A 144179-nucleotide genomic window follows, 5' to 3' on the forward strand; every position below is an offset into this window, starting at 1 on the left:
GGGCCTCTTGCTGAGGTATTTGTATCATTGCTAGTCACAGGTAAGGTGCCAGAATACTGGAGGTTGGCTAACGTGGTGCCACTGTTTAAGAAGGGTGGTAAGGACAAGCCAGGGAACTATAGACCAGCGAGCCTGATGTCGGTGGTGGGCAGGTTGTTGGAGGGAATCCTAAGGGACAGGATGTACATGTATTTGGAAAGGCAAGGACTGATTAGGAATAGTCAACATGGCTTTTTGTGTGGGAAATCATGTCTCACAAACTTGATTGAGTTTTTTGAGGAAGTAACGAAGAGGATTGATGAGGGCAGAGCCATAGATGTGAGCTATATGGACTTCAGTAAGGCATTTGACAAGGTTCCCCATGGGAGACTGGTGAGCAAGGTTAGATCTCACGGAATAAAGGGAGATACAGAACTGGCTCAAAGAGTGGTGGTGGAGGGTTGTTTTTCAGACTGAGGGCCTGTGACCAGTGGAGTGCCTCAACAATCGGTGCTGGGTCTTCTACTTATTGTCATTTACATAAATGATTTGGATGCAAATATAAGAAATACAATTAGTAAGTTTGCAGATGACACCAAAATTGGAGGTGTAGTGGACAGCGAAGAAGGTTACCTCAGATTACAACAGGATCATGACCAGATCGGCCAATAGACCGAGAAGTGGCAGATGGAGTTTAATTCAGATAAATGCGAGATGGGCTGCATTTTGAGAAAGCAAATCTTAGCAGGACTTATACACTTAATAGTAAGGTCAACTTTTACACACAGAGGGTGGTACGTGTATGGAATGAGCTACCAGAGGAAGTGGTGGAGGCTAGTACAATTGCAACATTTAAAAGGCATTTGGATAGGTACATGAATAGGAAGATTTTGGAGGAATTTGGGCTGGGTGCTGGCAGGTGGGACTAGATTGGATTGGGATATCTGGTTGGCATGGACAGTTTGGACTGAAGGGTCTGTTTCCAAGCTGTACATCTCTATGACTCTATGATTGGAAACACTGATTTTAATGTACACATGCAATAGCCAAATACTCACTAAGTTATTTATGTGTTGATTCTCAATGCTGTTAAGAACTTAGATCAGCATGAGCAGTTTCATATATGGTATCATAAATAATGCACGCAATTTTTGTTCCAGTGAGTTTCTTCAAGTATTTTAAGATAATCTTTTTTTTTCCCTACGTTTCTTTCAAAGAGAAAGTCAAACCAATAGGACAACTCTTGGGTTCTGGATGAAGTCATTGTGGTTCTGCCCCTTTAAATTACTGTGTGACCATCTCAAAAAGCCCAAGATGCTCTATAGACGTCCGTTCCAATTGCTGTTACATTGCAGTAAATGAACCTTTCTCGGAAATGTTTAATTCCCGATTTTCAGTTCATGTTTCTCCAGCGATTAAACCGGTGGGCAGAGAAGTATGTACGTCATTAATAATTTTCATTTAAGTGGAGCACTTTGCTCCATAATTAAACCACTAAAGCAGCATCAAATTAACCACACCTCCCCAAAACTTGCTCTCATGAACTCGATCATTCCACAATATCGTACAGAAACATGATTTTCAGCTAAGTAAAATAACGGACTGAAAAATAAAACCTATTAAATTTACCATTGAATGGAATCGTATGGAAGACATTGTCCAGGCAAAGTGAGATTGTACAGGAGAAAGAAGCCAGCGCAGCAAAAAATTGCTTTTAAAAAAAAACCTCAAGCTCAACTAGTTGCGTATTATTCAGTAGAACAATGATCTGTATGCAAATTACATTAAGGAGATGATTAAGCCAAAAAAAAACCTAGGCTTCCATGGTAAGCCAATAAGGAAATAAATAATGATACAAACACACACAAAGAATATTACAGAATGCTGCCAATACTGAGCCAGTACAGGCTCTACAGCGACTTCTAGCGAAAAGTACCGCAACCCTTTCCCCGAATCTCCTGCCAGTTCGCATTGCCGCTGTCAGCCGAACTCATTCCCAGATCTATTAAGGGCGTGATTGATGCATGGACAGCAGTTTCTAAACTCCTGATTTTAATTTTAACACTTCCCCTTTCCCCCCGGACCTTTATTCCTGAAACAGCATTTTTTTTCTGTTTTTTTAAGAAAAACTCAGGACGGCGTATTAACGATAAGATCATCCTGGGTCCTAGCGCCGGAATATCGTTGATCACTGAACGGCCGAAGTTACATCAGACTTCCATCCAATTCGAATATCGGTTTGTTTCTTATACTTTGTCAAGGAAGCGAAACTATCGTTGTGCGGAATCTATCAACATATTTCATGCGTTAATTAAAGACCATTGTCATCATTAAAAAGTCTAACCTGCTTGAGTTACTGTTGTCAAGTGAGGGAAATGTCTCTGTGAATGATACGGTTGAGGCAGTGAAATAAAACATTTACATTTTACCTCACTCGTGAATGTGCCATCCCACTGACCATATTTTACTTTCCAACTTGTCCTCATTGCTTCACTTGCTGTCCAGTGTGAAACACCTTCAGTGCGGGCCCAGCTTCCGAGTATTCTTGTGGGTAGTATATAAACAGTGACGGTAAGTAACATAACTCCTAAATTGCATTCTATTGAGCCGAGTCTCTTCTTGCTGTGGAAGGTAGCTACTTAAATTTGAAGGTGATCGGTCCAAGTTGGTGTTCAAATCTATTGTGCAGGATTTGTAAATCTGAACAAACTCAATTTATGGGATATTACTTCAAGCATACACTTTTTATCAGAAACCTGCAGAACTTCATCTATGAAACTTTTACTCGTCAAGGTTATTTTCTGAAGATGGCTGTCAGTCATCGGGTCCCTTCCCACCAAACTACAGCTTTCCCGAAATAGCTGAGGGAAGGGAGATGTTTGCTGAAGCTATATCCTATTGGGGAGTACTATTTCCCTCAGTGCAGCAAGTGTGCAGTGCAGCTAAAACTGTATTCAATAATTTGACAAAGCTTCCTCTTATTGCTTATCGATTTTGCTGGTGAACCGTGTATCCATTATTAAGACTATTAGCTGTAATAGCTTACATTCTGATTTTTCTCACATTTTTGGGGTTGAACCCAGAAGCGTTGCCTTCCGTGATATGAAAAATAATCTCGTTTTACTGAGTTCCTTGATACAATCAGTGAGACATAACCTTCGTTTGCATAATACTGCGGCTGAGGTCATCTGAAAAGTTTCATGGAAGGAGATATGAAGCGGTATACTTGTAAAGGGCTGAATACACCGCTTCAAGCGATGAAATTCCTCCTCCAGTAACCTATGGGCACTAGGACCGAGAAGGAGCCTATATGTCGTTGGTAAGTCTACCTTAAACCCAACCCATGCCTGCTTTTCTGCGCCACTCTGCGTGCTTTATGGAGAGTATAGTTCAGACGCAGATAGTACACACATTTCACAGTGGGGTCTGCGTAAGGAACACCTGTTTCAAAGCAGCCAGCAACCCAGCATTGGACTTGCAGATCTTTCTGCTGCTGAAGGCGAGCGTGTGAAGCCTCAGACACTCCTCCAGATCTTCCTCAAGTCTTTTGGATAATAAAAAAAAGGTGACGTTTGGGGGAAAAAATATAAGATCAAAGTTTTTGGATTGCCCCGGCGAGCAACGTGCGATCTATATTTCTCAAGGATTCATGCTGATGTATGCAGTCTTTTATAGAGTAAAAACAGCGCATGCCTTTCTGGAGACAGAATCCATAAATTCTGACGTAGCCCTTGTTCATCTAAAAAAAAATCCAATAACGCCGGGTTTTAAGTTGCTATGATCATCGTTATCTTCTTCCAATGGAGAAACTACGAATTTTTATTCTCAATGCAGCTGGATCGCCTGAAGATCAAACAGCCTGCTAGACCTGGGATTATTTAAAAAAAACAATATGTTTATGTGTGAGTATAAAGTGGTGGTTTCGTAGACTACAGCGATTGACCTTGAACCTGCCCCAAACCAAAACAGCATATCACTTTTTATGTATGTTTTAATGGATTGCAGTCAAAACAATACATTCTAAAAAAAACAACTGAAAGAGGAAAACACACGAGAGATCAATTTGGGCTGACACCTATATTCTTCTTGTTTTTTTTGTTATTATCAGAAGCAGAATCGCCGGCGGCGACTGATGGCTCCGTTAGGTGAAGTTGGGAACTATCTTGGTGTCCAGGAAGCAATACCTTTTGGGAATGTGCCCGTTTTGCCGGTGGATAACCCGGTTCTCCTGAGTGATCACCTCGGCCAGTCCGAGGGAGGTTTGAGCAGGGGCTCAGTCACGGACCTGGCTCACTTAAAGGGGATTCTCAGGCGGAGGCAGCTGTACTGCAGGACTGGCTTTCACTTAGAGATTTTTCCTAATGGAACTATCCAGGGAACCAGACAGGATCACAGCCGATTTGGTAAGTAGCAGAGACAAAGCATCTAATTGCCCTTAAGTAGGTCATAAAAGAAGCGTCTTATGATTCTTTTCTCCTTTTCACGACAATGCCAGATGGAAGAGTTTAATACAACGCAGCTCTCCGATGCAAGCAGACAGCAGTTGGAACGTATTTTGATTCCTATAACGTGATCTAAGAATATCAGACATGACTAAATGATAGGATCATCGCATTAGTTTAGGTGTATGGTAACGGCAATTCATTATAAATATATCAGCATATCCGCCTCTGTCTATGTCTACCTATTTGCGTGAGGATTTTACGTAAATTCCGTTTAGATAATTAACTTTCAAAATGATAGTCTGCGGAAAATGGATAGGCTAGCTGACAGCGGTCCTGGCTCCGTGTGTGTAGAGAAAAAACAGATTCTGGCTAATGGTGCAATGATACGATCAGATGGGGCCATTAATTTAGGTGCATAGCCATTGGATGCTGACTAAGATGCGTTTGCCTTGAAATATATGTCTCCGGCCGCCTATCTCTACCTGGTCCTACTACATAATTCAATAATCTTATAAAAATGTCATTTACTGGGATCCAAACCGGAAACTAACTGCGAATCTGTATGGTTAGATCCTGCAGAGGTTCCCCATTTGTGCAGTTAGACAGGTAAGCTGCAAAATAATCAGAGGTGGGATTGTATTGTCGAAGTTGGACATGGATTGCAAACGCAGTGGACTGCTGCAATCATATGACTCGCTGGTGGAGGTGATTCTTGGGGCGATCACAGCAAAGACTGATTTAACATATCGCCATATATTATTAACCAGGCTGGGCTTCCTCAATCTGTCTTTGAAGATGTACAAGAGGCAATTCGGCCACATGTGCACCATGACCTCGCCATGCATTATTCGTCCCGATAGTTGATTGAAAGAGGTTTAATGTCAAAAAGCACCGTTGCTGCTGACCAGAGTGTAGATGGAGAGTTTTCTTTTCCCAGCAAAGGGCTCTGAGCCAAGCCTCTGCCTCTGGGTTCACGCCTCCAGCAGGTGTCTATACGGCGGCCGCACTGCTACATTTCCAGAGCACCAGAGATTCCCCCGGGTCCTAATGCACAACACTCAGACCGAGGCAAACTGTGGCGGAAAGTCAGTGTCGCGGGAGGATATCACTTTCTTTCTCAAACACCAAAGTGGTTTAAACTATGGGCGCAATGAGACAGATCATTAAAGCGCAAGCGAGAAGTGATTAATAGGGAAGATTAGAACTCCTGCAATCATTATATTCTATACTCCAGAGCTTTGTAATGTATTTTTTTTTAAATGCCACATTTGAAAAGAACTCAGTAAAGTGAAACTTTTTAAAGAGTCGCTTGGAAAACTTTTTTTTTGTTCGGTAATAAAGTATGATTTCGCACCGAAACCACTGTCACCCATTTCGCCCTGTTTCACGGGTGGGCCGGAGTTGGAGGCGTGGAGTGAGGATAAAGATTCAAGCAGAAACCGAATGTGTGCAGTCTGATCGCTGTGGTGGCGCAAGTATACAACAGCAGCCCCTCACCCTCCGCTATCCCCATAGAGCACTCCCAGATTCCGGATATTAGCCGGAATATGTGTTCTTTTGCAGATTTTATGCTTTCCCAGAGCAATATACAGGCACACTGTTACCCCGCTAATTGTTTTATTAAAAAATTCATTCTTTTTCCTTTATAGTTAGTGAAAGTCTATTTCTTTTTCTGTTTCTCATCATGCTGTCCCTGTCCGATGGACCCTCCTCTATCTGCGCTTACCTGGAGCTCCTTAAAACAAGCTGCTGTCTCTTTAACTGCAGTGACCCCTGCCCTTCTCTACCTTGGTGCCGGATTGCACGCACTTTGCTACATTTCATAAGGCGTTTTATTTGGTTTTTACCCACATAAGTTTTAATTTAATCTCGTCCTTAAAGAGAAAGTCTCCCCTTTCAAGTAGAGACGTTAAATATCCCCATTGACGTTTACTTTCCGAGCCTTATCTTGAAGGTCGTAGTTTTCTAGCAGCTCATGAACTGCAGTGAGTGACAAGTCGGCCAAGTAACTGGATTTGAATCGATTTCATTTGAAGCGACTAGAGATTACTGTGAAGGCTGCTGTTAATAAAGATGAACATATGAAAATTAATACTGAACAGCTCAAGGACAGTCTGGAAGTACCTAATATCATGGAATCCGTCATGGATGGAGTGGGCAGGTGGGGCAATACTTTGCCCTTTCATGATCTATCCAGGAATTCAGACCAGCACCTCACTGTTACATTAGGTGATGTGGCCTTTCACCACAAAGGAAGATGACAGAAAAGCTTTCAAACAAATGATCACCAAAGTGCAAGCACTAACCATATTGATGAATCCTAAATGATGGTAGTTTATCTCTTTATCTGTTAACGTTCGCTGGTATACTTGGTGCCATTACATACACTTTGGGTAACTTTCCTCTTCAAGTTAACAATGTGTTCGTACAAATCATGCTCGATGCTTATTTCGCTCGGTTTAATGTTTAACTCACAGCACAATCGTATTCCATAAAAGAATGCAGTCAGTTTAGCTGCAAACTCTGAAGTGAACTGCTCTCTTAAGCGTGCACTGCTGCGGTTTGCAGAGTGCACTGCCTAAAATACACGGGAGTGGGGGGAGGGACGGAGATATTGGCTACTACGCCAATTTGCAGCATTTTTTTTCTTCAAGGTCTCAATCGCTCGATATGCATCAGTAGATGCGGCGTGTTCCTTGTCGGCTTGTCTCATTTGTTGGAGTTTCTGCAGCATGCTTTGACTGCAGGCTGTCTAACGTTTAATGTTTAATGTAACATTCTTCGATTGAGGACACTTTCCAGATTGAACTCCGCTGGGAAATTCAGCAACTGGAAAGTGTAGGCGTGCCTTTTGTGTCAGCAAAACTAAAGCCGAGAAAAGCTGACGAAATGCTCAGCAGATGGACGTGTTCTGAATAAATCCCACCGTCTTAATTAAAACCAATTCAGCCTCATAGACTGATCTTGAAGTTTCAGTCTCAACTTTTGTTTAGCTTCATGATTGATTTGAACATTGCAGACTGCGGATATCGAGCAGATTGAAATTGAGTAACCCATTGCATTTCTCGTTCCCACGTACAGTTGCTGTTGGGAGGTTTAGGGCGAGGATCAAGGATTGTAAAAGCACTGAACGTGTTAACTTTGACGGCGCTAGGACCATGCAGGAGACCTCACTTTATTATGGGGGCGTTCCAGGTTTAATACCTTTGTACTAATGTGTGCATTTCATATTGTTTTCCTCCGTGCCCGTTATTCGTTCAACCATATGCTTTCAATTAACCAGAATTATCCACCTATAGAAGCTTTTAATTACATTTTAGCATATCATTTAGTCTAGCATTGGTATACAATGGGAACAATAAGACTAGACGCGCCCCAAGTCATTCATCATTTATACACTAACTGAAGGTAAACCGACGCAGGCGTTCTGTGATCTCACTCCATTTTTTGAAGTCACGTATTTTGTGCTTACTGTTAATATATTGGGTGTGGCATTGATATTTGCACACAACGTCTGTCTTATCTGTTCGGAATACACGGTCACAGGGCTGAAATCAATGGTATGCTGGAGCAACGAATGGGGGAGAGGCTGGTTTCACTGTAACTTCTGAAAACCCAATACCTCAAGGTGTCAGCTGAAAAAATATCACCCAGGAGCGCTGCAAGCTAGGCGCTGCAGTTGGCATGCCAATCATTTTCCGAGTACCACAAGTAATATTTTAAGAAAGGAGGGCAGTTATTCTTGTGGGGCAGCCTCTCCCCACCTCCCACCTCACTTGCAGTTCTGTGTAATGAAGCTGAGGGCCACCCATTCTGCTTCCATTGTGTTATCATGTTTTAAATCTTTGTTTTCGCTTTAGTGATCAAGTTAAAAGCTGCCCTACGAACAGGTGTGGAACAAACAGATAGAATTGTCCCAATGGCCCAATCTTATCCCCAAAGCCAAAAAACAGAATCCAAAAGATCAGCCTTTATTTTCAGAAGTATTCTGTACACTTTTAGGTTTGATATTTTTTGACTGATGGAACTTCACCCATGAGGCAAAACTGCTACATTGTTCTCCCACTCGTCGCACCCCCCAACCTCTACGCATCCTCCCACATCCTTCCTTTACACTTGAACAATTTTGCTCTTTCACCTTGTGGGACAGAGTTAGCTTCCCGATCCCCTGTCAGTAAGTAATGCTGCTGCACTTTGCTGGCTGCCAAGAATCATGGTGAACCCACACGCATCTCGGTTTTGTTCTCTCCTCTCAGGAGTGAGTTGGCCTTCATTCTGGCTTTGCCAGATTGTTTCAAGAGGGAACTCTGAATCCCCTCCTTCCCATGCCTTGTACTGGATGTTTAGATTACTTACAGTGTGGAAACAGGCCCTTCGGCCCAACAAGTCCACACCGACCCGCTGAAGCGCAACCCACCCATACCCCTACATTTACCCCTTACCTAACACTACGGGCAATTTAGCATGGCCAATTCACGTGACCTGCACATCTTTGGACTGTGGGAGGAAACCGGAGCACCCAGAGGAAACCCACGCAGACACAGGGAGAATGTGCAAACTCCACACAGTCAGTCGCCTGAGTCGGGAATTGAACCCGGGTCTCAGGCGCTGTGAGGCAGCAGTGCTAACCACTGTGCCACCATGCCGCCCTACTGTTGTTACTTCATGCTGTGAAACTGGACTGGTTCAATTTGCATTAATTTTAGAAAGCTTTTGCAATTTGCTCTTGGGAGGAAAGTTTCCTCCAAGTGGTTGGCTACAAGCCTTTTTAGATTTGTTTTTAGTAGACACTTTGAATTATTGAGCATTGATTTCTTTCAGATTGGAATGAGGCCAAGACTTTTCTCATGGTACAGTGCATCTTAGGGTTGGTACCAATCAAGGAACAAACCCAGGGCCTCACTGGCTTTGTGGCTCAGTCTGTACCACATTTTATAATTTCTGATTAATTCCTGAGGAGACTTCCACAATTTGTTGTGTACAGATTTTGCAGTGTTGTGAGTGAGGTACTAATGGATAATTAGACTGTGCATCATGGTCTCAGCTGTCCTTTTACAGAAGGCAACATGTAGATGCCAAGTACTCACTCATGACAGGTGTTGGCAGAAATGGAGACAGCAAGTAAGAATCATAGTCACCCTGGACACTGTACCTGTATTCACTAACCTAAAGGACTGGGAGGAATTCCAAGATTACCATCTTTGAAGTCTATTTATTTTTACTATTTTACCTTGCTTCTGAAACTCTGCCTGAAAGACATCAACACTTTTCCTATCCATGTCATTGATTCTAATAAAGACAGGGACTTCTCAATATTCCCCTTTCCCCAGAGAACATGCTTGTTTAGTGCTGTCCTTTGGAGGCACCAGGAAGGCAACATATTTTTTGGAAATCCTTTTGGCCATTACAGAAACATCAGTCTATATTCCAGCTAGTAAATTCTGCCTTTCTATTGCTCATCTGGATTACAACATTTAAGAAAGCATCTGGATGGGTATATGACTAAGGAGAGTTTAGAGGGATATGGGCTAAATGCTGGCAAATGGGACTAGATAAGGTTAGGATACCTAGTCAGCATGGGCAAGTTGGACCGAAGGGTCTGTTTCTGTGCTGTACATCTCTATGTGTGCCAGGACTTTGCTACTTATTGGTCCAAGGTTTGGCAGTAGATTACTTGACTCCCAACTGATGTGTGAACATGGCATGAGCAATGGACAGAAAAAAAAACCAGTATGAAATAAATAGCAAACTCACTTCCTCTGTTCCAATTTCCTAATATTCTCTCCCTGAACAAACCCATGTAGCTTCATGTTGAGGACAGTCATCCCATGACATGCCAACTATCCACTCTGCGTGCCTAGACAGGAAGTTCTGGTAATTGCTATGTTTGGGGGATGGAAAGATAAAGGATTGTCTTTTGGGTCCAAATCTTATTACCTGGTTCCATTCTTACCCACTGTTAATAAATATATATCCTCTAAAAGGCATTATTAAATTTCTACTGAGGACTGGATTCATAGCATTGCCAGTGTTGGACTGTGGTGTACAAAGTTAAAAATTAAACAGCACCAGCTTATAGTCCAACAGGTTTATTTCGAAGCACTAGCTTTCGGAGCACTGCTCCTTCACCAGGTGGTTGTTGAAGGAGCAGCGCTCCAAAAACTAGTGCTTCCAAATAAACCTATTGGACTATAACCTGGTGTCGTATGATTTTTAATTTGGTTTCATAATAGATTTCTTCCCTTGCCTGGGATTCCTTAAGTAATCCCTCAGCACACACCAGGGAACTTGAGAAACTATCTGGGTGGTTTAACTGAGCACTACATCACATTGTACAAATTTGGACAGATTATTTAAAACCTTAGTTTACATTAGAAAACAAGATCATAATTACCTCCCCGTACATTGCCATGCTGCAGCCTCTTAACTTGATTTTCATACATTGTCATCTTATTGATCTCCCTTGACCTTGAGGATTGAAATTCTCCACAGATTTGTCACCTTTTGCAGCATTCAGAACAGCTATTTTCAGCTGACACTGCACATGAAGCTGCATAAGACAAGGACTATGAAAATATAATGGATAGCTCTTTCATTTCACGATATATTATGTATTTTATTTTTTAGTTTAGGTGTAAAATGGCTGAATATGCTGGCATTTCTTAGACAAAGTCATAATATTTTCCAAAATACAAGGCTTCTGCTTGAATCACCATTTAAATTAATTCAGTTTTAGGAATCCTAAAATGGGCTTATTGAACTGAACTTAGCGAATTTACCTCTTTGTGTCGCTGGCAATCATAATGGTCATACACTGCAAGTCTGTGTTGAGAGCCAATATCCCTTATTAAAGAAAACAAGAAAATTGAGTGAAGTTTGTTAAATATTCAAGCAAGTATGGTTGAGACTAAGTGACCCTGGCAATCACATCCTTTTGAGAGAAAATAAAGTGTTGTTGATTTAAAAAAGAATGTTGCTTAGAAAGGTCCACATGGAATTTTATCAGAGTAACTGTCTTTAATGTTGGAATCATTTTAAAATATAGTGTTCAAGTCAGTACTATTTTAGGCTCACACACTCATGGCTCCATGCTCGCAATAACTTTAATTCCATTTTACTATCTTTGATGTCTCTCAAAATGCTTGCATTGAATTAAAGTTACTATTATCAGGATTTCACCTTACTGGCAGTTGCTGCTACTTGCTCCACTGCTATGCTAAGCTACTTATTAGCTACATGACTTAAAGCAAAGTAACGTCTAAGTCCTAGGATAGTAATACAATATAAATCAAATGCAATCTTTGGTTAAGCAGCTGAAAAACATTATGTTGGGATAATTCTTCTGCTCATAACCGCAATGCCAAGTGGTCATCAAATAAACTGGCTTATGAACAGGGTATTAACACATAGGGAAATTTTGTTTTAATGCAATAGGATATTAGCTAGTGATTAGTGGCATAAATTACAGATAAAGAAAATAATGCTATGTCTCTTTATAACCCCAAGTACTCTTGAAATTGAAAGACATAGTGGATTGCTTAAATTTCACACTGACTTGCCAATATAAGCTCAATTAATTTTGAATTGTGCAATAGTTTCAGTATAAAATAAACTTACCTCAGTTTGGAGGTTAAGAGAAAAGACCAATTCAAAGACAGTATATTGGAATCAGCCAGCAGATTTGTTGATATATTCCGCTCCATTGCCATTGTCTTCTGATTGCTTTATCTATTCCTTTTCAATTATTGATTGGTTCAGTCAACATCCCTTTATCGGATACTTTACCTTTAAATATAAATGCCCATTCATTGTTTTATTTCTATTCATTCATAGGATGTAGGTTTCATGAGCTAGGACTTCACTGCCCTAGATAAAGTGGTGGTGAACTCCCTTCTTGAACCACAGCACTAGAGGAGTATTGGGACATCCATAGTAATTAGGAAGACAGTTTCAGGTTTTTGATAGTGAAGAAATGCCAATAAAGTTCCACATCAGGATGGTGTGAGGCTTGGCAGGGAGCTTGCAAGAGGTGATGTTTCCATGTATCTGCTATATTTGTATTTCAGGGTGTTAGAAGTAATAGGTTTGGAAAATATTATCAGAGGAGCCTGGATGAGTTACTGCAGTGCATGTTGTAGATGGTATACGCTGCTGCTACTGTGCATTGATGGTGAAGGTGGTGGATGGGACAGCAATCAAGTGGGCTGTGTTGACCTAAATGGTCAAGCTTTTTGAGTTGTTGGAGCTGCATTTATACAGATAAACAGTTTTCTTTCACACTGCTTACTTGTTCCTTGTAGATAGTAGTCAAGCAATGGGGAGACAAGCAATTAATGACTCACTGCAGAATTCCTGCCACTGATCTGCTCTTGTAGCTACATTATTTAAATGTCCAGTCTAGCTCAATTTCTGATCTATGGCAATGGCAACCCTTAGGAAGTTGATAGTGTGGGATTCAGTTAAGGGCAATTATTAGATTCTTATTGAAGATGGTCATTGACTCTCACTTGTGTGATGTGAATGTTACTTGCCACTTGTCTACCCAATTTGGATGTTGCTCATGTTTTGGTGCATACAAACACAATTTGCTTCAGTATTTGATAAAGACATGGAAATCACCAGATAAAATAAAATTTTAGCTACAAGGCTATTTTACTAAGAACTTACAATTATATGGTAAATGGAGCACTTATGCTTCCCAGAAAAGCATAAAGTATTTAATTCAATCCATTTTGCCTCATTCAAGGTTATATGCTATCGTCTGTGCCAGTCCCCAAATTAAATGTTAATCTGGGTCAATGCCTGTATTGCAGATCAGTCTGTGTCATTCCTCAGACTCTGATCACCAAATCCCCCTCTCCCCAGTCTGGATAGTCAGTGACAAACAAAATGGAGAGGTTTGTGGTTCATCTGTCAGATTTTGTAGGCCTAATTTCTGAGATTAGATTCTATATGTTCAGTGGCCAAATCCAGAAAAAATGCAAGCCATTTTTAACAACCTAGGACTATCCAGGCAGCACAGGAAGCATTTGCCTTTGTAAGCAAACAGTAAAATGCTGATACAATGAAAATGCTGATCTCAGCCTAAAATATAGACATTTAACCTAGATCATGTTTGTTTGGATACTAATTTTACACACTATCAGTTTACATCTCAGCCTATCTCCTTGCTTCTGTGGAGATGTTGCTATAATCTACCAAAACATATGCAGCAAAAAAACAATGTATCTCATTATTTTTGTAAGAATTCTGTGCAGCATTTTAGAAAGAAAGACTTGCATTTATAGAGCAAGCTTTATGATCTCAGGGAGTTTCAAAACACTTTACAGCTAATTCAACACTTCTTGAAGTATATTAAGTGTTGTGATATAGAAAGTTTACAGATTATGTAATTTCTAAATAGGTTTCTCACCATCTTGCCATCATGACTACTCTACTTTTTCACTAGTTTTGTTATCCATTACACAATGGGAATAATTGTTTTGGGGAAATACCTCCCCAACATTCATTGTACCTTTCAGATTCTGCAATTATTGTCCACTGACATGGTATTGAATAATCTGCTCCTACTTATTGTTCTAATTGCTTATTCATTTAATTACTTTAGCCCACTGAAAATTATGTGCATGGATGTGGCATTTGATATTGATGACTCTCAGGTCATGTTAAACTTTGACATTATATGATTCAGTGTCCTAAGAGTGCTGGGTTTTCCATTTCCTACAAAATATCTGCTTCATTTTCAAACTCTTACTTTTGTCTTTGCTTTTTGTTTTTGCTATCTCAATTCCCCTCTGAATCTTCCATATTTGGTGTGGTTCCCAATTGTATTTTCTACCTCACGTCCATCAGGAACATACATTTTCTTCTTCATTTTAATCCCTACTTTTTTTTTGTTGTACTTTTTCCTTTCACAGGAATATATTTTGACAGTCCTTGTGGAGACAAAGTCTTGTCTTTAATATTGAGGATTCAGTCCATTGTACTATGGGACACTATTACCCTGCAAAGAGAGCTAGATTGAGATTCACTACAGCAGCTCAAAACTGTTAGCCTGTGTGGACCATCATCAGCAGCAGAATTGTGTTCAATCAAGGCTTGACATAACCCAGTTTGTACAATCGCTACCAAGCTCGGGGACCAACTTGAGTTCATAAGAAGTGCCAGAGAGCATTCCAAGAGCAGCACCTGGCACATCTACATGTGAGGAGATAACCTTTTGAAAGTACAATACAAGACCAGAAACTTAACTGGATTAACCATATACTATGGCTGTAAGTGCAGGCCAGAGGCTCAGAATTCATTAGAGAACATCTCATCTCCTGACACCCCAAAGAATGTACACAAATCTACATGAAACAAGTCAAGAGTACTCTGCATTTGTTTGATTGATTAGATTACTTACAGTGTGGAAACAGGTCCTTCAGGCCAACAAGTCCACACCGACCCGCTGAAGCGCAACCCACCCATACCCCTACATTTACCCCTTACCTAACACTACGGGCAATTTAGCATGGCCAATTCACGTGACCCGCACATCTTTGGACTGTGGGAGGAAACTGGAGTACCCGGAGGAAACCCACACAGACATGGGGAGAATGTGCAAACTCCACACAGTCAGTCGCCTGAGTTGGGAATTGAACCCGGGTCTCAGGCGCTGTGAGGCAGCAGTGCTAACCACTGTGCCACTGTGTCGCCCACTCGTACAGCTGAGTGCAGCTTCAGCAACACTTTAAAAATTTAATACCAGCCAAGATAAAGCATCCCACTTGTTCAACAACACATTTGGCACCTTAACTCATTCTAATAACAGTGCACTGTACCACATACAAAATACACTGAAGCAGCACATTAAAGCTGCTATGACAAGATTAGATTAGTTTGCCTATAGTGTGGAAATTGGCCCTTTGGCCCAACCAGTCCACATTGACCCATCCAGACCTATTTCCCTCTGATTAATGCACCTAACTCTATGGACAATTTAGCATGGCCAATTCACCTGACCTGCACATCTTTGGACTGTGGGAGGAAACCGGAGCACCTGGAGGAAACCCGCGCAGACATGGGGAGAATGTGTAAACTCCACACAGACAGTCACCCAAGGCTGGAATCGAACCTGGGTCCCTGGTGCTGTGAGGCAGCAGTGCTAACCACTGAGCCACCATATCTTTCAAATCTGTGTCCATACAAACTAGATAGAAAAGGGCAGAGGATACATGGGAGCCCTATTAAGTGCAAGTTACTCTCAAGTTACATGCCATCTTGATGTGCAACTATATCGCTGTTCCTATACAGCCGCTTGGTCAAATACCCGGAACTCCCTGACTATTAGCATTGTGTACACACCACGTAATTGCAGCAGTTCGAAAAGGTGGCTCACCTCTAACAAATTAGTTAGGGATGGGCAATAAATGCTGGTCCTTTTGTCATGACTACTCTGCTTGTGATGATGCTGGTCTTCAGTTTCAATCGCCACACATCTATTTACAAAGTTAGATGTTATCCAGGCCATATCACTGACTGAAGAATCTAGAATTACTCCCTCACCGAGAAATTACACTCCATTAAACTCTTATCCTCCTTGACATTTCCTTTTTAATTTTCTGCTGTTGTTTTAGAACAGCAGCCTCGAACTTTGTTCTCACTAGCCATAGTGTTGATATAAATGACCCATTGAAGGTAAGTTTCTGGTCAGTGGAATTCCCAAAATGTTGATAGTTGGAGGACTGGTGATGGTGGTGTTATTGATTATTAAGGCAAGACAAATGTACGTTTTCTTGTGCAAGAGAACTCGAGAACTTTAATTTTCTTTTATCATGTATGATGTGGCCATTCCAGGGCAGGCCGGTATTTGTTGACCATCCCTAATTACCTTTGAACTACTTTAGTCTGTAGGTCATTTCAGAGGGCAGTTAAGAGTCAGCACATTTCTATGGATCTGGAGTCACATGTAGGTCAGACTAGGTGAGGTTGGCGGACTCCCTTCTCCAAAGGAACTAGATGGGTTTTTATAACAATTAACAATGGTTACAGAGAGCTGAATTGTGCCAGATATCAGATAAGTGTCAGTTGTGGTGAGTTTCATGGAGTGTTTCTTTCTATAAATGAGTTTTCTCATGCTCTCTTCCCAAAATTGCCTCATTACCTCTACTCCAAAGCTCCTATTATATTCCACTCATCACATTCTCTCACACACTACAGGCACAAGTACTGGCTACTCCCAGGATTCCTGATATCAGTGCCATTTTAAAGCCCAGATGTGCACCCAGTCAAGCACTGCCAGTGCAGTTCCTTTCAATTACCCAGGCATGCTGGATGGAGGGAAATTGGCACCCTGCTGTGTTGACAGTGACCTGGACCTATGATGTATGTGTGGTCACTCCCATCAAGCATTGCCTGAGATGTTGGTGACTGATAGGGGGCTGGAGATGAAGGTGATGAGCTAGGTGGCAGGTTACCGTTCTGACTTTCATGTTGCCCATCTGGTTTCCATTGGCAGGTGAGAGAATGGGAACCTACATATCAATGAGATGATTTGATGTAATATTGAGGATGTTTTCAAATGCAAATAGGTCTCACTTGCTTGGAAAGTGGGGTTTCTTGCTCTCACTGTCAGCAATTGCCTCATTGCCAATCGCATGATTGGGTTAACTTACTCACCAGTGCCCATGCCATTTCAGGAACTGGGATGATTCGTACTGTAGTTTTCGTTAGATCAGTTTTCTTCGCTTTAAGTTCCAGATTTTATCGAATTTTATTGTTATCATCTGTCTTGGTAGGATTCAAATCCATGTCACCAAAACATTAGCCTCAGGCTCTAGATTACCAGCCCAGTGACATTAGCACTACGTCACTATTCTTGGTCAGAAAATGGTGTAAGGATAAACCTATCACTTACAGGTCAGTTAGTTTAAACTCAATAGTGGGAAAATCTCTGGAACCAATCTGGAACCAAATTGCATCGCTTAGATGTGTATGGATTAATTAAGGAAAGCCAGGATAGATTTATTAAAGTCAAATTGTGTTTAATTAAGGTGATTGAGTTTTCTAACAGGGGCAAAACAGTTGATGTGTTATCTGTGGACTTCCAAAAGATGTCTGATTAAGTCATACATAACAAGATTGCCAGCAAATTTGAAGCCTATGGAATACAAGGGAAATTCACAGCATAGATACAAAGTCGGCTGAGTGACTGGAAACAAATTCATGGTGAATGCCTCTGTCTTTGGGACCAGGGGAAGCTACACATTTGAGTTTATTGGTTTTGTGAATGACCTGCAGTTGGCTTTTTCAAGTCTCTGAAGCATATAGGAGCAATGGGAACATTGCTAACTAATAAACAAAGACCTTAGTCACCAATCCAAGCCCCTAGTTCTCAAATATTCCCTTTGCTGATCATTGGAAACTTTGATGAATTTCATCATGTGTGTCTGCCTTCTTCAAGAGAAGGCTCCCAAAATCTGGAAAATGATTCACATGCTGTGGGAACCATTTGGAAGAGGACCTTGTGTGTTTAGTGAAAGGTTTGTTTTCTCATAAGCTTCGGAGAAGGTGTTGACAATGTCCTGGAGCTCAGTTCCTGAATGAACACACATCTGCGTGCCATCACCATTTTGCAGCTCAATATTGAAATAATAGACTTTAGTATGTTTGAATGGGCTGATACATGGCAGTAAAATTTAGTGCAAAAAAGAGAAAGACTATACATTTTCATCAAAGGACTGAATAGAGGCAAAATAAACTAAAGGGTGTCTTTATAAATAGAGGCATAGAGTACAAAAGCAAGAAAGTTATAGTGAACCATTATAAAGTTTGGCTTCAAATGGACAATTGTCTACATTTTTGAGCACTGTGCATTAGGAAACATGTGAAGACTTTAGAAGGGGAGCAGAGAAGATTTGTGAGAGTGGTTCCAGGAATAAGGGATGTTAGTTATATGGATAGATTGGAGAAGTGGGAATTTCTCCTGAAAGAGGAGGGAGTTGAGAGGAGATTTGATAGACATATTTGTAATCATGTAGGAGCTCAGAAGAATAGTTGGAGATATTTTGTTCCCGTTGACGGATGGATTAAATACCAAAGGATCCAGATTTAAGATTGTGAGAAAATTAAACAAAAGGGACATGAGAAAAAAAAATCTTCTTCCCATGTTTTGACTTACACATTCAGGCAGTGCACTCTAAGACACAGCTTCATCATAGTATCAGTAGCTGCAGGGGAAATAAAATATTGCAGGACAACAGGATAAGTGTGAAGCAGTGGAACAAGCAAAACTGTACCTACAGAAAGTGTTGATGGCCTCCCAAAAGGTTAACTTGATATTTCGGAGACACAACTAACCCTGCAATTTGTCAGCTGAAGCCAGATTCTTCTCTATGCTGTAATGGGCTCCTTCATTATCATAAAACTATGATTGGAGTTTAATACGGCAGAATCATCTGCAAAATTTTCTGCCTGCATGAAATTGTATCACTGGTGAAGTATATGAAGATGGATAAGGCAAAGATGCTTTCCTGAGGAATTCTAGCAGTAATGTGCTGAGCCTTAACCCGCCATCAAATTGTTTCCCCTTAAATTCAACTTCCTCAAGGCTCTTGGTTATATATTTTTGTTGAATGACTGAAGTACACAATTCTAGAAGGGTGGTCTTTATAAATAAAGGCGTAGAGTACAAAAGCAAGTAAGTTATAATGAACCATCAACTCAGTTAATTGCTGCCTTGATTTTGAGGACTGCTTTAATCGCTAATGTTGAGCTGGAGATCTAGGTCTTGCTGTTTTCTGGAGCCAAGAGCTTCTGGCAATATTTGAACTGAACTTTAGATAATTGTGTATTGGGAAGGAGATGCCGTTTGATAATAGTGTTCTTTGTATTCATTGTTGGAATACAGGCATTATTGGCAAGATTAGCATTTGTTATCCATCCTGATTGTCCTTGAGAAAATGATGGTGAGCTGCTCTTCTTGAGTGACTTTCATTATTGTACTGATGATTGTCAGGAGGTTGACAGAGCAGGAATCAACTGGATTAGATTTAACCTGTTTTTGCATTGTGGCATATTATTATGCTACTTTTAAGAAATGCAGCATGTTTTTCTATTGGAGTATCATTTCTGTAACTTTATAATTATAATATTAGAAGTTAGATTAATGTTGACACAATTCTCTGAAAAAGTGCATGTGACTGACAACATACACTATTCACATTTTGCAGATGTGAATTTTGGTGATAAGTTAAAACTGCAGGCTGTTTTTCTTATTTTCATGGGAACATGTGTATACCCTTAAATCAGTTTGTGCTTTGCCAATGGTGTTCCTTTGGTGTCTTATACCTGTCAGTGCTAGCTGTGACCCTCTGCTCTGGATTTCCCCTCTTCATCCCTTATGAGAAAACACCACACTCTTCACTTGATGCCTTCCAGCTTTTTCCAGCTCAGAAATGTTGTTTTATTTTAATAAGCCATAATTTAGGCATATGGACTAATCTGAATTGTCTTGTGGATTGAACTAATTTTAATAACTGAACTTAAAATGTATATTCTTCCAGTGGATCTAAAGCTAGGAAACATATCAATCAATGTGTGTGAATTGGGGCTGAATGGATTATTGCAATGGCTTGCATTATTAATGAAGTGAAAGAGTACACTTTGGCAGGAATCAAATACTCAAATACAGCATGAGAAGTGAAATACTTAGTTTGCAACAGATATGCAGAGATATCGAAACATTGGTATCTCACAAGTCACAAAAGTCAAATGATATCAAAAAATGTTAAACCCCAAATGTGTGGATCTGGGATAGATGTGAAGGAAAAGTAAAATACTCCATATCTTAACTCATTCTGCCTTAGATCTATTCACTTCTGTTTTTAACAGGCATGCAGTGAACTTGCTCTTAGAAGATGGATTCCATATTTAAGTAATTTAATGAGGCTGTGTCCCTTAGATTAATTCACTTTTCTGGTTTCATTCTGGCTGACCAGGCTTCCCAGTCTGACAACTCGAGAGGAGTAGACTACTGCATGGAACAGGCATGTGCCTTTGTAGCATTGCTGATGGGTCTGAAAGAACAAGAATTTGATTTTCCAATTCACCGAGGAAACCTGCCAACATCCCAGCAATTGAAATCCCGAACCCAGTAACACTGCCGCACCTACAACTTGGAGTAATTTCTCTCCGCTGCTTCCTCATCTTTGTGGTCCCTATGCTCACTACCACCTTCAAGGGCAACGAGAGGCATATAATAAATGCTGGCCAAGCCACAAATGCCCACTTCCCATGAATGAATAAAAAATGCAATTGTCTTCCCACTTATCCTGACCAATGTGTGCTCCAGTAATCACCCCCTCTCCTATTTTGATCTCCCTGCCTGTTCCAGTGCTGGACCTGTTCACCCAATCTCTACCCAATCTCTACTGGTTCAATGTTTCCTCAACCCGGATATTACACCTCTTCCTTTCTGCTTCCCTGATATGGCCTGGGTTGCATTCCTTTCTGCTTGACAGGCAACTGGTTTCTCAATCTGAATGCCTGTGGCCAGGAGTCTGAAGCTAGTAATGAAGTCTGATGGCTGGGTTCTTCGGGAATATTTGCATGGGACATGGGAGCAGGAATATGTCATTTAACTCTTTAAGATTGCTCCATCATTTGATAAGATCATGGTGAATTTGATTATGATCACATTCCCAATTCCATCTCCCTGTATGGTCCCCATGGAGCTGAGGGAAATCCTTCAGGTTATTCAATCAAAAAGCTGGCTCCCTGCTCTCTCCCTGCAGATATCTGGGCTCATGCTTTTCAGGAAGGCTTCTCCATTGCGTTGTTACTTTATGAAATGTTGATGTTATTCTTTTTCACAAATATTTAATATCATGTTTTCATTCTGATGTGTGAATCAGTAGCAGGATGGTATATGGAGGAAGATAGAATGCCAGTGTACTGCTCCTACAAGACACCAACAATGTAATAATAAGAAGCACAGGATGTCTGAACCACACTTAGTGTCGTGAGCCCAGTCTTAATAGAATGAGTGATATATTACAATCCTAATAATGCTGACATTCTGGTTCAGGTCAGCAGAATTTGATCTTCATTTGCTAATCACTGTCAGAAAAGAAAATGAAGGTCTGATTTCAACCCCATCCATTCTACTAAAAAAAGGCTGATTTAAAATATCAGTAGCACAGCAGTGATCTCTTCCATTCTGCATCAGGGTGCTGAATCATTTTAACAACCATATTCTGGGACATTTCAGAGGCCCTCAGCCCCTGCAGATGAGGCATGCATTGATAAGTGAATGTCTATTGAAGCACTTGGACCTGATTTTATTTTGACCTCAGCATGACTTGCACACACAATAACAGGGTCATTTCGGTGCAGGGGGAGGCCATTTGGCCCACAGAGTTTCTAGTCTGGCTCTCCAAATGAGCATTTGATTTAGTGGTATTCTCCTGTCTTTTCCCCATAACTTGCATGGCTCCTTTTCAAATAACAGTTTAATTCCCTTTTGAAAGCCTTTGTTGAACCTGACCCAATCAAGCCCTAAAGCAATGCACAGTTGGTATACGTCACATCTCAGGAAGTGGACATGAGAAAGTTCCTGGGTCAGAGGATTGATTAGATTCCCGACAGCGTGGAAACAGGTCATTCAGCCTAGAGATTCATCTTAGTGAAGAGAAAAAAAAAGATTGTCAAAGACAGAACCTGTGGATCAGAATAAGCAGGAATATAATGAAGGGCTTTTGCCCGAAACGTCAATTTTCCTGCTGTTCGGATGTTGTGCCTTTCCTAGCTGTGCCTTTCCTAGCACCACTTTAATCTTGACTTTGATCTCCAGCATCTGCAGTCCTCACTTTCGCCAAGGAACATTTCCTGTCCAAGAAAAAAAACAAGAAATACTTGGACCTCCTATGTTCTGATCTATCCATTCCCCAGTCTTCCATTATATTCTGAATCTCCAACATCTACTGACCTGACTGCCGATGATCATTCATCTCCTTGTGCTGCTGTCTTTTGTTATGTTTGAAATGCTTCCAATCTGCTGGCTCCTCAACAGTGTTGGCAGGTTCAGACAGCAGTTGGTCCTGTAGGTTAACGGCGCTTGTAACATGTGTTCATGGATTATGGTGAGCTTGCTGCCCAATTAATGCTGAACTATTGTCCAAAGTAACATTGGAGTTTAGATTTGGAGGTTCCAGTGTTGCACTGGGTGTACAAAGTTAAAAATCACACAACACTAGGTTATTGTCCAACAGGTTTATTTGGAAGCACTAGCTTTCAGAGCACTGCTCCTTCATCAGTCGGTTGTGAAGTATAAGATCATAAGGTACAGAATTTATAGCAAAAGTTTACAGTGTGATGTAACTGAAATTATGTATTAAAAACATCTAGATTGCTTGTTACATCTCTCATCTTTTAGAATGACCTTGTTGGTTTCAGTTCTTTCATATGTAAATCCCAGAACTTTTTTAAAGTTACATTCTCAAATGAACCTTAAACAATAGGTGCCATATTGGCCCAGATAATACATTGAGGTGTGAGGTGCCCTGTGTGAGACTGTCTATGCCCCAAAGTTCAGACTGATTCTAATCTAATAAAGGGATTTACAGAATCCATTTCACTGTCCTCCCATGAAGAACATAGAACATAGAACGTAGAAAAGTAAGCGCAGAACTGGCCCTTTTGCCCACAATGTTGTGCTGATGTTGTCTCTCCACAGTTAGGTCATAAGAGCATAATATTTAGGAGAGGATTTAGGCTATTCTGCCGATCAAGTCTGCTCTACCATTCAATCATGGCTGATGTGTTTTTCAACCCTATTCTTCTGTCTTCCCCCCATAATCCTTGATTCCTTACTAATTAAGAACCTATCTACCTCTACCTTAAAAGATACGCTGAATGACTTGGCCTCCCCATCTTCTGTGACAATGTGTTCAACACATTCACCTCCCTCTGGATAAAGAAATTCCTCCTCATCTCAGTTCCAAAGGGCCATCCTTTCATTCTGAGGCTGTGCCCCTGGGCCTAGTCTCTCCAACCTGTGGAAACATCTTGTCCACATCCACTCTATCCAAGTCTCTCAGTGTTCTGTAAGTTTTGATCAGATGTCCCCCTCCTCCCCCCACCATAACCACCACCACTACTAAATCCTTCTAGATCCCATCCAGTAGAGACCCACAATCCTCAACTGCTCTTCATATGGTAAGCCTTTCATCCCCAGGATAATTCTCGTAAACCTCCTGTGCATCCCCTACAAGGCCAGCATGTCCTTCCTTAGATACAGAGTCCAGAACTACTCACAATATTCCAAATGTGGCCTGACCAGAACCTTATACAGCCTCAGTTCATCCCTGCTCATGTATTCTAGATGTCTTGAAATGAACACTAACATTGCATTTACCTTCCAAACTGCCAACTTAACCTGCATGTTAATCTTAACAAAATCCTGAGCTAGGACTCCAAAGTCCCTCTATGCTTCAGATTTCTGAAGCCTTTCCCTATTTAGAAAATAGTTGCCTATTTATTCATTCTTCCTGCCGAAGTGCATGACCTCACACTTTCCTATATTCTATTCAATTTGTCACTTCGTTGCCCACTCTCCTACTCTGTCCAACTCTTTCTACACCCTCCCAGTTTCCTCAACCCTACCCATCCCTTTACCTATGTTTGCCATCTGCAAACATAGCAACAATTACTTCAATTCCCTTGTCCAGATCATTAATGTATAATGTCTTTCATTCTAACTGGATATCACACACAACAGATGTAGGGTAAGAAAATTAAAATAATTCACCCTTCATATGTTGACAGGCTGTTTAATTGTGGGAACTGAGTAGTTGTGGTCTCAAGTCCTTTGTCTAATTTGCTTAGCACCTCAAAGAATTATTTCTAACGACCACCAGTTGGCAGCCTACTCACCTAGAGGTCAGTTGAGCCCAGAGAATTCCCCAGCCAGGGAAACTGGAAAGCAAACCCTGTCGAGTTTATCAGTTGACTTCTTGGAAGCTCCCTGGAACCACTTTTGCCTGTTTGAGGGGCCCTGCACCAGAGATGGGAGGACCCACAGAAAGTTACCACTCATACCCTCAACACTGTCACTCTTCTTTTCCTCCCCTCTCTTCCTGCAGCCTCAGCCAGCATCCTCCCGCCCCTGCAGTCTCCACTGCCCTCTGTAATGTCCCACCTACCTCTGTCTAGACGATGAAACCCTGCTCTTCTGGTTTGGTCTAGTTGACCTCAATGCTGTCAATGAGCTCTGCTTTCACTGCCACTGCCGGTACTACAAGCATTCAGAGTGCAGTTGGCCATTTGAACATTCAAGCCTACACTGTTATTCAATAAAATCATGGCTGATTCCTCTGTGGTCCCAATTCTATCTTCCCACCTATCCCCCAATACCCTTTGATTCACTTGTCTAGCTTACTCTGTCCTTAAAAAAATGACTATCTCCCTGCTCTCTGGGCTGCAGGGTCTTTTTTAAATGCGTGTATTGGACCTGGGCATCATTAGCTGGGCCAGCATTTATTGCCCATCCTTAATTGCCTCTTGATCGGAGGGACTTGCTAAGGCCATTTCAGAGGCCAGTGAATTGCTGTGGATCTGAAGTCATATATAGACAGACCAGGGAGGGACAACAGTTTCCCTGCCCTAAAGGACAAGAGTGAACCACACATGTTTTACAACAATTGACAAATGCTTACCATTAGGCCAGCTTTCTTTAATTACAAGTTTTTAATTGAACTAAAAGTTCACCAGCTACATGGTGGGATTTGAAACCATGTTCCCTACAATTAGTCTGCGTTGCTGGATTACCAACCCAGTAACCTTACCTGTAACATTCCACCACCTGCTGACTTCTGTTGGGTTGGCAGCTCTAGGGAGCAGGATATTTGCTCCACAGTAGAGGACTCCATGGTTTAATAACCTCAAGTAATCAGTGTGCCCTGGTGCCAATTAGCAACTTGCGCTGAGGCTCCTGTAGATTGAGTCAATGGGTATATATCACTAGGTTTTGCTGCCAATGATGGGACCCCCTGTCACCTACATTAAATTCTGCCCAAGGTGCCAATAATTTACTTCACCTTAGACATGCCTAGTCAATGACATGCAACTTATTATTTGTAAAGCCCCAAATATTAGAGGCCATGACGATTAATAGATTGAGTGCTGATTGAGTGCTAATTCCTGAAGAAGGGCTTATGCCCGATACGCCGATTCTCCTTCTCCTTGGATGCTGCCTGACCTGCTGTGCTTTTCCAGCAACACAGTTTCAGCTCTGATCTCCAGCATCTGCAGTCCTCATTTTCTCCTGCTGATGGATGAAGACAAACATAAGTGACATAGACATTTAATTTGAAACTGATTGATACATCACAACCTGACAATTAAAAAGTGATCAAAGAAGCATTACACTTTAAAGCAAAAAAAATTATAGTAAGTATAAAGTATGTAAAATACAGTTATAGTTCAGTGAGATAATGAATTTGAGCCAAATTACCAGGATTAAAGAGTAAGTGAATGGGACAATAGATAAGCAGTGGCAAATCTTCAAATACAAATATAGGAAGTACAAAATTGAACATCATGCTATGAGATAAAAAGATGCATCAGAGAATACATTCTGTGGACATATAAAAGAACTAAATTAGACTGAAGCTTAAAATCAAGAGTAATCATAAAAGAATTACATATCAAATAATGAGAAATAAAGAGAGAGGTGGAAAGGGGGATAAGCACACCGAGAAAGGAGGATAGAGAATGTCTAGCATGCAATATAAATGAAATATGAAGGATTTTATCAGCTTATTAAAATAATAGTTAAGAAGATGGTTTGGCTATTTGTGGATGGAGGAGAAAATCTAATTGGAAATATGATGGAGATTAAATTTAAAAAATTAGGTATTTGTTTTCGTAAATTCTGTTGGAGATGTAGTGGTGAGAATGTAGAACAATTGTGAGAGATTCCTGTAGAAAAGGATTGGCTTCCAAAAGCAGTGGTCGACCTCAAAATAGATTTTAAAAAACCAGGCTCTGATTATGTTCATTACCATCTGTCAAAGCAGAAGAGCCAGCAGGGACATTGACCACAATTTTTCAATCCTTTTTAATTTGTAAATACTACTGGAGGTTGTGGCATAGTCCATGTAACATAATAACAACTAAACATTGATTTCATTTATGATTTTAAATGTCAAAAAGAAGCAGAAGGTTGTGGAGAGAGAGTGTGATTTAAGGAGGGAAATCTAGAGATTGAGATCTAGCTGGCTGGGTGTATTATTAAAAGGAACTAAATAAGTCACAGATAGAAGGACATCAAATATCAAGGGTTTGTGAGGTTAAGGTAGCTACTTTGGCAGATAGGAGCAAGATCATTGAATAACTGCCATAAACACAACTTTTAAGCTTTGGGGCCTGGGATACAGGTAACTAAGATTCAAATTAGTTGATGTTTAAAGATAGTAAATGTAAATTTGCTGAAGAAAAGCAGTAGTCTTTAGGTGATAGGAATGTAAGAACATGTGAATTAGGAGTAGGCTAATGAAAGTTGGCTCTTGAGCTTGCTTCACTGGTTGTAATTTCAGCTCTACTTGCTTGCCTGCCCTCAATACACTTTGACTCACTTGTCAATCAAGAATATATTCAACACAATCTTAAAAATTGTTAGGGCTGTACATTCACAGCAGTTTGTGATGAAAATTCTGGAAACTGTACATGCTCTGAGAAAAAAATCTCCTCATAGCAAAATAGACATGTACGAAGTAGGAGCAGCGCAGACCATTAGCTTACGAGCCCACTCTGCCATTAAACAGATAATGTCCAATTCTGTGCTTATACTCCATTCTTCCCCACTTTCCTCTTATTCCTTAATGTTATTAGCATCCAGAAGCCCCATTTTATTTTGTCTTGAATGTGCTCAATGTTTGAACTTCTATAGCCCCTGAAGTAGACGACTCCAGAGTCATCACTGTCTCATAATGGCATGGTGAAAGGTTCCAGTGACACCAGAGGATGGAGCAAGGAGATGACTTAGAGGTGGAAGCAGCAGGCCTTTTTGAGTGGATGGTTGTGGAGGCAATGCTAACATTGTATGCAGGTGGTTTCAGCATGAGACTTTGGCCACAAAGGGTTCTGAAACCAGTGCTGATGATATGAAAATTGCATTGGTCCCTGAAGATCATAGCTCTACTGTTTCCAAAGTTTCGCTTTAGGAAGGTATGATTCATTGAAGACTGAATGTCCAGTGAACAGTTTGACTCTTGGAGGTTGTGGAAGAGTCAATAGAGATAGCAGAGAGATCAAGCTGGATAATACTGCGATATATATATTAGAGCTGACCATATTTGGATATTGACTCAGGATGTAATGAAGGTGAGGAAACCAAGAATGGAAGCTAGAGGAACATGAAGTGCAGACCTAAGAAGAGAAACCATTGTTGAGGATCCTCTGTCTGATATAGAACCAGTGAGAGTGGAACATGGTTGGAGTCATACCTAGCACATAGGAAAATAGTTGTGGTTGTTGGAGGACAGTCATCTCAGTTCCAGGACCTTTCTGCGGGAGTTCCTCAAGGTAAAGTTCAGGCCCACCTATCTTCAACCACTTCATCAGTGACCTTCTCTCTATCATATGTGGGGATATTCGCTGGTGCTGAACATTGCACATTCACAAGTGCTCAGATACTGAAGCAGTCTGTGTCTGTATACAGCAAGACCTGAATGCTATTCAGGCTTCATCAGATAAATGGCAAGTAACATTCGTGCCACACAAGTGCCAAGCAATGACCACCTCCAACAAGAATAATCTAATAATTGCCCCTTGACATGTAACGTTCCCAGGGTTTTTACAATGAGGTGAGTGTATAAAAGGTTTAAGAACAATTTAAGTCAAATGATTTCTAAAGATTTGTATCCGTGAGGATTTCAGAAATGTACATTGTGCAGAAGCAGGGAATAACTGAGAGAAACTCTTGAATTTCTGTGTTTAAGATACAGCTGTCAGAATGCCAGTATTATAGTTGTAACGGTGGCAAGCTACAACAGCTTTATTATTATGGGGCTGGTGGCATTATGGCACTGCACTAGTAATGAATCCAGATACTTGAGCTAATGCTATGGGAACATGGATTTATATCTCACCCTGGCAGAAACGAGCCCTTCGGCCCAACAAGTCCAGACCAACCCTCTGAAGAGTAACCCACCCAGACCCATTCCCTGAACCTATTACTCTACTTTAACACCTAACTATTGCACTTTACCAACTCATCCCTGAACACTATGGGCAATTTAGCATGGCAAATTCACCTGAACTGCACATCTTTGGATTGTGGGAGAAAACCCATGCAGACATGGGGAGAATATGCAAACTCCACAAAGTTACCCGAGGCTGGAATTGAACCCGGGTCCTTGGTGCTGAGAGGCAGCAGTGCTAACCACTGAGACACAATGCCACCCTGGTGGGATTTTTAAGTTCAATTAAACTTAGAATTGTCAGTTGGTCCAGTAATGACCATATAAACATGCTAATTGTCATAATACTCCTTTCAGTTCACTACTGCCCTTGAGGGAAGGAAACCTGCCATCATTACCTGGTCTAGCCTACATGTGACTGCAGAGTTAGAGTAATGTAGTTGACTTGGAGCTTGCCTGTGAAAGGTCCTACCAAGCTACTCCATTCAAGGACAATTAGAGATGGGCAACAAATACTTGCCTTGCCTATGATGCCCAATTCCAAGCAAAAATAAAAACAAATTACAACGGCAAAATCCAGGCCATTAACTTAATGACCCTGCTTCTGAGTTTTCCATAGGCACTATATTAGATTAGATTAAAATCCCTACAGTGTGGGCACAGGCCCTTTGGCCTAACAAGTCCAAACCGATGAGCAATCCACCCAGATCTATTCCCCTACATTTACCCCTGCACCTAACACTATGGGCAATTTAGCATGGCCAACTCACCTAATCCACACATCTTTGGACTGTGGGAGGAAACCGGAGCACCTGGAGGAAACCCACACAGGGAGAATGTACAAACTCCACACAGACAGTTGCCTGAGGCAGGAATTGAACCCGGATCCCTGGCGCTGTGAGGTAACAGTGCTAACCACTGAGTCACCGTGCCAGAGAATCATGTCTGCCCATGATGTTCTAGATAAGATGCAACCAGATGAAATATTGCGTGCTTTATATTTAAATATCCTGGCAATACATTCAAAGATCTTCTTACATTTGCATCAACCCAGTCTCATTGCTTGTGATCGCTCCACTTGTTAGAATCATACCTAGCACAAAGAAAGATGGTGGTGGTTATTGGGGGTTAGTCTCATGTGCAACCTCAACCAATTGAAATACATGAAGAAAATGGCATTGACTTCACTTGTGGAATTTTGGCATATGGATAGCAATGTCATCTCTGCTCTCTCAAAACAGAATCTTAAAGCCTCACTTAAGTATTGGCCTTAATCTCCATCTCAGGAAGATCCCAACTCTTTACCAGTCCCATCCCAGGTAAAGTTTGAGTTCATCCCTCCATTAAGATCATCAGAGAGATCCTACCAAATGTGGAGCATTTCCATTAACTGGGAAACTACCTCTCATCTAAGGTTAACATCAGTGTGGAGATTCAGCATCCCATCCAATCTGTGACTATCACCTTCATATACCTAAGGATAAGAGTCTTTGATGTCTATGATATCTGTGCTAATACCAAGATCCTTATGTATAAGGCAGTCAAGTTACCGATCGTCCTATATGGATCTGATTCTTTGATTACATATAGATGCCATCTCAAGACCCATGAGAAATACCATAAACCTTGTACTTCAGATTTCCACATCAGCTTGGAGGACAGTGTACTAACATCAGCACCCTTGAAGCCATTACTAGCACTAGCATCAAAGCCATGATCATCCAAAACTAACTCTGCTGGTCTGGCCAAGCGCTGAGGATGCCTGAGTTCTGATCATCTTTGGCCAGCTCAAGGCAGGCACTCATATGAGAAGAGAAGGAAGGAAATGTTTTAAAGACTCCCTGAAGGCTTCCCCCAAAAATGTGACGTAGATGTCAATGCATGAGAGCCATCATTCAGAAGAAACCAACTTGGAGGAAACATGCGTAAGAAAGGACACAATACTTTGAGACTACCCGTCAGCAAGAGAAAGGATGGATAAGGAACTGGAAAAAGGAATACCAACAATCTCAAGGCTTTGGATCACTTCCAACTTGTGGACATACTTGCCAAATATGTTGTTGGAGATGCGGTTCTAGGATCAGGTTCATCATTTACAAGGCCCCATGGCCAGTGCCATAGGTGGACAATAATACGCGATACAGAGTGATTGCTGCTGATGAGTGACCTGTGTGCAATTTTAGTAAGTCCATATGGAGATAAGATCTTGAGCCAGAGAGAATGTTTAAACCAGATTCACAAGAGATGATACCAAAATACAGAACTAACTGAGAGGAAGAACTTGAGATGTCATTTCTACTGGTGTGGGAACAACCAAGATGGAATGTATTAGAGGTTTTCAAATTAATAAAGCAACTTAATTGGGTAAATAGAGAAAGATTAACTCCTTTGGATGGGTAATCATTGAAAAGGGCTCATCAGTTTAAAGTTGTCACCTAGAGAGCAGTGGGAGAGGATACAGATTAGAATGCTTTGCCACAGTAAGTAATTGAGGCAGCAATCATGTAACCTTTTAAGGGAAAAAAATAAGTTACTACTTGACAAAGAGGAAGGTAAGAAGATAAATAATTTTAGTCGTCAGTTATTCACATATATGATGGACTGAATGAGTGGCTTCCTTTTGCTGTTGTAAACTCCAATAGTTTCTGTATAAATGATGGAATGGCATATGGTTGTCACCCAATCCATTCAATTTGAGACTTAGGCTTAAAAGTATCCCCTATGGGTCAAATTAAAGTGAGATATCAGAGGCTTTCTCTTCTATGGATTGTAAGCATCCTGAGTGAAGTAAGATTAAAGTCTGAACCAATTTCTGGTGAGATTATCTCTGTATATAAATTGACAACTAAAATCATTTTAAGTTGGTAATCTTAGATAGGCAACAGAATGGGTATCAAATGAGGAGGAAAAGAAGATACACCAATTTTTCAAGCATCTCAGTAATAGTGTTGAAACAGCCATTGTGCAGCCTTACATGCTGGCAGTCCAGAGAGTGAGACACACTAAATCTTTTAATCAGAGTAACTCTTGCCAATTTGCATAAACTATAGTCTCATAAATAACTTTGCAGAGAACTTGGACAGAAACATACTTGGCTAGAGAGTGGGAAATCTAACAAACAACTCATAAAGAACTGCATTAGAGTAAAAAAAAACTGCAGATGCTGGAATCCAAAGTAGACAAACAGGAGGTTGGAACAATACAGCAAGCCAGGCAGCATCAGGACGTGGAGAAATCGACATTTTGGGTTGGGATCTTTAATCAGGTTTGGGGAGGGAGCAGGGAGCTTGGAAATCAATAGAGAGAGAGGAGTGGGGCTGGGGAGAAGACAGGTGGGATAGTGATAGGTGGAAGCTGATAGGAATTAAAGCGGAAAATGGACAGGTAAGGTAAGGTCAAAGAGGCACGGAGGAGAGTAAGGGCTGGACATGGGATAAGGTTGGAGTTGGGGAGATAGTGAAGCTAGTGAGGCGGGAAGTAGAATGGAAGAGAGGAGGGGGGGCTGGAAAGAGAGCCAGAGGGAGGGGTGGAAAGGTTATTTGAAATTGGAGAACTCAATGTTAAGTCCTGTGGGCTATAGGCTGCCTAGGCAAAAAGTAAAGTGCTCCTCCAATTTCTGGTCCGATTCACTGTGACAAATGGAGGAGCAGCCTGACCTCCTGGTCACTGCCCATTTCAATTCCCCCTCCCATTCCCCCTCTGACATGTCCATCCTCAGCCTCCTTCATTCCCGCAGTAAATCAGACCACAAATTGGAGGAACAACACATCATCTTCTGCCTAGGCAGCCTACAGCCCGGAGGACTTAACATTGAGTTCTCTAATTTCAAATAACCTTTCCACCTATTCCATGGCTCCCTTTCCTGTCCTGTCTTCTTGCTCCCATTCCACCTCCTGCCTCACTAGCTTCACTATCCTCCCACCCCCAACATCATCCCATGTCCAGCCCTTACTGTCCACCCCCCTTGACCTTATCTTGACCTTACCTTGTCTATCTTCCTTCCCACTGACCTATCATAACAACCCTCTACCTGCATCCACTATCACTATTCCACCTACTTTTCCCTGCAGCCCCACCCTTCGCCCTCCCCAATCCTGACGCATGGTCTTGATCTGAAATGTCAACTTCAACCTCCTTATTAAAGAGAAATTTGCAATAATGATAGAAAGGTTACTTGTTGTCCACCATGGTACAGAACATCTTGATGTTGAATAGTGAGAGATCCTTCTGTGGTAGGTGGTCCATTCATAAAGGCACAGGTAGAAACCACAATGTGGAGATGCACCTCAATGAGTTTACTGGCTTCAGATATGGAAAAGCATCTTGGCATCAGGAGAAAAGTAATGGCAGCTGTCTGCTTCAGAGGATGCTGGAAAATAAGTATTCATCATTATGACTTCATATGATTCATTCAAGTGTCAACATTAGTCAAGAACAATGAAGAATAATATTGGCAAGTAGAGCACCAACATGAAGTGAGTGATTAAATGCAGGAGGAAGCTACAATTAATAATATAATAAAGAAATCTGCTGACAGGAATTGAAAAACGGTGCTTGAACAATCCCCAAACTCACATATGTTCCTTTTTTGAGGATATTATGGGTGAGTCAATACTCAAATTAGGAGAATTTGGTTGAGAGCTGCTGTAAATAATCTGTTTAAATAATGTACATTTACACAGTGCAGCATCACCAGCAATTGAGAAATCGGTAGTGATGTGAATACTCACACAAAGGAAATGCTAGATTTTCTAATCTACATATCCCATTAACAGGGCTCCAAGCCATAAACAGAGCCTTCGTAAATCAAATAAAGGAGACTCTTCTTCTTCGAAAAAATATTAATTTGAATTATTAAAATCAAAATGATTAATTGTATCTGTGACATTTTGTACAGTATGTATATGACAAATATATAAACTAAGAGCATTGCTAGAGACAGTTGACGGTCATATAATCTATAAGTGAATTGAGGGAGGTAAGGAGTGGGAGGCAAAATGGAGTTCAGGTGGAGGATCAGCCATGATTGTGCTGAATTTTGGTGCAAGCTCAAAGGGCCAAGTATCTCCTATTTCCCATGTCCCTTCAGCTACTTCTTGAGGTTGCAATATGCTTCACTCGTCTGCCACTTTTCATAGATTGCTGCAAATTAGACCTGAAGGGTTAAGGAAAGTATAAATGAAATAAGAGGCCAGCAGCTGCAGACCAAGTGCCTACAATGAACAATTTGAATAATTAAAGAACTTCAGACTTTGGAAATAAAACAGGGGGACCACAGCAGATCTGGCAGCATCTGTAGAGGGAAAGTGGAGTTAACATTTCAGGAGCTAACACAGAATTAACAGCGATAATGTAGCAACAATCAATTCAGAAGAAAGGTCACTGAAACGTTAACTCAACTTTATCTCCACAGATGCTGCCAAACCTGCCAAAGTTTCCGAGCAATTTCTATTTTTGAATTTATAATCAATTACAATAACATAGCAATAAAAATGGTCAATTAACTTACCCTAAACGCTGATTGAATTCACTTGTCTGATGAGTAAAGTTCAAAGTTAAGACTTCAATCACAACTAGAACTAAAATTAGATCGATAGTGTGCTTAAATATACTTACAGGACTGTCGTTTTAGTAATTACATTAATGTGAACTCCTCATTGAAAATTGGAGTTGATGTTGATACTATGATCAACAGCTATTGTGAGCTTTGCTTTAGGAAGATAGGGTGACCTGAGCTTTGTGAATCATGTGCTAAATCAAGACAACTCAATGTCAGTAGCTGTTGGATTTTCTTTTGTTTGCAAGCTAGGAGACCTTAGCTTATCTCTATAGCTAACTAAATTAAATAATTGAGTAAAAAGTGAGGTCTGCAGATGCTGGAGATCAGAGCTGAAAATGTGTTGCTGGTTAAAGCACAGCAGGTTAGGCAGCATCCAAGGAACAGGAAATTTGACGTTTCGGGCCAGAGCCCTTCATCAGAATGAAGGGCTCTGGCCCGAAATGTCGAATTTCCTGTTCCTTGGATGCTGCCTAACCTGCTGTGCTTTAACCAGCAACACATTTTCAGCTCTAAATTAAATAATTGCCTAATTAAGTAAGTGTAGATATAAAGGTAAGGATGATGGTGTGATGTAACTGTAACATGTTGGAATCTGTGGAATGCACTGCATTATGCAGGAAAATTACATCTGCAGTTAGTGTCTGCTGCTTGAGCAACTTTAAGTGTTGTTAAGCTAGTGTCTGAGTTGCAGATCTTGCAGGGAACCATGGCGAGGGAGAATTAGTTGCACATATATTTTTTTCCTGGGCAGGCAGTCACATCCCTTAGATCCCGTTGATCGGTGGTCAGGGACAGAAAGTAATGAATATGAGTCAAAGGCATTTTGGGATGTGACATGTAATCATGGAGGAATCTTAACCCTTTGTCAAACAGGTATGAGGTGCTTACCAGTGGTGTGGATGAGAACAAATACTGAAGGGTAACAAACTGATTATGGCACCTTAGTGCAAGAAGCCATTCAAATGGAGGGGGTGGGGGGTGCAAAAACAAATGTGATACATTTAAAATTAGAATCCCTACTGTGTGGAAACAGGCCCTTTGGCCCAATAAGTCCACACCGACCCTCTAAAGAGTAGTCCACCCAAACCCATTCGCCTACATTTACCCCCGACTCATGCACCTACACATCTCAGAACACTATGGGCAATGTAGAATGACCAATTCACCTAACCTGCACATCTTTGGATTGTGGGAGGAAGCCAGAGGAAACCCCACGCAAACATGAGGAGAACATGCAAACTCCACAGAGACAGTCACCTGAGGCTGAAATTGAACCCAGGTCCTTGGTGCTGTGAGGCAGCAGTGTGAACCACTGAGCCATTGTGCCGTCCATGATAAGGGGCAATATATCTAGAGACATACTGGTTCAGAAAAGATTTACAAGGATGGTTGCCAAGGTTGGTGGGTTTGAGATATAGAGGAAGTCTGAATGGGCTGGGACTGTTTTCCCTGGAGTATTGGAGGCTGAGGGGTGACCTTATAGAGGTTTATAAAATCATGGGAGGTATGGATAGGGTAAATAGACACAATCTTTTTCCCAGGATGAGGGCATAGGTTTAAGGTGAAAGGGGAAAGGTTTAACAGGGACCTAAGGGGCAAACATTTCATGTAGTGGGTGGTGCAGGTGTGGAATGAGCTGCCAGCTGTACAATGACAACATTTAAAAGACATCAGTATGGTATATGAATAGGAAGGGTTTAGACGGATATGGCCAAGTGCTGGCAAATGGGACTAGATTCATGTTGCATACCTGGTCAGCATGGAAAGATGGACTGAAGGGTCTGATTCTGTGCTGTACATCTCCATGACTCTAAATAGATACTATTCTCTGCAGGCCCCTCTGTGGATTCTGAAAGTTGTATCGCTGCCCAGTGCCAGGGATAAGTTCATGTCCTTGTTGCAGGAAATAGGCTTTGATCTCGCGGGGAGGGTCCAGTTAACATGGTCCACGTTGAAATTAACAGCATAGTTGGAACTGTGTCTGTTTTGCTAAGTGTTCATCTGTTAAGTAAATAGGCAAAGATCTGGCAAATGGAATATAATGTGAAAAATATGAAACTGGCCACTTTGACTTGAAGAATGAGAAGGAAACATATGATTTAAATGGTGAGAATGGCAGAGCTGAACTCCAGAGGGATCTGAGTGTCCTAGTGTGAGAATCACAAGTGCTAGCATGCAGGTACATCAAGTAATTAGGAAAGCTAAAAAAATGGTATAATTTATTGTAAAGGAATTGAATGCAAAGGTAGGGAGGTTCTGCTTCATTTATGAAAGACTCTGTTGGACTGGCTAAGGTTGTAATTGCTGGAGGTTAGGAGAATAATATCCCGAGAGATTGTAAAATTAAATGTTCATTAAGTTACTAGTGGAGTTCAGTTACTAGTGGTGTATCGCAAGGATCTATTTTGGGTCCACTGTTGTTTGCCATTTTTATAAATGACCTGGATGAGCGCATTGAAGGATGGGATCATAAATTTGCAGATATAGATAGTGGCAAAGGATGTTGTAGGTTACAGAGGGACACCGATAAGCTGCAGAGCTGGGCTGAGAGGTGGCAAATGGAGTTTAATGCAGAAAAGTGTGAGGTGATTCACTTTGGAAGGAGTAACAGGAATGTAGAGAACTGGGCTAATGGTAAGATTCTTGGTATTGTAGATGAGCAGAGAGATCTCTATGTCCAGGTACATAAATCCTTGAAAGTTGCCACCCACGTTGATAGGGTTGTTAAGAAGGCTTGCAGTGTGTTAGCTTTTATTGGTAGAGGGATTGAGTTTCGGAACCATGAGGTCATGCTGCAGCTGTATAAAACTCAAGTGCAGCCACACTTGGAGTATTACATATAGTTCTAGTCACCATATTATAGGAAGGATGTGGAAGCTTTGGAAAAGGTTCAGAGGAGATCTACTAGGGTTGCCTGTTATGGAGGAAAGGTCTTATGAGGAAAGGCTGAGAGAAGAAGCTTAGGAGGTGACTTAATTGAGACATATCAGATAATCAGAGAGATTATTTGTACAGTGAGGGCCTTTTTCCTCGGATGGTGATGGCTAGCATGATGGGACAGATGTCAGAGGTAGTTTCTTTACTCAGAGAGTAGTAGGGGTGTGGAATGCACTGCTTGCAACAGTAGTAGACTCAACAACTTGAAGGGCATTTAAGTGGTCATTGGATAGGCATATGGATGAGAATGGAATAGTGTAGGTTAGGTGGGCTTCAGATTGGTCTCATAGGTCGGTACAACATCGAGGGCTGAAGGGCCTGTATTGCACTGTACTGTTCTATATTCTTTTTAAATGGGACTGGGACCAATGTCCTGTCCTGACAGATGATATAACCAGGTGTGTGGATAGGGCTTTAAACTAACAGAGATGAGTAATGGGTTCAGGGGAAGTGTGAATTAGAAATCCAAACAGAATGGTCAAGAGAGTGAAGCAGTGTAGCAATGTGGCTAAAGAGAAGTAGAGTGGAACATGAAAAGGACAGACAGTTCAAAGGTAAACTGCATTAAATTCTGATGTCTTTACAGTGGATAGTAATACCAAAACAAAATTAAAGTCTTTAAATCTGAATGCGAGAAACATCCACAATAAGATAGTCGAACTAGTGGAACAAACAAATAGTTTAAATCTAACCACCATAACAGACAATGTTACAAAGTGAACAGGTTTTTAGAAATAAATGTTCCAGCATACACAATATTTCAACAAGTCAGGTAGACAGGAAAAGCAGGAGGGAGAACACTAACACAGAAGATCGATATAAGGTCATTCGTGAGAAAGGATCTTAACTCATAATTTTGCGAAGTAAGATTGGTCTGGGTAGAGGTCAGAATTGGTAAAAGTCAGAAAAAGTTGATAGTAGTAGTTTACAGGTGCCTAACAGTAGCTATAACATTGGTCAGAACATTTATCAAAACATTATTGCAACTTGTAACAAAAGCAAAGTAATAATTGTAGTTAATTTTACCTTCATTTGGATTGGACCAAGCAAATTATCAAAAGTGATCTGGAAGATAAATTTGAAGAATACCTTTGTGACAGTTTCCTGCAGCAATATGGTGTGGAATCAACTAGGGATAAAGCTATCTTATATCCATCATTGAGCAATGAGTCTCGGTTAATTAGTAATCGCATATTAAAATGCCCATGGGGCAATAATGATCATAATATCGTCAAATTCCATGTTAAGTTTTAAACTGACATTTCATAGTCAGAGACAAAATCTTTAAGGAAACAAAGCAGATTTAATAGGACAAGGGGAAAATTAGCTAAAGTTGTTTGGGTAAATAGACTAATAGGTATGGTGTGTATAAACAGTGGGAAACAAAAACACATCCATTAACAAAACAAAAATTCAGCAAGAAAGGTCCATCCATGGCTTATGAAGGAGGTTAAACATAGTATTGGATTAGAGGTTTACAATGTTGCAAGGAATAATAGTAATCCTGGCTGTTGGGAATGTTTTAGAAAGTAGCAAAAAGCCACTGTATGGATAATGAAAAAGGAAGTGAAAAAAACAATTGGTCAGGAATACAAAAACAGATTGCAGGAGCTTTTATTGCTATGTAGAAAGAACAAGATTAAAATAAATGTACTTGAGAAGGAAGGTCACTTAGAAAGTGGGAGAGGGGAATGAGCAAATGGCAGAGACATTGAAAGATATTTTCTTTTCAAATTCATAGTGAAGTCATAAATTACCTCCCGAAAAAGCAAATAACCTGCGGCCAACAAGAGAAAGAAAATTAAGGTACTTAATATCAGCGGAGAAAATGTATTGGAGAAACTTATGGGAATAAAGTCTGACAAATCCCCAGCACCTGATGACCTACATTTTAGGTTCCAATAGATTTCGCTGCAGAGAAAATAGATATTCCAAAATTTGATTTTCCAAAATTCCCGAGATCCTGGACTGTTTCTAGCAGATTCTGTGTTAATAAATGTAACACCACTAATCAAGAAAAGTGGTAGAGGTTAAACTGAGTGTTACAGGCCTGTCAGTTTTATAACAGTCATTGGGACTATGCTAAAATATACTATTCAGAATGACTTAACAGTGCTCCTATGAATTTTTGATAAGATTAGACGAAGTTAATGTGATTTGACAAGTTTATTTGAGTTGTAATACTCAACAATTGTAAATCACTGTTAACTTTGGCATTCACCTGTCCTGCTGCCACCTAGGACTTGGTGGGCATGATTCCGTCTCATACTGCTTCTCCAAATTTAAAAATATACTTGACCTAGCAATTTCCTGATGTGAGACATGTGCCTTGGTAGGAAATTCCAGTCCCTGGCCTCTAGATTACTAATTGAACAAAATAACCACAATGGTACCATACCTCTAATCATCCATGACACATGACACTTCTAAAAATTGTTATAAACTTTTAAATACTTATAACACTTCTGAGAGTTTTAAAAAATGTTTCTGTTTTCTTGCAAACTATGGAAATAGCGCAAGTGTAGCATGTACACCCATGACTCAGATGGCTGTGGGTAAAAAATGAGGTCTGCAGATGCTGGAGATCACAGCTGCAAATGTGTTGCTGGTCAAAGCACAGCAGGCCAGGCAGCATCTCAGGAATAGAGAATTCGATGTTTCAAGCATAAGCCCATCATCAGATGGCTGTGGATCCACATCTTCCTGTATTTTGGGAGTACTACGTTGTTCGAGGAGTTTCATCCTGTATTCATTCAAATGGGTGAAATGTTACACTGAGGCCCCTTCTGCACTCTGAGGTGGACCTAGGAGATAAAGAAAGGCATGCCAGTGCTATTTGGAATCCTGGCCAAAATTTATTCCTCAATTAATATCACAAAGCAAATAATCATCTTTGGTCATTAATCTGCTTGACTAAGATTTTAAACTAATTGATGAGAAGAGGGAGAAGGAAAATCAATGAATTACTGAAAATGCATGTTGAAAATTCTGTAGGCTATCATTTTAAATTCTCAATTGCTTGAAAACCTAAATAAATGGCCTAAAATTCCCAGAATCCCACTCTACTGCCAGCAATGCAGGACTTCAACCATGAATCTCTTCTATCTCTGAACTTATCCTAAAGTCTGGTGTGTAGTCATTTGTATGAAAGGAGCAATTACTATTTATTACACAATATCTAGAGGTTTTGACTATTTTTGTGTGTGTGTGTGTGTGTGTGTGGTGTTGCGGGTGGAAATGCAATAAGCAGCATTGGAATACTTTCTCATTGACAGTTTTCCAGTTTCTCTGAGGGTACAGTGGTTTTGATATGAAAAATCTTCATTCCACTCTATTTCATTCTACATTCAACAATGCCTGCCTCTCTAGTGCTGCCACACTCTTCTTTCCACTCTGTTGAGCAGATCTTGGACTGCCTGTGAGCATTGCCACCAGAGATCAACATGTATGAAAGCAAAATATTAGGTTTTAAAGAGAATAATTTTATCTTGGCCTCAAGCCTTATTTCCACCGTTGATAAGAGTGAATTTTCTTACATTTCCTAACCACATAGCACCTGAGAAAATAGATGCTACACACGGAAAAGTTGAAGACTCAAATAACTGCAGAGTACTGTGGATGTTAGAAATCTAAAATTAAAAGAGAAAATGCTGGAGAAACTCAGCAGGTCAGGCAGCATTTGTGGAGAGAGAAACAGAGTTGATGTTTCAAGTCAAATATAGATCTTCTTCAGAACAAGTAAACTTGGATCCTAACTTTTAGCCTTTGTTCAGCATCATTTCTGAATTCTTTTCATGGCTTCAGTGTTGTTTGCCCTAGACTGCACTTGAAGTGGGAAAAGGACAAATGAACACTAGAAAGCTTTATGTAAGGTTTTTTGCAGTAACACTGATTATTTCCAGAGCTGCAGTTTCATTGTTGCCTGTCTTAAGAAACAAGTTGATATATTGTCAAGAAAAGTTCTGATTTTTGTTGTTTTGAGTTTAAAAAAGTTGGCTGCTTGTGTACAAAATTTTGTTTAATTTTCTTCTTAGTGATGACATTTGTGTTTCAATACTACTCCATTTTTTTATCCAAACTGGCTTACTTAAACACAAATGAAACGAAAGAACCAACATCATTGTCCTCCCCTACAGCTGCTGAAGTCGTTTGCCTGGCTCTCTCCTGACATATTAACAAGTGTTTCCCTACCATACAGCAGAAATCGCACCTCCCTCTAACCACATAATGGCTCAACCTTTTCAAAAACAAAAAGAGAATCGTATAGTGAAATAATCTTTGTTTGTCCCATTCCTCACATTCTCATATGCGCCCTTGCTTTTCTATTTGTCTGCTATGTGCTAGGGAAACAGTTGTTAGTGTGTCAGGAGCAGCCCAGGCACTGGATGTTCACCCTTTATGCAGACTCAGGATTACTCACATTCTGTTTTGTTTGAGGTCTAAACATTATTCTGACTTTCCACATGCAAGTTGTAGCTTTTTAAAAGTATGAATGAATTTCAAACACTTTATTAAAAGTTGGCTACGATGAAATGTCTGCTTGTCTTACCTATGAAATCCTTCTGAATCTCTCAGGGGGCTTGGATTTCACCATCTCCTTGACTTGCACGGCTGGTATTAATTCATTCATCTCCAACACCTTTCCAGTATTGTCCACCTGCATGGAGTGTACATATCTGGCTTCACTCTTTATAATTTCATTGTGCCCATTTGGAATGAATTGTCTTCCTGTTTCCACATAGTAGCTCAGGTGGATCCCAAGTATCTAGCTTTGGTTCCCTCCTCACTTGCACCTTGACAGCATCATTTGAGACTTTGTACTGATTTTCACATGGACACTGAAGGCACCCAGCTCTACTTCACTGCCACCTCTCCAGACTTCTCTATCCTTGTTAAAGTATCAGACTGCTTGATTAACATCCAGAACACAATGTGCAGAAACCTTAATTAAACATTAAATATTGCCTTGGGTCTTTACTATGAAATCTGTTTCTTAGTTTGCAACTCCAAGCCTCTTCCTGGCAACTGTCAGAGATTGGGCCAGATATTTGCAAACTGTGTGTCTTATCTAACCCAAGCTGAGCTTCAGATAGCACAACTATGTCATCACTAAGAACGCCTATTTCCAGCTCCATGACATTGTCTTACTGTCCCCCTGACTTAATTGATCTGCTGCTCAAACTCTCATCCATGCCTTTTTACTCCAAGGCTTGACTATTCCAATGTACTGCTGTCCAACCTCCCACATTATACCCTCTGCAAAGTTGAGGCTATCCAAACATATTCCACTCATATCCTTCAAATGCGAGTATCATACATCCATCCAACCTTTCCTCAGCAATCTATATGTCACCATCAAGCACAGTCTTGATTTTAACATTCTCCGTCTCATTTCACTTCATGGCTTCACTCATTTATTTAAGAAATCTTCTCCAGCTCCATAATTCTTAAAGGTATCTTTACTCAACCAGCCCCTTGATCATCACTGAACTTAGTTATTCATCAATGTTGACTGTACCTTCAGATGGCTTTGCCCAATATTCTGTAATTCCCTTGTTAAGCATTTCTCCCTTTCTTTAATTCCTCCTTTAAAACTCTCCTTAAAACCTACCTTTTTGACCAAGCTTTTACCCATTTACTGTAACATTGGCTTATGTGGTTCAGTGTCAAATTTTACTTTATAATACTACAGTCAAGTGTCTTGGGATGCTTCATTATTGTAAATACGCTATAAGAATACTATTGTGTTGTTTAAAGTTCAACAACATCTGTATTTCAATATCAAATTCTATTAATATAATGCCTTTAATGTTCTTCTTTGCTTCATACTGCCTGTACAGGGACCTGGTGTTTAATGTTAGTTAGATCTTGAATGGAAATTAGGTGCGGGGTCTGTAATCCAATGAAGCATATTTTCAATGTAAAAAAGCAGAAAATGCTGTGGAAGCTTAGCAGATCTGCCAGCATTAGCAGAAAGGGAGATAAAATCAGTGCCTTCATCACAACTGGAAGTGCTTAGTGATTAAAGAACTTTTAAGCAAAGCAGAAAAATTGGGAGTGGAGAAAAGACTAAATGGGTAAATCTGCAATTAGGTAGAAGGCATGAGAGATTATCAATAGGGACAACATTCTAAGACATCAAAGAGCAGGGGCGGCACATGGCTCAGCAAACAGCACTGCTGCTTCAAAGCACCAGGGATCTGGCTTTGATTCCAGCCTTGGGTGACTATCTATCTGTATGTGTGGAGTTTGCACCTTCCCCCGCGTGTGCGTGGGTTTCTCCTGGGTACTCCAGCTTCCTCCCACAGTCCAAAAATGTGCAAGTTAGGTGGAGTGGGTCATAATAAATACTGGGGCAGAGGGGAGGGGTGGATCTGGGTGGGATGTTCATTGAAGGGTTGGTGGGGACTCAGTGGGCCGAATGGTCTCTTCTTGTCTGTAGGGATGTTTGAAAAAAAATAGAAAAACTGGAGAGGTAAAAGAAAATGAGATTTATTTGGAGAAGGCGTAACTGGCAAGGCAGAATGAGCACCTACAGCTGGTGTCTAAGGAAAAGGACAGAGGTTATGATCTACAATTGTTGAATACAATATTGAGTCTGGAATGCTGTGAAATGTCTAATTGAAATATGTTGTGCTGTTTGCTAATCTTACCTTGAGCATCATTGGCGTAGTGTCTGAGAACAAGAACAGAAAGTTCAGTTTGGGGAAGTAACAAATATTTAAATAACAGGTGATCAGAAGCTCAGGCTCAGGCTCATGAGCTTAACTGAGATTTTCTGCAGGGTGATCAACTGATTTATGGTTAGTGTGAGGTGAGCAGCAGTGTTGAGGTGGATGAATGGCAAAATGAAAGGAAAATTTGATGATTGAACAGATACTGCACATAAATTGTCCCTGAGCGTTGCCTGCCAAAACATCCAAAACGTCTTCCTTTTTCTTAGCCCATGCATTGAGCAATTCTTTATCTTCAATGCGTCCCAGCTAACTTGGAACCTTAGGTATAGTAAAACATCTCAAAATGCTTCAAAGGAAAATGATTAGGCAACGTCCTACCTTCCAATTTTTTGAAACTCCTTACTCTTTGCAAATTTCAGGCATATCCTTGAATGACAATATCACTTATATTGAATCAAATATATGGTTCTCTGAAAAAAAAATTGACAATCAGTCTTGTACTAGAGAAAATTACCATTACACACTGCTGTTTCTCCTGCATCAATTCAGTTATCAAATTTCATTTCCTTTGGTCATTCTCCCACCTCAGCACTGCTGTTGATCTAGTCCTGCACAATAATTCATTTACCTCAGCTTTTGATGACTTGATCCTTAATACCGTATTTGTTTACTGTGATCCATTTTCACCATTCACCCCATTATATTTTAGTTGACACCTTTGCATCCTTAAACCCATAAATTGTTAGCACGTAATATGCATAAGTAGAAATCATGAAGAATTTCAGGTTTAGATTTCTAGGGCACATCATTGTCAAACTGAAGACAGCCTACTTATCCCTACTTTCTGACCTAAAGACATCATTTTAAATCTGTGTTTCCTTTCGGAGCACATTAAGTTCTTCAGTCCCTGTAAAACTCCACCAGTGAGACACCATATCAAATATGCAGAGTTCATCCTAGTCCTTTCATGCATCATGCAATTACATCAGGCTTTCTCTTTATATAAGAAGCTATTAGCAAATGTCCTGTTAATGACCAACTTTGGCAGGTTACAGGGAAGCATTTCCTCCCGTGCCTTCTTTTTAGAATATTTCCTCTGTCAGAACATTGTCCCTATTAAGTAGACAGAAATAATAAAGGAACTGATTCTTCAGTTTTTGGGATGTGCCATGTTTTAGTGCACATTCTGCCTATGATCTGAGACATTCAGCCCATTAATTTTGCTTGTCCATTTGATAATGGCTGATATATTTCTCAACTCCATTCTCCTGCTTCTACCTGTAAACTTTGATCCCCCTACTAATTAGGAACATACCTATCTCTATCTTATATTTACTTGATGACTTAGCCTCCACCTCCTCCTGTGGCAATGAGTTCCACAAATGCACCACCCTGTGACTGAAGAATCTCCTCCTTATCTCAGTTCTAAAGGGTAGTCCTTCACTCCTACTAGTGGAAAATCTCCACATCCACTCTCTCCAGGCCTCAGTATTCTAGATGTCTTTTTCCTGACAATTGGCAGTGGTTTCAATTAGATTCTTAATTCCAGATGTTTGTTTGAAAGCAAATTCCACCATTTGCCCTGCCTGGAATTTGAACCTGATTCCTTCAGGAAGTTAGCTGAGTTTCTGGAACGATTGTCGAGCAATAATATCACTAGGCCATTACCTCCCGTCTTCTTTGCTTTCCTCTAGATACCTGCCCTTTGTAAAATATTTTGAAGCATCTATTTCTTTGCACATGGTGCCAGAATATTCTATGCAGAATGTATTAAAGAGCTGATGACTGTCTCAGGATTTCAAACAATATATTATTGATTCTCTAATTATTTTTGCCCTATATGTTATCCCGATTGATTAGGAAGAGTGTTACATGTTTTATTAACAAAATGATTCTAAATAATCTGAGGAGTTCTTATATTCTACATTTTTACAAAGGAGTTTAATACTGCACATTTGTGTATAATGTGCAATAAACCAAAAACTTGTTTGTGATTATTATTGTCATTATCACTAGGTATACTGGAATTCATTAGTATAGCAGTCGGCCTGGTCAGCATTCGTGGTGTAGACAGTGGACTCTACCTCGGAATGAATGAGAAGGGAGAGCTATATGGGTCGGTAAGTCCAAATTTGTGTTTTCGGTAGTTTTCAATGCATTTCACTATGGCAACAGGTAGTGAGTTTTATTTAATTGTGTTTAATAACTTTGGTTACTTGTCCATTTCAAAGAAATTAATAAGTGTTTAATTATAAACAACCAACATGGGAACATAATGTGAACATAAGTTAAAGTTCTTTTTTCCAAAACCACATGCAAAGCAAACAGTTTCAAGGCTACATTGTCACATTAAAGACACTGTATCCTTTTTGTGAGCCTATCTAGGCTGTATTTCAAAATGATCCATGGTTTAGTTTATAATGTATGCCAACCTTTGTGGACCAACAAAAGCTTTAGTGTCTCATTTTATTGACCTACAGACTGCGACTTTAAATCAAAAGTACATTACTTTCTCATTGCTGTTCTTTGCTTTCTTTTGTTGCTAATGTGTAATTCTGCTACACTTTTTGTTGTTACATCGTGTTTCTACAACTTGCAAATAGCTCAGCATTTCTTACATTGTTAACATAATTTCATTAAAGCGTGATCTGCTAGAATGGAATGCAATAAGAAAATATCATTTGGCCGGTGAAATCTGTCCCTTCCCAATTAATAATTCGACTTCTCATGGGAACTTCCTAATTTACTTAATCTACTGAGGGAACCAAAAGACCAACTACAGGTGAAGCCTTCATGATGATGAAAAATGAAATTACTGTGTGACCCCAAAGGCAATCATGCATTATTCAGTCTTCACTGATTGCATACAATGTTCAAAATTCCAGTTTGTCAAGAAATCAGACAAGTTTAAACAAACACAAGTGTATTACATTAAACAAAGTATATCCAAGTACTTGATAACAGTTTAGTTTCTTTTGGTGGCTATCAATAATCAGATATTTCTCTTTCTTCCACTTTTGTTAATGGTTATTCATGAAGTTGTCATGTTTCTAATTTCACTCTGTTTTTGTTAACTCCAATTATATCTTACCTTCGCCCATTTAACTTATTTACTCAAATCCTTTTTGAATCTTGTAAAATAATCTTTAACTCCAGTTACCACTGGTTGTCAAGTTGACCCAGGTTCATTTATCATCAGCTTTTGCTTTCTATCGCTAAGCTAATTTTCAAACAGCTAACTAATGTCCCATTAATTCCATGTCCCCTTTATCGTCTTTAAAAGTCTAAGAGACAGAACTTTATCTTTTGAAAATATAAGTAATTATGTCTTTGGAATAGCTCCTGTCCACTAATTTAGTTACCTCCCCAAAGAATTCCACTGAATTTGTGATGCATGACATATTGCTTCTAAAACCACAATGACTGCTCCTTATGGCTCCTCTGGTTTTAGAACTTAATGATAACTGCACCCGAAGTACAAATCCCAGAAGAAAGGAGTGTCATGGTTGTAAAACATGTTTTATTCAACTGGGAGCTTTATCAATCAATAAATATAAAGGTTATGCAGACATAACTTCCATACTTAGTAGTTTTGCATCTGATGTGGATCTGAAGGGCATGAGGTACACTGAAAGAACAGCACAGTAGGGATAATTTTCTTCTTTGCCACTGGAACGGTAACCTGGCAGAATACCTTACTCACCAACTTCACGAGATGTTCAGTTTACATCCACATGAAGATGCAAAATTTACCTGATTTCTCAAAATAATTTTATGATCTTTAAAATTAACCAAAGAAATCCCTCAGAACATTTTCCAAACTTCCAGTCAGCTGCCATGACACATTCCCTTTGCTTATTCTCAGTGCATTCTTGATAATTAGTTCTGTCATGTTTAACTGTAATCCTTGTCATCATTTTCTCCACCTTTTCCTCCTTTCCAGTACTGGTTCTTTATGTATCATTAGAGACTGTCTTCTTGCTTAGGGATTTTAAACTCAGAAATCCTTGATTCTAGAGTTCTAGTGCTTTAACTTGAAATGTTTCAAGACATTCTTTGATTGAAAGCCCTTGATTTCCCCAATCTATTTGATTGTCATTCACAACTTATGAATCCTTAATTAATTGCTTTGGTGAGGTTAATTGATTTGTAAAATATTCCCCATTTGGGTTTTTAAATTCTTCATTTATCCCATCCTTTCTTTTGCCTCGTTTTGGTTTACTTAAGCATAATTTACAAACTTTTCTTTCCTAAAAAACACTCAGCTATTTTAATAATTTTATTTCTGTTTTGAGGTCCTTAACTTGACATGAGATGTAAACTGCTGATTTCTCAACCGTAGCACCAGATACTTCACTATGAGTGGATATATAAAGTTAAAAATCACACAACACCAGGTTATAGTCCAACAGGTTTAATTGGAAGCACTAGCTTTCGGAGCGCTGCTCCTGCTTCCAGTTAAACCTGTTGGACTCTAACCTGGTGTCATGTGATTTTTAACTTTGTACATCCCAGTCGAACACTGGCATTTCCAAATAATGGATATATGTAATATTTATGTCTCCAACCCATTTTTATTCTGTTTCCTTTCTACAACTACAGCCTTCTAATGAATGCTCTCCATTTATCTGTATATGTGGAAGAGACAGAGAGAGAGAGATTAAATTATTTTTGTCTAGTATTTTTAATATAAGACCAATTTTGATATGTCAATGCAGACCTTATTTGTCCATACTTGCCAATATGATGATGTTCTGTACGCTTGCATTCTCAAAATATTCCTAGCTTCCCAAATGTAGTGGTTCTTCTTGTCCAATCCTTCAAATCCTCTCAGAATTACAAGTTCTTTCAGAACATCATGACTATGTCAAAAGCTTAGGTTGTTGTTAGCCTGATGAAGGAGCGGCGCTCCGAAAGCTAGTGTGCTTCCAATTAAACCTGTTGGACTATAACCTGGTGTTGTGTGATTTTTAACTTTGTACACTCCAGTCCAACACCGGCATCTCCAAATGAATTAGATTGCTGTGTTTGTTTCCTGAGTCTTCCAAGACTCGATGCCAAATGTCAAGATCTCAGCCTTATTCTTCACCCCATAACCCCACTTTAACTAGCCTCTGTCCCATATGTCTTTCCCTTCTGAAATGTTGTTAGGGTCCAGTTCTCAGAAATCTTAGTTTCATGACCCTCAGACCACAGATAACCCCAGTGTCTAATTGTACCTGTTCCATTTCAGGTACCACCTACCAACTGATTCCTGCATGACAACCTAACAGTGCATCTCTTGTTTTGTTTCTGGCTCCCCCACCTATTCTCTTTTAGACTGAATGTCTACCATAGCTCAACTTCTTTCTCTTGCCCACATGTTCTGTTGTGGGTCCCAGACAGCCCTATCCTTGATTGTACTCAGACAAACACGGGAAAAGTGATGCGAACAAAGACTTTAAGTCACTTTCATATCTCTCAAGAATGTATCTGACATTAAACAGACAGTGGTCTTTGGAAAATACTTAAATAATTTGGATCATGTACCTGGTCAGGATGTAGCATTTTAATGGAAACCAGAATGGACAAGTCAGGTAAACCAGTGACTTCTTAAGCACCTTCTGAAATCTCCAGTGATGTGAGCAGGGAAGTGTGATGGCCCCAACCTTGTTCCTCTTCTTTAAGGAAGTGTTCAGGAACATGCTTCAGGAATAATGGAGGCCTCTTCAACCTCTGGCATCTTCAGGTTCATCTGAAAACCCAAGAAAAACTCATCCATGTGCCTCCTTTCACTAATGACTGTGCTCTCCTGGCCCACAGGCAGTCAGATCTGCAATATATGGAAACATTTTCTCCTGGCAGCACAACTTTTTGTGCTAAAACTCGAAAGTTTAAAGAAAACTGAAGATCTGCATCAGGCTGCATCCAAAAAGAATATAGATAAGCATCCTCAAGGGAACTGTAATGAATTATCTAAAGACGTCATACATTTCTATTTGTGGAGCATCGTCTTGTCTGATGCTATTATAGATAAGGAAGTCGACAATATGCTTTCTAAAGCAAGCAATACATTCATCTGATCCTACAATAAAGTATGGAGCAACCGCAGTCTTATAGCACAAACTAAATCAAAGTTCAAAAAGCCTAGTCCTCATCACCCTTCGGTATGTCATTGAGCCATGGGTCCGGTACTGTGTGCCCACCTTTCAACGTATTTCAATCAAGTACTACCTCACAGCATCCTCAAGATGGTAAGGCCACATTGCAACCTTTGAAGTCCAGGAAACACTCAACATTTCCAGCATCAAGGCCACCCACCAACAAAGGGCAGATCACATTTTTCCAGATGGCTGACAGCTGTCTGCTCAAGTCTGTGTTGTACAGAGAACTGATCACTGGTAAACAGAATGAGGGGGTTTTATGTATTCTCTGAAGGAGCCCCTCCCTGTGTCCCAGGGAGAACTGCAGGCCATAGGTCAGAATGCTTGGAGATGACATATCAAGAGGGCTATAGACAACTTTGCGATCAAGCGAAGAATCAACACAGAAGAAACATTGGTGGAGAAGGGAAGACCCAGTTGTCCCAAGTAGTGCCTACACCTTTACTTGTCTAGTGCAGCAGAATCTGCTGATCACTGATCGGCTGGAGTAGCCAACAACCTTTCTAAAATCATGATCTGTGAAGAAATACCAAGAGAGATAAAAGAACCACACAGATACTTCAGTCAGGGAGAAGGAGGAGCTATTAGACATAATCTAATAAAACAGGAGGTATTAAAGAGTTGAATGTCTTTGAAAATTGATTAATACCCAGGACAGATTTTTAAGCTTTTTTTTGCGCTGTTAAGGGAAGTCAGAAATAATTCAAACTAGAGAAGTCTGCATTTGGGAAAGGCTAGCAAGGCAATGGGGTGTACAATTTGGGTAGAGGCGTAGTGGTGATGTCACTGGCCTATTAGCCAAGCAAACTAAACTAATGCTCAGGGGTGAAGAATGCAAATCCCAACTTGACAGCTGATGGATTTTAAAATTCAAAGAAGAATTCTAGAATATAAACCTAGCCTTAGTAATAGTGACCTTTCATGATCAACTAGGCGAAAGTGAGGACAGCAGATGCTGGAGATTAGAATCAAGATTAAAGTGGTGCTGGAAATGCACAGCAGGTCAGGAAGTATCTGAGGAGCAGGAAAATCGGTGTTTCAGGCAGGAACCCTTCATCAGGAAAGAGGCCTCATTCCTAATGAAGGGTTTCTGCCTGAAACACCGATTTTCCTGCTCCTTGGGTGCTGCCTGACCTGCTGTGCATTTCCAGCACCACTTTAATCTTGACCTTTCATGATCAGTCAATCATTGATCGTTAGAAAACTCATCTAGTTCCTCAGGGAAGATAACCTACCATCCTTGCTTGGTCAGGATCATGGGACACAAGATCCACGGCAATGTAATTGAACTTAACCATTTACCAGAAGCTCAAGCGGACTGACCACGTAGATACAATGGCTACAAGAGCAGGTCAGAAGCTCGGAGGACTGCAGCGAGTAACTTACCTCCTGTCCACGATCTACAAGGCACAAGTCAGGAGTGTGATGGAATGCTCCCCACTTGCCTTCCCATGAGTACAGTTCCAAGAACACTCAAGAAGCTTAACACCATCTAGCACAAAACAGCCTGCTTGATTGGCACCACATCCACTCCCTCCACCACCAATGCTCAATAGCAGAGTGTGTACTATTTCCAAGATCCACTGCAGAAGTTCAGTAAATATGTTTAGATTTCATCTTCCAAACCCACGATCACTTCCATCCTGAAGACAAATACAACGAATATAAGAGAACATTACCACATGAAAGTTCTCCTCCAAACCACTACCATCCTGATTTGGAAATATATCACTGGAAATATATCACCATTCCTTCAGTGTCACTGGTGCGAAATCCAGGAACTTCCCTGTCTAATGGCATTATGGGTCTACCTACAGCACATGGACTGAGGCAGTTCAAGAAGACAGCTCAATATCACCTTCTCAAGATCAGCTAGGAAAGGAAAATGACTACTGGCCAGCCAGTGATTCCTATCAGTGAGTAAAAAAATGCACTTTGCAATGTACTAGATGTACAATCATTGACCAATAATACCCACATTCTACAAAAGCATGAAGGTAAACTGGTCAGGTTGTCTTTATTTAGCTGAGACACTGAATGTAAGAGCTGACAGGTTATGGTGGAACTATATAAAAACACTAGCAGGAGTACTCTGGACAGCTCTGAACACTCCACTCTTGGAAAGGTGTTAGAGGGCATGGGCGGAATTTAGGAGGATTCTGGGAGAATGTCAATTACGAAAAAGGATTATTTTATTTCTTTTGAATAGAGGAGGTTGAAGGCACAACTAATTGAAATGCATAAAACTAAGGGTGCTCTAAGGCCCTTTGGCCCATTGAGTCTGTGTCTGTCAAAACAAGCATAACAAGCATTAACGATTCTAATTCCATTTTCTAGCTCTTGGCCCATAGCCTTGTCTACCCTGGCATTGCAAGTGCATTACTAAATATTTCTTAAATGTTATGAGGTGTCCTGCTTCCATTACCACACAGGCAGTGGTGAGTTCCAGATCCCACCACTCTTTGGATGAAAAGTCTTTCCCTCCTATCCACTCTAAACCTCATGCTTCCTGTCTTAAATCTGTGCTCCTGATTATTGATCCACCCACCAAGGCGAAAAGATTCCTCCTTTTATCCAACCCTGTAATCTTTGCATCTCAATCTTGTCTCTCGTCATTCTTCTCTGATCTAAGAAAACCGAACCACAGTCTGAGCAGTTTTTCTTCCTAAATAAAATTCTTCAGCTCAGGCCACCTCCTAGTAAATCTCCTTTGCATTATTTCCTGTACTATCACACCTCTCCTTTAATGTGGATTCCAGAACTGTGCATAATGCTCTAGCTGTGGTGCAACCAGCTATTTTCTATACAGTTCCAGCATGACCTCCTTTTCTGTTAAGCTCCAAGGATCATTTTGCCTACCTGACATGCCCACCAAAGTCCTCTTTGATCCTCAGTGCTTCCCAGGATCCTGCTGTTCTGCACATATTTCCTCACCTTATTTGCCCTGCCCGAGTGCATCACCTCACCCTTATCTGGATTAAATTCCATTTGTCACGGATTAACCCAGCTAATACATCATCCTGCATCCAGCTTATTTACCATCCCACCATCTTTCATATCATCTGGGCATCCCTTCTGATTGTTGCTCTAACCTGAGCTGGCAACCTCAGACCAGGCTGGCATGGTCTGATGTCGTGGCTTCCACTGCCAGGCCGGTGGAGGAGAAAGTCTTGTCTCCACACTACCCCATCCAACAGGGCCTCAAGAACCCTGCCCACAAGCTGGGTGTCTGTCATGTCCAGGGTCAATGTCAGTAACTGTAGGGCAACAATGGATTGACCACATTTATTTGGGTGTGCAACGACCTTTTAAAGATGCTGCCAGTCAAAGCAGAGATCTCCGGTGAGTGGTGAGTTGCTCCTGTAGCAAGATGGGGCAGAAGTCGGATGTGATACTCACCATAAGGGCCGAACTGTCAATTAACATGGTGAGTTTGGTAAGATATGGCCCCATGGTGAAAATCACTGCGGTAAGATCAAAGTGACTTGCACTTTGCAAAAACAACCATAGAATTCTGCCTTTTGTGGGTGTTCAGCATTGGAACAATTTATTTAAAGTGGATAGTCAGATGCCTGAAAATATTTCTGAAGAGTTTGGACTGGATTTTCATCTTTGTGATTGTACTGGGAGTTTGGAGAATTCCCAGTTCAGTACACCCATATTGGGACAATGTGCAAGTAAAGGCAGGGTGTGGGGTGATAATGGGAGCTGTCTCACCAGAGATGGGGACCATGAACAGTGAGTCCATTAAATGCTGGCTCATCTCCACAGAAACTGTGGAGGCCATGACATGACTGTTTATCCCTGCAGTAGAGCTAACCACCAGCAGCCCATACCTATATCCTGTAAGGGAGAAACTGAGGTTGCTAGGAATAGTGCAGGGAATCTCGGAATCAGGTCCGGCCCCCATTTTTATCCTTCCATAGAGCCCCTTCAATTCCATGAAAATCCTGCACCTTTTAACTTATTTCATTTTAAGCATTGATTTCCCAATTCTGAGTGAAAGCATAATTCCTTGATGAGGTACAAATGCTTTCAAATTTAACCTGTCCATTTGAATTGAGCAGAGTAATAATAACTACAGGGGAGTAAAGTATACGCAAATACAGAGTCATAGAGTCACAGAGCTGTACAGACCCCTTCAGTCCAACTCATCCATGCTGACCAGATATCTGAAATTAATCTAGTCCCATTTGCCAACATATGGCCCATAACCCTCTCCAACCTTCATATTTATAAACCCATCCAGATGTCTTTTCAATGTCGTCATTGTACCAGTCTCCACCACCTCCTCTAGCAATTCATTTCATACATGCACCACCCTCTGCATGAAAACTCTTTCTCCTCTTGCCTTAAACCTATAGTGTTTAGTTTTGGATTCCACTCCCCAGGGGAAAAGACCTTGGCTATTCACCCTATCTATGCCCCTCTTAATTTTAAAAACATTGAAAGAGGTTTGTAATACCTGCAGATGTAGATGGGTCCCAGACTGTTGAATACATCTTTGAATTACAATTGTTTCTCACTTGTATCGTGTATTTATTTATCTTCAGAGATTGCAATTACCTAATTTCTTCACTTGGCAAATTTTCATTTATAGTGTAGTTTATAACTAGTTATGGAGAGTGAGCTTATATTTTTATTTGCAGTGACTCTGTGCATTGCAAGAGAATAAATTACGTTAAACCCCAGCAGCAGCTTTGAACATGGAGTATTAAAAAGGGAGACATCCAAGTGATGCAAAGTGTGATTGGGATGATGAATGGCAGTCGACAAATGAAACAGCAGATTGAGAAAAAAAGTCAATATTTTCTACTGAGTGGGTAATCTAAGTCTTCTTTATACCTGCAAATGCTCCAAGACTTATGCGAGGATGTGCTATTGTTGAGTCTTTTCTTTGCGAAATATGCATCTAGTTTTAGATTTAGCTATAGAAGCAACATTTATCATGAAAACTTAGGATTCCTTTCATTAGCAGACAAAATACAATCAATTTTACCCAAAATACTGACTGTTGTCACAGTTATCCCAATGGGTGATGGGGTCTGGAAAACATGGGTCTGTGCATTAGCACACAATCTCCTAAAACAACTTTTGTTGTTGAAATTGGGTTATGACTTTTGTTCATGTGCACTTTTACAATATAAGTCATGTTCTCTCTGGATGAGTTCACATGCTTTTAAATGGGGTTTACATTATGGGAATAATTGATTGAAGACAGTGGTTTGTTTGCCTCAGGGGTGTTGCTACTTAGAGCCTTCTGCTGTGTAATACTGCATCTAATCTGTGTATATTACTATAATACATGATGATCAAATGAAGCAGATCACATCCTGAAACCCCACTAAATAAATGCCACCTTCTGGAATCTTACGCACATTACATCAAAAGCATGAATTACAAATAGGATAAAATAGGTTCCTGCTGCTGCTTGCAATCTGGATTTTTAATTAATAGAACAACATTAACAATAACAAAAAGCCAAATAGATTAGTGCTCTTTGTACAGAGTGACATTTTACTGATTGAATGCACACCACTACTTTTTATGGTAATACATTTGCCGTAGCACATAAACACAGACATTACAATTTCAATGAATTACAATTTCAAATGTTTGTTTTTAATATAATGACATTCAAAACATAACATTACCGTAAATTGCACTTTGGAAGTAACACACATTAGCATTAATACACAAACATACAAAGAAAGAGACACCAAGTCACGTTTAAACAATGGACTTTTTTGAAACAAAACCTTTAATAGATAAATATTGAATAAAAAATTCATAAATAAACATTATACTGAAAAATATTATTGTAAGTAATACACTGTATGGCTTGGTGTTGATAACTACAATGAACCCACATTTGTAAACACATTTCTATTGATCTCAACTGTGATTGCATTTTGGTGCTGAAATTATCATTGGAATTCAAAATAAAGTCAGCTAGGATTCCTGATTGCTGTTTACTCAACTCCCATCAGAATATATATATATATGTTATATATATTTATATATATATATAAAATATATATATGAGTGAATGTTTGGGGGGATTATACTTGGATTTGACTATCATAATTCGAGTTGACTAACCCATTGAGACACACTTTTGAGATTGAGTTCACTCATGAAAGTAGACATTTGTGTGAGATGCTGCGCAATGACTAACAACCTTCAAGTATGAAATAGAATAGGCTGAACCTATACTTTATCGTTGAAACAAAGAATATTGTGAATGTATTGACACCATTGATGGTATGAAGTGTTAAAATATTAAAATTAATCTCACTACTTTATCCAGGTATTAGGTTGTGAATTAACTTCTCTGCAGGAAAACACCACAGAAACTAATTAGGTGAACTTTTGCTGTCTGATATCCTGTTGTTTCTCACTTTTTTGATGGTTTTTCAGATATAATAAGCCAATTAAAACATGCATTTTCTGTTTCCATTTCGGTGTGTTTTGTTTCCAATAACAAGCATGCAAGTATATATTACATGAATAAATTAGTTCATATTTGCTTGAAATGTTTTTTTCCAATACAGAAATCCAGCAGATTGTGATTCCATTAAAACTGAGATGTATATTTCCAGTGAGAATTTCTTCCATGCCACTTGTCATGTGATTCAGTTCCCTGCAGAGAGTACAAAAACTGGATTTAAATTAGTCTCATGTTTCCTGTAGAGCTACAAGCAAATACACAGCACTTGACCTCTGTTTTACAATGAAGCAGAAAAACAAATCAGTTAATCAAGAACAATCCTCTCCAGGGATATGCTGAGATGGCAAAGAATGAATGAATAAGCTGAGCAAAAGCTACACATTACATAATGTAACTGATCTAATAAGAATTTTTTCTTCAGAACAAGTAGGGTATAGTTATGAACATTGATTTGGATTCATGCAGTTGGAGGAATATACTATAGCATTGGTTGGAAGAATTTCAGATATTTCTGGAATGTCTTACTAAGTTACATATATATAGAGATACAGAGCTTATTTGGTTCTTCTTATCTTGCCCATCCATAAAATTCTTGCATGGAACCAATAAATGAAGATCTAGATGGTGTATGGAACCTGCCAACCTGCACATCTAGACTGAGTCATTGTTGGATTCCATGATTTCCTCAATGCTTGTAAAGTGTTCATCTTCATTTTTCAATGTGGATGTTCATTCCATCTATGAGTCACTCTTTGTGCTAAAGAACTACTTGGCATCAATTTGCCTTATTCTAATATGACCCAATATAGTCTTTGCCTTACTCTCGTTATTTAATGCAGTATTCCAGATGTATCGTTTTTGTATTTCTACACCTCTGTAAGATATTTCATTTAAAATTTGAAAATCCATTCTTTTCTTGGGCTGTGCTCTTCCTCAGTCGTTCAATTTTGAGGTTTTCAAGTATTCTTTGTAATTGAAGCTCTACAAAGTTTGGGCTGTTCTATTTAATTTTGCAGGATTACATGTATAATAGTTTCAAACCTGCAAAAATGTGGTTTATAAGCAAATACACAGGCCTATCATGAACATTTTACTGTGAAATACATGGTATAATTTTTTTTGGCTCAATTTTTCTCCCTTTTCTTAAAACAATGATTCTTTCTAGGGGTGAGGCTCCACAGACACCAGACCTTCATGCCTAGGTACAGCCAGCTAAAATGTCTGCTCGAAATGTGTGAAACTGAACCTGGGGAGGCTGAATATCAAGAACGAATTCTCATAAATATCCAGTTTAACTTCAGAAGAGCCAGCAATACTCAGAAAACTGGCCAAAATATGATTTACACTGTTTGGCTTGATTTCACTGAAAGATGAGTGGAAAATTCCCACATCCCCTGGGACTAAGGACTATAGAACTATTGAGAAAACTCTGCAGCAATGCACCATCCTGTCTCTGTTCCAAATTCGCCTATATGTTATTTGCATGAGTGTGTATCTTATCAGATTTGTCCTCTTCCAAGCATTGGACTGTTATGATCAATTAAGGCACTCTACAGTTGAATTGGCCGACACCAAACAACTCAGCATAGGTTATTGAGTCAGGACGTAGTTTCATTTTATATGAGGTACAGAATTTATCTGTGAATCTTCAGGCTGCTGTATTTTGAGTTATTTTTATTACTTACTAGTACTGCTATAATACATGTTTCTTCAAGTGGTGTGAATTGCCTTTAGAACATTATTTGTAGAATGCAAACTTTCCTTACCTATATTGGCTATGACGTGATTCCACCTCATTAGTTTAAGTGGCGTGGCTATTGTGCGATTTTCTTATAATGCGAGATTGCACGAGAATGGAACTGTATTGTGATATCAAGGCTGACTAATGCAAATTTTCATTATTTGTGGCTTGAAACATGTCATTATAACAGAGAGCATTAGTTCCCGTCACCCCTGCTATTGATTGCTTTTAAGAAATGAGATTCGGCAAGGACTGTCAGAATTGCACAAAGATGGTGAAGAGTCCCAAACAAGAAATTATGTGTGATGTAATTGGCTTGCAAAAAACATTTACTGCTTATAAATCTAGTTGAACAAAGCACGTCAGGAATATCTTTAGATCAAAACAATACATACCAGCAAATATGTTCTGACACACATTCATTTCTTTACAGCAAATAAAAAAACATATATTTAGAAATACAGCATCTTTCTAACAAGTTGAATTGTGCTGTACCATTTTGGTGTTTTCCGATACCTCCTCAGTTGTTTGGGGATTTCCTGCTGTCAACCCCCAGTCTAGATCTCCTCCATTATCAAATTCTAATTGTAACCCATCTCTAAGAATTCCTTGTCATCAATAACACAATTAATGAACCCACTTTTGTTTGACATAAGCTCTCAAGTAGCAGTTGTGAAATTAACACCATTTGGCTCCAGACATCAGTATTCCTCTCCCTTCTTGTCAGATCCTAAATTAAAAAGCTGATGAATCATGATTTAATTACCGAAAGTTAGGAAGTGGGGTTCCAACTGTGACACCTATAATACAGATATAAGTGTGAGGACCTGACAGGTCTGAGAGGTGAGGTTTTGAACATTTCATTGTGCTCTTCACTGTGGAGTACTAGTTATTAACAGCAGCCTTCAGTTCCCTTTTAATTCATAATGTGCAAGATTTTCTAGGCCCACAAATACCAGCAAAGCCAAATATCCTATTTCTGGTGCCAGCTATTTTAAGGGGAGGTGGATTGTTGTCCAACAGGGCTGCCTTCATCACAACGTGACCAGCCCATTAGGCTCACTAACAGTCTTGTTAAGTGCATTGGCAGGAAACCAACAGAAACTTTTCCAGGCTGCCTCCAGTTTCCTGTCTCAACAGGGGCAATTTGGTTTCCTGGAGGCAGGCAAGAGAGAAACACAGATCTACCTTAGCAACAGAATGATTATTCTGAAGTAACATGATTAATCTCCCTTCAGTATTCGCTTGGGGTCAAAGATGACTTGCTTCTGCTCAAATTGATCCGCTTTGGGATGGCTGGTAAATTCACCATGCGATCTGCAGACTCTACCATATTATATTATATAATGCACCTTCTAAAAATGACTATCTCACCTTGTGCCAGCAAGTGTTAACCCAGGTGATGGGATCTCCCCTGCCAGGTGAAGAACGAGTAAAAGGCCCACATTGCCTCCTTTGCGGAAGGCCCTCAGTATTAGAGTAGCCAGCAGTCTTTCTCGAAATCCCAGCTCCTGTGACCTGCTGGCCAATCAGAAGCCAACAGTTTTGCATGGGAAGCAGCACAATGGAGAAAGCAGTGGTAACTGCCAGCAATGTACCCACTAGATTCCCAAAATCGGACGGTGACCCAGGCAACAGATGAGTGAATGTGTGATGGGATTGGGGTTATGGGGAAGGGCTGACTGGCTGGTTAGTCAGTGGTATAATAAGAAAAGGCTGTAGGTGGCAGTAGTGCCACCCCCACCCCCTGAGGGGTATCTCTCAATCAGGCATTGAGTACATAACAACCCAACAATGCAAAAGCTTGTTCTCCCAATTCCATAAGCAAACACAACCAAGGTTTTTGGGCTTTTGTTGCTCTCCATGTGATGGCTGTCCCATTGTAACTGTTGAATAAGTGGCTACAGAATGAACTCCTTAAGTGGGCATTCATCACATAAGGACAACTATGAGTCTGGTCACCCCAGACTCAATTGGTGAAGAGACAGGAAGGTGATGGGATTTCTATCCAGCACTTTCTAGTCCAATCAAATGGTTTCCACCTCTAAATGTACCTCAGGGAGTGTATTAAATTCCAAGCCCTGTAATACTTTTTCACTTATCAATTCCTCTACGTTGTAAGAAAAAGCCCATGTATGTAATCTTTTACAATAGATGTAATTCATTATGTAATTCATTACAATTCAGAGGCTACATTTCTAAGTGTCAGAAGTATTAAAAAATAAAGACTGCTCCACCCTTTTGTGAATTTGCTAATTTCTTTTTTATTTACTTTTCTGTACTGCTTATTAAATCTCATCCATATGAAAATAAATATGATTGATGCTAAGTTATAGGAGCCTAGTTTCCCTGAGGAATACTAACACAGTCACTGACACTTATTAGCATAATCATGGAGCCTAATACTTGATTTAGAACATTATCTGAGTCCAGTAAGGAACTGGACATTTTTTAGATGTCCTTGGAGAGCAGGGCTATGATGGCAATTGTTTTTCTGCTCTGTAGAATGTGATGATCATTAATATTACAGTAGAGATTTTGACTTTGTGCGTGCTTGAGCTACAATTTCCACCTTAGATCTGAAAAAGACAGTTCAATGAATATACAGATGAATAAAATGGTGGACACTGTTGATGGATATATTCCTTTCATAATAATTGACCTTCAAGTGCAAGTTATTTTGTTAAGGTATCCATTTTCCCTCAAGGTAAAATGTTTATATTTACTTAATTAGCACTATAGGAAGTAAAAATTTAATAATATAATGATTCCACTGCTAGTAATTTAAATATTACATTGCCTTGTCTTCTATTTTCACTGTGACTAGGCTAAACAATTTAACAATTTGCAGTATCATGTTCTCATTCAGCTTCAGCATAATGTTATAACATACGCTGCCCAGAAAGAGAGAGAGAGCGTGAGAGAAGCACGCTTATGATGTTATCCATCACTTCACTCTCTATGGAAAGAGGCAAGAGCAGCTGGACTATACAATCTGTAAATAAATCAAAGTAAACTAAAGCATAGTGCTTCTTTAGCTTGTTTCTGTTGTCTGAAGTAGTTAGAAGGTGCCATTTTGGAGAATATATTTGAATGTAAAATTTGTTTCTGGCACAACAGTACGAGCTGAATCTTTTTTTACTTATAGATTAAGGCATTTAGTTTACCTTTCTCATTTGTGCGATAACCTGACAGAATGAATTCCCCGCACACTGTAGGACCCATCAAATTTGATCAACTTTATTTCAATAAAGTGAAAATCTGGAGGGTTCTATAATGAGTGAGCAATCCATGTCCCCAAGTCACCATCCTGGGAATGTACTTGAACAATCTACATTAATCCATCTAGTTAATGTGTACTAATTGTAAACAATGTTTGATTCAATTATTTTTAAACTTAACAGTTTCAGAAATAATATTTTGATTCCGATTTCTTGCAGGAGAAGTTGACTGCAGAGTGTGTCTTCCGGGAACAGTTTGAGGAAAACTGGTACAATACCTATTCATCAAATGTATATAAGCATGCGGACACTGGAAGACGGTACTTTGTCGCATTAAACAAAGATGGAACCCCAAGGGAAGGGACTAGGACTAAAAGGCACCAAAAATTCACACATTTTTTACCGAGACCAGTGGACCCTGACAAAGTACCTGAATTATACAAGGGTGTGTTAAGCCAAAGTTGATGAAGACAATCCTTAAGTTTGGACCACTGAAAAGCAACCACTATATTGGTTCATGTGGTGGGTTCTAAATGATTAGCTGTGCCATCACATCAGCTCTACTGTTGCCAAACTTTGTCGCATGCATTGTGTATGGAGGCTTGGATGGGACACGCTGATTTTGTTCTGCACTTACAGTTTGTCCTCCCAGAGGTGAGCCTGTGCCCACTTGCTTGGTTGAAAAAAAAATAAATGTGTAAGAGGGAGGAATGTAATGAAATGCCGAGGAGAAAGCTGGCCTGATGCATGCTCCAAGATGGGACACGCTTTAAATTTTTTTGATCAGTTCTATTTCGTTATGTATCAGCATAGCTGCCATACTTTGATTCATCAGGATACTGGCTGGTGACATGCTCAAGCCCACGCTGCATTTATAATGGCATGGAGGACGCAATCGTACTTTAAAAATGATTTAAAAAAAGACAATTCATCTACCAGATCAATGGTACTACCCCATAGGGCTTTAAGCAAAGACCTCTTAGTAAAAAAAAAACAGAAAAGTTAAATTTATTTATAGAAATTCCAAAGGCAACATTATATTTATTTTATATATTTATTTATTATATAGAGTTTATTTTTAATGAAATATGTACAGGCCAGATAGGCATTTCGGAAGCTTTAGGCTTTGTAAGTGTAAAAATGCCAGTGGCCACTATGAACCTGTGGTAAGTTCATGTGAGTTAATGTAAAGGTGCATGGATATAAAAGGATTCCAGTAACCCCTCTGTTCTGAAAGTGACAATCTCTTTTGTGCCCAAATTATTGTAACACTATGAACACCACTCATTATATTGAGTATCACTCTTCTGACTGCTTGTTTTATGGCTTTCTTCCTCTTCTCCACCCTTCACCCTCCTGGATTAAAGATAAAGTTGGGTCTTTGGAAATGACCTTGTCTCTTTCATATCCAGTTCTATCAAATGCAGTTTTACAGTTCTATGTTAATACTGGGTATCTGGCTTATTCTGCATCTCAAAAGTAAGACATCCTTAACTGTTGCTGTTGTATAATTTATTACTAAAAGACTACAATTTTACAATGGATTTTGGTAGTAAAATATCTGGACCTGTATTCATGGTAAAGTGTTATCAGGATCAGCGTATCTTTTAGGTATTACAGTTCTAGGAAATTGGGAACCTCTGAAAAATGTTGAGTAATGGACATGAAATTTTTAAAAATCCTATTACATAATAATTATTACAATATAATTCTTAACATAGTTATATTGAAAAATGTTTTCTTTTGGACTGAGAAGTGTGTGAATTTTCCATAGCCTTAGAGGGAATGCTGAAGATTCTTGTGGTATTTTAGGTCTCTGTATTTAACAGCCTTTCTGAATATTGGCTCTGAACAACTGCAACTCTATGGTGCATTAGTTTGAATTCTTCAAGCAACCATTTCTACTGTAGTCACTGGGTAAAAGTAACATTAAGGCAGTCACATTTTCAGTGACATCTGAAAGGACTTGCTAGACACATGGTGCCCTTGTCCATTTGCCTGTGTTCAAACTAAGGTTGATATTGCCCTTTATCTGCAGGGATGAAAGTTGATAGAAAGCTAATATGTCATCCATAATAACTTGGCATTCAATCATATGTTCAAGTGGCAGGAACTTACAATGAAAACTGTACCATTGAAAATATTAGTTCCCAAAACCTGAGCAGAGCATAGGCAAACAAACTGCAGTCCTGATTTTATTTTAAATTAATATTGTCAACCAAACTTACAGTCCAGGCAATGAAAAGTTTAAAGAGCTTTGGAAATTTGTCTCGAAAAAGCAGCTAGGTTCCTGTTGTAATTGCCATACATCCTACTGCTGTGACTGCTTGTAGTTCTTTCAAATGTTTATTAATCATAAGGCACTTCAGGAGCATTCATCAGGAGCACAGTCCAGGAAAGATAATAGTGAGCATTGTGGACAGTTCATGAACTTAACTGTTCCAAATGAAACCCATTACTCGAATGTTGACCTGCCAAATGTCTTGTTTGAGTTACAGTCACTATCTCATTGATATTCCACTGGAACAATAGTTTGCATTTATATAGTGCCTTTAACATAGTAAGATATCCCCAGGTACTGAGCAGGATCATTATCAAACCAAATTGGTGCTGATGACAGAGGAAGGTGTTTGGGCAGGTGACCAGTAACTAAGGTAAAGCATCCATTTTAAGGAGCATCTTCAAGAAAGAAGAGGGAGAGGTGAAGAAGATTAGGGAGGGAGTTCCAGAATTTGAGTTTTTGACAGAGAACAGAGATCAAGGTGACATATTATGTCAGGTGCCATTGTGGCATATTATACTGATTTTTATTTTTCATGTTTATTTTGCTTTACATTTGTCTAGACACTGTTGAAAATGATGTGCTTTCTTTCTGCAAGCATCCCGTTTTGTTGATACGTTGTCCATGAAACCTTAGGGAAGTTCTGTCTTGGGTCCTGATTCTGTCAATGATATCATCCTCGCCTGTAGGGATGTGGTTATTGCATTTGGCAATAAAGGCCAGATTCCTTTATGTGCCCATCCTTAGTCGCTGGCAATATCCAAAGGTCACATGCATTCCATTTTTTTTTGGCCATTCCCTTTAAAAATAGTAAAAGCAGGCAAATCACACATCTAGCTGCTCGTCAACCTTTGATGAGCTGTCTGACTCTTAGGCACTGTACTGTATGTTTCAGGTTTAATGGAAACAATTGAGGCAATTATCATAAGGGGCTTTGACTCAATTCAGCCCCTTGAAGGCAGTATAGTAAATATATGTGGAACACCTTGAGATACCGGGCTGTGCTGATTAGTGGGAATTTCACCGAGGAATTATAATGTTCTTTTACCTTTGGGGCTAAAGTAGTGATACAAGCTTGATGGACTAAGAGTTGTAAAGGTAATAGTGATGTATAACAAATATATTTTATTCTGATCTTTGTCAATGTATCTGCCATATCTAAACATTCATTATATAATGTGCCATGGTTGATTTCCTGAAATGTGATTGGCTGGTAGGTGTGTATTATTGCATAACAGAGCACACCTAATTAAATATGTAATTTAATTAATAAATTAATATTGGACGATCAAGTATCATATCAGAGTAATGAAAATCTTTAAGTATTTAGGGGAGGCTGAATTATTTCAGATGACTTGTTTAGCTTGCCATAAACCCTGCTTTCCAAATACATTTGACTGCATTATGGGTGTTTCAAAAAATACTAGACTTGAGCTTAAGTTCAAATTTTATCTTCCTGTTTCCAACTGTATACAAATTACCTGTTTTCACATATTCTGTAGGAAAAACAATCAAATATCTTGCATCATGTGACTCTTTTGTGATATGTTTTAATGTTGCCCGAGCATGGCTGACAAAGTAGGATTAGAAAAAGGATTACAGACTTCCCCTTCACAATCAGTATTGTGCATCAAGTAGTATATCAACTGAGAACCTCAATTGACCAAAGTAAACGGATGGAGCCACATCTCTGTTTAGCAAGAAAGCTTGCCACAGCTTTTGTTAATGGGTTAGACTAAGTTACAACTGGACTATGCTGCAATGTTCCTTTTCAGCGCTGAGACCCTATAATTTTAAAGGCTCACTTTAAATGGTTTGGTCAAATGGTGTTGAGATGAATGCAGGAAACATTAAACTCCTTTTCAGAATCTCATTGTGACATTCAAACTCTAGTTTTAAATTTTGATCGGTTTACCAGAAAGTTGATCATTGTTTGACTTATTGTTCCTTTCTTCCCTTGGAAAAATTTACTGTTCTGCTTGGTACCATTCCTTCATGTCTGCTTACCAAACATGGATCCAAGTTATGGCCAGGAACTTGCCATGTAGAAAACCACAGATTTTCTTCCTGATACACAGTGGCAATAGCACACTGGTGCACAAATATATTAAGTCACTGGAATGTTCACTTTTCATAATCATTGTTTTAAAATCTCATCATTTATTTTCTTGAATTCTTAAATTTATGAACCATAAACACTTTTTGTCATGACCTCTCTCCACCAGAGGAAAAATAGAACAGATAGTATTTCCCACAAAAGGCCATGAAATTAGTAGGAATCAGCCTAGCAAGAACCACATGTTTATTCTTAAGCTGGACAAACATTCCAAGGTGCTTCACAAAGGCATAATTAAAAAAAAATGATTGCTGAAGTGGGAGATATTGGGGTCAGGTGATGGGAATGGCAGTAAAGCCTAGTCAAAGACATGGGCGTTATGAAATATCTTAACAGTAGAGAGGGAACAGAGAGAAGGTGGCAGTAGTCAAAGGAGGAGCAAGAGTATTCAGCAGAATGGCTACCAATATTATAAAATTGGAAAAAAATGTACAAAAGTGAGATGATTCAAGAGAGGTTATTGATAACATAGATAGGGAGGTGTTGAAGCGCTGGTATATGTAGAGTAGCATTTATTTGTCGTTTCTACCATATACAACTGATACAGTAAAAACGAGACAGGGTTCCTCCAGGGACCAAGGTGCCACATGGGCAGCACAAACTACACGATCATAAAGTGCATTAAACTACACAACATAAAGTGCATAAGAAGTGCAAAACTCACAAGTTACAATGTAATGGAAGACTGTAACAATGAGACTGATGATTTTCACTTATTGTAGTATTTAGAATGTAGAAACAGGAGTTGACTATTCAATCCATTAAACCTGCTCTGTCTTTCAATTCAATCATGGCTTCCTTTCACTTCAGTGTCACCTTTCTGCACCATCTCCATATGCTTTGATCACTGAATCACAGAATTGCTGCATAGCCCATTCAGCCCATTGTGAGTGCACTGGCTCTTTGAATGAGCATCATGACAGTGCCATTCTCCTGCCCTTCACTGTAACCCTGCACATATTTTCCATTTATGTAATCACTCAAAGTCCTCTTGAATGCTTTGGTTAAGCTAACCAACACACTCCTAGCTGGAGCATTCCTGACACTTTTTGCCTGATAACTCTAACCAGACGTCTCAAAACTTTGAAGCTTCAATTAACTCTCCTTCAAGCCTTTTTTCTTCCAGTTCCTAACTCAACTTCCAAAGGAGAACATTCCCAACTTCTCCAAACTATCTACATAACATGAGTTTCTCATCCTTGGGAATCATTCTTGTAACCTCTCCTGTACTGCATCCATGACATTCACGTCCTTCCTAAAGTGTAGCACTCAGAACTATACACAATATCCCATCTGAGGTCTAACTAGTGTCTAATACTGGTTCAGTCGAACCTCCCTATTCTACTTTATTAACTACGCTATTTACCTTCTGACTATCTTTAATGACTTACCACATATACACTCAGGTCTCTCAGCTCCTGTACACCCTTTAGAGTAGCCCCTTATATTTTGTACTGTCTCGTCATGTTCTTTCTCTCATCACCTCACACTCCCCTGCATTGAGCTTCATTTATCACATATCTGCAACTCCACCTTTTGAAATTCTACACCACCTTCCTCACAGTTTACAATTCTCTCAAGTTTTGTATCATATGCGAACTTTGAAATTGTCCTTTACACTCCAAGATCTATATCACAAACATAAATCGGAAAAGCAAGGTTCCCTGTATCCACCCCTCTGGAATTCCCCCACAAACACTCTTCCAGCCTGAAAAATACCCATTAACCAATACCCTCTGACTCTTATCTCTCAGCCAAAGTTTTTCCATATTGCCATTGATCCTTTTATTTCACATGCTATGAGATTTCTCACAAAACTGATGTGTGGCATGGTATTGGACATCTTTTGGAAGTCCGTGTACTCCACATCAATAGCATTACCATAATCAATCCTCTCTTTCATTTTTAAAAATAACTCCAGCAAATTAGTTAAACATGACTTTCCCTTAAGAAGTCCATGCTGGTTCCCCTAATTATCCACATTCACCCATGTGACTATTAATTCTCTTTAGAATGATTGTTTCTAGTTGCTTCCTTACTACTGAAGTAAAAATTAACTGGCTTGTAATTTCTGGGTTTATTTTTACAGCATTTTTTTGAGCGTGGGCATAATGTTTATAATTCTCCAGTCCTTCGACACGACCCTGAATCCAGGGAAGACTGAAAGATTATGACCAACGTATCTCCATTATCCATTTTCACTTGCTTCAGTATCTTTGGAGGCATCTTATTGAGCCCTTATCAACTCTAACTACCAACAGCTTGCCCAATATCTCATCTTTATCAGTTTTAAAACTCCTACTGACTGAGTTTCCCCTCCTGCCACCACGGCCTGTTTTAAATCTGCTTTCTTGGTAAAAACAGATGAAGAGTATTTATTTAGTATTTCAGCTGTGCCCCTGGCTCTATGTGTAAATCTCCTATGGCTCTTAATTGTCTATACTTCTACCACCTTTTTACTAGTTATGTGCCAATAGAAGACTTTAAGATTTACATTTATGATAACTGTTAGTCTGTTTTCGTAACCTGTCTATTTTTCTTATTTGTTTTCTAAACTTCATTCTGACCATTTTGTAATTAGCTTGGTTCTCAGTTGTATTCTCATTTGTCATAAGAACTCTAATTTTTCTTTATCTTAATTTTTATCTCCTTTTTCATCCAGAGAGCTCTGGATTTTGAGTTCTGACTGGAACATGTTCAATAATTGAGCTTCCACAATTCCCTGAGGTAAAGAATTCTAAAGATTCACCACCTTCTAAATGAAGAAAATCCTCCTCAGCTCAGTTTTAAATGGCCTCCCCTTTATTCTGAGGTTATGTCCCGCGTGGTTCTAGTCTCATCAGCCAGGGGAAATAACTGCTTCCACCATGTCACATTTTATAAGTTTCAATGAAATCACATCTCACTCTTTGAGGCTTGAGGAGTACTGATCCAGTTTCCTGAATCTTTACGTCTAAAGCAATCTCCTCATCCAAGGATAAGTCTGGTGAACTGCTGTTGTATTTTCTTATTTGATAGGTAGATCCTCACTTAGATAAGGAGACCAAAACCTTACACAGTACTCCAATATAGCCTCACCAATGCTGTATAACGCTGCAGTAAGAGACCTTCTGTACAGCAATCACCTTGTCATGAATGCTAACCTACCATTTGTCTTCTGTGGCACAGTAATTGTGCCACAGTGATTCTGGACTGGAACATTCAGGTTCAAAATCTCACCTGCCCTGCTTGCATGTCATAACATATCTGAACAGAATGGTTAAAAACATTTTAAGTTGTTTTGCAATGCAGTAGTAGTGTTTGGCTGGTGTTCCAGCCCTACCTTTGGGCTGGGAGATCATTGTTTAAGTCCCACCTGCCCTGGAGGTATGTCATAGCATGCCTGAACAGGTTGACTGTTAGTTTACCATTTGTCTTCTTAATAGCTTGCTGTGGCTGCATGTTAGCTGTATATGACGCATAGACAAGGACATCCTTTGGACAGCTGCACTTCCCAACGTCTCACCATTAAAGAAATAATCTGCCTTTTTGCTTTTTTTCTACCAAAGTTAAAAACTTCATACGTATTTGCATGATATTCTATCTGCCTTATTCTAATCTATTCACTAAGTCTGTCCAAGTCCTCTTGAAGCCTCCTGGATCCTGCTCACAAGTTACATTCCCAAAAGATTTACATAGATTGTGAACAGTTGTGGATTGAACATTGGTATCACATTAGTGACAGACTGCCACCTGAGAATGATCCACCTATTCTCACTCCCTGCCTACTGTCTATTTTCCTTACATAAATTCACATTTATTTTGCCCAATTTTACCCTTCCTTCTCCAAATGTCCACTTGTTACATCCTTTATAATAGGCTCGAACATTTTCTCTATTTCTGATATCAAACTAAAACGTTTGCAGTTCTTCAAACTCCCACCCCCCCCTCTTAAGTAGTTTCATTATATTTGCTAATTTCCAGTTTTTAGGAACATTTCCAAAATTCCTACAATTTTGAACGATAACCATCAATGTATTTAATTTTGTAATGGCCACCTAATTTGACATTCTGAAATGTCTGCCTGTTGGTTCAAGGAAGTTGCTGAAAATGTGTTGCTGGAAAAGCGCAGCAGGTCAGGCAGCATCCAAGGAACAGGAAATTTGACGTTTCGGGTATAAGCCCTGATGAAGGGCTTATGCCCGAAACGTTGAATTTCCTGTTCCTTGGATGCTGCCTGACCTGCTGCGCTTTTCCAGCAACACATTTTCAGCTCTGATCTCCAGCATCTGCAGACCTCACTTTTTCCTCGGTTCAAGGAAGTTATCAACCTTTAATTCAGTTAACTTTTCAAGTACTGTCTTTTTACCAATATTAATTTCTTTTAGTTTCTCATTTTCACAAGTTTGTATTTCTGGGATAATTTCTGTATTTTCTTCTATGGAGACTGATGCATTGTATCTAGTTTCACTTTCCCTGTTTTCCATTATAAATTCTCTTGCGAACATGCAACCTGTTGATTGGAAAGTTAGCTGGTGATAAGCTATATTAGGAAGCTACCCTGAGTCAAATCAACGTGTTAATGTGGACTGATTTTGTTCTTGTTGCCGGTTTCTTGGGTTTTGTTTTGAAGGTGGTTATTCAGGCTTGGGGCATGTTTTCAATGTTTTTTCATGGGCCCCAACCTTGTTCAAGTACTTTGTATCTGCGGGCATTCTCCAAACATAGACCTTGAGGTTATTTAACATTTGAAAGAGACAGCTGGAAATACACAGTAGGTCAGACAACATCTGGAGACAGTTAATATTTCAGGTTTGTGACCTATTCCCAGAACTTTTTATTGAACTTGATATTTTGAAGCCTAAATGTAGAGGAAATATTAAAAACTGAAAGTGCTGAAGAAATTTAGCAATGTCTGTGCAAAGAGAAACTCATGATCTTCATGACAGACAGGGCAGACTCGATGGGTTGAATGACCTACTCCTTTTGCTATGCCTTATGAAACAGAAGGGAAGGTCAAGAGAAGGTTAGAGGGCGAACGAGATTGGGGATCATTGGTATCACAAAACGCAAGGTAGAGGGAATGGTAATAGTTGTGGAGAAGAAAGAGAGAGATCCCGATAGGTGCTATGACATTTGAGTTTCCTGGTTCTAATGGCCTCCCTTTCACTACAAATATCCAAGCCTGCCATAGCTCCAGCTCCCACCAGAAAAAGCTCTCTGGGTTTTTCTTCAATTATGACCGGAATGTCTCCAATTAACACCACCAACTTCCTCCACCCTGCTGAGCTTGTTCTCTCATGTGACAATTTCTCCTTTAACTTGTCCCATTTCCTCTCGATAAAGTATGTGGCTATAAATAACCTCAATGGTCCTAGCTATGCCTGCCTTTTTATGGATTGGTGTAATATTCCTTGTTCCAATTCTACTCCAAGCCCCTTTCCAATACTTTGACTGTACTGGTGCAGCTGCCTGTTCTTGCCCAGAACATGAAAAAATAATTAAATTTGCTTTCAATTTCCATCCTTCCCTTGGTCCATCTCCAGCTCTTTCCTTTCCTTGACTTCTCTATCTCCATTTCAAATTCGCCAACTTCCCTAGTTAACTTGACACCCTGACCATAGACCATAAGAGTAGGAAATAGGAACAGGTGTAGGCTATTTGGCCCCTTGAGCCAGGTCTGCCATTCAGTAGGTTCATGGCTGATCTGACATTCCTCACATCCACTTATATTCATAACCCTTGATTCCCATTGGCGAAAAATCTATCCATTTCAACCCAAATCCTGCTTCCAGTTAGGTCTCCATTCCATTCTCTTAGTTTCTTTGGCTCTGTCATATCTGCTCTGATTATATTAACTTCCACAATGGTTCTTCTGACATGCTTCTAGATTTGCTCACGTTCCCCTTGTCCTTCCCACTGTGGTGGGCAAGCTCCTCAACTGTGTCTGATCTATTTTGAGCTCATCTTCCCTCATCCCTTTACCTCCCTCCAACAACAGCAATACAGTCTCTTTATCCTCACTCGGTTGGATGTTGGTTTGCAATATGAAGTGACACTAACAATGCGGGTTCACTTCCCTCACTGGCTGAGGTTGGCCGGGAAGTCCTGCCTTCTCAGCCCCACCTCTTGCTTCAGGTGAAACTCACCAAGAGTTACCTCTGTCATGAGAGTACAGTCTTATGATCCTCTGGGACTATGGTGATTTTATCTGATTGCTGCTCACAATATAGACTCTGCCACACTTTGGAGGCTAAACACAGACTGTGAGATTGCTTTTTAGGAAACTTTGGCTCAATTTGCAAGAATGACCCTGATTTTTCGGCCACTTGTCGTTTCAATACTCCACCTTGCTCTCTCGCTCACAATTCTGTCCGTGGCCTGCTGCTCCAGTGTAGCTCAACGCAAGCTACAGGAATAGTCCCTTATTTTTCACTCAAGCACTTTACAGCCTTCTGGACTCAACATTGAGTTTAACAACTTCAAATCATGAACTCACTGCCATTTTGTTTCTCCTGCTTTTCCCCCTAGACTGGTTTTCTTGTGCTTTGCTTTCACTAGAGCTAGGAGAAAGTGAGGACTGCAGATGCTGGAGATCAGAGCTGAAAGTGCGTTGCTGGAAAAGCGCAGCAGGTCCGGCAGCATCCAAGGAGCAGGGGAATCGATGTTTCGGGCATGAGCCCTTCTTCAGGAATGAGGAAAATGTGTCCAGCAGGCTAAGATAAAAGGTAGGGAGGAGGGACTTGGAGGAGGGGCGTTAGAAATGCGATAGGTGGAAGGAGGTCAAGGTGAGGGTGATAAGGTGAGGGTGATAGGCCGGAGTGGAGTTGGGGGGCGGAGAGGTCAGGAAGAAGATTGCAGTTTAGAAAGGTGGTGCTGAGTTCGAGGGTTGGGACTGAGACAAGGTGGGGGGAGGGGAAATGAGGAAACTGGAGAAATCTGAGTTCATCCCTTGTGGTTGGAGGGTTCCTACGCAGAAGATGAGGCACTCTTCCTCCAGCCGTTGTGTTGCTATGGTCTGGCGATGGAGGAGTCCAAGGACCTGCATGTCCTTGGTGGAGTGGGAGCGGGAGTTGAAGTGTTGAGCCACGGGGTGGTTGGGTTGGTTGGTCTGGGTGTCCCAGAGGTGTTCTCTGAACCGTTCTGCAAGTAGGCGGCCTGTCTCCCCAATGTAGAGGAGGCCACATCGGGTGCAGCAGATGCAGTAAATAATGTGTGTGGAGGTGCAGGTGAATTTTCAGCGGATATGTAAGGATCCCTTGGAGGGAAGTAAGGGGGAAGGTGTGGGCGCAAATTTTTCATTTCTTGCGGTTGCAGGGGAAGGTGCCGGGAGTGGAGGTTGGGATGGTGGGGGGTGTGGACATGACGAGGGAGTCACGGAGGGAGTGGTCTTTTCGGAACGTTGATAGGAGAGGGGAGGGAAATATATCCCTGGTGGTGGGGTCCGTTTGGAAGTGGCGGAAATGATGACGGATGATACGATGTATATGGAGGTTGGTGGGGTGGTAGGTGAGGACCAGTGGGGTTCTGTCCTGGTGGCAGTTGGAGGAGCAGGGCTCAAGGGCGGAGGAGCGGGAAGTGGAGGAGATGCGGTGGAGAACATCATCGACCACATCTGGGGGGAAATTGCGATCTTTGAAGAAAGAGGCCACCTGGGTTGTTCGGTATTGGAACTGGTCCTCCTGGGAGCAGATGTGGTGGAGATGAAGGAATTGGGAATATGGGATAGCATTTTTACAGAGGGCAGGGTGGGAGGAGGTGTAATCTAGGTAGCTGTGGGAGTCGGTCGGTTTATAGTAAATGTTTATAGTAAACCCTTTCACTAGAGCTAACCTATACTCTGCCATTAGCACCACTCTGGGGATGTCTTCCTTCTCTGTAACCTTTTGCCTGAGGTTGACACTGCCTCTGCATACAGTAACTGACATTAAATGTGTTTTGCGCACCATTCAAGCTTGTACACAGCATGATATCTTAAACATCAATGAGTTAAATTACCAATTAATATGTGATGACTGTTTTCGTAAAACCTGCATAAGTTTCTTTCTAAGTTGGCAAATAACGTAAACATGTCAACAAAATTACTGATACTTAAATGAAGAAACAAAGCAGAGATCTAGCATTTTCGATAGCTTCAAAACCTCGGCCTTAATTGCTTGATTTCAGAGCATGACCAACATGCTTCTGCATTCATATCATTTTTGTTAAAAAGTGTTCCAATAACTGCTAGAGAACAAGTGATGGAAAGTAAAGTAACCATCTTCTAGAGAAAACAACATTCGTCATAGTTCTCTTTGGATACGGCAGCATATTGCCATACCACAGTCATAAATAAATATGTTCAGGTCAGGAGCTGATACACAGACTTTGCTGAAATGTTACTGGGATCAGCTGTACAGCTATTCCTTCTAACATGTGGTGCTTGGTGCATCCACTTAATACACAATGTTTAAATTGACTTTGAGGTTATTATTTTTGGTGTAACATGTATGCACCAGATTCAAAACAAGAATGTTTTGTGTTATCATAATTCAGTAACTCCATTTTTGTTTTACTTGAGAGGTATTCATGGTAAATGATGCAAAATAGCTGAATTGTATTTTGAAAACCATCAAGCACATTTACTGCCTGAAAGCTTTGAGGTCAATGTGTTAGTCTCATAAGTTGCATTGCCATAACAGCAGGCACTAAAGCTGGACCGAGGTTTACATTTTATTCTGTAAATGAACATTAATGAGGCCTTGTATTTTCAAATGTCACAAACAAACACTAATGAGACTTCCATCTCAAGAGGTTACCAGTAAAAATAAGGGATTTTCACCAGACTGCTCCTTATACTTTGTAACTGGAGGTTATTTTAAAATGTTGTTGACGTATTTGTATGTTTACAGATACATACATTTTATGGTGACACAATGGACTTTGTGGTCACACAATAATAGCATGATCAAGTTGGCTCCTTACAATTTAGAGACCGTGCCCTGACCAAGCTGATGGTTTAAGGATCAGCTCACGTTCCGAAAACGTAACTTGGGCAGAACTGCAATGTATTTATTATTGTTAACTCCTTCGAAGACCATCATTTCAACATTCTCACCAATATATGTGCAGTTCAAGTTAATTTTGGAGAAACTGAAAACGTGAGTGTTTTGGCAGCAGGCTTCATTCTCAACATTTCGAGACATGGATAATTTGTGTTTTAAAGTGTCAAATTGCAAACTGATTATTTCTATGCCATTCCGAGTGCCCAACATCTGGATTAAAAAAAAGCAATTTTGTTAACACAAAGAAAGATACATTGTTTCAACAAAAGCACATGATGTTCATATTAAACATCAAGTGTGCATGATAAGTAAGCAAATCAATGTGAAAATCTCTTTGAAACCTAAGTCAAATGCTTCATACATTTGTGAGTTGTCTGATTGGGTGTGCTGTTCAGTTTCTCAGAAGTAAATACCTATTTGTTCATCTATCTATGCAGAAATGACATGGCTTAACATTTGCCTTTGAATTTTATGAGCAGCACATCTATAATCATGGAAAAATGGGCTGGAGCTCAGAAGCAGCACTTATTTTATGGACAGATGGATAATTTCACAGTCGTCAACTGTAATAAGTCACCCACTGAAAATAAAGGCAATAATGCACACATATGAATCATCACCAAATGGTCCGCGCTTTATTGCAGGTCAAGCCCACAACCATCGTATCACATTTGTCATATGTGTTGTTTCTCAGCTGGGCTGGGCAGACAGCTCCCCCACAGAGGGAAGAATTAAAGTGAGGCTTCTGGCCAGGGTGGAAGGCCTGGAGTTGGAGGGTTCAGGTGACCTTTAAAGACCTTTGCATTGACACATAATCTGATGAGATGGTTGGCAGAACCGTGAAGCAGTCAGCAGCTCCCCAGGGCTCAGTCCCCCAACTCAACAGCATCAGATGTGAGAGGCTTTTGAAAAGGAGGGATTCCACAAGGGAGACCTGAAGTGCCAATCCATAGTCGCGATTGAGCTGGTTTCATTCACATCACCTGCTGACTCAATGGTTCTGCTGTCAAGCATCTTAAAAAAAAGATGAAAAATGAGATCAGGTGCTACTGCTAGTTTCTGTTTGTGACTGATAAAATGAGGTGAGTTAGCAAACTGTGCGAATGAATAATGCAGCTCTTGTAAAGGAAAGCTATCTATTGACTGATCGTGTACTCCTTGACCTTCAAGCTTTTGTCACATGGAGAATGCAGTCTGATATCAGTCTATGGTATATAATATATATATATTAACTGCTTTGCTGGCTGGAATTTGATGTCTGAACTTTGTGCCATCCCCAAGAAGATACTATTTGTTAAATTTGGCGTGGAGTCAGCCACCTGAAAGTGATCAATTTTGGTGTTGATGTTGCACACAGTAGATATACAATTTTCTTTGGAGCTATTCACAGTCGATTCTTATTACTTTGATGGTGTTTAATTATCAGAGAAAACTTAAGTACATGCAGTTTTGAACCCAGTGAATAACTAATGAAGACATAAAAAATGATGCAATGATGGAGTGAAGAATGAATCGTAAGATTTTGTAGAGTTGGGGTTAGGGTTAGGGTCAACTTTGCGTCTGGATATCCTGCCTCTAAAATTAGTAAAACAATCTTGTCAACTCTTGCCACCTTCACACCATTTAATTGATCCTTTTAATGTGAATGTGTTAATTGTTAAATATATTCTTTCCTGTGAATTAATCCAATTTTAACATCACCCCACTAAAAATTCTATTTTGACATGCAGCTCTCTGTTTTGGAACCTTTTACTGTGAAATTGTTTTGTGAATTGAAATTGAAGCTGGGAATTTTTCAAATCTTAAAATTATTCTAGCTACAAAACAAGACAGGGGAGGAAATTGTTAATTAACTGCATGTGCATGTTGTACTTTTTTTAGACATATTTTCTGCTTTGAATTGCTTCCATCATAATCTTTATGAGTGGTCGCCTTTTCAGGGGGTGAGTTTTGACAAATAATTAATGAATTAACCATTACAATTTCATAATGAAATGTGCTTTTGTTACTTGACCAGATCTTTAGTGAAAAATGCAACCACTGAAGCACAAGCAAAATAATTGCTATCCACAAATAGGGCCATTGTGTGCAGAGAGGAATTACTTATTAACTAATATAAAGGTTTTATGGTTAGTGAAAATTACCTTGTCATCAACCATGGATTTATAGAGGCATACATAGCTTTAGAGGGGACCTGATATATAAGTTAGTTAAACGGATATATAAACAAAAACTTGGAACAGTACTTGCAGAAACTCTGAGGCACAAGGAAACATGGCCCAGGTTCAGGAGCAATTTCTCTCCTTGAAGGTGATAATCAGCTGCAAAAATTATCCAGAAGAGTCATTAAGGCCAAGACACTGAATTTATTTAGGAGACAATGGGAAGATGGAAGTATTGGTTTTCTGGAAGCATGAGATAAATTCCCAAAATCGTTTTTCATCTGAACCTAACTTGTTAAGGAAATTACATTAAAATAGATTTCAGTGTATTCCTATGTATAGCTTTTCAACTGCATCCATAGAAATGCAAACTATTTCCCACTCAAGCCAATGCTGGCCTTTTGGGGTGTCCGATTTCCTTTAATAAACACTGTTTGTTTATTTCCAATCTTCTGTTTGAGAGTGCTTTAATCTACTGCGCACCTTGGCACTTTCAGCTTTCCTGGGTGGGTGGTATGCTGAAGATTCTCCCAAACTGTAAAGAAGGAAACAATGTCTGTTGGAAGAATTATCATAGTTTCTTCACTACTTCTAAGAGGTTATCCATATGTGCAATTGTTCCTTAAAAGATATAATCGATTGCTTGTCTTCATCCAATGCACCATTTAATGTGATAAAAATGTAATAAAATATTGTTACAGAGAACCACAAATTAAGTCATGGATGTTTAATGCAAATAGAGATTTACCATCCAGTGTTCGCAAATATATTTCACTTGATGAATCCAATGTGTTGTGGGTGTTGCAAACTAAATGTGTAAATTTTCAATTACACATATCATTTGCATTATTTGCTTTTTGTCCTAATTTCAAAGCATCGGGGAAACTTGATGACAATCTGATAATGTTTCCCTGGCAGTATTGACATGTACTTATAATGAAATAAGTGAAAGAATATAACTCTGGATTCATATTTGCTCTTAAATGTGGTAATAATGAGGCAAACCTACCACACAAAGGAGGGCTTAGTCATTCATCAAGCTAAATGTCATTTGCAGAGAGAATTTCCACAAGAAGTTAGGATGTATAGCTCAAATATCTTCACCTTTCTCTGCCATCTCAATGCATTAATTCATAGCTTTGCCTACATCGACAGATTGAATAGACTTTTACTTTTTAGCAAGACTGGTTCTGCCATGTACAGTGCCAGAAATTTCTTACGCACTTGCAAGAAGTTATAGAATTCTGCCCAAATTATGTCAAATATAATTAGATAAACAATGGTAGAAGTTTTGCTCTGAAAACAAAGCTCAAATGACGGCCAATGATTTAGAAGTAATGAAAGTGCTGTCTGATCTCATTATGGCAAATTTGTGAGGAATGGCAAAATGCATCTTATTAGTTATTGTTCTGCGGAAGCGAGAGATTCTCTCACTTTTCTGTGCTCTTTGTCACAGGTTGTTGCTAAAGGGAAATGCATATTTTGCACATTGTGTGTTAAACTACATCTGGGAAATTTGACGTTACTTGTCATTTCCTGGGAATAGCAAAATAATGACAGTTGTGCAGTTTAATGTAATGGGACAACATTCCTTTCATAATGTAGTGGGACTTGGTATTCTGTCCATTATAAAAGGGGTAATTGTTATTCATTTTATCTTATCGGGGCCAGAAAACAAAATTTTAATCATGCTTGAGTTGGAATAAATAAAGACCTTATTAAAACCAAAGGTTTATACACAGCAAAGGGTCAGTTTTTTTAAAACCTCGTTTACAATCTTTTAGATCCAGGCAGTTTGGCTTATTTCAAAGAATTGACAGATTTTCACAATGCATTTTCAGCACTGAGAGCTGTGTAATAAAAAATGCTTGAGAGTTGAATTTTAACCCTCTAGGGGTATCACTATATAGAGCTGAGACATCTCAACATCTGACAGTGAAATTTTTAAATCACATTTTTTCCACGCATTCCAAGGATGTGGTCTTCAAGTGTTTTTAAAACTATTTGACTAGTTGATGGAGTATAGAACTGCTCAGGTTTCTATCATTATCAGTTTGCCGTGTCTCCTGTGTATCATAAAATTTCTCTACTGAGTAATATAATATACATTTCAAGTATATTTTGGCCCTTGACCCTACTACATCCAAACACTGCTATTTGGTGGTATATGATGCTAAGGGACTAAATAGTTTTGGTTAGATTGGGGCCTTCTTAAAACTCCTGTCTAATGCACATTTTAACATTTATTTGTGAAGCATAGTTTTACTAAATAATTAAAAAAGAAATAAATGGAACCAGTAAAATGAAATTATTTCAATGGTGAGAAGTCAAGGGAAAACATATTTATTCACTTTCTCATGCCAAAAGTGGCCTTACTTAGACCATTTATGTGTCTGACGTCACGCTTTGTTATAGAGATAACACAACTGCAAAAAAGATGAACAGTTCTTTAAGTCAGGACTTTCACCACTCAATATCTGACAAGCAAATAACCAAGTGACTTCAGAAATGTATAAGTGTTGACAATTGTGTGAGTTTGCCCATTTAAGCTCATTTCTAATTAGTGCTGTTCAGGCAGTAGCCTGCAAGGAATGGCCAGTCAAAGTACAGCTTCATTCCAGTAGTTAAAGAGTACAGCTGTACTGCAGACCCAGATTACATTCAAGTAGTGCTATAGGTGACTAGATTTAAAGACCAACAAGACCTAAAATGCAGGAGCTAGTGTAACATGTTTAAGCTCCCTCATATCTACACTACCAGTTAATAAACCCATGGATGATGTTCTACCTTAGCTATTGCTTCCTTTGATATCGAAGAATCTATCAAAATCCAACTTAAATATACTTTTCTTTTTCTCTCAGAAACTAGAGTCCGCTGCATTCTTCCCCAGAAAATGGTGGAAAGCATCATATGTATTTAAGGCAGAGGTAGCTGGACTCTTAACTAATGAGGGAGTCAGAAGTTATTGGGGGTAGGTGGGAATGTGGAATTGAGGCCACAATCAGATCTGCCATGATCTATTGAATGCCTGGCTCGAGGGCCTGAATGGCCTACTGCTGTTCCTAATTTGTATGTGTTTATTTTAACACATAAGTATCCACAGCCTTTAGGTAGATGTTTCCAAAGTTTCGCAGTCCTTTGCGTGAAGACATTTCTCCTCATCTCAGTCCTAAATGGTTGATCCTACATTCTAAGATTTGACCCCCCTAGTTCTCGACTTGCCAGCTACGGAAAACATCCTCTTAGCAATCAACCTGTCAAGCACTTTTAGACCACTCTACATTTCAATGAGATCATTCCTCATTCTTCTAAACTCATGGGAATGTAAGTTTTGGTTCATAAAGGAGTTTGATTGCTTTTGTGATTAGTTTAAATACTAAAATAACATCATATAATTTATAGATAAATGGGAAAGTTACATTCCGATGATTGTTGCTGTTAACATTATGAATGATACTAAATAGATACGTTAAAGAATTAGGTTTCTGAACTTTACCTCAGTTCCAGTGCAGCCTTAAGACTGGCTTATCCATCACCACAATGAGGTGAATTGAACAAGGCAATATACATGACTAACATGATTTGGAAACATTACATGCATTACTGACACTGAACAAAACATGCCTGAATCTAAAGCTCTTTACCTTCTGTTCTACAACATTTGTTTAAGATAGAAGTAGCTTTGTTCTTCCAGCCTTGAAGTCTCTTATTCTGCTATTTACATTATAATGTATACATTTTGGCTGTAGTTCCTAACATGCATTTGCAACAGGAGCTGAGACACCATGGCACCTCAGGTCCTGGTGAATTTTCAAGCTGTGTGAGTGAAACAGAACTGAAGCTCCAGGCCTCACACAAAGGGTCAGAGGAAATCGTTTGTAGGCATTTTTTTTTTACATAGTTTGATTTATTTTATAGGTGAATGCGATGATTTTTTTTTCTTCAAATGATGTTGAAAAATGCATTTGTTCTAAAATAGCTATTATTTTTACATTTAAATGCTGACATGAGTGACAAAATAAAGTGCTGGCTGAAAACAAACCAGACTTGCTTGATTTCACAGTAATTAGCTCTTGAAAAGACTTGGTACAGGTGGACATTTGAACATATCAGGATGATTAACTGATTAACTGGTTTCGTAGTACTTGTCCAATCCTTTAACTGTGACAGCTAGATTTGAAGTCAGATTTGTGATCTTTGCAGAACTTTACATTTTGCCCATGAATGAGGATATTAAAAATAGAATGTGCATGTTTGCAGCTGGTGATGCATTTTTGTGAAAAATCTAAACATGGAAATACAGAGATTTGCTTAGTAACTGGATAAAGTATCATTTAGGGAATTTAGGATCACATAAATACCAATACTGCAAATAAAATTTAATTGCACAATGTTCAAATTGTGTTTACATTGAATTGCATAGAAATTAAAAATTGAGAACAGGATACGTAGCCCAGCCAGGCCATATTATAGTTTAGCTTCTACATGAACGGTAATACTTATTCCGTATACCTATCCTGTGTTTTTTATTCATTGCTGGCAAGTGCAGCCTTTATTGCTCATCCCAAGTTGCCTTTGCACTGTGTGGCTTACTAGACTATTTCACAAGGGTAGTTAAGTCAACGACGTTGTTGTCGATTTGGAATCACGTCTGGTCCACACCAGATAAGGATGGATTTCCTTTCTTAATGGGAACTAGAAATCCAGATGGATTCTTACAACAATTGACGATTGTTGTCATGGTCACCATGGGACTAGCTTTCACTTCCAAGTCTTATTAACTGAATTAGAATTCCATCAACTGCTTTGGTGGGATTTGACCCCTTGTCCTCAGAGAATTTGCGTGGACTGTTGAGTTAACCTGTCAAGTAATATTACTACTACACCACCATCTCAACTGTCTACCTGACCACCTTCCCATATTGTTTTATTCTTAGTTCATTCAGTCAGCGATCTGACTTGCATTAATATTGGTAGAGTGGGCTGAAAATTTAATAACACCAGATCAGATAGATGGATTGTGACAAGGAACTATTGTGGACCTGTTTAAAGTAATACAGGTGGTCTGCCTGCATTGTGCTCGAGAGTGTGGTGTTGGAAAAGCACCAGCAGGTCAGGCAGCATCCGAGGAGCAGGAGAATCAATGTTTTGGCCAAAAGCCCGAATCAGTTCCTGACGAAGGCCTTTTACCCGAAACGTCAATTTTCCAGCTCCTCGGATGCTGCCTACCTGCTGTGCTTTTCCAGCACCACACTCTCAACTGTAATCTACAGCATCTACAGTCCTCACTTTCGCCTGTCTGTAATGTGCTGCCTGGTCCCTGAAATGATAGTAGCCTGAAGCCCAACATTAAATACAACCCTCCCCCTCCCCCCCCCCACCACCACCACCACCACCACCACCACAAGTTCATGCATGGGTTGCACCTTTTAATGGTGAGGTGATCTTTGGCTGCAGCAGATGGTTGAGATCATTGTGGAAGTATTCATGAGCATTTAGGAAGAAAGCAATTGGTGCAGCAAATGAGAGAGCATACCCCAAGGCTCTCCAATTCAGTACATGAGGCCTTGTTGTAGGAGGTGAAGAGGAGGAGAGATGTCCTCTTCCCTCCAAGAAATGAGATACCCTCCAGACATTACAAAGGCAGTGTGAACTAGAGCAATCAATGTTAACATATAAACATATGAATAGTGAGAGCAGTAGGACACTTGGCTCCTTGATCTGCTCCTAATTCAATGACATCCTGACTGATCTGATTATTTCATACTCCCACCCACCTTTGATGTTCTTTCACCACATTTCTTACCTCTGCCGTAAAAATGTACAAAGATTCTGTTTCCACCACCTTTTGAGGAAGAATGTTCCAAAGTCTCATGAAATTGTGAGAAAACAAAGTTATTCTTCCTCATCATCTTAAATCAATGGTTCCTGTTTTTAAACAGTACGTTCAGGACACATGTTGGTATTTCTGGAGAAGCAACAGAGTAAATGGGTGGAGTTCAGCTGTCCTGGCTTAGACCCGGGCAGTGAACCTAAACACGGCGGGCATTGTAGCAGGAATGGCTGATGGGATGTGAATAAATTAACACAGTGAGTTACTGGGCCTGGCCAGATTTGGAGAAAGGGCTGGAAGGCAGACATCAGTTAATAAGGTAGAGATCCAGACACCATTTTTAATTGGCATCTAGACATTTCTGCAGTGCCTACAAGCCAGTGGTAGATTGCAGAGGTTTTAAAGAATCAGATCTTTAGCCTCTTTCTGCATGAGTCCTCCAGATCACAGCCATATTTAGATTCTCAACCTCATCTGTGCTTCTCTTCATCCGACCAATGGTGTGAAGCAGGAGATGACTGACAGACAGATGGCTCAGAATGGACAAAGGGTGGTCCCATGTTTCCACAATTCTTTCCTGCAGGTTCTCCTCCTGCAAATTTCCAGGCAAAGTGTGAGGTGCTGTTCCTCGTGGTCACCATCAGGAGACAAGGAAGACCAAGCCATTGATTGAGGAAGCCTGTCTGGAGATGGTAGCAGTGGCTAGCCGCCATGGAGAACCAGAGGTGTACCTGGATTTAAAATAGAAAGAGGGACAACAACCTGCTTCAAGCTGTCAGGGTGGGAGCAGATCAAAATGTTTCAAATGATGTGGCTGTTGCATGGGCAGCAAGCAACAGCTCCCAGCCATGGAGGAAGCAGGCAGTATCTGAAAAATCCAATAAAATGTGCCAGATGATGATTAGCTGCAAATGGGCATGCGATAGCAGCCTCTTGATGCCAGCACCCTGCAGTTCCATGAAATTGAGGTTTCAGTTCATAGTCCTGGCACCAGTGTTGGGTAGAAGGGAACTATTCCATTTGAACTGGCTTCATTTGAACGATTGCTGGGTCCGTGCAAATCGAGCTGCCATGGTCAGTTCCTCACTCTTATGCACAAAGCTTGCAAGAACCTGGCGACTGCAGGAACTGAGGTTTCTCGAGAGTTACCCCTTGAGTTGCCATATCTGCCTCACCTACAGTCACACCTTCCTATTCTTGATCACAGAGCAAATTTGAATTGTCCACCTCCTGGAGCAAAGTGTGTAGGTACCAATCTCCATGCCTGATATAATGCAACATCTACAGTTCAGATCCCAGCTCCTCAGCTTGGATACAAAGTTGCTCGCACTGCAAACATTTATTACGAATGAATGTATTTGCTCTGGACCTTGGTGTCCAGCAGCTCCTATGTGTTGCAGCTGCAACACTACATCAGATCTGTCATCTCTATCATGTTTTATTTATGTTATGAATTAAATCTCTCTAATACCCTTGCTCTTTACAGGCGAAGAATCCCCAAGTTAAACTCATAATTGCATTTTTTTTCTTCTAATATCCATCTTAGATTAAACAAAGAGAGAAAAAGAGACTGAGGACCTAAACACAACCTAAACTAAACTTTACTTTAACATTAAAGAGGATAAATATTCACTAGTCAGCTGCTTTCTCTAAGCAAAGGAAACCTGTTCTCTTCCATCTCTGAACTTTCTGTTAACATCACAGCTCACCTCACTATTATTAAGCCTGTTGTCTTACCAAACTTGCCAAACAAGCTAGACACAGCGAAAACTTGAGAAGGAAATCTGGTGGATTCAGTTCACAGTGTGATCAGAATGGTCCTCAGTGTTGCTTATGACCAAGTCATAGAGCAGGACACAATCAACAGGCATGAGCTGCACACACCACTCCTCCATGGACATTGGCATCTGCTGTCTGCCAACCTATCATGGCACTAGTAGTGCACTCTGACTTACATTGCAGAGTGCACCAGCAATGTGTGTTCAAAGGCTGCAGTGGGGGCACTTTGTCCCCAGGGACAGACAATTCAGCAAACTGAACCAGGCTGCACCTCAGGGCCGAGAGTGTGGTGCTGGAAAAGCACAGCAGGTCAGGCAGCATCCAAGAAGCAGGAAAATCGACGTTTTGGGCATAAGTCCTTCATCAGGAATCATTTGCTGCCTTGGTGTTCACTCACTTTGTGTTTATCTGCATGCTCATAGCATCCCTGCTCTGCCTTGGGGTGTCAATTAGGGCTGTCACAGAAACAGGCAGTCTGTTTTGTTGCTAAACTATCCTCAGTCTAGGGAGTGGACATTTGACTGCATATACGTTAAACAAACAGAGAAAAATCTTAAAGTTGAGTTGAAAAGTGTGGTGCTGGAAAAGCACAGCAGGTCAGGCAGCATCTGATGAGAAGGAGAATCAATGTTTCGGGCATACACCTTTTATCAGGAACTTGATGGGCTTATGCCCGAAACGTCGAGTCTCTTGCTCCTCAGATGTTGCCTGACTTGCTGTGCATTTCCAGTGCCACACTTTTTGACACTGATCTCCAGCATCTGCAGTTCTCACTTTCTTCCAGGGAGTAGTTCCCAGGGAGTAGTTATGCAAGTAGTTCTTGCTGAAGTCCATCGCTCAGGGCATCCTGGTACAGTAAGTTAAGGGTAACCTCCCATATCATTCAAATGCCATGGTCGGGTGTGCATTCAGAGTATTCTTGATTAGGGGTTCCATGTCCCTACAATCTAGCAAGTAAGACACAAGTACTAGGTTGGCTCTGTAGCGGCAGTGAGTGACCACAGCTGACATGGTCATCTCATATGCCAGGAGGCTAAGCAGGAAAGGTGTAAATCCATGCACTCAGATTGGGTGGGCTCTTGGGGAACTGTGAAGTCTGTGGATTTTATGGGATGGGCCACTAGAAAGGGGATGCAGATGTTTTGGGTTCACCGAGTGTTCTGGCTGAGGCTGGAAGCCATTGGCAGAGAAATGCTCACTGTTTATTGCTTTCAATATCAAATATGTGCATGGGTTAAGAAAATGGGAGTGACCAATATATTCGGAATGGGCAGGGTAGATGCCTGAACCTGTGGGGGAGGTGGCAACAGCAATCATCAATCATAGGGCTTTGAAAAGGAAAGAACTGAGATCACAGGCCCGCCTAATATACAGCAGACAGTGTGCAAACTGCCCACTCCCTGGCCATCTCACAACATTGATCCTCTGGAGGAGGTTACCCTTAACTTACTGTACCAGGCAATTACCATCTTTAAGCTCATGTGCAAACTCCCTCCTAAATCCCAATTTTAATCAATAATTCATAACCTGACTTAAGAAACATAGCTTAATAAATATGAAACGTTTTAATCTAAAACATTAATAATCAGATTAAAAAAAGATTGTCAAAGCATGTATGTGAGCACTCCTCGGTGCTGTTATGGTGAAGTGGTAGTGAGCTACCTCTGTGCCAGAAGGCCTGGGTTTGAGCCCCACCAGTTCCTGAGGTTTTTTTCTGACAAATCTGATAAGTTTGATCAAATATGCAATCTTTCCATTGGGGATCTAGCATGGAGAATGTTTCACGTAGCAGTCCCAGGTAATATCAACTACATGTAGTTTTGTGCTCTGAGGAAATGGTTTTCCACTGTTACAATGAGTGTTTTTATTTGTAGCCCCTTCTTCAGTTTTTTTTGAAGGAGCTGCTCTTGTGTCATTGTTTCAGCCCCACCTTCTTTTCTCTAAGCCTTCTATGGAGGGAGGGTGGGCAGGTCAGAAGTCTTCGTCATGGGCCCTACTCCTGGGCTTGGCCATTACCAGGTCCAGGCAGTGGACCATTGAGAGGGTCATTGTGCCTGCCTAACTCCTTTTTCACAGTTATGGCTGCACGTGGGTTTCCATTGAGAGGGTGCATGCAGTATCGACTGCACAATAGAAGCCTTTGAGAGTGATGGGCACGCAGAGATTGGGGTACATCATTATTCTAGTAAATGATATTTTGATTTGATAAGTTTCTGACTAGGGAAGTCAGGGATAGCATAAAAGCAAAAGAAAAAGCATCTAATGTGGCAAAAGGCAGTGGCAAACCAGATGACTGGGAAGTTGACAAAGACCAACAAAGGACAACAAAAAAAGAAATGAGGGAGAAGATGAAATATGAGGGTGTTAGCCAGTAATATAAAGAAAGACAGTAATAGTTTCTTTAGCTATATAAAGCTATATAAAGAGAGGCAAAAGTGGACATTAGGCTGCTGGAAAAAGATGCTGGAGAGATAGAAATGGGGAACAAGGAAATTTCTGAGGAACTGAATAATTACTTTGCACTAGTACTTCAAGTAATATCCCAAAAATTCAAGTGAGAGGGCAGAGCTGAGTATGGTGGCCATCACCAAGGAGAAAGTGCTAGAAAATCTGAATGGCCTGAAAGTGGATAAATCACCTGGACCAGATGGACTACAACCTAGATTTCTAAGGGAGATTGCTGAAGAGATAGCAGAGGCATTAGTGGTGATCTTTCAGGATTTGCTAGAGACAGGGAGGATCCAAGAGTACTGGAAAGTCGCTAACAAGACACATCTGTTTGAAAAGGGAGTAAGGAAAAAGATAGAAAATTATTGACCAATTTGTGTGACCTTGGTTGTGGGTAAGATCCTAGAATCCTTTGTGAAGGATGAGATTTCTGAATACTTGGAAGTGTATGATAAAATAGGGCAAAGTCAGCATGGTTTCATCATGGGGAAGCCATGCCTGCCAAATCTGTTAGAATTCTTTGAGGAGGTAACAAGCAATGGACTTCAAGAAGGTCTTTGAAAAGGTGCCACACAGGAGGCTCCCAATAAGATAAAGGTCCATTGTGTTAGAGGCAAAGTGCTGGCATGGATAGAAATTTGGCTGTCTGGCAGAAAGCAGGGATGGTGATAAAAGGGTCTCTTTGAGGATGACAGCCAGTGACGAGTGGTGTTCTGCAAGGATCAGTGTTGGGACCACAACTTTTCACTTTATACATTAACGATCTAGATGAAGGAACTAAGGGCACTCTGGCTACGTTTGCAGATGATCCAAAGATAGGTAGAGGGACAGGTAGCATTGACGGGGCGTGGAGGCTGCAGAAGGGTTTGGACAGATTAGGAGAGTGGACAAAAAAGTGGCAAATGGAATACAATGTGGGAAAGAGTGAGGTCATGCACTTTGGTAGGAAGAATAGAGGCATGGACTATTTTCTAAATGGGGAGAAAATTCCGAAGTCTGAAGTGCAAAGAGACTTGAGAGTTCAGGATTCTCTCAAGGTAAACTTGCAGGTTGAGTCAGTAGTTGGGAAGGCAAATGCAAGGATAGCATTTATTTTGAGATGACTTGAATATAAAAGCAGGGATGTACTTCTGAGGGTCTATAAGGCTCTGCTCAGACCACATTTGGAGTATTGTGTGCAGTTTTGGGCCACATATCTCAGGAAGGATATACTGGCCTTGGAACATGTTCAGAGGATGTTCACGAGAATGGTTCCAGTGTCATCTCATTTCCCCCCCTCAGTCGAAGCAAAACGTTCAGAGACACAGGATGGTTTTACCTCCTTCATCTTTGTGATGGGTTCTGGAGGGAGACAGAATAATCACCAAGGCACAGAGGCATGGGTTCATGGTCTTCTCTGGAACAACAGTTTCTCAATGAACTATATAGTTATTTTGCAGGGAGGAGCATCCAGATAAGGCAACATACATATTAATTGGGTGACTGTTACCTGGCATGCTTTACCTCTGAATGGAGAAACTCGAGAGAAGATGTTAGCTGCTGAAAGTTTCTTTGCATTTCCTCTCTCATTCCCTCCTTGACAAGGTGGTTATCAGTATAAAGATGGTCACACATTTAACTGCACTAAATTGTGTCTGCCTATTTCAACATTCTTTGAATTCTTGAAATCTGTTACTCTGTTCACTATTCATGACTTTATCAAGTTTTATATAATCCATAAACTTCTAAATTATACTGCCTAAACAATTCGGTCAATTATAAACAATAATCAATGGTCCTAAACTTAAACCCTCGGGTAGCTCATTCAGGTTATTCAAAAATTATTTTCCTTTAACAAATTAATACTTGGCTAATGTGAAAGCTGTGGGGAAAAGTATTTTAAAAGTCTGGAACAGCAAGAAAACAACAAAATGTTTCCTGTGCTTTAGCAATTGAAGAGGCAGTTTCAGTTCACATTTAAATCTCGAATATTCATGGGAGACAAATGTTAAATATTTTAAAATATGTTCTCCAAATGAAACTTTCCAAAAAAAGTCAGAATTACAGTGGCAACTTTGGTAGAGATCAACATTCTTTGAATTTGCAATATGAAGGGGCCAATGAAGTCTTAACACTAATTAACAGTACTGAAACCGCTCAGCCTCAAGTTCTAATATTCTGTAGAAAATCTAAACAAAACATCAAACTTAAAACACACTCTTCTTTTAGTGAACACTGGGCATTAAAAAACACAGCAGCAAAGATATTTTAATACAATAGTCTCATCTGGCTAAAGCATGACCACTGACCCAACTTTTGTTTTAAATAGGCGTTGTAGAATTTCAAATAAATGTTAGGCTCAAGGCACTCAATCAATTTGTTTTAAGGTTACAAGTTTGATAACTTTAAAAAGGATATAACATTGTACAATTTCAATGTAAAAACAAAATGTGTCCCATTACATGGCCCACAAAACACATTGTGTTAAGATCCTGATTCAAACATGGCAAAACAGTGACTTAAAAAGGATCTTCTGAACCAGTATTTTAAACCAAATTTGAAAACATCAAACATTCTTAGCATTGCACAATTTATATTGAAACTTTCCTTTTTCAACCCAAGTATTATTACAACCTTAATTTCAGCGTTTTCTCATTGTGTTTTGCATCCTCACCGAAATTACACTTATAAAAAGAGAAAGCCATTGCAGTGGACCAGATGCTGCCAAAGTCCAAGCCACACTCATCCCCCAGGACGAAGACTTGCAGAGCCTCAAATTTCACCACTGGGAGACTTTAGCCCCTTTCTCACTTTACACATCATGGCTGCTTGAACCCTGCTTAAACACAGATAACTCAAATCCTACTTAAACACAGAGAACCTAAATCCCACTTAAACACAGAAAACTCAAATCTCAATTAAACACAGAAAACTTAAGTTTCATTTAAACACAGAGAGCTCGAACCCCAGTACTGCAAAGAGGACTCGAATTTCAACCAAACCCACCCCAGGGGATTCAAACCCTAATACCATGCAGAGGACTTGATCCTCAATCACTGAGAGCTCGAAGCTCACTTAAACACAGAAACCTCAATCCCCAGTACCACACAGCAGACTCAAACTTCAATCACACTCACCCCAGGGGACTCTAACTCTAGGACCGCGCAGAGAGCTCAAACCTCAACCAAACCCACCACAGGGGACTCGAACCCCAGTACCGTGCAGAGAACTCGAATCTCAATCACAGAGAGCTTGAAGCTCTCTTAACCACAGAAATCTCGAACCCCAGTACCCCACAGAGGACTCAAACCTCAACCAAACCCACCACAGAGGACTGGAACCTCAATCAAAACACCCTCCCCCGAATACAACACAGAGGACTCGAATCTCTGCCTGTAAGCACGTTTGCAAGACAGTGTCTCTCAACTGAACTAACTACCATTTGAGAAATCGGTAGAATAGAGAGCGAACGAATGAGGGGATCGTCTCCGGCACACAGGAATATTGAGAGGGACCGAGGTTTAAAATCTTACCTTGTGGGCCTATCCGTTTTGAGATACCGATGTTCAGGGCGGCCGCTGAAACCATCTGATCATAAGTATTCATTTGGATCCTGCTGACCACGCCAATATTGTCGTCCTGCTTCTCCCCCCCCACTGTTGAAACAAAACATTCAGAGGCGCAATGTAGTTTTACCTCCTTTATCTTTATTCTGGGTTCTGGAGGGAGAGAGAACCATCATCCATGTGCACAGAGACACGAGTTCATGGTCTTCTCTGGAAGAGCAGTTTCTCAATGAACTATATCGTCATTTTACAGGGAGGAACATCCAGATAAGGCAACATACATATTGATTGGGTAACTGTTACAATCCATGAGTATTAACAGTAAAGATTAAGCCATCTGCTGTTACACAATGAATAACTGGCTTCACATAATGAATAGTTTTCACTTTGTTAAACTTACCTCACATACTGAATGTTTTCAATATTGTTAAATGGCTCTACATAATGCCTGTTTTTCTACCTAGTTAAGCCATTACCCTTCCCTTCGGCACCCCATTGTTAACTATAAGTTCTTATCTAATCTGAGTCATGCTCAGCTGAAACTCTTGCTTCACAAAACTCAGAACTTAACTTTTTCCCTGCCTGCTTATATCTATACACATTATCACCAGAAATGAAAAGTTTAACAAACGAGGAACATTTGACGACTCTGGGTTTATAGTCGATGGAGTTTAGAAGGTTGAGGGTGGATCTAACTGAAGCATGCAGATACTGAATGGCCTGTACAGAGTAGATGTTGGGAAGATGTTTCCATTGGTAGGACAGACTAGGACCTGTCAGCATAGCCTCAGAGTTAAGGGAAGAACAGGGATAAGGAGAAATCTCTTCAGCCAGAGAATGGCGAACCTATGGAATTCATTGCCACAGAAGGCTGTGGAGGCCAGGTCATTGAATATATTTAAGACTGAGATAAATAGGTTCTTGAGTATCAAGGGAATCAAGGGTTATGGGTAGAAAATGGGAGAGTGGGATTGAGAAACATATCAGCTATGATTGAATAGCAGGACAGATTCAATGGGCTGAATAGCCCAATTTCTGCTCATATGTCTTAGGGTCTTATGGTCAGTCTATAAGATTCTGACAACTGTTTGTTGCTTCTATTACGATGTCCCATGGTGACTATTCATCCTGGTTTTATTTGTCATTTTAAGAGTTGAAAACCATTCTATCTTTAGATGAAGTTGGTGTTAACTACAATAGGATCCATGAAACAAAAAATTTGGAATAAGAGAAAAGTTCACTTCAAAATTGGGCATGCTATCATTTCTAGTACCATAACTACAAGACCAAGAGGCATTCATACTGAAAATTGTATTTGGGACATTTGCTTCCTGGAAAAGTAACTTTCCGTCTTCTTGATCTGAAGATATTGTTTGGAAATATAGAAAGGAATGATGAAAATCAAGATAGTTGGTGTTTTAATTATCATCACTATATTTAGGTTTAATGAATAGATCTGTAATCCTTAATTTAGATTAAATATATTATTCTGCAGCTAGTGAAATGCAATTAATCTGGAGCCTCTCCACAACCTTTACTGCAGTTCCATGTCACAAATCTATCCTGAAAATTTCACTGATGGCAGATTCTAGACTGAGTTCCAATCAATGTTGTCTTTAAAATTTTGTTTCCTTATATGCCTAGATTTATCTATGTACGGTCCTTTTTATGTATAGTATGTAAATGAACCAGGTCTGTGTGATAATCTCCAGGCTACTTCACCGATAGATACACATACAACATAGTGGGAAGTTTTGTTCCAATAAATGTAATCAGCTGCCTTTTTAAGTCCAAATGCAAACCTGTCTCCTTTGACCATGACCTTTGACCCTGGACTCCCCAGTCATTGAGCATCCTTTACCCTGTCCAGTTCTGTTAGAATTGTAGAGGGTTCTGTGAGATTCCCCCTAGTTCTTAGCTTGAGTGAATATAGTCTTAAATGATCCAATCTCTCTTTATATATCAGTCCCAGGAATCAATCTAGTAAACCCTTGTTGCACTCCCTCCATGGCCAGAACATCTTTCACCAGGAAAGGGGACCAAACCTGTGTGCAATATTCCAGGTGTGGTCTCACCAAGGTCCTGTAAAATTGCAGCAAGATAATCATGCTCTGTAGTTGATTTTAAAAAAATTTCCAATGAACAGTCCAGCAATTACTGACCCGTCAGTTTAACATTGGTCATGGTGGAACAAACTTCAGAATAGAATTTATAAAACATGGATTGTTTCAGAAGACTTAACATGAAGCTATTAAATGAAAATTATATCTAACTAACTTGCTGGAGTTTTTGAAGAGGTAACTGAGAGGGTTGATGGCTATTGACATGGCGTATACAGACTTCCATTTAATGCAGTTCCATACAAGAAACTTTAAGGTCCTGGAATAAAAGAGGCAGTAGCAACGTAAATACAAAACTGGCTGAGGGATAGGAAACAACGAGTAATGATGAGTGATTTGTTTTTTGGCTGGTGGAAGGTTCATAATGGAGACCCCCATGCCTCCATGTTGAGATACCTGCTTTTCCTGATGTGTATAGATAACCTAGATCTTGGTGTGCAGAGATCTATTTTGAATGACACAAAACTTTGGAAAATTGTAAACGGTAAAGAGAACAGTGCAGAACATTGAAAGGACTTTGACATGTTGTTGGAATGGGAGGATAGCTGGCCGATTAGTTCAATGTGCATGAGATGCTGCACTTTGTTACAAAAAACATGGAGAGACAGAATAAACTAAAGGGTGCTATTCTAAAAGGTGTGCAAGAGCAGAGACACCTGGCTGAATATCTACACAAGCCATTGAAGATGATAGGACAGGTAGCAAGAGATTTTGAGAAAGCATACGGTATTCTAGGCTTCATAAATAGGAATGTAGAATACAAAATCAATGAGGATAAGATGAACTTATGTAAGCCAGAGATTAGGCCTCAGTTGGAGTGCTGTGTACAGTTCTGGGTGCCATACTGTAGGAAGTATATAAGTGCACTGGGAGAGTGCAGAGGAGCTTTATGAAAATAGTTCCAGGGATGAAATCCTTCAATTATGAGGAGTGATTGAAGAAGTTGGGACTGTTTTCCTGAGAGGTAAGAATGTGAAAAGAAGATTAAATAGAAGTTTTCAAAATCATGACGGATCTGGGGAGAAAGTTTCTCACTCATTAACAGATCTAGAACCGGGAAACAGTTTCAAAGCATTTTGCAAAGAAGCAAATGCAAGTTAAGAAACCTTTTTTTTCACACAGTAAGTAGTTAGGGTGTGGAATGCATTGCTTGGAAGTATGATAGAAGCAGGTTCAGTTGATGCATTTGAGAGTGCTTTAGAGAGTTGTTTAAATGGAAATGATATGCAGGGTTAAGAAGATAAGGCAGGAGATTGGCAATAGGTTAAAATGCCCAGAGAGTCAGTGTAGATATGATGGGCTGAATGGCCTTCTCCTAGATCATATTGATTGTGTCAGTGACTGTTAGAGTTATCCATTGTGTATACATATTAACCTGAAAGGGTCTGAAGATTGGAATGGTGCCATTTGCACCATGGTGGTCTACTCTCTGATCCAGCAAAGGAAGATCTTTAAGTCATGCTTCTCCCAATACAGGAAGTCACGATAGCTTTCTAGTGCTGTGGAAATCTCCCTTCTTTCTTGCCATTTTGAAATCCTTCAATATGTTTAACTCATTCAGCAGATTATGTTTTACTTCAAAGAACCCCCTTGCAGCAGACATTTACAAGCTATGACATAATGGAGATGAAATAACCTATGGTTTAAGAATCCCACCATTTCATTCATGAATGAGTCAGAGGCAGAAAACCTCATACACTTTAAATACACAGAGTGCTAATATAAGAAACCATGCAAAATATTTTGACCTAATAGTTTTTTCAGCTGTTGGTTGAGGAGGATTGTTTTCTCAGTAATGTAAAGCTAATCTTCACATTAATACAAAGGTATGACTTTCATTGGAAAAATGGCCATAAGCTATCCATAATTATTTATATCTTACTCAGGTGTATGTGTTTTGTTATATCCATAAATGTGTGCAAACATTTACAAAATCTTTAGAATGGATTAGATTAGGTTAGATTACTTGGCATTTATTTTAAATTATCCTTTTTTCCCCAAAATGAACTGAAAATCTAAAATGCTCTTAATGGCATATTTTGGATTCCTGCATACTTATCTGAAATGTGGTTCATCAGACCATTTCAGATCTGGTGAACCCTGTACTTTAAAACAAAAAAAAATGAAACACCTGCAAAGACAGAGCATATTCCTGAACCCCATGTGCTCCCGACTTGTATAAGGTATCATAGGTTCCTTTGCCCTCAGGATTGTGGTGAAGAACTGCCATCTGTTGCCAAAATCATGATAACATTGGCATAAATTCTGAGTTTGCATTTGGCTTCTAAAGTTCAATGTGAAAAGTGGAATCAAAACTCAAGTTCTGAAGATAATCGAGTTCTCACTCGACTCGGGCTTCACTTTGCTTGTCCTGAGTAATGATGAGACCATGCACGCAACCAGTTTTATTGCAATCAATCACAAATACCTTACAACTCTCATCTATGGGTCATTAAGAATTGCTGGTTCTAGCATTTCAAGATAGTGCTTGCGTGATACACAAGGGACTATTCTTTTTCTCTATTTTAGTTACATCTAAAACATGGGAAAGAGCAGTTTATTTGATGATAAATGGCAACATGCATTCTCATTTTTTCACTTTTGCTGTACTCATTATAATCACAACTGGGGATTCATCACTCAATAAAGCTCTTTTCTTTGCTACCAAAAAATGTATCCCAATTGTTATCTCACACATGACAAAATTGAAACTCTAACTGTACAAAATTTAGTTACGTTTGAATACCATTAAAGTATCTTCAACTTAAGAAATTGAAATAATGTGTAAAAATGACTTGGAAATGCCAATGGATGGTGTAATCTGTGTAATTGAAATTGCTTGAGATGGTCTATGAACTCTTTTTGTCAAAAACAAGTTTCACACAGTGAGCCCTGAGTTATGATTGTGGTATAGTGGTGAGCATAGCTGCCTTCCAAGCAATTGACCCGGGTTCAATTCCTGGCCATCACAACTTTGTGTGGGCGGCACGGTGGCACAGTGGTTAGCACTGCTGCCTCACAGCGCCAGAGACCCAGGTTCAATGCCCGCCTCAGGCAGCTGGTGTTTGCACATTCTCTCCATGCCTGCGTGGTTTTCCTCTGGATTCTCTGGTTTCCTCCCACAGTACAAACATGTGCCGGTTAGGTGAATTGGCCATGCTAAATTGCCCTTAGTGTTAGGTGAAGGGGTGAATGTAGGGGAATGGGTTTGGGTGGGTTGCTCTGAAGGATCGGTGTGGACTTGTTGGGCCGAAGGGCCTGTTTCCACACTGTAAGTAATCTAATCTAAAGAAAACACAGCAGTGAAGCTCCAAGTTACACTCCAACCCTTTCATGGTGCATGGATTTCTTTCCAGATCTGCACAATAGGACTTGGCTAAGTAAGAGCTCTGTGGATTGATTGTAAACTTAAGTAAATATTTTACAGAGGGAGGAGGAGAGACTTCAGCTACTTTCAGTAATCTAAAAGCCTTGCTACATTTAACGGATTACAGATGATATTTTTTTTCCATTTTTAACAAAAAATAATTAGTATTTATGCAGCATCTTTAATATTGTAACATATCCCAAGATGCTTTACAATATTATCCAACAAAAATTAGCACCTAGGCATGTAGGAAATATTAGGATGGATGACCAAATGGTTAGTCAAAGAGAGTACTGAAGGAGTGTCTTAGAGGAGGAAAGGTGAAGGGAAGGAATTCAGAATTTAGGACTGACACAGCTGAAAACATGGCCACCAATGGTGGGCCAGGTAAAATCTCAGATACCTACTTATCAGGATTGAAGGAATGCAGAGGTTTTATGGGGTTGGAGGGCTTGAAAAGGCTACAGAGATAGAGAGGTTCAAGGCCAGAAAGTGATTTGAACACAATAATTAGAAGTTCAAATTTGAGGTGTGGATGAAGCAGGATCCAAGATAGGTGTGAGTACAGGATTAAGGGATGAGCAGGATAGTCAAGACCACTGTTCAGAGTGGGAAGATAAGACTGTATACCTTTATTATGTTTCTTTATATTGTGAGAAGAGTCCATTGAGGAAATATACTTTCTGTATTTAAACCCAAAATATGCAACAAATGTGATAAGCAAACACTTAGGTGTCAATGTGAAACTTGTTTTCATTTTCACAAATTATGCTGTTAAGGTGATAATGCTGCTAATATCTGCCACATCAGACCAAGTCCTTAATGGTTCACATTCATTACATTATGGAATTGAGCTGAATATAGGCAGTGGAATAAATGAACCACTAATGTACTCACCGGTTATATTCACTTAGTTTTTATATAGCATGTAGAATGATATGTAAATTATTCTTAAAAATTAATCAATCACCATTGATATGCATATTGATATCCATGCTATTCTGGGAGATTTGACAATAACTTTGGCAGGGATTCATCATAATGACACATCGATAGAGTCCCAAAGTTTGTAAGACGTCCTTATGGTTCTGGACCATCTGATTGCTCCTTTAACGGTTACCAATGTCTAAACAGTGGAGTTTCTACTTTCAGGCCTAATGGTCTCAAACATTTTGGCTAACTCTACAAGATATGTAGAAACTGCCTTTTGGTCCAGAATAGGTTTGTGACCTGCACTCCCAAAGATATTGGGCCTCTGAACTTTTTGGGCAATGTTTAAAATATCTCCTTGGTCAGCGTATGGATAGACACCACTTGTATCCAAGATAAAGAGACACCTAAACATGAGCCCCTTGAGAGACACCAGTGCCACGCATTTCAATTTCTCTCATAAATCAGATGGGGCTTGACTAACATAGGCATTTGTCTATCTGAGCCAAGCTAGAGGATTGCCTCGATGATTGGATCATTTATTCAGACCTGTGCTGAAGGTTCTGATGGAGATGATCAATGCTCCAACCATTTTCTTTCTGCTCATGGTCTTTTCAGTACAAGCTGAAATCTCAACTTACTTTTATTTTTCATTGAAATGAATCTCCTTTCTTTTCCTTTGATATCTCTTTAATTTCATCATTTCCAATTTGTATATGGGTATTGGATTTATAGCAGATATGTGTTCACTCTACTGGGTATAGATCCCTGGAAATTCCAGCAGCAACTGGAGCACTCTTTCTGTATTCAACCTGATTTTAATGATTCATGTGGAGGTTTTCTAAACTCATACCAGATTCATAAGACAAATGCTTTCTTTCCATTTAAGTGTTACATTTTCATCCATCTTTAATAGTATACATTCAGAATTATGTATAATATGATTTAATATTTAAATGGATAAGGCAGTATTCAGAATAATTTAGACTCCTGGAGCTTTAGTGAGGAATATTTGACAGATTTTATTTTCGTTATATGTACCGTGAAACATACTGAGGCAGAATATAAGAATGATACATTGGAAGAAGAGATGCTCAGAAATAAGGTGGGAAATGAAATATAATTTGACTGTGATCACCAATTAAAGTATTTACTGACAGATTCCAGTTGTCGCAAAACTGTTTTGAACAATTTAATACTATTACAATGCAACAGCACCAACTATAATTAAAAAAAATCATTCTAATCTTGATATGATTGGAATATAAGAAATAGGAACAAGAGTATGCTATTCAGCATTCCACCAACCAATGAGACTATGCTGATCTGTTGCGACTGGGAGAATGAATAGTTACTAATGGGGACCATTCGTGCCTGACAATTGGTTGTTTATAGTAGAGACCATGTGGTGACAAGGCCTGCTGTGCAGGGTGGGGTAAGGACAGGGGAGAAGGTGCTCAGGCCCTAAAATGATTGAATTCAATACTGAGTCCTGAAGGCTGCAGGTTCCCCAGGTGCAATATGAGATGCTGTTGTTCCTGCTTGTGCTGACCTTCACTGGAACACTGCAGCAAGTCTGAGTCAGAGATGTTGGCCAGGGAACAGGGTGGTGTTGAATTTGCAGGCAACCAGAAGCTCAGGGTCTTTTTTTTTTGCAGACAAAACATAGGTGTTCTGCAAAGTGGTCATCCAGTCTTGTTGTGACTCCCCAATGTAGAGGAGCCCACATTATGAACAGCAAGTACAGTAAACTAGATTGAGAGAAGTACTGCTTCACTTGGAAGGAGTGTCTGAGGTCTTGGATAGTGAAGAGGGAGGTAGTAAACAGGTGGTGTTGTACCTTCTGTGATTGCAGGGGTGGGTGCTGTGGGGCTCTAGGGATGTGTTGGGAGTGAAGGAGGAGTGGATCAGGAGGTGTCCTGGAGGAAACAGTCCTTGCGGAAAGCTGACAAGGGCAGGGAGGGAGATATGTGTCTAGTAGTGGCATCCCACTGAATGTGATGGAAATGGGGCTAATGATCCTCTGGATGTGGATGTTGGTGGGATGGTAGGTGAGGACAAGGGGGACCCTATCTTTGTGTGGGAGGCAAGAGAAGGGTTGGGAGATGAAGTGTGGGAGATGGGCTGGACCTGGCTAATGATCCTGTCCACCATGTTGCTGGGGAATCCTCAGTTGAGTAAGAAGATAGACATTACAGAGGCTCCATTGTTGACGTTGGGCATTATCAGAACAGATGTGAAGGAGATCAAGGAACTGGGAGAATGGAATGGAGTCTTTCCAAGAAGCAGGGTGTGAGGATATGTAGTCAAGGTAGTTGTGAGAGTCAGTGGGTTTATAGTGGATATTGGTGAACCATCTATCCCCAGAAATGGAAACAGAGATGTCAAGGAAGGGAAAGGAGGAGTCAGGGATGGATCAAGTGAAAATGAGAGCAGGGTAGAAATTAGAAGCGAAATTGATAAACTCTTCCAATTCCGAACAAGACAGGGAAACAGCACTGATGATGTCTTTGGTATACTGAAAAAAGATTGGGGCCTGAGCAGTACTGGAATGTTCCATGTATCCCCCAAAGAGACAGGCAATACCATGGCCCATATGGGTCCCCATGCTATTTGATTCAGTTTGCCAGTCAATGTCCAGCCCACATATCTGATACGAAACTGTCAGTGAAGCACATATACCACGTTGTTCATTTATGTGGTAGGCAGAATGTATTTCAACTTGACAACAGTATCCTGTTAGCATTATGTGTTTACTGTAAAATAGCAGCCTTAGATAGCTAGCTTCTCTATTGCTCACACTCTGCGATAGTTTCCTTTCAGGGTAATCTGAGGTGGTGTGCATACCTTTCAGAGCCAAAAATGGACTGATGCACACTTTGCACCATTCTCATTGGGGAAAGGGTTATGGATATTGCCAGACCCTGCTGAAGTCCTCATGACATTGCCCTTTCCAATCAGAGTCTGTTTGCCTGTTCTAAGTTTAATCTGCTAAAATTGGCAATTAACAGTTCCTGTTGCAACTAAAATAAAATTCTTCTGTCATATTGCCTTAAATCCGATGATTCAGTGTTCATTTTCACCTTCACAGTTTGGGTTATAAGATGGTAGAGGGTGTCACCCATTCATTTTAGAACTTTTCTCATTTCATATCCATTAATTTAAAATGTAACTGAAAGTGGTTGGATCTGCAGTTTGCTAAATTGATGTACGTAGCCTACTGAAGCAAAAGACTTACCAGGAAGTTGCATTTGGTCGCTTGAATTAATTCTGAAAAATGTACAATTTCAAGTTTAGGTTTCTGTTTTTCCAATTTGTTTCAGTGTTAATGGGAGCTCGACACTTCCTGGCAAATGATTGTGCATTCAAAATCCACTCCAGAGACTTTAGAACAAAATCTATTCTGATAATCTGGTAATGTACTGAAAGAATGCTGCACTGTTAGAGGTACCATCTTTGGGTGAGATCCCGGTCCTACGTTCCTCTGTTAAGCATTATTCCTCCTTAATTCTCATATGGCACAAAAATTCCATATCTCTATTTGAAGAATAGGAGAGTTCTCCCTGGAGCCTGACTATCATTTATTGCTTAATTATAACAGATTATTTGGTCATTTAAAATACTACTGTGAGATGTTGCTGTGAGCAAATTGATTCTTGTATCTTTATGCTTTACCACAGTTTTTTGAAAATAATTCATTGTCTGCTTTGGGGAATTCACTTAAAAGATGCTTTAGAAATGCAAGTTCTTTATTTCTTTCAAATAACAGTGAGCCAGTGTAAAATTCACTAATGGCTGGGAATGCAACCATTTTGTGTGAACTGTGAACTTTTCTGTGGAGTCATGTGCATTTGAAACTCATTGAGTTAGTGTGCAGTCATTGAAAAACCATCTGAAGTCTGAAGAGGCTTCTATTCCATCTGTCTGTTCTGGAATTGAACTCATGTCTCAGAGGTGACTAGACAAATAGACCCTTCAAGTTACATTTTTCTCATGGTGTGTAAGGGTACAATAGTATTAGCTTAAATTACACTGCAGTATAAATAATTTGTTTCTGACATATCATAGTAGGTGGATTTTGTTCTAGAACGACTATTTGTTGTGCAAAAGGTAAATTACATATAATCTGGAAAATAGATATACAACAATAAGGGTTTAATCACACAGATGGGTATTGTATCACTGAAAACATATATTTAATAAGCTCTTTTTTGAAAAATGGGGCCTAGGGTAGGGAGCCTAAATTATTCCTTCCAGCACAATTTGTGTCGGGGTAATTATAGGCTACAAGTTACTTATTTCCGCAAGGTTGACATCATTACAGGAGACATCTGGAAACATTCCATAATTTCCACCAAAACATATGATGACACTTTTCTAAATAAGGTCTATGGCTGCTTGTTTGCAAATGTGTGTATGCATTTCTCCTCATATTATCACAATATTCACTGTTTAGCTCCTCTTTGTAATAACATTGAGAATGTCAAACTGATTTAAATTTTTGTAAACTAACATTATTCTAATTACTGTAAAGTAACAGCTATTACACAGGGCTTACACAGTATAAGAAATAAATATTGCATCATAATGATATTTGCAGCTATCATAACCTCTGTATCTATTTGGTTTGGCCACCCATATAGGTGTATCTTATACAGTTTTCTTTTATACAGTTTAGCTGACTGTTCTGTAAGCTTATGATCTGATTGGATTCAAGCCAAATGTGCTCTGATTGATGCTATTTCTATTTTGTAAGAGGTAAATCATGCAAACCCCATTATAACTGTACATGACAGATAAATAATTAAAGAAAAATGATAGACAGCAAATGCATGTGTGTGCAACTGTCTACAGAACGCGATTTATCATATTGTGCAGTAAAGATTCTAGTTTGTAAAACAACAAACTTTGGAAAGGAGAACTAAAACTTTCTAACTTGAACAGGTTGGGCTCTTGGGTTGAAGTCCACTCTACTGATGTGTGACTTGTTCCAGTGCCTAGTTTCTAAAAAGCCAAAAAAAACTTTAATTAATTCTGTGGAAATGAGTTCTGATTCAGCTATTGAAGAAAATAACTCCCTTTTATGCCAACTGTGGCCCATACTTGCACGAAAATGATTGCATTTCTCACATTTGCACATATTATTCCATTAAGGAAAAACTTCAAGGTCTCGCTTCTAACTGCACCACCCTCCCTGAATGTCAGGAAATAGTCATGAATGAATTGAAATCTTGTGGAATTGTGCTTCTCTAACCTACCTTGTTTCCTGCATTTGCAATATTGATTGTGTTGATTCAGGCCATTGACTCAGCTCTTGCTGAGGTGGGATAGCACTTAAGATGCGAAGGTTATGGCATTGTCACGATATTGTGCTAACCTCAAGACAGTGTGAGTTCTCTGTAATCTGCAGTACAGAACCATAGAGGGAGGAACCAACTAGCCACAAGACATCAAGACTGAGGGAATTTATTTCAGTTTGTGCCCATTTTGTATTATTACGAGCAGAAGAGAAAATCTTCATTGACTCTGGTGAAGGGCTATTCTAGTGTCATAGGCTCCAACTCATCATTCTCAAGGGAATTTCTCTATCTCGGTAAAAGAGGAAAACCTATTGCCTTAATAAAAGGCCCTTCAGCCCATTGAGACTGCACCAGCCAAAAACAGCCACCTAACTACTTTCATTTTCCAACACTTAGCCAATAGCCTTCTATGTCTCCATTGATTCCTGAGCTTAAGGGAAATCTGCCCATCTTGAGGAAATTCCTCACCAATCTCCGATCAGAACGAAATTTGCCACATCCCTCTTCCTGAGTGAACTGCCCCTATTCCTAATCTTGTCAAATGCTCCTCCATCACAATCTCAGTGGAATTTCTCTTGATATCCAATCTGTATGGATGCACAAGTTTTAGGAAACTTCCACGATACCAATGCCTCTCTTCAATCTTGAGAGAACAGCCCAACCACAATCATCAATTCAAAGAGAACTCTTCAATCTTGAGGGAACTCACTACCCTCCTCAATCTATTGGCAATCTGCCTCAACTCTAAGCATGCAGCAATCTCCCGATCTCTAATTTCCAAGGGGATTGAAATGCCTCCTGATAATTGCTGAAGACCAATCCCAGGGATGCACTCCTGTGACTTGTAAACCTGCTACTCAGGTTTAAAAGGGGATGAATAATGCCCTGCAGTACTCCAGGGTCCATGTGGAGGTTGGCACAAACAAATATCTTTTATGGAGAGCAAATTCCAGCAGTACCTTCAAGAATCAAATAATCCTGAATGCAGCAGCCCTGATACCTGCTCTGTTCTGAGGAAGGGCTTATGCCCGAAACGTCGAATTTCCTATTCCTTGGATGCTGCCTAACCTGCTGTGCTTTAACCAGCAACACATTTTCAACTGTTCTGAGGAAGTCAATTTTTCAATGGGATGTAAAACAGAGTCCTTGTTAATGCATATTGCAGAACTAGCATTGGTTACAGGCAAAAGCAAAACACTGGAAATCTGAAATAAAAACAGAAAATGCTAGAAATTCTCAGCAGGTTAGACAACACCTGTCGATAGAAAGAAGCAGAGTTAGCAGGCAGAAAGTTATAGGAGGCTGAGTGACATGAGCTTTGATGCTATGTATGGCAGAGTTGGACGGGAAGTTAATTGAGGCCCACTTTGACACCAAAGTCATTTCGCTCCCTTTTTGCGCTCTTCGCAAGTGGCATGATCATATTTTCATCAGGCAGTGGCAAGATGCTAATTGATAGAGATTACCTAAGCGCCTTGGTAATGTCATAACTTGCTTCATCATTATTCAACCTTCCATTTTAACAAACTGACCAAACAAGTCAGTTATTGGGGAAACTTGACGGAAAAACCGAGCATATACCAGGCGCATTCAGTTCACTGCTCCCTCTGAACCACTTCTAACATGGAAGCTCTTTGCTGCCAGTGACCAGGTACCCACTCTGACTTCCAAGGTGAGAATTCTTGGTGTCTAATTTGCCTGCAATGGATGCTATGATAGAAAGCAGAATGTCAAAGAGGTGCAGTTAATAAAGTTATTAACAAGCAATAATCCCCGTTAATCAGCACCTCGATACCTCGAATATAATTAGAAGATCTTTTAGATTGTTCCTGACATTGTAATTGGCCTCACTGCACTTCTCACATGATCCTGCTATCTTTCTTGCCATGACTCACATTGTTCTGGTCCTTATAAAATTCTGCTAAACACCTTCAATGTTGTAAAACACCCTAATGTACTTCATAGGAGGATGATAAAACAAACATGCATGAATTCAGCAGGAGAAAATGAAGCAGGAATCAAACCCCTGATTGAACCCCTGGTTTATTAATAAATACAGGAGGTGCTGGAGAAACCCAGTAGGTCTGATAGCATCTGTTGTGTTAGAAACAGTTAATATTTCGAATCCAGTATGACTATTTTTCAGAAGAGTCCTGAAAAAAGAGTCTTACTGGATTCAAAACATTAACTCTTTCTCTCATCACAGAATGGACCTACTGAGTTTCTCCAGTATTCCCTGCGTTTGTTTCAGATTTCCAGCATCCATAGTATTTTGCTTTTATTCCTGGTTGAATGTTGCTCTCCTTTGTTGCCGAGCCGGAGTCCCTGAGGCCACTGTTTTCACTCATTTGCTGACCCTGCCTGAGATGAACTAACCAAGCACAATTTTGATTGGTTTTATATAAACAGTTTATTTTTAATGTTCTCACATTACAACCTAGTTTCTCAATGCATTTAAGCTCTAACACCAAGCAGAAAAATGCTTTCATCTGGTGGCAAAAGACTGGTAACTATTTCTTCCCAAAGTAGCAAATGGTTTCTCTCAACTCAAAAGAAATCATCAATTTGAGACTTGTTTTTACTGTGCAGATGAATTTCTGAAGAAATGAAGCTGTGCCAGGAACAGTGTTGGTGGAATGGTTTGTGCATTAAACATATTGTTTCGAGTCTGGAGTTTCATTTTAATTGTTCACTTAAATGGGCCAAAGTAACACCTCATTATTCACTGAGAACAAGCACTCAGCCAGGTACATTGTCAGCATGAGTTTCTGTTCACTAAATCAGACTTCTCTACATCACTTTAGAGACTGGGGGTGGTGAGGTGGGTGGGTAGGATTTGCTGTTCTTAAATAATACCAACATTAAAGTTATCAGAATAGTTTTTTTTCCACTTTTACATTTCCATTTACATAATATAGTTTCACATTTTGAACCTGCACTTGATTTTAACCACAGGTTGACTTTGAGTACATTGTTGGCAGTTAGTAGGGTAGGTCATTAAAATGCTTACTGATAATCGCAATGGATGAATGGACATTTTAATGAAGTCCAAAAAGAACCGATCAGATATAGGTTTTGTTTTTCTCAAACTAGAATCATTTTTTTCTGTCCAAACCACTAAGTGTACCGATAAAATATATCTGCTTAAAATTGTTGTTGAGTCGTTCTTGTTCAAAGTAATGAATTTCCTCTGTATCAAGCTATGATTAACCAGAATTAATAACTGGAGCATGAACAATCAGTTGGAAAAACCAAGTTTCATGTTTGCAAATGTGGTGTATTTGATTAACTGATAGTTATGCTAAAATCTACTTATTTCCTGTTTTATGGAGTGAATGAAAAAAGCTTTTATTACATTTCTGTGTTCACAGAGAACCTTCTGTAATTAATTTTTGGAGCTTTTATTTACATGATCATTAAGAGACTTTCTATCCTGATTTGAAGTATGGAGCATACTTATGTGCATATTGTTACAAAGACTGGAATTTACAAGACGGTTTTATTTAAAACTGTTACCTTTAATTCAAAGAGAAATGAAATAATTTGGAGAGGGATTGTGACCTTTGAAATCTACCTGGAGATGGGCCCATGTGGCTTGCTCATTATGGAGACAGAAACTTAAATTAAAACTTACTGAAAGTAAATTTCAAATTGAAACACCTGAACACAAAGGAGAAAGCAGCTGGTCATGCTGTGTACCGACTGTCACAGTCAGTCAGACAGAGAGATTGGCGAAGAAGGCCCACTAAAGAATCTGCTGTACCAGATAAGAAAATGACTGTCTCTGGTTGTACCATTGATCAGACGGCTGAAGAAGACAGATTCTCTGTTTACAGAATTGTGGTTTGAAGTGAATTAGAGACTAATGTGTCGTGCATTGTTCTATGAGGTTCTTTGGTTAATGTTCAGAAGATTAGAGTTAAGACTCTTTTTAAAAAAAAGACACTGAAAGATTCAGCTTGATGGGGCAAAGGGAAAACATTCATAAATCCAGCAGGAACTTAGAATGTTATGCACAAAAATGTGAGAGTGGTATACTGTGAAAACATGATATTGGGTTTTCAGCTGAGTACAGAGCTTATTGGGGAATAATGTGTTTCTTCGGCTATTGTGTTTGGTTACCTATCGAGTAATGTTTTGTCAATGTTGATTGAAATTTTTTATGATACTAAATATCTTGGAATGTGAAATCTTGTCATGTGATACTTTCCATTGATCTTTGGGAAATTCATATCACTTTTCAATCATTGTAAGTGTCTGTGGGAATCATAACAGTATGTATACATGTCTGCATTAATGGGACTCCTCATCTGTATGTTTGTGCTTGTTAAAAATTGAAGCCTGTGGAAAGTGACACTTGCTTAATAACAGGAAACAGCATGTGGGGTAGATGGATGTTTTTAGACTGGGAGGTGGGGTTCAGAGTTTTCATACCCAAGGTCAGGTTTATAAAATTAGCTAATGATATGAAAAGGAAGAAATGAAAATGAGAATAGTTGCATATGTCACTCCGTAAAAATTGTAGTGATTGTAATGAGATCAGCCAGGTGGACCTCCTAAGATATGAATTCCTGATTGGGGCTGTTAATCTGTTCCAATCATGGAGCCCTAGCTGACAGATACTCAGAGGAGTGTCAGACATTCTGAGAACTGGTTCTGAGGAAGTAAGGACTTTCCACGTATCAATAAAGGGTGACTTGATGATGGGATACCGGCTTCTGTGGAGTTATTTCAGAAATGATAGTGAAATGGGCAGAAGCTTGGTAGATGTTATTCAGTGCGGAGAAGAGAGTGGAGTAAGATAGAAAGATATTGGCTGGGATCTAATGTGAGGCAGTGGCGGAGAAACTTGATTATTCAGGTTATTCATGGCTTCTGTCTTTTCTGTGTCACGGCAGCCTGTCTCCAAGAGTTGCCGGCTGACCGCCCCTCCAGATCAGCCGTCTCAGCAGTCCCAGTTAGACTGGTGGCCACTACGGAGGCTGTGATAGGTTCCAGACTAGGAGTGGTGCTGGAGACCCAGGGAAGGGGTAAGGAGGTCAGGCTTGCCAGGAGCAGTCAGGCAGGGCCAGTTAAGCTTCCAAATCCGTAGTCCGGGAACCCCGCACCGCCTGATTCTACCTCCTTCCCAAGATCCACAAGCCTGACCACACTGGCTGGCCATTGTCTCAGCCTGCTCCTGCCACACCAAACTCATCTCCATCTACCTCGATACTGTCTTATTCCTCCTAGTCCAGGAACTCTGAACATACGTTCAAGACACTACCCACGCCCTCCACCTCCTCCAAGAGTTCCGTTTCCCCAACCCCCAACGCCTCATCTTCACCATGGACATCCAATCCCCCTACACCTCTATCTGCCATGACCAGAGTCTCCAAGCCCTCCGTTTCTTCCTCTCCCAACGTCCCCAACACTACCCTTCCACTGACACTCTCATTCGTTTGGCTGAACTGGTCTTCACCCTTAATAATTTCTCCTACGAATCCTCCCACTTCCTCCAGATGAGAGGGATAGCCATGGGCAACCACATGGGCCCCAGCTATGCCTGTCTCTTTGTTGGCTATGTAGAACAGTCCATTTTCCATAGTTACACAGGTGCCACTCCTCACCTCTTCCTCCGCTACATTGATGACTGCATTGGTGCCACCTCGTGCTTCCTTAAGGAGGTTGAGCAGTTCATCAACTTCACCAAAACATTCCACCCTGACCTTAAATTCACCTGGACCATCTCTGACACCTCCCTCCCCTTCCTGGACCTCTCCATCTCCATCAATGACAACTGACTTGACGCTGACATTTTTTACAAACCCACCGACTCCCACAACTACCTGGATTGCACCTCTTTCTACCCTACCTCCTGCAAAAATGCCATCCCGTATTCCTAATTCCTCCGTCTCTGCTATATCTGCTCCCAGGAGGACCAGTTCCACCACAGAACACACCAGATGGCCTTCTTCTCTAAAGACCATAATTTCCCTTCCCACGTGGTTGAAGATGCCTTCCAATGCATCTCATCAATTTCCCACACCTCTGCCCTTGAACCCCACCCCTTCAACTGTAACAAGGACAGAACCCCCCCCCCCCATCCCCAACCCAGCCCCTCACCTTCTACCCCAAAAACCTCTGCATAAACCGCATCATCTGCTGACAATTCCACCACCTACAAACGGACCCCATCACCAGGGATATATTTCCCTCCATACCCCTATCCGCTTTCCACAAAGACCATTCCCTCTGTGACTACCTGATCAACCCAATGACCCACCCACCCCTCCTGACACCTTCCCCGCCACCGCAGGAATTGCAAAACCTGCACCCACACCTCCTCCCTCACTTCCATCCAGGGCCTCAAAGGAGCCTTCCACATCCATCAAAGATTCTCCTGCTCATCCACCAATGTCATTTATTGTATCCGTTGCTCCTGTTGCTGTCTCCTCTATATTGGGGAGACTGGACGCCTTCTCGCAGAGCACTTTAGGGAACGTCTCTGGGACACCAGCATCAATCAACCCCATCACCCTGTAGGCCAACATTTCAACTCCCCCTCCCGCTCTACCAAGGGCATGCAGGTCCTGGGCCTCCTCCACCACCACTCCATCACCACCCAATGCCTGGGGGAAGAACGCCTCATCTTCTGCCTCAGTACACTTCAACCCCAGGGCATCAATATGGTCTTCACCAGTTTCCTAATTTTCACTCTCCCCACCTTACCCCAGTTCCAACCTTCCAGGTCAGCACTATCCTCATGACCTGTCCTACCTGCCAATCTTCCTTCCCACCTCTCCAGTCCACCCTCCTCTCCGACCTATCACCTTCATCCCACCTCCATACACCTATTGTACTCTTAGCTACCTTCTCCCCAGCCCCACCCGCCTCCCATTTATCTCTGCATCCCAGAGGCTCCCAATGAAGGGCTTTTGCCCAAAACGTTGATTTTCCTGCTCCTCGCCTGCTGCCTGATCTGCTGTGCTTTTCCAGCACCACTCTAATCTAGAGTTTGATTTTCAGCATCTGCAGTCCTCATGTTTGCCCAGTTAAGATGCCAATGGCTGTTCTTTTCAAATATTGGTAGCCCTTTGCTGCTGGCAGTGTCTTCCATGAGACACGGGTGCCTGAACAGGGGTGGCAGGGTGGCTCAGTGGTTAGTACTGCTGTCTCACAGCGCCAGTGACGCAGGTTCAATTTCACCCACAGGCAACTGTCTGTGTGGAGTTCGCACAATCTCCTTATGTCTGCGTGATTTTCCTCTGAGTGCTGTAGCCCAAAGATGGGCAGGTTAGGTGGCTTGGCTATGGGAGAAGTCGGGTTACTGGGGTAGGGTAGGGGGATTGGTCAGAGTGGGATACTGTTCACACATTGGTGTCGACTTGATGGGCTGATTAGCCTGCTTCCACACTGTAGGGATTGTAGGATCCTATTCTATTCTAACAAATGGAAGTGAACCCCAACCGAGGCTGCGGGCAGCTCTGGTATCTTTTCCATATGAAGTGGTCCCATCCACGTTACTGGTAAAGGTCAGCTGTGTCAGAAGTTGGCAGGTGTAGTGCACCAAGCCATTCCACCTGATTTTAAATGCCTCTGCTCTGGCATTGCATAACCTATCCCATCCCACCAGAACTCTGCACAGGGGAATAAAATTCTGACCAGTCTTCTTTAAATAGTTCAATTTTTGAACCACTGTGAATGAGCAGAGAGAACTTGCTGTCCATTTGCATCCTTTATTGGTCAGAGCATTGCGTCTAGGAGTTGGGATGTCATGTTACGGCTGTACAGGACGTTGTGGTTAGGCCACTTTTGGAATATTGTGTGCAATTCTGGTCTTCCTATCAGAAGGATGTTGTCAAACTTGAAAGGGTTCAGAGAAGATTTACAAGAATGTTGCCAGGGTTGGAGGATTTGTGCTATAGGGAGAGGTTGAATAGGCTAGAGCTATTTTCCCTGGAGTGTCAGAGGCTGAGGGGTGACCTTATAGAGGTTTATAAAATCATGAGGGGCATTGATAGGATAAATAGACAAAGCCTTTTCACTGGGGTGGGCAAGTCCACAACTAGAAGGCATAGGTTTAGAGTGAGGGGGGAAAGATATAAAAGAGAGCTGAGGGGCAACTTTTTTATGTAGAAGGTTGTGCGTGTATGGAATGAGCTGCCAGATGAAGTGGTGGAGGCTAGTACAATTATAACATTTAAAAGGCTTCTGGATGGGTATATGAATAGGAAGGGTTTGGAGGGATATGGGCCAAGTGCTGGCAAATGGGATTAGATTAGGTTAGGATATCTGGTTGGTATGGACGAGTTGGACCGAAGGGTCTGTTGGCCTGCTGTACATCTCTATGAATCTAAGTTAAAAATGCTCTTGGAACTACAGGTCACTCTCATCAAACCAGTCTTAATGTTTCCTGGTAGAGATCCCACGAGTCTTCTCACAACTGCATACAGTTCTGGTCACCTTTCTATAAGACAGATGTTGTTAAACTTGAGATGGTGCAGAGAAAATTACAATAGATGTTGATGGGACTAAAGGGTTTGAGCTATAGGGAGAGGCTAAGTAGTCTGGGGTTACTTTTTCTGTCAGAGGCTAATGGGTGACCTTACAAAGGTTTATAAAATCATGAGGAGGATAGATAACGTGAACAGCCAAGGCCTTTTTCCCAGGGAGGTAGGAAAAAGGTGAGAGAGGAAAGATTCACAGGACCTGAGGGGTAATGTTTTCTTGCAGAGGATGCTGTGTATATGGAATGAGCTGCGAGAGGAAATGGTGGAGGCTGGTACAATTATAACATTTAAAAGGCATCTGGATGGGCGTATGAAGAGGAAGGGTTTATGGGGATATGGGATAAAAGTTGGCAAATGGGACTCGGTCAGATTGGGATCTCCGGTCAGCACAGCCAAGTTGAACTGAAGGATCTATTTCTGTGCTGCATGAATCTATGAGTGCTGTTTGTAATGGATTCAACAGCAGAATAGGTGCCACAGACAATTTGTCGATCTTGTTCAATCAGTGTCTGTGAGGTCTTGCTTTACAGAGTTTACAGGTCCACCAACATAGGATTCCCTGTGGGAGCATTTGTGCTGCTGTTATTGTGGTAGAAGGCTGGATTTGCCAATGGTCAGACCAACAGTGACCAGCTCCTTATGTGGTACAGTGATGCAAGCCTCCTGAGGTTACTCACTTGGACGATGATGTTGTGAAGCAAGTGCCAATATCTAAAAAGAGGGTGTTGCCATGAGGTTTTGTATTGGTCTTTCTGATGAAATGGGATGTTTGTAACCCAGCCATGGTGTAGGCATTTTGACAGGAGAAAACTTGCCAATTATGCCTTTCCAGAGGTTTGTGAGCCTCCTGTCTTTGGAGTGGACGCCACCAAGCGGAATCAGCTTTCAGTCTCCCTTTAAGACATGGGACAGTGACTGACTGAGATTGGAGCAAAATACCTCTCTGCTCTCGTTCATGGGTTCTAGGATTGGAACGTGTGCACTGATGACTGTAGTGCACTGTTTCTGGGTCAGGGTGAGCTGAAAGGTCATGAGATGTCTATCCCATAGGGAACTATGTTGCTACTGAGGTTCTCCATGAGGTTTCTGATGTTCTAAAATATAAACTTCATTTTGAGGAAAGCGGATGATGCCGGGGGTGGGATTTGTAATGTGGGTGGTAAAGTGATTGTAATGAGGTTAGCTAGCTGGACATCATGAAATATGAGTTCTCTAACTGGGGCTTTTAATCTGGTCCATTCAGGAGACCTTGGGTGATACAAAAGGATGAATGTCAAGGATTTTGAGTCCTGAATGCCTGACTCAGTGAGAGGTAGTGCAATTGTCAAAGGCTATGCATTCATAAATAAAGTGTGATTGGCAAAGGGATGCTGGCTTCTGAAGAGTAATCTGAGGTGGTGCCATTATTTACAGACTGCTATACGGTCCTGGGAGAGCTGTTGTCCAATGTGGGGATAGCTGAAAGGATTAGAGGCCAGACTCCCCTACATTAATACACAAGCATATTGTTGCTTTTAACCCCCACCCGATCCACAGGACCTCACTGTCCTGCTTGCTTATGGGTCAGTGCAGAAGAGGAGAAGGTTTTGCATATTAGCCCCTGTAACATTAGCAAAGTCTCATGGCTTCACAATAGGACCATCTCCTGTACCAATGTCACATTTACTTCCTGACATTGCATTTCAAACTCTGGACATGCCTCCACCCCCTCACCTACTGTTTTAATGAGTGGATCAATAACTAAGGGCCATGGATTTAAAATCACCAGTGAAGACTTTGAAGGGAGTTAAAGAGCTTTTTCCTTCCTTATGTTGTTTTCTGGAATGTTCTGCCTGTAAAATTAGTGAAACTGTATTCCATAACTAATTTTAAAAAGAGGCTGAGTGAGTACTTAAGAATAAGGAATTTACAGATTATGGGCAAAAAGTGATGGTGCAGACAAAGTATAACAGCTCATTTGAAAGGGCCAGTAAGAGTTCAATGGGATAAATGGCCCCTTGCTATATCATTATGTTTCTATGATTCTATAATTGAATGTATGAATGTGTGTATATTTCATGTGTTCCAACCTGGGTTATAGTTTTTAGGATATAGTTTAAGTCTGCATCTTTCCTTTTATATTTTGTTACCTATTTTCAGCTCTTGTCATGTATGTAATGAATGAATTATGCGTAGTCCACATACCTGGCATTTCATGGTAGTAACACTGTTCAGATTTTCTCACAAGCTTTAAAATTCTGATTTTGTCTGAATAATCCTGGTGCACAATATTAATCTTTTTTTATCTAGTAATGAAGCTCCAAATATTTTGCAATTGCATTAGTAAGCTATTAATCAATCTTGTGTTCACTGAATTGCTTTTTCTGCCTTCTGTAAGACACACTATCAACATTGATACCTGTTCTTCATCGATAATCAAAAAAAATCAGCAAGAATGCCTGAATTCTCCCTATAAAACAGTCTATTATTAAAGAAATGACTTTAATATTAAAAAAAAGCAAACATAATTTGAAAAAAACTTATCTTGATGTAATTTATGATAATATTTAACAAAAGTAAGCACACAATAATTTGTATGCATAACATTATTTAAATGTTGACATGGTGATCTCTGTTTCATGAATTTATTTGGATGCAGGCCAAACATGAAGGAAAACTCAAATTTGTGTTATCATTATTTCAGGAGAGTCTCACTGCTCAGGCTTACCTGTCCAGTTTATAAGCTCACATTCTGTCTTTCATTAACAAACCAAAGTTATTTAAAATTTATTCAAAAGGCTCGGCTTGTGCTCCCTTTATTATAGATGATTTAGGGTGATCTAACTTAGATCAGCTAGATAACTACAAATTATTTCCTGTGGTAGAAGAGTCCAGAACAAAGAGACATAACCTTCAAAATATTATGAGTCCATTCAGGTGTAATATCAGGAAGAAATCCTTCACCTAAAGGCTAATTGAAATCTTAACGGTCATCCCCAAAAAGCTGCTGAGCTTGAGGTAGAGTGCTATCACCAATCCTCCTGTCCATTTTCCTAATCAAGCAGCTCAGAGAAGTTGTTACACACCTCTGGAACAAGTGGGACTAGAACATAGGACTCTGGGCTCAGACATAGGGACATTGCCACATGAGTCCCATGTCTCCATTGAATGGTGAGTCTAAGGACTTAATTAGCAGCGGATAGACTATTGGTAAATCTTTACAAAAGCCTCTTACCTTACAAAATTAAAGGCAGTTTATTGCATGATAGCAATGTTTACAAGTAACATTGACTAGTTGGTTTAATTATTTAATTTGATTTATTTATTGTTACATGTATCCTGTTACAAGTGAGAAGTGTTGTACAGTGTTGCCACCTTCTGTAGCCATCTTAAAACACAGAAGAACAAACCAAAACCTAGAATATAATGGCTCTAAACTGAAGAAACAAACGTGTCCAACTTTACACTCCTTCTTGTTAAGTGTTCCATCATGGGCAATGGGCCTAGTGACCAGGCACGAGTCCCCTTTGCTAGACCACCATTGATGGAACAGAAGTTGCCACTGTTTGGCAGCATCTTGCCTCCACCAATACCTTGACCACTACAAATCCTTGGTGGACCTTGCCAATGCAAACACCAATTATTTAGTGTGGAGATGACACAATTATCTCAATCTTATACCAGACTGTCCACTTCTCCATACAAAGACTTTGCAACATCATCAGATTGTGTGGAGCTTAATGCAACTTTGGCATTAACACTTTCAGAACCATTATCTTTTACGATGAGGTTTGTTTCTAAACCAGAGGTAACTGATGCATTCAGGGATATAATTACTTTTAGATAGTTTCTAATCAAACTGTTCGGATATTTTGGTTACACGACTCTGGAAAAGATGGGAGTAGGACCCGGGCCTCCTGTCTCAGAGGTAGGGACTCTACCACTGCATCTCAGGAGCTCTACACTTACCATTGAATGATTTGCTCCCAAGTTTCTGATTTAACAAATACTGGCAATCTGGGACTTGCACAACTCTTCCATAAGGAATTCCTTTCTGACTTGGATGATTGTCTTTAGCTTGAGGATTGTTAACATTGATTCTGATCCTTACATTGATTGATTTATGAACTATTTCTCTGCAGGAGCATCTTCTATCTTTTGTATGTCTTTTCAGTAGGAGTTCAGTCATTTATGCTAATCCTATTGGTTGCTCCATTACCTTATCTGGAGGAGTCTGATCCTCCTGAATTTCCTTTGCAAAGCCATACTCCCTTGCTAACTCAGGTTATTGCCCATGACATAATTTGGAGGGAGAACTTTAATCTCATGAATGTCCATCATGGAAGATGGCTGTTAAACACTTCCTTCTGTGCAATATCCTAGATCTCTGAACAAGGTAATTGATTTTTGATTTGATTATGTATTTTCTTTCATGTAATATCCTGGACTAGGCCACCTCCAAACAGACCCCACCACCAGGGATATATTTCCCTCCCCACCTCTTTCCACCTTCCGCAAAGACTGTTCCCTCCGTGACTACCTGGTCAGGTCCACGCGCCCCCTACAAACCACCCTCCCTTCCTGGCACTTTCCCCTGCCGCCGCAGGAACTGTAAAACCTGTGCCCACACCTCCTCCCTCACCTCTATCCAAGGCCCTAAAGGAGCCTTCCACATCCATCAAAGTTTTACCTGCACATCCACTAATATCATTTATTGTATCCGTTGCTCCCGATGCGGTCTCCTCTACATTGGGGAGACTGGGCGCGTCCTAGCAGAGTGCTTTAGGGAACATCTCCGGGATACCCGCACTAATCAACCACACCGTTCCGTGGCCCAACATTTCAACTCTCCCTCCCACTCTGCCGAGGACATGGAGGTCCTGGGCCTCATTCACCGCTGCTCCCTCACCACCAGACGCCTGGAAGAAGAATGCCTCATCTTCCGCCTCGGAACATTTCAACCCCAGGGCATCAATGTGGACTTCAACAGTTTCTTAATTTCCCCTTCCCCCACCTCACCCTAGTTCCAAACTTCCAGCTCAGCACTGTGCCCATGACTTGTCCGGTCTTGTCCTACCTGCCTATCTCCTTTTCCACCTATCCACTCCACCCTCTCCTCCCTGACCTATCACCTTCATCCTCTCCCCCACTCACCCGTTGTACTCTATGTTACTTTATCCCAACCCCCACCCTCCTCTCGCTTATCTCTCCATGCTTCAAGCTCACTGCCTTTATTCCTGATGCAGGGCTTTTGCCCGAGACGCCGATTTCACTGCACTTTGGATGCTGCCTGAACTGCTGTGCTCTTCCAGCACCACTAATCCAGAATCGCACTTCTTCTTTTGGGCAATGTCCAAACTCTATGGACATTAGTCTGGCTACCAGGCAGGTCATCTCTGTTTCAGTCAACCAAATCTTCACTCTCAACCAGCTGAGCCATCTGCTTTAAGGATGTAAGCTTGTACTTGAGTATATTAATTAGGTAGGACATCTTCACTCAGTCTCTGTCATTGTCTTTTTGAAGAACCAAACATTTTCATATTTTCAGCCGTGTTACTATGGGTAGATTGCTGCTCGTTTAGCATTATCTTTTTTATTGGTACTGACAATTCTGCTGTGAGAGATAATGGATTGAAATGTTCTCCTCTAATGATAGGAAGTGAAAACATTTCCACTTGTCTTGAAATATCTGGGACTTCCACCCTGTTGGTAGTATTGAACAATTCTCTTATGCAAGCATAGGTAACCTTATTGGATTCTTCCTGCTGTTTGGGTTCTACCATTAATCTGGGAAGCACAATATGATCTTCTATAGGTTGCCCTTTGACTGCTTGGTTGACAATGGTTTATTTCTTAACAAGTTGTCTGGCAGAAGAAATCAAACTCTTTTTGTTATCTTGAGGGTGTTAAGACCAGGGCATGTGTGCAGGTTAAAAAGTGAGAAGTACTGACTACGAATTATATTTCTGTTATATTTCTTGTGTTGCAATGTTTACTTTTGGAAAACTGCATTCAATTCTGGTCCCCTTGCTGCAGGAAAGATGTTGTTGAACTTAAAAGGGTTCAGAAAAGATTTACAAAGATGTTGCCAGGGTTGGAGGGTTTAAGCTATTGGGAAAGGCTGAATAGGCTAGGGCTATTTTGCCCTGCAGAGTTGGAAGCTGAGGAGTGACCTTATAGCATAACATCATGAGGGGTAAGGTTAGGGTGAACAGCCAAGGTCTTTTCCCCAGATTAGGGGAGTCCAAAACTTAGAGGGTTTAAAGTGAGAGGGGAAAGATTTAAAAGGGATTTAAAATGCACCTTTCTCATGCAGAGGGTAGTACATGTATGGAATGAACTGCCAGAAGAAGTGGTGAAGGCTGGTACAATTACAACATTTAAAAGGAACCTGGATGGATATATGAATAGAAAGGGTTTAGAGGGATATGGGTCAAATCCTGGCAAATGGGAGTGGATTAATTTAGATTACTGGTCGACATGGATGAGTTTGATCGAAGAGTCTGTTTCTGTGCTGCATATCTCCATGACTCTCTGTGACTCTCTGTTACATATAGCATATCTGTGTTCTTGAGAGCTTTTTCACCTGTGGCATGCCATCTCATCTGTATAAGTTTCCACTTTTAGCTATGGTATCAGGTCTGATAGGCAAGTGATACTTATACCTGTACCAAGTATAAACGTAATGAGATGTTTGTTGATATAAGCAAGCTCTGTGAAACTAATCACCGGTTTTCTGTCAGAATGGCTTGAGTGCATTTTCTTATGAAGTTACATTGTCTAACATATTTACCTTTTTATAAAGTGGAAAGTTCTCCTGCATTAGCCTTTTCGTATGATAAAACATTTGAAATTTTGCTGTACTGAAAGTGTATTGTACTCTTGCACACTTACTGGAACATGCCCACAATATTACAGATGTAGCATTTTTTGTAGCTGATTGTTGCTTGTATTGTAAGGCATTCCCCCCCACCCCCCAGTGCTTTCTTGGCAACTGTTGATTAGTACCTTCTGTTTATATTGAATTTTTCCTGATTCTTGGAGTGTTACTCTCTTATAAAGTGAATAGGTTTTATTGCTCTCCAGAAGTGGGGTTGTTCTAATCCTCTAAGGATTTGTCTGTGAATCTTTCTGGTTTCTGATTCTAATAAAATGTGAATAATTTTCTCCAAAGTTAAATCTTCCCTGGATTATAAGAAATCTGACAGACTCATCAATAGTTAGGAACAGACGCAGCAGTAGTTACAAGACCATTCAGTTTCTTCTTAAATTTGATTTCAAGCCCCGTAGTCACAGTTCTCCATTACCTGTAATTACATTATTTATGAGCTCCTCTGGAAGCTGACCTCTTCTGTTAAAACTTGTTCTTTCAGGAATTTTATTTGTTTACAGATGGAATTATTTATCAAACCTTTTAAAAATTTATTAAAAATACCTGTGCCTTCTTTGACATTTTGATGGTTTATAATGTCATGTGCTATCAGACCTATTGAATGCAATAGTTGTATTAACTTGCACAGCTTTGGACTTAGTGTTTAAGTTTGAATCAATTCTGTATTGCGTGAATTGTTTTCTTCAAGATTTTCAATCCTGTGTTCTGTTTGGCCCATCCCCGAGATTGAATCTTTTTGGAATTAATATTTCTTTAATCATGTGTTTATTTACAGTTATTCCTAAACTTGAACCTATTTTAAAATTATTTCATCCAAAATTCTACATCATTTTTATCTTCAAGCTTATATATTTGTACCAAACTATTTTATCTTAACTTTTTTTCTGACTTTAGAGCTCTATGTTACAGCAATGTTACTGTATTTTCTTTGCCAGTAAGCTTTAAACTCAGTCTTATGGTAATACCATATAAAAATCTTCAAATAATGTTTAAAATTGAGTTCACTAAAAAACAATATTGTATTACTTACTTTAAGGTTTAAAAACATATTAAGTGGCAATATCATATCTCTGTCATACTTCCTAGGGTTTCCTGCCATTATTAATGAGCAAAATCATGGTTTTCCATCTTCTCTAACCAAGTTAAAAGTTTCCTACATCTTCATCGACAAGATAGATGTTTTCGCCTTTCTCAGTTGAAAGCACAATGCACATTGCCTTGCATAATATTTTAAACTACACTCCTGTGGTTGCAGTCTTATTAAATTTTCTTGCTGAAATCATAGCTTAAGATGTGATCTTTTGAAGTCTAGGTTTTTCTAACTTTATTCTTCGTTTGACTCGTTCCACGAATCGTTTAAACTTGTGTGTTTTTTTCCTTAACTAGACTTTGTAAATTTGCCAATGCTGCTGCATTGATATAAATTACATTTCTGGCCCTTTCTCTGTCTACTGTAACTGTATGGTATGGTGACTGCTCATGATCATGATGCCAAATGATACTCATTTTGAAGGGTAGGTGGTCTTGTTTCCTTCTGTATTCTCAGTCTGATTTTTTTGTGCCATTATTACAGTTCTTCTCCTTTGCTTTCAAAGATGTTTAACTTTCTTCCTAGAGCTCCCAATCTCTCTGCCTGAGAATTATTCCTAGCTTAATCTTTATTCTGTGTCTCTTAGCGGTATCGTAGTGAAGAGTTTTGCCAGCATACTGCTTTCACATTGAGTGTTGCTGACAGATTGTGCCATTTGAAAGTGGTAAACTAATTTGTTTTCAGATCTTTTTGTTCTGTAAAGTTAAATGGATTCTTTCCATTTGTTTGTTACCTTGAGGTATTTCAGAAACGGTGTCCACTGCTGATTACCATGTCATTTTGGGCTTTGGATTAGCAGCCACAGGTAGCTTGTGATTGGGGAATTGTGCTGCCACTAATCCTCCTTCTTATTTTTTTAGATTAGACTTACAGTGTGGAAACAGGCCCTTCGGCCCAACAAGTCCACACCGACCCGCCGAAGCGCAACCCACCCATACCCCTACATTTACCCCTTACCTAACACTACGGGCAATTTAGCTTGGCCAATTCACCTGACCCGCACATCTTTGGACTGTGGGAGGAAACCGGAGCACCCGGAGGAAACCCACGCAGACACAGGGAGAACGTGCAAACTCCACACAGTCAGTCGCCTGAGTCGGGAATTGAACCCGGGTCTACAGGCGCTGTGAGGCAGCAGTGCTAACCACTTATGCTGAGTATCAGGGCCTTTCTAATAGTTAGTGGTACAGGATAGACAACTCATAAGTCTTAACAAGAAGAGGAACTTGTCTTAAATAATAAAAGGCAGCTTATGGCATGACAGCTACAGGTAGAAATTCCATTGATTAGTTAAGGAAAATTACTTAAGATTATCAGGAGCCAGAAATGACAGGTCTATCTCCTTCAGAACTTCATATGAGACCCTCTATTTCTCCAAACGCTGCGTAACTTCATCAGATAGGCTAAAGCTTAATGCAACATTGGAATGAACTCTTTCAGAACAATTATCATATGAAAAAAGGGTTAGGTCAATGGAAACTTTCAAAGTTGAAATCAATAGTTGGTAATAACATTATGTGTTATGAAACCAATGATATTAGATGCAGTTATGATTGTGATCAGACATGATCAAATTGAATGGTGGAACTGTTTTAACGGGCTATTCCTACGTTATGAAGTCAATGGAATCTTGTTAAGGAGCAGCTGCATGAAATATAAATAAATTAGCTTTCTTTCAGCCCTGCTGGTCCACAGCGATCAGTGATTTAAAAGAATAATTGGCTAGATACTTCATTGACAGTTTGGGATCAGCACTCAGAACCAAAAGGGATGCTTAATCCCCACTGATTTTACAGAAACCATCCTTGACAGACATGTTGTTGACATCAACTGGACAGATGTTTGCAGACTATCAGTCTCCATAAAGCTGCAGTAATAACTACCAAAGCTAAAGAAACAGCTTCCCATCTCTCCTCCAATTTCAGTGGAAAGTGAACGGCTTCGCTTGAATTTCACAACGCACAGACGTACCTGTGGCTCTGGGCAGAGGTGGATGTGTGGTCAGGGCATTGCTAGTTCAGGATCAGAAGCAGGACAATTGGTCTGGAAACATGGAAGTAATTTGCAATGTTTTCACTATTACCTCAAATGTAACCAATTGACACAGAATGGGTTGTGAATTCAAAGTTGGACCCACAGGTCAAAAGAAGGAACATTTTATGTTTATTACTTGAATTTAGGTTGAAAATATATCAACTTACACTGTATAAATTACTGGCTAAGCCTCAGTTGTAACTTTGTATTCAATTCTCAGTATCATGAATCTAGAAGGACGTCAATGCCTTGGTGAGGGTGAAGAGGAGATTTACTAGAATGGTACCAGGGATAAGGACTTCAGTTGTATGGAGACATTAGGGAAAAACAGGAATTATTCTCCATATAGCACAAAAGATGAAGTGATTATTAATACACACATTCAAAACGGTAAACTGCTGTTGTAGAGTTTGTGGGCCACTGCTGCACTTAAAGGCCTGAGGCAGCTTAAAGCAGTGGGTAACACAAAAAAGGTACTTATGGCATCAAAAACAGTGATGAAGTAATGACTGAACTCTTCAAAAGCGCATAGAATCTGTTCCAGTTTGTAAAAGAAAGAAAAGAAACAAAATGAGAGGGCATAGATTTAAAGTGATAAGAAAATGAAGCAAGGGTGATGTAAGAAAAATCTTTTTCACACAGTGAGTTGTTAGGGTGTGAAATGCACTGCCTGGAAGTATGGTCAAGGCAGGTTGAATTGAGGCATTCAAGAGGGCATTGGATGATTTCTTGGATAGAAACAGTGTGCAGAGATATAGGTACTATGTGATGGAACCACTGGGAAAATGGAGTGAATGGCCTCCTTCTCTGCAATAATAATTCTATGATTCTGTGACTTCTAATTTTGAGGAGAGAGGTCATAAAGGGCTATGCAATATTCTGTTGAGATATAAGCTCCTGATGTCATCACTGGCATATGTCCTGGAGGAATGAAGCTCTCAGTCTTCATCTTACTGAGCTCTCTTGTAGCATGGCATGCTAAGGAAAACATCCTATACTATATCTGAATTATTTAGCTCAAACTCAGACATGTCTGTCATCATAGTGTTTAAATGTAAATTTCCAGTGCTGTTTTAAACATTCATTAGATTCTTCAGTACTATGTGGCCCATGTCTCACTTATATGTTGTAGGAGCTAACATAAGAATCCTGATAATTGAGGATCATCAGCTCTCATTGTCATATCACGTTGGGGCAAATATCCCTTTATGACCAACTCGCCCAGTTATTTATTCTTTGCCTATCTGCCTTGGTATCTTCAGGAATGGGAAAATTACATAATTAACTTTGAATTTTCTCAACCCCTCAAACACGTGGACAATGATGAATCAATATGGTGAGAAATTAGATTCCCAACATTGAGAAACAAAGCCTGATTTACCACCCAAGGTTTTACCAGCTGGAAGGGAATCTCAGTAATGAGCAGGAAGAGGTCTATTTGCATGCACCAACACCACATTATTACTTATTCTTGTCTCATTCATATGCAGATAGATATTCTCCTACATGACAGAGAGAACCTAGATGGTGACAATTTTTGATATGGAAGTCAGAGTTGGGTACCTGGATGCTCCAGCTCATCGCTTGCTCCTTTAGGTCTTCATTGGCCAACCGTTCCCAACATGTCCTGGCACACTGCACAGGCATAAACCACCTGCAACCCTCCTCTGTGAAGTTAGGCATTGGCATGCACCAGTCTCACCATATCATTAAGGCCTATCTCCAGATAATTAGAATATTGTTCTCTATTTCCATATTGCACTGTTGAGCTCATTGACACCTTGAATTGTAATATCTAATTTACAGTGCTGCCTATCTTTGACAATGTGGGGAGTATGGGAGCAAGATTTCATTAATCCTACACCATTTATGATCTAATGAATTTATGTGATATGGTTCATGTTGTTAACAATGGAATAAGTCCCCTTTATTGCAGGTAACATTCAGGCATCACGTAGCCCATCTTGTCAGAGTCTTCCATGCCCCATTGTATTGAGGACTAGACTAAGTTGTTGTCATGTGAGATATTGCTCACATTAATAATGTTATTTACTTATCTGTTCATTCTAACTTTTCCTTATATAACTAACTTCTAACATTAATTTTCAAAAATTTATTAGAAAGGTTCTGTATAAGGCTGAGGAATCAGCATGGATTGTGATTGGCCACTGATCAGTTACTTCTCCAATGATACAGAAAACCAATCCAAGCTAGAACGGAGTTTAACCCTATGACCTCCCAACAGGGACAATGATGACCAGTAAGGAAAGTTACAATCTGGAGGATAAAACGGCAGGCCGGAGTTATGAAGCCAAACCCTGTGTGAGAAGCCAATAGCTGGAGCTTGAGCAGTGAGGCCAGAGAAAGGATTGTTTCTGGGATAGGTTTCACACTGTGAGCACCCACTTGGCAGGGAACCTCCAGGACCCAGCTTGAACCAAAGAACAGATAACTGTGACTGGAGCTGGAAAAGTCAAACTCTAAGGCCGAGGAGCCATAGCTGATTGAGGAGACTGCCCAGAAGAAGGAACCAACCCAACTCACTAACTCTTACAAAGGTTTCAGCACTTCCCTTATCACACTGTCATAGAGCTGCTCAGATCAATTTAGCCTATTTGGAGATCGGAACTGCTAACCTGAGATTCACATACTCTGAATCTAGTCATGTGGCTTGCCACCTTTATCTCTTTCTATCTTTAATCTAATATCACCCTCCATGACTAATCTTTTGTTTTGTCTGTCAAGTTTAAGTGCCAACTTGAGGGGAACAGTGGATTTTAGGGTAAAGTTCTGCGTAGTTAATTAATGATTTGTTCATTGCAATTTCTAGAATTTGATAAAGTACTTTTTATTAGTAATAAGTAAGTATTTTTGTAATAAATACTTATTCTTGGTTTCCGAAAAAGAAATGGTCTCAGAGGTCTTCGTGGTAAATATTGCCCAGGGGCAGTAAATTGAGGGATAGGTCAATTGGGAGGAGTCATTGTAATGACTTCATTAAACTTTCATCATGTGTAACCGACTTGCGGTTCTCCACTTTGTGTTTATCCATGTGGTTAATCCAGTATCTGCAACATTAACGTCCCGTTCTGTTTCGGATATCTCTCACATATGTCCATTGGAACTGTAACCAATGAATCCAGCCATAGCAAGGATTACTGCTGTTGTGGTTGTAGTGAAATGAAGGCACAAGAAAATCAGGGAAGAACAGAAAGCTCAGAAGCAGTAGCAACCTCCACCAGCTGCCAAACAGCCTCCACATGAAGAAGTCACAGTTGAAGTTCCCCTTCAGGATTTGAGGGTTTACAGAAAGCTCAGAATCCATTGTCCTTGATGTCATTTCCTCCAGATGAGCAAGGTGTCATCATACCTTTGAGGATCCACAAAGAAACTGTTACATAGCTGTTTCCTCTTCTGGACCAGGTCCAGTGACCTGAATGGGTGGCTGTCCATTCTAACCCAGGTGACCCGAATGGATGGCTGTCCATTCTAACCCAGTGACCTGAATGGGTGGCTTTCCATTCTAACCCAGGTGACCTGAATGGGTGGCTGTCCATTCTAACCCAGGTGACCTGAATGGGTGGCTGTCCATTCTAACCCAGTGACCTGAATGGGTGGCTTTCCATTCTAACCCAGGTAATCTGAATGGGTAGCTGTCCATTCTAACCCAGGTGACCTGAATGGGTGGCTGTCCATTCTAACCCAGTGACCTGAATGGGTGGCTTTCCATTCTAACCCAGGTGACCTGAATGGGTAGCTGTCCATTCTAACCCAGGTGACCTGAATGGGTGGCTGTCCATTCTAACCCAGGTGACCTGAATGGATGGCTGTCCATTCTAACCCAGTGACCTGAATGGGTGACAGTTGCACTAAATATTTGTGCAACTAGCTGCTTCCAAGGATCAACTTAATGAGCTGTACATTGTTTCTCAATCCTCAACATACAAACATACGAGGCCTGTTATTGATAGAACTTATGATGGAATGCTGCGGTCTATCATGTCTCCCTATGACAAGAGCAGTACTGTAGCCTGAGCTGTAGATTTTGCAAATATAGCTGGTTTCCCCTGGATGCGGACACAACAGACTGTACACATTCAGAGAATTCTATCAGAACGCAGCAGGCTTCATTAACAGAAAACGAGTTCAATTCCATCTGAGTACAAGTCATCTGGGATCATTGGTATCACACCCTTTAAGTCTGTAGCATGTGGCCTATATTTTTGAGAAAGCTTATACTCCTGCTTCAGTTTCAGGACTGAACGCCTTATGAGGATGATTACTGGGAGACAAGGGCTACTCTCTGCAATCATGGCCGAACATTCCATTATCAATTCCCTGAGGCTGAACGTAGAAACAACATAATGCATTCTTCCAGCAATGTCAGTCTGGAGCAGATGATAGACCTCCTGAAGATGAGGTTCAGATGGTTGGATCAGTCTGGGGGAGGAGCTTCACTATTGTTAAATCAGAGATGGCCGTGTGGTCCTTGAATATTGTGCTGTGCACAACTGGTGCAGGCAAAGAAGGGATGTGATGGTGACTGAAGAGCTGGGAGAGCAGCAGCAGTGTTTCGAGGTAGAGGATCAGGAAATTGAGCAAGAGGAACATCACTTACGGCTTGATAGAGTCCTGCAGCATTAGGGGGCAATAAACAAGAGAGAGCTAAACTGACACTCACTTCCAATAGCTCTGAACTGAGCATAGTGTTCTTTTATTGACTGTAAAGACCATAAGACTTTACGATATAATAGCAGAATTAGGTCATTTGGCCCATTGAGTCTGCTATACTATTTAATCTTGGCTGATATGTTTCTCAAGTCGAGAGTGTGGTGCTGGAAAAACACAGCAGGTCAGGCAGCATCCGAGGTGCAGGAAAATTGACATTTCTGGCATAAGCCCTTCCTTAGCAATGATATGTTTCTAAACTCCATTCTCCTGCCTTCTCCCCATAACCCTTGATGCCCTAACTAATTAATTACCTATGAATCTCTATCTTCTACATACTCAATGGCTTGCCCTCCATGAATTCCACAGATTCACCACTCTCTGGCTGAAGAAATTCTTCCTCACCTCAGTTCAAAAGGGCCATCTTTCGGGTCAAGGTCTCTCTTTCTCATGGAAACATGTTCTCCATGTCCACTCTATCCAGGCCGCTCGATATTCTGTAAGTTTCAACCAGATCTCCCTCATCCTTCTGAACTCCATAGAGTTCACACCTTGAGTACACAAGTACTACATTCACAACATCATTCTTGTAAACGTCCTCTGGAACCCCACCAATGCCAGCAGATCCTTCCCTGAATACAGGACCCAAAACTGCTTACAATATTCCAAATGTGGTCTGACCAGAGACTTTTACAGCCTAGGAGACAGTGAGGTCTGCAGATGCTGGAGGTCAGAGTTGAGAGTGTGTTGCTGGAAAAGCACAGCAGGTCAGGCAGCATCCAAGGAGCAGGAAAATCGATGTTTCAGGCCAGAGCCCTTCACCAGGAATGAGGCCTAACAGTACTCTCTGCTCTTGTACTCTAGGCCATTTGAAATGAATGCTAACATTATATTTGTCTTCCTAACTGTCAACTGAATCTGTGTGTGAGACTTAATAGAATCCTGAACAAGGACTCCCAAGTCCCTTTGTCCGAAGGCTTTCCCCATTTCAAAAACAGTCTATGCCTTTATTCTTTCTACCGACGTGCATAACCTCACACTTTCCCACATTGCATTCCATCTGCAAATTCTTTGCCAACTCTCCAAGATTTTCTGCAGCCTCCCTGCTTCCTCAACATTACCTGTCCCTCCAAATATCTTTGTGTCATCTGCCAGCTTAGCAACAATGCCTTCAGGTTTCCTTACCCAGATCATTAATCTTGGCTGTTATACTGAAAACGATCTCTTAATACCCATTCTGCCTTCTGCCAGTCAGCCAATGCTCTATCAATACTGGTATCTTGCCCCTAACACCATGCGTTCTTATTTTACTTGGCAGCCTTCTTTCTCTCCTTTGTCTAATTTGCTCAATACCTTCTCAAAGACTTCTAACAGATTTGTCAGGCATGATGCCGCTTGACAAAGCTGTGCTGACTCAGCCCTATTTTACTATACACTTTCGAGTACTCCACAATCTCATCCTTAACAATGGACTATAAAATCTTACCAATGACTGAGGTCAGGCTAACTGGCCTATAATTCTCCATTTTCTCTTCCCTCCCTTCTTAAACAGAGGTGTTACATTAACCATTTTCTGGTCCTCTGGAACCCTCCCTGACTCCAGTGATTTCTGAAAGATTACCACCAATATCTTTAGTTATCTCCTTCAGACTATGGTGGCTCAGTGGTTTGCATTGCTGCCTCAGAGTGCCAGGGACCTGGGTTCAATTCCCACCTTGGTTGACTGTCTGTGTGGAGTTTGCACATTCTCCCCATGTCTGGGATTATTCCCACACTCCCAACGATGTGCAGGTTAGGTGAATTGGCCATGCTAAATTGCCCATAATGATGCAAAGTACCAATTCAGTTCCTCCACCATTACGTCTTTTCCAGCTGTCCAATGTCCATTCTTGCCTTTCTTATGTTTTATAAATCTAAAAAAACTCATACAATTTTCTTATAATTACTTGCTAGCCTACCCTTGTGTTCCTTCACTGTACCCTCCATTGATTTTTTTTTAGTTTCCTCTGTTGGTTTTTAAAGACTTTCCAATCCTTTTGATTCCAATTAATCTTCACCACATTGTATGCTTTTTCTTTTGCTTTCATGTTGTCCCTGACTTCCCTTGTCAGCCATAGTCGCCTTGTCCTTCCCTTAGTAACTTTCTTTTTTCTTGAAATGAATTTCCACTGTGCCTCCTGAATTATCCCCAGAAACTCCTGCCATTGCTGCTCCACTGTCTTCCCTGCTTGGCTCCCCTTCCAATCAACTCTTGCCAGCTCCTCCCACATGTATTTGTAGTTACCCTTATTCAAGTGTAATACTGTTACATCTGATTCCAGGTTCTTCCCCTCAAACTGCAGGATGAAGTCTATCATAATATGGTCACTGCCACCTAAGGGTTCCTTCACCTTAAGATTAATCCAATCTCCCTCATTGCATGTCAGCAAATCTCAAGTTGCCTGTTCCTTTTTGGGCTGTACCACAAGCTGCTCCAAAAAACAATCTCAGAGACATTCCACAAATTCTTTTTCTTGGGATCTACTACAAACCAGATTTTCCCAGTCCACCTGCATTTTGTTTTTAATTAATTCATGGAATGACGGTATCACTAGTCAGGTCATCATTTCCTGCCCATCCCTAACTGCCCAGGGGGCAGTTGAGAGCCAATCACATTTCTGTGGGTCTGGAGTCACATGTAGACCAGATGAGTAAGGATGGCACTTTTCTTCCTGAAGTGAATCAAATGGGAATTAACAACAATTGGCAATAGATTCATGATCATCATTCAATTCTTAATTCCAGATTTTTTTATTGAATCAAAATTCCACCATCTGCCATGGCAGGATTTGAATCCAGGTCCTCAGAACATTACAGGGGTCTCTTGATTAATAGTCCAGTGACAATACCATTGAACTCCCCCATGATTATCATAATAGTGCCTTTCTAATATGCCTTTGCTAAATCCTGATACATTTTCTTCCCAACATGCTGACTACTGCCTGCTACTATTCATATCTCTCATAAGGATATTTTTAGTTTGGAATTCCTCAACTCTACCCACTCAGACTCTACACCTGCTGATTCTTATTGCGTCTTGCTATTGATTTAAATTCATTTCTTACTGGCAAAGCAACCTTGCCCCCTCTGCCCACCTGCTTGTCCTCTCAATATGACACATGTCCTTGTATATTTAGCTCCTAGCCCTGATCTTCTTGCAGCCGTGTCTCTGCAACGTTCACAACATCCTACCAGCCAATTTCAATCTGTCCTACAAGCTCATTTTCCGTGTTTCATGTACTGCGTGCATTTCAGTGCAACACTCATAGTCCTGTGTTGCCCACCTCATTCTCATAGTTGTCCCCTTAGGTGCTGTGCCTGAAGTTAGATCCCCGAACCTTTCCATCCTCTGTATCCTACTACTTGTTCTGGAAACTGTAATAACCTCTCCTGAGCCCTTTCCCACTTTAACTAAATTTGCTGTTGCTCAAAGGCAAGCAGTACCTGTTTATCCCTAGAACAGATTCACATTATCTGATGTGCCCAACATTGAACAATGGCAAGATGTTATTGTCCTTGCGCATAGGGAAAGAGTAACCCTTCTTCAGGCAGGGACCTAACATGGTCTTGTGTTAAAGACAAGTAGACTGAGTAGCTTGATCCTTGTAGCTGCAGTTACAGTGATCAGTAGGTGATGAGGTACGTGAGATTTTATTTCCATGAAGAATCACCCATATACACGCAGAAGCCGTGTCTTTTGGTTCCCCTCCCCATACATGTAACTGTGTTGGGATATTCCTGGCTAGCAGCAATTGACCTGTGTGCAACAGGGATTTATATATGGTGTTGGCAGTGGGATTCCGGAAAGTTCCTGGCTATGGCAAGTACTAATGCTGAGGTGAGCAACAGAGTGACACCTTGGAATGAGGAGAGCAATGGAGAATTGTGCGAAAGAACTTTGTAGAGCTCACAGAGAAACCTCCAGGGAAAAAAAAGCTTGCTGAAATCGACAATTAGCCAATCTTCGGGAAAATTCATCTCTAAAGTTCCCTGAAAAGGCACACAAATGTAAGTCAACCTACCACCCAGAAAACAAAACTGTCAGGTGTTTCTAACCCTGTGAGTAATTAGATAAGAAACTCCAGGTTTCTTAATTGTTGCCATTTAACCTTCAGTTTTGACATTCCAGACATTTCTAAAAGGCAACTATAATGCAACAGAGAGGTTGATGATGGGATACACATTCGGGTAAAGAGTGAGAAATGAGACTATTTTCCTGCAATCCTCTCTGCTGTGTGTGGCTGCATAAGGAAAAGTAGGTCAGTCAAGTCTGCGTTTGAAGGAGATCAAGGCAATGTAGAAACTAATTAAAGTGGACTTCTGCTGTCCGAGTGATTAAATCTGACCCAAATTCTTTAAATAATGGAGTTATGAATATAGATTTCAGATTTCAATAGGTTTTGGTTTTTTTGGACAAAATCTGCCTCTGCGTATCAATTGAAAGAGGATTGTACAGCTGATAGTTTGCATTTATAGGATCTCATAAACAAATCATACTGACAAGGAACTATATAAACAGGTGCTTTCAATAAAGGGTAAATGGGCTTTATATATATATATATATATATATATATGTAACTTCATGGTAGATTTTCAAAAGCAGCTTTTGAACAATAGAATTACAGCAAACTGGTTGATAAACAAGTTACAGTCCACGGCAAGTGACTATGGCAAACCATGTTACATAATGCACAAAACCGTTTTGTTCAGACATCCCGCTTTTTACATAATAATTATATGCACTCTCAATATATATGTGTGTAATAGTTAAAATGATCAATCATGAATAAAATGTACAAGCTGAATTTTACTAGAAATTGGCTAAGAGTCAATTTTGGTGAGTGTCTTAGAGAGTTTCTCTCTGCTAGCCTGAGTGTGCTTTCTCACACTATTCTCCTCTGCTTACACCATCAGCTGTGCACCTTCTCTGGAGCAATGTTCGTGCTATTTTCCACTCAGAAATGATGGGCATACCAGGATTCTGGGATTTCTGGGATTCCCGGTGCTGTCACCATTTTTAAAACCCAGCCATGCACCTGCTTGAGTTTGCCAGGCAGGAGCTGCCCTTGACATGTTAAGTAATCATGTAAATGTGCCCCACAGAATTGTGGGAGTGGGATAGGGAGTTTGGGTTGTGGGGTCATAGGGGCCACAGGGATGGCAACACAAAGGGGAACATGAAAGATGGTGGGTACATCTTGTTTCTCAGCAACTCATCCTCCAGAACATGAAATTGAAACTTTGCCGTGTTGAATTGAAAGTCACCATGCAAGAACTGTACTAAATGGCTGACACCTCAAACAGAGTGTGTGGAGCAAATTGCTATTTATTTCTTAGGTGGGGTGGGGAGCAAAAATCTATGAAATGTTAGTATTGTTAGTGGGCAGCTGCTGCAATAATGCCTTCTCTTGTACAGTAATTCAAATAACTTGCTTCAATTTGAACTCCATTGAAAGGACATTCATTGTCCAACCATCCTCTGTCTTCTATGGGCCGCCAATTCTGTATCCAGACAGCCAAATTTCCCTGGATCCCATGCTCCCTTACTTTCTAAATGAATGTACTACGGAGAACCTTATCAAACACCTAGCTAAAATCTAAGTACACCACATCCACTGCTTTATCCTGACTAATGTGTTTTGTCACATCCTCAAAGAATACAAAAATGCTTGTGAGGTATGATCTGCCCCTCACAAAGCAATGCTTACTATTTCTAATCAAACTATGCTTTTCTAACTAATCATAAATCCTGTCTCTCAGAATCCTCTCCAATAATTTGCTCACCACTGACGTAAGACTGACTGATCTGTAAATCCCAAGGTTATCCTTATTCCCTTTCTTGAACAAAGGAATAACATAGAACATAGAACAGCACAGCACAGAACAGGCCCTTCAGCCCACGATGTTGTGCTGACCATTGATCCTCATGTATGCACCCTCAAATTTCTGTGACCATATGCATGTCCAGCAGTCTCTTAAATGTCCCCAATGACTTTGCTTCCACAACTGCTGCTGGCAATGTATTCCATGCTCTCACAACTCTCTATGTAAAGAACCTGCCTCTGACATCCCCTCTATATTTTCCTCCAACCAGCTTAAAACTATGACCCCTCGTGTTAGTAATTTATGCCTTGAGAAATAGTCTCTGGCTATCGACTCTATCTATGCCTCTCATTATCTTGTATACCTCAATTAGGTCCCCTCTCCTCCTCCTTTTCTCCAATGAAAAAAGTCCGAGCTCACTCAACCTCTCTTCATAAGATAAGCCCTCCATTCCAGGCAGCATCCTGGTAAACCTCCTCTGAACCCTGTCCAAAGCATCCACATCTTTCCTATAATAGGGCGACCAGAACTGGACGCAGTATTCCAAGTGTGGTCGAACCAAAGTTTTATAGAGCTGCAACAAGATCTCACGACTCTTAAACTCAATCTCCCTGTTAATGAAAGCCAAAACACCATATGCTTTCTTAACAACCCTGTCCACTTGGGTGGCCATTTTAAGGGATCTATGTATCTGCACACCAAGATCCCTCTGCTCCTCCACACTGCCAAGAATCCTAACCTTAATCCTGTACTCAGCTTTCAAATTTGACCTTCCAAAATGCATCACCTCGCATTTATCCAGGTTGAACTCCAGCTGCCACCTCTCAGCCCATCTCTGCATCCTGTCAATATCCCCTACATGCAGCCTACAACAGCCCTCTATACTGACAAGGACACCTCCAGCCTTTGTGTCGTCTGCAAACTTACTGACCCATCCTTCAATCCCCTCATCCAAGTCACTAATAAAATTTACAAACAATAGAGGTCCAACACAGAGCCCTGTGGAACACTACTCACCACAGACTTCCAGGCAGAATATGTTCCTTCTACTACCACTTGCTGTCTTCTGTTGGCCAGCTAATTCTGTATCCAGACAGCTAAGTTCCCCTGTATCCCATTCCTTCTGACCTTCTGAATGAGCCTACCATGGGGAACCTTATCAAATACCTTGCTGAAGTCCATATACACCACATCCACAGCTCGACCCTCATCAACTTTTCTAGTCACATGCTCAAAGAACTCAATAAGGTTTGTGAGGCATGACCTGCCCCTCACAAAGCCATGTTGACTGCATTTAATCAAGCCATACTCTTCCAGATGGTCATAAATCCTATCCCTCTATCATCTCATAATACTCCAGTGGATAGTGAGGATGCAAAGATCATCGCCAAAGGTGCTGGAATCTCTTCTCTTGCTTCCCATAGTAACCTTGGGTATATCCTGTCTGACTCAGGGAACTTCTCTATCTTCATGGTTTTCAAAATTTCCAGCACATCCTCCTTCTTAACATTAAACTGTTCGAGCATATCAGCCTGTTTCACACTGTCCTCATAAATGACAAGGTCCCTTTCACTGATGAATACTGAAATGAAGTATTCATAAAGAACCTCCCCTACCTCCTCCAACTCCAGACATAAGTTCCCTCCACTGTCCCTGATCAGCCCTACCCTCACTCTGGCCGAAAGGGCTGTTCCCTCCCAGTTGGGGAACATTTCAGAGGCCAGGGACATTTGGCCTCAAATCTTTGGGTGACCATCCTCCAAGGTGGACTTCAGGATATGCAACAGTGCAGAGAGGCCAAGCAAGGGCTGATAGCCAAGTTCGGAACCCACGAGGATGGCCTCAACTGAGACCACACTACAGGTGGCCACACTACATTTTATATACACACACACACACACACACACATAAACTCTTACATACAAATGCACAGACCATCTCTCATAAACATGCTCAATACCTTCTCACAGGCTTATACTCCATCACACTCACACACACACACTTTACCAAGTATGCACATATGCAAACACACACTCTTTTACGTGCACTTACCCACACACACTCATATGCACACACTCACGCTGTCTCTCATGCATTTACGCACACATATAAGTTGATGGGGTGAATTTGCATTTGCGGAATTATATTTGCAGATAAATTCTATTTTGTTCAAAAAGTGCGCAGTCTGTAGGCAGTCAACCCATGTAACATTTTATAAATTCCTACTTTGTAAATACGACCAGTCTGACTCAAGATTGGAATACAGACAGACTGTAACCTCATACCTTTAATGCATTGTCTGAGATGTCACTTTTTTTTATAAAACCTTAAGTTATCTCAAGAATGTGACTGAAACGAAGTTCTGGGATTTACATTTTAATGAACCAAAACCTGCAACCCATTCTAAAATATGAAACAGTAATCTAGGTTTGTTCAATATATCATTTCAGTTGCATGGCACTGTAACCTTTTGCTATAAATTCTGTGTGTTGTTTTGCATGGAAGAGGGATAGCACCTTTGTGAAGATTAAGAGTGTGTTAGCGCTGCTGGAGCAGTGCAGCATCGCGCATAAAGCCTGCAGGGTTCGTTGTCACTGAAGTCTTCAGGTGCCCATTCAGGCAGTCTTGTCAAATCAATGCTAACATTTCCTTCTCTTAAGGAGTGAGGATCTCTGCTGCCCTTGGTCCTATCAGCTGTGCTGTATGCCAGCTTTTCCTGCATTGAGACAAAAGATAGATTTGAGACCGATGAGATAGATGCCAAAGCAGTTAATGCAGGAGCAGCAGAGGTAGAGAGGTGTCCTCAGTGAATGAGTAGAAAGTGTAGAGAGTAAGAATTCCAGATTCTCAACAGAGTCATCTCCAGCGCTCCGGAGACTGCTGGAGGCCAGGATCCTGCTCAGCTCCAGGCAGAAGATACCTCCATGCTCTCAGCCATTGATGACTTTGTCAGATTGCACAAACAGGTCCAAGAGCAGCAGACAGCTTATGCACTTATTATGTACCAGATGTGTGCATAAACCTGCACTGTGTCAGCTCAGTATTGATGACCAGACAAGAGGGAGAATGAGGGATCTCACCCTCACTCTAGCTCCTCCTTCCTCTCAAGGAGACAGGGTGGTGCAAGTAGGCACCCATAGGGAGAAGGGCCACACACAGGATCCCCATAACTCTCTTCTCAGGTAACTCCAAAGATATCCACCCCCTCCACCTCGTCCCTTCTTTGATCCCAAAATCTACAGATATTCACGCAGAGAAGGCTCGGTCTCTTTCAACAGGCCTGTCTCTTGAGACTCAAACACCCTCGGAGCGACCAGTCTTTCAGGTCAACTACAGAGAGAGCTCCCTGCACCCTCACTACAGTTGTCAGAACTGCACATAGACATAGTGAACAGGAGAGGAAGAAAACAACTTACTGATGTGGCATGGATGATACACCATTGCACACAACCTTTCACTTATGTAGATGTATGTTCACTTCCACTCTTAAAACGTATGCTGTCATTTTTGCTGTTGGATCTGGTTAAGTCACATCCATGTGGGAGATGAGCAGCCATTTCAGATATTCCAGGAATAATAGGTGGGACCTGTACAAGGAGGATGGGTAGCACCTGATTTGGAGAGATACCAATATCCTGGGCCCAAGGTTTGCTAGAGCTCTTCAGGAGGTTTAAACTAGTTTGGTAGGGGGATGGGAACTGGAGCTATGGATCAGAGGATGGGATAGGCAGTGAACAGCCAGATAGAGGCAGCAAGAGGCCATTTAGTCCATCATGCTCTTCAAACAAATGTCATTAATTAGTGCCAACCTCCTGCTTTTTCCCAATACCTAGCATACTATTCCTATCCAAACAAATATCTATTGTACTTTTGAAAGCTTCAGTTTGAATCTCCCTCCTCAACATTTCCAGGTAGTGCATTCCATACCCTCACTACTCACTGTGTGAAAAAGTGTTTTTTCACATCACCCTGACCTCATTTGCATGTCACTTTAAATCTATGATTTATGAGCAGATAAGGTTCAATGCACCTTATCTTCCTTTTATGAGCAGGGACAGCACCCCATTATCTATCCAATCTGCTCATGCGTTTGAAATGTCTATCAAATCTCCTCTAAGCTCTCTTCGCTGCATGGAGAACAGCCCTAATTCTCCAATCAATACTTATAACGGAACTTTCACATTCCTGGAAGCACTCTTTGAAACTGCTTCTGCACTCTCTCCAATGCAATCACACTTTTCCTATAATATGGCAGCCACATCTGTACACAATACTCCTGCTGAGGCATAACAAGTGTCTTGCACAAGTTCAACATCACCTCCATGCTCTGGTACCCTATTGGTCTATTAATAAATTTGAGAACACTGTATGCTTTATTTACTGCTCTCTCTCTCTGACATGTCACCTTCAATGATCTGTGCACAAATTGCATTAGATTTATGGTTAGGATTAAGGTTAAGTTTAGGGCTATGGTTAGGGTGGCACAGTGGTTAGCACTGCCGCCTCACAACACCAGAGACCCAGGTTCAATTCCTGCCTCAGGTGACTGACTGTGTGGAGTTTGCACGTTCTCCCCTTATCTGCATGGGTTTCCTCTGGGTGCTCCGGTTTCCTCCCACAGTCCAAAGATGTGTGGGTCAGGTGAATTGGCCATGCTAAATTGCCCGTAGTGTTAGGTAAGGGGTAAATGTAGGGGTATGGGTGGGTTGTGCTTCGGTGGGTTGGTGTGGACTTGTTGGGCCGAAGGGCCTGTTTCCACACTGTAAGTAATCTAATCTAATTAAGGTTAGAGTTAGGGTGTTCCATCTGCTCCTGCAGCCTCATTAGTATTGTACCTCTTATTTTATATTTTCTTTCAATGTTCTTCCAACCAAGGTGGATCACCTCACAATTCTGTGCTTTGAACCTTATCTTCCAAGTTTAGGCTATTTGCAAGCTTTGAAATTGTTCCCTGAATGCCAGGATCTAGATCATGACTTTATATATCGCGATAAGCAAAGATCTGTATACTAACTCTTTGGAAACCCCACTACAACTCTTCTGCCATTCTGAAAGATATCCATTGATCATTGCTCTCTGTTTCCTACCACTGGGTAATTTTATATTTACAATGCTAATGCCAAGAAAGGTTAATAGTTTGGGAAGATGAGGTTTGTGAAAGCCATTGAGTAGACATAATTAGACACCGAAAAAGTTAGAATGTGTGTGATGAGCACACAGTTAGAGAGTTAGAGTGAGTGTTAGTATCACATAGTTACAGAGTTAGAAAGAGAGAGAAGATGGTGTCACACATGTCTGTGGAACACAGAAACTCATTGACTTTCTTCCTGCTCTGTTGGGCATCCCATTTAAGCTGGGACATTGTACTAATCTAGACTGTAAGCTGCAGACTCGGAGAATGAAGGAGGAGTGTAGCCATATTTGTAAGGGAGATATGGTAATTCATTGATTGGAACAAAGTAATTTGGGAAAAGGCAGAAAGGTGGACTTGAGGATTATCAGGCCAGCGAAGGTTTCATGGAATGGTGCAGCAGAGTTGACGGGCTGAATGGCCTACCTCTGCTCCTATGCCTTATGGTTCTAAGGTTTTTATCTAGCTGACCATGATAGGAAGCCAGGCTACACTCCTCCTTCATTCTCCGAGTCTGCAGCTCCCCCCCAGTTCCCATGGAGAGGTTCTCAAGCCACCTTCCACTGGCAGTGCATCCCACCTCCCCACCATCCGCTCCCCCCCCCTCCCCGCCATCTCCTCAACAGCATCCCACTGACTCCCTCAACCTCCTTTGCCCAGTTTCACTGGACAGACATGAAGGACTGACTGTGACCCACCCCTCGAGTGACCTAACCAGACGGCCATGGCCATTGAGTGCCTAGATGCTTGATGCAACAGCATTGGCCCTACTCTCTAGACTGACTGCTATGGAGCTAATAGACTGACTGTGACCTATATCCTGAACTACAGAACAGTCCTCCTAATTCAAACTCTATGTTCAGACGTCTGATGGTGCCCAATCCCTTGGATGAGCTATTCATATTGGTGGCTGCCCTTGACCTACTGTGCAGGGTCCCCCTAACTGACAGATGTCTCCACAGAATTCACCGAGGACTACTGTCCTGATGTTTTGTGACCTGGCTGCTTGCTTGCTTGCTGCACACGGACAGTGTGTACTACATAAGCAGCTGCACATGGTGTTGGAGGGAGATCATCATGGCACAGTACCGCACAGCAAGATGTGAAACCCCGAGGCTAAGGGCTGCTGACCAACAATAGAACCGACTGGTTGTCAATTGCCAAGTTACTCCTAGGCATGACAAGGCAAGGTGGGGGTGCAGTGAGCTTGCAGGTCAGCCCTGACTAAGTGATGACGAAGGTAAAAACAATGACTGCAGATGCTGGAAACCAGATTCTGGATCAGTGGTGCTGGAAGAGTACAGCAGTTCAGGCAGCATCCAACGAGCAGTGAAATCCCAGATTCTGGCACTGCTCGTTGGATGCTGCCTGAACTGCTGTGCTCTTCCAGCACCACTGATCCAGAAAGTCATGACGAAGACAGCTATCGAGCAGCCCTGGGATACAGCCTGTTCCTGGTGTCTGTCCCTACATTCAAAGTGCCCTGACAGCAGCCTTCAATGCTTGATACCAGTGGACCCTGAAAAGGATGTTTGTGTTTCCTGAGCATCCTGCAAGTGGATCAGACAGTTGCTATGAAAACCTCTATGAGGTTGGCAAATGTTGGATGCTAATGCATGTGGATGAGGATTTCGTATGGCTGATATCCATGGATCCTGCCTTGAGATGCTGTTGCTTGGTGACTGATATGAAGGCTCATTGCAGCCAGGAGAAAGTGTGGACTGCAGATGCTGGAGATCAGAGTTGAGAGTGAGGTGCTGGAAAAGCACAGCAGGTCAGGTAGCATCCAAGGAGCAGGAGAATCGATGTTTCGGGCTAAAGCCCTTCATCAGGAATCATTGCAGTCAGCAGTGAGCTGAAGTCACTAGGTGACAGCTCTGTCTTCCCTGTTGAGAATAATTGAGAATTTTAGTTTGCTCTTGGCAGGGAGGCTGCATGTTCATGAGGCGATATGTGTGGATAATAAATTTGTTCACAAATAACGAATAACCCGTTAAAGGCACCTTGCTGCTGCCAAGTGAGAACTTCGCCTCAACACCCAGAACAGTTAAATGAAGTTGTGAGTTATTCCCGACCTCAAGATAAGCCTCATTGGACTTCTTGCACAATTCTGTCACACGTCCATTATCTTTCAGACCCCTATAAGATTCCCCAATGTCTCTTGGAAAAACTGGCTGCAATTGCATAGAAGAAGTCTCAAGTAGGAGAATATAAAGGACAAAATGAAACAATATGCAGTGACAGTGAATAGTTGATCAGACCTCACCTTTCAGAGTCATAGAGTCATAGAGATGTACATCACAGAAACAGACCCTTCAGTCCAACTTGTCCATGCTGACCAGATATCCCAATCCAATCTAGTCCCACCTGCCAGCACCCGGACCATATCCCTCCAAACATTTCTTATTCATATGCCCATCCAGATGCCTTTTAAACGTTGCAATTGTACTAGCCTCCACCACTTCCTCTGGCAGACCATTCCACACATGCATCACCTAAGGGTTAGGTTGTAAGTTTTCTGCTTCTTCTGCCTCTACAAGAGCAATGTCAGACATAACTGCTGAAAATCCCAAATAAAAAATACCTGAGAGAAAAGTACAACTGACTGTCTTTAATCATTTTTGTGAATAGTAAAACAGCAAAATATACTCAAATGATGGAAAAATAGGTACAGAGTTTGTGTTTTAATCACAATCCTTTCCCTACAGCTTGTATCAGATTTCAAATCTGCTTCATCTTGCGTGCAGGTTTAATCGATTTGTTCAGGTAACCTAACCTATGTAAATATGGGTGAGTTTTCAATAATTAACAATTGTAATGAAATTATTCAAGCACTTTAACTGGCCATATTTCATCAGCAAATTTTCTCACCACATTAAAATGCAGTGGAACTTTTAATTAGTGTCATAAAATTTCAGGCACATACTATAATTACTTGGGAAGTAGCGATGCATGAGACTTGTTGCAATATTTTAATTGAACTAGGGTCACACTTTTCAAAACACATGGCCCAGAACAGGACTGTTTAATGACTATACATATGTTACCACTACTATAATGATAATGCTTCTCTTTGATTTTTGATGTATTATTATGATTGGCAGTTACTTTAGTGACATCCAGTAAAATTTAGGTGGTGGATTTAGGCTGACAATATTTGCATCAATACACTCAAGCCTCGTAAAATAGTCTGTTATATCTGCTAATTTGATGACTGAAGACCTGAGTTGAGTAAATGTCTTGCAACTCAAAAATATCTCTACCACAATTCACCCACACTCTGTGGGTGTGTATTGATGACCTGTGGATGCTACTGAAGAAGACTTGTTGATTGTTATTGGCTTTTTTGCTGCATCATCACATCAAACCTTCTGTTCTGAATTTCAGTGGATGTGATAGTTCCTCTGACTAGTCTAGCCAGAGCTCAGTCCATGGTATTGTGGCTGTCAGGAAGAAGATAAGGAAAGCAATGGTGATTGAGGGGGAAATACAAGCATTTCTGCTCCTGCAGATGTGATTCCACTATTACATCTTGTCTCCTTTGAGACATAGACAGGAAGAAACATAGCATTTTTGAAGTACTTAGAAGCGTAGTTGCAATGCCAAAGCATGCAAGGCAATGGACCAAGTGCTGAGAAATGGGATTAGAATAATTCGTTGTTGTTTTTGAGCAGTCTTAATGGACCGAAGGGCCCAATTCTGTGATGCATGGCTTTATGACTCCTTGGTACCAGGGTTAAGGATGTCACTGAATGGCATCTGATGTAGGAGGCTGAACAGCTAATAGTTATGGACTATAACGGTATCAATAACTATGGGAGGAACAGGGATGAGGATCTGTTGGGAGATTCAAGGTGCTTAGGTAAGAAACAGGAAAACAGACCTGAAAACTAATAATCTCACAATCAATCTCCAGTGCCACATGCTAGTGAGTATTGAAATAGGAGGATGCAATAGATGATTGTGTGCTAGAGAGATCCGCCATTTTCTAGTCCTGAACAGATTGAATACGTTGCACTTGAACAGCACTGGGATGAATGCCCTTGTGGGGTAGTTTGCTAGCTCTTTTGGGGAGGTTTAAACTAATTGGTAAAGGATGGGAATCTAGAAACTAAATTGGGCTTCCTGGAGAAACTTAGTGGGTCTGGCAGCATCGGTTACAAAAAAGCAGTTAACATTTAAATCTTGTGACCTTCTTCAGTTGGGGAAGTGTTTCTAAAGCATGTTCAGCTCAATATGTTTCTTGCCTAGTGGATCTGGTCTTGGGGAAAGAGATAGATTAAATAGATCAAGTGCTAACTGGGGATCATTTGGGAACCAGTGATCATAATATCCCCAAAAAAGGACAAAGAGCAATCAGGAGTAAAAATAATTAAGAATATGAAGTTAGAAATAAGAGCAAAAACAGGCTATTCAACCTTCGAAACCTGCTTCACCATTTAGTGAGACCATGAATGGTTTACTTCAACATCACTTTCCTGCACTACTCCTATATCTCGTAATATTTTTAGTATGTAAAAATCAATCAATCTTTGTCTTCAACATACACAATGACCGAGTATTTAAAGCTCCTGGGAAGAGAATTTTACAAATTTGACACTGCTATTAGATTTAAAACAATGATGGAAAAGGATAGACCAGATCTAAACGTTGAAGTTCTAAATTGGAGAAAGGCCAATTTTGATGCTATTAGGCAAGAACTTTCGAAAGCTGACTGGGGGCAGATGTTCGCAGGTAAAAGGATGGCTGGAAAATGGGAAGCCTTCAGAAAAGAGATAACGAGAATCTAGAGAAAGTATATTCCTGTTAGAGTGAAAGGCAAGGCTGGAAGGTATAGGGAATGCTGGATGACGAATGAAATTGAGGGTTTGGTTAAGAAAAAGAAGGATGCATATGTAAGAAATAGACAGGATAGATCGAGTGAATCCTTAGAAGAGTATAAAGGCAGTAGGAGTATACTTAAGAGGGAAATCAGGAGGGCAAAGAGGGGACATGAGATATTTGGCAAATAGAATTAAGGAGAATCCAAAGAGTTTTTACAAATACAGAAAGGACAAATGGGAACTAGGGAGAGAATAGGGCCCCTTTGTGTGGAGCCTCAGAAAATGGGAAGATACTAAATGATTATTTAGCATCAGTATTTACTGTGGAAAAGGATATGGAAGATATAGACTGTAGGGAAATAGATGGTGACATCTTGCAAAATGTCCAGATTACAGAGGACGAAGTGCTGGATGTCTTGAAATGGGTAAAGGTTTAAACCCTGGCAACATCCTTATAAATCTTTTCTGAACCCTTTCAAGTTTCACAACATGTTTCCGATAGGAAGGAGACCAGAATTGCACGCATATTCCAACAGTGGCCTAACCAATGTCCTGTACAGCTACAACATGACCTCCCAACTCCTGTACTCAGTACTCTGACCAACAATGGAAAGCATACCAAACACCTTCTTCACTATCCTACCGACCTGTGACTCCACTTTCAAGGAGCTATGAACCTGCACTCCAAGGTCTCCTTGTTCAGCAACACTCCCTTATGACCTTACCATTAAGTGTATAAGTCCTGCTAAGATTTGCTTTCCCAAAATGTAGCACCTCGCATTTATCTGAATTAATCTCCATCTGTCCCTGGTCACCCCACTGGCCCAACTGATCAAGATCCTGTTGTAATCTGAGGTAATCTTCTTCGCTGTCTACCACATCTCCAATTTGGGTGTCTTCTGCAAATTTATTAACCGTACCTGTTATGCTCGCATCCAAATCACTAAGATAAATGACAAAAAGTAGAGGACCCAGCACGGATCCTTGTGCTCCACTGGTCACAGGCCTCTAGTCTAAAAAGCAACCCTCCATCATCACCCTCTGTCTTCTACCTTTGAGTCAGTTCTGTATCCAAATGGCTAGTTGTCCCTGTATTCTATGAGATCTAATCTTGCCAACCAGGCTCCTATGGGGAACCTTCTCGAATGCCTTACTGAAGTCTATATAAATCACATCTACTGCTCTGCCCTCATCAATCCTTTTTGTTACATCTTCAAAAACCTCAATCAAGTTTGTGAGTCATGATTTCCCACGTACAAAGTCATGTTGACTATCCCTAATCAGTCCTTGCCTTTCCAAATACATGTACATCCTGTCCCTCAGGATTCCCTCCAATGTCTTGCCCACCACCGACGTAAGGCTCACCGGTCTATAGTTCCCTGGCTTGTCCTTACCACCCTTTTTAAACAGTGGCACCACGTTAGCCAATCTCCAGTATTCCGGCACCTCACCTGTGACTATCGATGATACAAATATCTCAGCAAGAGGCCCAGCAATCATTTCTCTAGCTTCCCACAGAGTTCTAGGGTGCACCTGATCAGGTCCCGGGCATTTATACACCTTTATGAGTTTCAAGACATCCAGCACTTCCTCCTCTGTAATATTTCTCTGACATTTTTCTAGGTGTCACCATCTATTTCACAACATTCTATATCTTCCATATCCTTTTCCACAGTCTCAGCCCTAAATGGCGGACCACTTATTCTGAGACTGTTTCCCCTGGTTGTAGATGACCCAATCAGGGAAATCATCCTTTCTGTATCTACTTTGTGGAGTTCTTTTAAGAATTTTGCACAAATACTGCAAATGCTTGAAATCCAAAATAAAAACATAAAGTGCTGGAGAAACTCAGCAAATCTGAGCAGCATCAGTGGAGAGAGAAACAGATTTAACATTTTGAATCCAATATGACTCTTCTTCGAAACTGTATTCTATATGCTAGGGGATTGGCAAGCTTGGATGGTTGGCTTGCCATGCAGAGTAATACCAACAGTGGGGGTTCAATTCCTGAACTGGCTAAAGTTACTATGATGGACTCTTCTTCTCAATCTCTTCCCTCCCTTGAGATGTGGTGACCCTCAGGTTAAACCAACTCCAATTGTCTCTTTCTAATCAGAGTGGTGTGCTCATACTATGGTGACTTTATTCTTTATCTTGTAAGAACTTGCATGTTTGAAAGAGATCCTTTCTCATTCTTCCATATGAGAAAGGCACCATCTGTTTAATCTTTCTCATTGAAATTAATTCAAGGAAAGTCATTTTCAATGGGGTGAGAATGGATGTGGTGCAAGTAAATTGGTATCAAAGATTGTTCAGCAACTGGAAAGGAACAATTTAAAGATGGGAAGCTTCATTTACAGACAAAGTGCATTCCACAAAAGGGAAAATTAGGATAAAGAAAGCTAGAGATGCCTTGATGAGGAAAAGATAGATAGGTGGAGGGATGAACCAGAAAAATGGCACAAATGACAGGTGTCAGGGTAATAAAAGAGGGAACTGTTTGTCGTTTGGTTTCAAATTAGTCTGGTTGAAGGGAAAGCAAAGTCAAGATAGATTTCAAACTAAGGCTTTTGTGAAACTCTATTAGTTGCATACTAATACAATATACAAATACACAAGTTAAACTGAGATCTACCAGATTCTAATCTTATCCTTACTTGTTAAGTCACTGTTACCTGAATTCTCATAATCTTCCATCCTTGATCTATCTACTGTATATCTAACTAACTACCATGTGGGAAGCAGCACCAAGACATCTCATATGCACCAGAGTCCCAAAGACCTTACGTGACAAGAATGGGTATGAATGCAGAAAGTTCAAGGGGTAGGTGTAAAGCAAAAAATAAGAGGATGAAAGAAAGGGTATAAGGGGAGACTGGCAGCTAAAGTAAATGCAAATGCAAAAGTCTGCAATAGGCAGATGAATACTGAAAGAAAAAGTGAGGCCAAGGAGGATCTTTACACATTG

General features: G+C 40.5%; 1 protein-coding gene across 6 annotated transcripts; it reads left to right on the top strand.

The window, feature by feature from the left end:
- Positions 1-3271: 3271 nt before the first annotated feature.
- Positions 3272-62556, top strand: LOC132816785 (fibroblast growth factor 9). 6 transcript variants are annotated; one of them, XM_060826723.1, is made up of 4 exons: positions 3272-3298; positions 4088-4382; positions 45797-45900; positions 61556-62556. In XM_060826723.1, the coding sequence occupies exons 1-4, from the start codon at positions 3290-3292 to the stop codon at positions 61799-61801; spliced, it is 654 nt and encodes a 217-aa protein (XP_060682706.1). In that variant the 5' UTR covers positions 3272-3289; the 3' UTR covers positions 61802-62556. The 6 variants fall into 6 exon arrangements, with proteins under 6 accessions (XP_060682706.1, XP_060682711.1, XP_060682710.1 ...); XM_060826728.1 differs by having other exon boundaries at positions 45797-45896; positions 61556-61602; XM_060826727.1 differs by lacking the exon at positions 61556-62556 and adding an exon at positions 57540-57702.
- Positions 62557-144179: the final 81623 nt, after the last annotated feature.

The sequence above is a fragment of the Hemiscyllium ocellatum genome, chromosome 6, assembly GCF_020745735.1.
Source record: "Hemiscyllium ocellatum isolate sHemOce1 chromosome 6, sHemOce1.pat.X.cur, whole genome shotgun sequence".
NCBI classification, from domain to species: domain Eukaryota; kingdom Metazoa; phylum Chordata; class Chondrichthyes; order Orectolobiformes; family Hemiscylliidae; genus Hemiscyllium; species Hemiscyllium ocellatum.

What these genes read in the sequence shown, in the direction of transcription:
- LOC132816785 (XM_060826723.1), top strand. An exon ending in ACAGGATCACAGCCGATTTG is followed by an intron (nt 4,383 to 45,796) that starts GTAAGTAGCAGA and finishes CATTATCACTAG; the next exon opens with GTATACTGGAATTCATTAGT. An exon ending in AGGGAGAGCTATATGGGTCG is followed by an intron (nt 45,901 to 61,555) that starts GTAAGTCCAAAT and finishes GATTTCTTGCAG; the next exon opens with GAGAAGTTGACTGCAGAGTG.